The sequence below is a fragment of the Helianthus annuus genome, chromosome 15 (genome assembly GCF_002127325.2).
Source record: "Helianthus annuus cultivar XRQ/B chromosome 15, HanXRQr2.0-SUNRISE, whole genome shotgun sequence".
Classification (NCBI taxonomy): Eukaryota; Viridiplantae; Streptophyta; class Magnoliopsida; order Asterales; family Asteraceae; genus Helianthus; species Helianthus annuus.
In genome coordinates this window covers 75,377,019-75,521,197 of record NC_035447.2, presented here as the reverse complement: position 1 = coordinate 75,521,197, position 144,179 = coordinate 75,377,019, and the positions used below count along the sequence as shown (strand labels likewise).

General features: G+C 38.0%; 7 protein-coding genes across 10 annotated transcripts; 3 read left to right on the top strand and 4 right to left on the bottom strand.

Moving 5' to 3' along the window:
* Positions 1-45,136: 45,136 nt before the first annotated feature.
* LOC110911895 (T-complex protein 1 subunit zeta 1) lies at positions 45,137-51,509 on the top strand. The gene is made up of 14 exons (XM_022156547.2): positions 45,137-45,372; positions 45,464-45,527; positions 46,922-47,057; positions 47,633-47,784; positions 47,900-48,040; positions 48,152-48,258; positions 48,343-48,457; positions 48,540-48,626; positions 48,702-48,906; positions 49,039-49,133; positions 50,687-50,755; positions 50,837-50,944; positions 51,036-51,154; positions 51,227-51,509. Exons 1-14 carry the CDS (start codon positions 45,239-45,241, stop codon positions 51,300-51,302), a joined length of 1,608 nt encoding a protein of 535 aa, XP_022012239.1. The 5' UTR covers positions 45,137-45,238; the 3' UTR covers positions 51,303-51,509.
* An 875-nt stretch (positions 51,510-52,384) lies between these two features.
* Positions 52,385-54,802, bottom strand: LOC110911893 (allene oxide cyclase, chloroplastic). Its single transcript, XM_022156546.2, has 3 exons — positions 54,652-54,802; positions 53,398-53,519; positions 52,385-52,898 (listed from the first exon to the last, which is right to left on the bottom strand). Exons 1-3 carry the CDS (start codon positions 54,710-54,712, stop codon positions 52,494-52,496), a joined length of 588 nt encoding a protein of 195 aa, XP_022012238.1. The 5' UTR covers positions 54,713-54,802; the 3' UTR covers positions 52,385-52,493.
* Positions 54,803-56,895: 2,093 nt separating this feature from the next.
* LOC110911892 (PHD finger protein MALE MEIOCYTE DEATH 1) lies at positions 56,896-59,779 on the bottom strand. The gene is made up of 2 exons (XM_022156545.2): positions 59,064-59,779; positions 56,896-58,655 (listed from the first exon to the last, which is right to left on the bottom strand). Exons 1-2 carry the CDS (start codon positions 59,362-59,364, stop codon positions 57,013-57,015), a joined length of 1,944 nt encoding a protein of 647 aa, XP_022012237.1. The 5' UTR covers positions 59,365-59,779; the 3' UTR covers positions 56,896-57,012.
* Positions 59,780-62,640: 2,861 nt separating this feature from the next.
* LOC110911891 (zinc finger protein 830) lies at positions 62,641-68,413 on the bottom strand. 2 transcript variants are annotated; one of them, XM_022156543.2, is made up of 9 exons: positions 68,287-68,413; positions 67,991-68,083; positions 65,991-66,090; positions 65,373-65,577; positions 63,986-64,235; positions 63,765-63,840; positions 63,502-63,548; positions 63,192-63,413; positions 62,641-62,951 (listed from the first exon to the last, which is right to left on the bottom strand). In XM_022156543.2, exons 2-8 carry the CDS (start codon positions 68,077-68,079, stop codon positions 63,239-63,241), a joined length of 942 nt encoding a protein of 313 aa, XP_022012235.1. In that variant the 5' UTR covers positions 68,080-68,083; positions 68,287-68,413; the 3' UTR covers positions 62,641-62,951; positions 63,192-63,238. The 2 variants fall into 2 exon arrangements, with proteins under 2 accessions (XP_022012235.1, XP_022012236.1); XM_022156544.2 differs by having other exon boundaries at positions 63,222-63,413.
* Positions 68,414-85,186: 16,773 nt separating this feature from the next.
* Positions 85,187-90,154, bottom strand: LOC110911890 (protein RDM16). 3 transcript variants are annotated; one of them, XM_035983950.1, is made up of 7 exons: positions 89,585-90,114; positions 88,281-88,361; positions 88,080-88,198; positions 87,372-87,758; positions 86,646-86,840; positions 86,394-86,554; positions 85,187-86,222 (listed from the first exon to the last, which is right to left on the bottom strand). In XM_035983950.1, the coding sequence occupies exons 3-7, from the start codon at positions 88,095-88,097 to the stop codon at positions 85,352-85,354; spliced, it is 1,632 nt and encodes a 543-aa protein (XP_035839843.1). In that variant the 5' UTR covers positions 88,098-88,198; positions 88,281-88,361; positions 89,585-90,114; the 3' UTR covers positions 85,187-85,351. The 3 variants fall into 3 exon arrangements, with proteins under 3 accessions (XP_035839843.1, XP_022012233.1, XP_022012232.1); XM_022156541.2 differs by having other exon boundaries at positions 88,080-88,203; positions 89,585-89,877; XM_022156540.2 differs by having other exon boundaries at positions 88,080-88,361; positions 89,585-90,154.
* A 1,622-nt stretch (positions 90,155-91,776) lies between these two features.
* On the top strand, positions 91,777-92,331 carry LOC110913869 (pentatricopeptide repeat-containing protein At4g01400, mitochondrial-like). The gene has a single exon (XM_035984354.1). It carries the CDS (start codon positions 91,777-91,779, stop codon positions 92,329-92,331), a length of 555 nt encoding a protein of 184 aa, XP_035840247.1.
* A 12,999-nt stretch (positions 92,332-105,330) lies between these two features.
* Positions 105,331-106,371, top strand: LOC110913868. The gene has a single exon (XM_022158688.1). It carries the CDS (start codon positions 105,331-105,333, stop codon positions 106,369-106,371), a length of 1,041 nt encoding a protein of 346 aa, XP_022014380.1.
* Positions 106,372-144,179: the final 37,808 nt, after the last annotated feature.

Genomic DNA, 144,179 nt, shown 5'->3' with positions numbered 1-144,179 from the left:
TAGTCGTAATCTTCTTTAGTTAACATTGGATTCCCGATACGACCTGCAACAAAACAACTATAAGATTCTAAAACCATTCCCAATAAAGACATGTGGTTTTTAGCAACTTCCTCAGAATAATCTTGATCATTTTCAAGATTTAAAACAATATTGCACTGAATTTTTCTCCCATTTTTTGTTGCTGAAATGTTCGGATCAAAAGACGGAAATGATGTGAAACTTGTTTTGCTGTTTGATCCTGATGATGAACTTCCAGAAGAATTCTTGGCGTTGTAACCCAATATCCTGTTCACCATCGAAATCTTTCATTCGAACAATCTTTCTTTGTTCCATTTCCTGAGCTTCCAACTTCTCAATGAATTTGCTCAAAGTTAACGTGCTAAAACCCTTTTTGTTCCTGAGCATCATCAGATATGTTCCCCAAGTTTCATGTGGTAACGCATCTGCAAGCTTTTCAATCAACTCTTCATTGTCTTTGTTGATGCTTAACCTCTTCATGTTCACTAACAAGTTGCAATATCTTTCAATGATCTGTCTTGTACTCTCATTCTTTAATCCTCTAAACAAATCAAACTCCTTTTTTAAAAGTGATTTCTTATTTTTTACCATTTCCTGACTTCCAACAAACTTTGAACGTAATGCTTTCCAGATGGAATAAGAACTTCCGTTGTGTTGTAACAACACCATAATATCTTCCTTCACCGCTTGTTGTAACAAACTTAGCATCATTTTCTCATTCTTATATTTCTTCTTGTCATCGGCACTCATGTCTTTGATCGCAACTTCCTCTTCATCATCATTTAACGACCTTCCCAACCTTTATATTCTTCAATGTTCAATAGTTTGGGTGGTTTTTGCATTGTTCCCGTTTCGTTTTCGAGTATTGTATTCTGTGCAATAGTGATCGGGGTAACCGGAGTAGCGAATGCGTTGTAAAATTCCTCGTCCATTTTTAAATTTCAAAAATTTCTCACAACGGTCCTTAAAAGCGAAATTAAGACTTTGGATGTCCTAAAAAGCGAAATCAGATGTTCACAAAAGCGAAACCCCTGGTATTGTTCACTGGAGCGAAACCAGTATGTACAAATGAGCGATGTCTCTGATAGATGTGACACAAGAGTGAAACCTTCTGTTCAAATGAGCGAAACCAGATGAACTTTTTGGAGCGAAATAGCAATGTTCAAATGAGCGAAACCCCTGATTTGTGCATCTATGAGCGAATTCAGGATGTCCAAACAAACGAAATCACACAGTGTACGTATAAGCGAAACCTAATCGGAACCAATTTTAGTCCATTTTTAATTCGTATTTCAAAGCCAAACTCTCAGGGATTTATCTATGTCCAATTATGCACAATCTGAGAAATTTTGAGTTTATTTTGACCGGTAAAACTATCTGAACTGAAGAAAGAAGGTGTAGAAGTAAGAAATTGTAATGAAATCCAGCAAATCTCTTCAGAACTCCTCCTCCTGAAGTGAAGCTCTGATACCACTTGTAGGATCGTGTCTCGACCCGAACGAGTCGTTCAGAGGAGTTTTGATCAGATACAGGTGCGGAAAACAAGTATCTGACTTAGAAACAGCTAGCAAATTACTTTAAACACCTCTTTGTACTGATATCTGACAGATTACATCCAAATCTCACACTGGCAGCACCTCGGTATGATATACAAGGCAACGTTTCATGGTTTCGCTCATAGGCACCTATATATAGTGCTTGAGGTTTCGCTCCAATGTACAGGACATATGAGCGAAACCCTAATGACCACATAAGCGAACCTATCAATAGCCATATGAGCGAAACCCCTATGTCTCTATAAGCGAAACCCTCATCTAATAACATACATTTTCAGTTTTCTTGTAAAACGTGCCCCGATCTAACAATCTAAGACTAAGACTCGATACAAGACGAAGTCGACAGATGTAGTGCACCAACATATTGTCTTCTAGTTTTGGAGATGGGGAGATTGAAGATAACCAAGACCAATGAGGAATTGAAAGACAAATTGGCAAACGCATTGCCATATGATGAGTGGAGTACTTACTTGATGATGTTGAAGAACAATTCAAACTATGAATTTCTCAACCTGAGTGGATTCATCGAAAAGATTGAAGTTCAAGTACTTGAGTTTCAAAAGATTAGAAAATTGAAGACTAATTCACGAGAGAAGAATCATGAAGCAGCAACTGATGAAGTAAAAGTCAAATCTGAGGAAATTGTTCAAGAGGTAGAGGAGCAGGTTAAAGAAATTTCAGCTATCAAGACTGAGAAGAAAGCTGAAGCTGGAATGATGTCTGGGAAGTGCTCAAATTGTGAAAATCTGAAATATGAAAATGACAAACTCTTGAGGGTTTTAGAGAGTTTGTCATTAGAAAATGAAAATCTTAAAAAATCAGAAAATGTTTTGAAAAATCAAAAACAAAATTTAGAAAATGAAAAAGTAAAAATTGAGAAAGATTTTCAAAATCAAATAAAGATTTTAGAAGATGAGAAAGATATTTTTGGTAAAAATAATCTTGAAAAACAAATTGCAATAAATTCTCATCTTGCTAAAATCATTCAGCTTGAAAAAGAAGCTGAAAGTGATCGGAATAAAATTGCTGAGTTAGAAAATAAATTGAAAGGTTTTGTGACTTCTGCACCATATGTGTGTCCAGAACCGATCAATGCTGTTCCAATAAGTGACAATGTCACAAATTTTGACAAAGTCAAAATTGAGGATTGTGATGATAAAACTAATGATGAAAATGAGAAAAATGAGAAAAGAAAAATATTTTTAGAATTAAAAGAAAAATTCAAAAATATTGTTTTGCAATCTACTGAAATAGGTGAATGCTCAAAGCAAAAACCTGTTAAGAAGATTGTAGAACATAAACAAAAAATAAAAAATTCAAAAAATTTTCAAAATGAAAATAAAAGCTCATCAGTTCAGTCATCCAATCATTATGCAAAATCACAAAAATCTAAAAATCAAAACTCAAAAATTGTTGGCAATAAGTGGTGCAGGTCGGACCACAGTGCTCAAAAATCAAATCCAGCAATCAAGAGGAGGAAGGAATGTCACCAAGCCAAACAGTGCTTTGATTTGAGCATTTGGACTGAAAATGGTGATTGGTACGATAACAGAGTGTGTTACCGATGCGGTTATCAACGACACATTGTTGTTAACTGCCAAAGTTGGAATTATGAGACGAGAAGATGCTTTAACTGCAACATCATAGGTCACATTGCTAGAGATTGCTCAATGAGATCAATGAGAAGATCGAGAGCTGAATCTCAGAGGCAGATGAAAAAGACAGTCAATGTCAAGCCCAAGGAACAGAAGGTTCAAGAACCTAAAGTTCAAGAAAAGAAAGTGAAACTTTCTCAGGGGCAGAAGGACAGACTGCGAAAGAAGAGGAAGAAAGCGAGAGAGTATCTCGAGAAAATTTTGTCCTCGGATACAAAAGAAAAATCAGATAAAATTTCTGATAAACCAATTTGCTCTTCAAAGACGAACAAATCAAGCAAACTGAGTTCATCAGATACAAATCTGAGGACAGACAGGTTAAAAAAGAAAGAGAAAATGATCGGCGATGAATCTGACGTGTCGAAGTTAGACAAGCCACCTTCAGGCGATGAATCTGACAGGTCAAATTCAGACAAGCCATATGCAGGCAATGATTCTGGTTCATTAAAGCCAGAGGAGCCAGTTGATGAGGTAAAAGTAGAGAATTCTGGTTTAACAATGGATGATGCAAATTTTCCACCATTGTTGTACGAGAATTCAAAAGCACCCAAGGATCGTCAGGCTTGGGTGAAACTGTTTAAATGAAAAACCTGACTTGCTGGAACTCCCAGGTTGGTAATTGGGGAGTAGGAATCGGCATCTTTCTTGAGAAATTCACAGGTTGGTAACTGTGATATTTCGACTTACAAGTGGTTAATCAAGGACATTAAGTTGTACTTGATTTAACTATCTTACAAGTGATATGATTATTGGAAAGTGTTTTTTGTGATAAACCTACAAATGGTTGAAAACAATGTGATGATAAAACCCCATGTTTGTGAAACGACACACAAAACTAATTTTCCGAAAAAACCATTTTGATTAAAACAAACTTAAGTGTTTTGAAATCATAATGGGAAAATAGGTTGTTGTCAGGGGGAGTTCTGATTGTTTACGCCAAGTGGATGGAGAATTGAAGCAATTCTCGTCAAGTTGTCACTTTACTTTGTACAGTTTATTGTTTTCAAATTTTCTCAGAAAATCAAAATTGAAATATATTTTGATTTTAGGGGGAGAAAAATTTTAAAAAAATTTGAAAATTTGAAAATGTCAAAAACATCAAAAAAATTAAAAATGAGTTTTGTTGAAGACAAGAGGAAATGATAGTAAATCAGTGGACTATCACAGCATGCTAAAGAAATGAAATGTCAAATGTGATAAACGGTCTCACTAAAGATGTGACGATAGGCTCAGCTAGACTAGTAGATTTGCGATAATGATACAAACTTAAATGATAAAGCCTAGTTCTAGTGGGAAACATGATTGAAAGCATAGTACTTAGTTTTTTCCTTCTGGATTGTGTACCTACTCAGTAATCGCTGAATGCAAAGAGCATAAAAACTGGTTAAATTTGTGAACTTTCACAATTTTGCTGAAAAATCACTGTGATTGTGCATTTCATTTTGCAAAGATTTAAACTTGTTTTATTTCTTTATTTTGTTTAAGCATTGGACATCCTCTGCGTATACGTGAGTATCGACCTGGATGTTATTGCCTAAACGTTCTGCTTTATTTTCTTTGGTGTTTCGTTTAAGCTTTGGACCTCCTCTGCGTATACGGGAGTATCGACCTGGTGGTTAAAGCCTAAACAACTTCAACTTGTTTTTATTTTCTTATTTTGTTTAAACATTGGACTTTCTCTGTGTATACGGAAGTATCGACCTGATTGTTAATGTTTAAACATTCTGCTTTGTTTTCGCACATATCACAGTTGATGAAAGTTCAAAGGCATTACTTGAGTTTGTGTATTGCATGATGAGGGGATATGCTGAGATCGTGGGGTCCATAAGAACTTAGTGCATAATTAATATACCTTAACGTATCGGTAAGCATTTCGAAAGTTTTTAGATTGAGTTTAAGAGGACAATTATATCGTCAATCAACGTGAATTATTTAGAACTTAAAACGATTAAAAGCTTAACGGTGCTTGTGATTGTGTCTAAAAAAACTGATATGATCCTCTTTCGCAAACTCACAAAAATATGTTGTATATATTTCATTTTTGCATTTAATTTCTATTATTGTGTTTGTGTTTCATAGTTTAAAAAAAATTCAAAAAGATTTTCGACAACTGATGTTGAAAAGCTGACATTCAAAATCTCAAAGGCTAAACATGATGAACAGATGGATTGGTTAATTGGTTTGAAATGTTTAAAATGATTCATTAAGTTGAATCAGAATTTGGAATGTTTAAAATTTTGAAAAGTTTTAAATGTGAAAAGTCTCAAATGTTTAGTTGATTCATTAAGTTGAATCACAACATTGTTGATTGGTAATAGAGTGTTTGAGATGTGTATGTTTCTGATCCTGTTGCTATGGAAGGCCAGGAGATGCAGCATGACCTGAGAAGAGCTTAAACCGAAAAAAACCGGGATTTGATTTCAAAGGTGATAACAAATTCCAGACAACAGTCCCAGCTTGATGCAAGGGAGAGTCTGACGAGAGTTAGAGCCAGAGAAAGATCCGGGTACATGATTCCAGGAAAAGTTCCTGAAGAAGACCGATCAAGATTGAAGAGTAGAATCGTTATGTTGAAGACTCTCACTGAAGATTCCGTCAGCGTTCAAGGGGGAGTCTGTTGGTGCAGTTGTCTGTCGACTACTTCTTCGTTCGAATCTTAGTTTAGGGCTGATTGTACATTGTATGGGAATATATAGTAGTAGTGGTGATTTGCCGAGAAAGTTGATTTCACATACATGGACATGTTCATATGTGGGAAATCACTAATGTCCATATGTGGGAAATCACTGATGTCCATATGTGGGAAATCACTGATGTTCATATGTGGGAAATCACTGATGTCCATATGTGGGAAATCACTAATGTTCATATGTGGGAAATCACTGATGTCCATATGTGGGAAATCACGATGTTCATATGTGGGAAATCACTGATGTCCATATGTGGGAAATCACTGATGTTCATATGTGGGAAATCAGAAAGATGTCCGTATGTGGGAAACCTAGAAGGTGATTTCGCTTTTATGGTCATATTGGGGTTTCGCTTTTATGGACATCATGTTCATATGAGCGAAATCTCAGACCCTATATATACCCCATGTACGAAATCATTTGTAAGGTTGTACAATTCCATACCGAGGTGCTGCCGGTGTGAAGAACTACTTGTATTCGTGTTATAATCAATACAAACAGTAGTTAAAGTGAAGAATCAGCTGTATCTACCTTTGTTTCTTGTTATTCCGCACCTGAAACAGAGAAGAACACCTCTGAACGACTCATTCGGGTCAGATCACGATCTTACATATCCCTACTGACTCAAACCACTGGGTTGAGGGTAACGTCACCTTCAAAAGAGGGGCCTACTACTATAACTAAGATAATCTCTTAAAAAGTGTAAAAGTGCGGAAATCATCAAAGGTTACATTAAAGGCGAGTCAGATCCAAGTGATTCATCTTGTCTATCTGTTTTTATTTTTATTTTTCAGCATTTTTAATTTTTATTTTCATGTTTAAAACCTTTTCTAAAAATTTTGATTTGATTAGACGTTGAGGATAAACCGGTATTAAAAGCTCTTGTGTCCTTGGACGACCTCAGTATCTTACCAACACTATACTACGCTCACGATGGGTGCACTTGCCCATATGTGTATTTACTGTTAGCAGAATATCGTGTTTTATAAATTTAAAACTTGACTAATGTGTTAAAAAGGGCTTAAAATATCAACAAAAACATATAACGCTACACACGCATCAGAGTCCTTAGAAATGGTGGAATACCAAGAAGAGCCATGGTACGCCGACTACGCTAACTACTTAGCTAGTGGAATAGTCGCAAAAGGATGGTCACATCATCAAAGGAAAAAATTCTTTGCCGATGTAAAGCATCATTTTTGGGAAGATCCTTATCTTTTCAAAATGTGTGCCGACCAACTTATCCGACGATGCGTACATGGTGGTGAAGCAAGAAGAATTCTCCGTCATTGTCATTAAGGTCCATATGGAGGACATCATGGTGCCGCTAGTACCGCACGAAAGGTATTTGATTCAGGATTTTATTGGCCAACCATTTACAAAGACGCCCAAAGTCTTATCAAGACATGTGATGCATGCCAACGATCAGGTAATATTTCTTCCAAAAACGAAATGCCACAAAATGGCATTCTTGTTTGTGAAATTTTTGTTGTGTGGGGACTCGATTTTATGGGACCTTTCCCACCATCAAAAGGAAACAAATATATACTTGTGGTAGTGGATTACTTGTCAAAATGGGCCGAAGCTGAAGCTCTTCCAACAAATGATGGATGAGTTGTGGTAAGATTCCTGAAACGATTAGTTTCTCGTTTTGGAACTCCAAAAGCGTTAATAAGTGATAGGGGTACCCATTTTTGTAACCATCAACTTAAAAAAATTTAACAAGATATGGGGTCTATCACCGGATCTCAACAGCATATCACCCACAAACAAATGGACAAGCCGAAGTGACTAATCGAGGTTTGAAAAGAATACTTGAAAAAGCCGTAGGGTTAAATAAAAAGGAATGGGCTGATAAATTAGACGACGCTTTATGGGCTTTTCGAACTATATACAAAACAACCATAGGTACCACCCCATATAAGTTTGTCTATGGAAAAAGTTATCATTTGCCAGTAGAAATAGCACACAAAGCCTACTGGGCAATAAAAAGCGTAAACTTAGACATAGAAACGGTCGGTAAAAATCGATTTTGTCAATTAAATGAATTAGACGAATTAAGGAATCACGCATACTCTAACTCCGAAATTTACAAGGAAAGAATGAAAATTTTGCATGATAATGTTCTATTGTTTAATTCATGACTTCGATTATTTCCCGGTAAATTAAAGTCTAGGTGGTCGGGACCATTTTCTATCACCCATATCTTTCCACACGGTGCAATTGAAATCAAATCTCGGAATGGAATTCCATTCAAAGTCAATGGCCAACGGCTAAAGCTTTATCAAGGATTCATTGAGAATGAAGAAGAGGAAATATCGCTACAAGCGGCCGAGGAGTAGACAAAGGTTTGTGCATCAACATCATATCTTGTAGGTAATGGACATCGGGAAAGCTTCTAAAATCGGTAAGATTTCTAAAACCATGATTTGGGAAGCAGGTCACTCGCACGTGCACTAAAATATATGTATATATATATATATATATATATATATAGTTTTTACCTGCCCACGGGGCCGTGTCCGCTGGACACGGGGCCGTGGCCGGCTACTGTCGGAGATAAAACCCCTTTTGTCTTCTCATTTTCATTTCCACACAACCCGTTTCCCTGAAAACTCTCTGGTTCCTCCGTGAATTTCTGCAGATTTTCACGTTCTTCCACCGTTCAACATCGTCAAGGTATGATTCTATCATCGTAGTTAGTTAGTTTAATGATTTGCATGTAGTTTAACATAAAAAATTTGGGGAAAATCTAGGGTTCTTGAACTTGAACCGAATCAAACCTCATATTTTTGCTTAGATCTGTTAGTATTAGTGTAGTTGTATGTTTTAGGAAGTAAATCAACTAAAGTTGTTTGTGGATTTGCCCAATTTTGAACAAAAACCTCAAACCCTTGTTTTTGAACCGAAAATGATGAAATTGAAGGGGTAAACGGTTTGATTTCGATAAAACGGCACTTGGGGTTTCATTTTCGGGGGAAACCGCCCCTACTTAACCAAAAATTTTCAAGTTTTCGAAACCGGGGCGAAAAATGGGATTTTTGGGAAACAGACGCCTGAGCACGGGGTCGTGCTCAGTGAGCACGGAGGCGTGGCCAGCAAAATACAACCAAACACGGGCGTGGCCAGTGGCCACGGGGCCATGTTCATGTAACACCTCGGAAATTCCTGTCCATTGAAATAAAGACACGTGTCACGAGAGACAGACGTGTCAGAAAAGCCGGATTAAATAAAAGATGTTTGGTAGGATTTTTAGGGCGTCATGTTATTTAAAATACCTCTGAACGACCCGAGGGCGGCATGTTATTAAAACACCTCTGAGCGACCCAAATTTTTATAAATCCCAAGATCCTTAAATCTTTTGAAAATCATCTTACATGATAACCGGCTGCTCTCAAATAAATAAAGTTGCATCTTTATTAAGGACTTTGGAATTATAGGTTGTTACTACTGAAAATGTTAAATAAAATCCTTGTAAAAAGGAATCAATATAATTATTTTTCCTTGGCCAACTATTATGAGAATCCAAGACTCATTCTTGGTAATCTCCGTCACTTTGCAAGACCCTCGAGAGTTGAAATTGAATGGGAAACATGTAAGAGCATGCTAGGCATGCAATGACTGATCAAGATGGTCCCACATCTGAAAAAGAGGGACTGATTTCGGGGTTGGTTTGATTGCTTGGTTAAGACTTAAAAGCTCACAAAATTTTGTCCTCTGGCCATCGGTTACGGACCGCAAAGCCTTAGGCTTACGGTCCGTAAGGAGGGTACCTGGGAGTTTACAGCAAGGTCAGTTACGGACCGTAAAGATTAAAGCTTACGGTCCGTAAGAAACGCATACGGACCGCAAGGCCATGTGCTTATGGTCCGTAAGGAGGTCGCTGGTAGCAGATTTTGGACAGCTGCCTGTTCAACCTGTTAACCGACTTAAAACGTAAATTTTCGAAACCAGGGGCTTGCTAGGCAGTATTTAGTCTTATAGGGGCACCTGGGATCATCTCCTAACTATCCTAGAGTTACTTGGCAAGATCCTAAGGCACTTGGTTTGCTATAAAAGGAGCTTGTGTGTAACCATTTTTCACTTGCTCACTTGGCACTCTTATTCAAGATCTCTGGAGCTTTCCTGGACTACAACAAATTTTCTTAGGCATCTTAAGCATTCTTAGGACTCTTGTAAGTGTCCTTAAACCCCTCTAATTACTTTTAGCTTAGTTAATTAGCTAAAAGTCAAACCATCGTAATTAAGGTTTGACTTCGGGATTAGTTCATAATTACTCACTAATATCCCGAATTAAAAACACCTATAAGTAGGTAATTAAGTGGGTATCAAACCCTTAAAAGGGTATTTCCAGATTCCCACTTTAAGCATGTCAATTGTCGAGTCAAAGCTAACTATAAAAAGTCAACAGAACGCTTAACTTCAAATTAACTTATAATTAGCAATGTAGGTTACATGCAATCTGTTTGATCATTAAAATAACTTGGTAATTAATGTAAGAACATGTTCCAACATTTTCAACTCGACAATTTTCAGTTTAGGCTCGGTTTGGAACCGAAAGTCGCAATGTTTGACTTCTGCTTTGACTTTCAGTTCTGACCCGTTTAAGCCAAGATTAGGATTGCCTTAGAGCTTCTTTTGAACCTATTTGCATATTAGTATAACTCTCTGAGTTTATACAACCCGGTTCATTAGATATCATATTCACATGCATGTTTCCGTTAATTGCTTATATGTTGACCATTATGCCCATTTGACCTTAAAACATGATTTTTGAAAATGTAAAAGAGTAGGCACCTTAGTTGCTAATTTATAAACTTGCACCCAAAATTTGAAGTCAGTTTGAGGTCTAGATTAAGAGTTATGCTCAATAGCGTAATTAAGAGCTTCTTTACTAATTAAATGGCGTAAATTACGTATAGCCTATTAAAACCCAAATTTTTATATCAAACTTTTTACCCACTGTTATAAAATAATATTTTGGGATTTTTGGTGATTTTTATTTATTTATAGGCTGAGCATAACTTAGTGTTCTAAGATTAATTCGGTTTATGCCGGTTTTACCCTTTTTAGCCATAAAATGAGTTTTACAAAACCTTTTGACCTCAAACCAAATTCTACAGATTTGTTATTATAAATAAATTATTTTGAGCCTTCTGGAATATTAAGAATATCAGCTTTTTACAGAAAACCCGGAAATGGCTCCAAATCGCCTTTTTAGGCATTTTTAACACATAAGTGTGAATTGGACCTTATTTAGCATAAGGGTTTGAACCTACTGATGTAATTAGTATACTTTTATATTTTTAAACAGTAGGCAAATGTTTTGAACTTAGAATTCCAGAATTGACCTTTTAGGCACTTGTGAAATTACCAAAATGCCCCTACGGTGCATAGTAAGGTTAAAGCCAATAAATTTCACAAATTTTGATACCCTACTGTTATAACTTAGTAAATTAAATATATTTACTAATGTAATCAGACCTGTAACTCAGGTTATTAATTTAACTCTTTTACACCTTATAAAATGACCAAAACGCCCTTATGAGGCATAGTTTTGGTTTAAAAATCATTTGTGGCATAATGGAAGGTATTATTCTGATATCACAACATATTTTAAGTATATTAACTTCAGAAACTTGTATTTGACTCCTATGGTTACTCGTTACGCATTATACGCGTTCGGATCGGCTTATGTGGCTAGTTTGGCCATTTTAGCCGAAACGGGTCAAACCATATCTTTTTGGTCTCAAAATCCAGAATGTGATTATGATACCCATATAAAACAAGTGTGCAAACTTGTTGGGGCAAAAACCACATTCTAAAACAGTCTTCGCCTTATTGTGCGTTTAAAACCGTAATCTTTATATAAAACTAACCGGTCTAAGCTTAAGACCCGTTAGGATTCTAATAGGTTATTAAAACCTTAATTTCCAGATCTAGGAGCCCAGTAAAAGCTACTTGCACTCGTTATATTTGGTTACACATTGCTCAGGTAAATACGTTTAACTTATTTTCCCTATACGGGCTTGGGGTACGGTATATAAAATACCGCTTGGTCGGGAGATTGACCATAACCGGTCTTGGTTATGTGCAGTCAAATGAACCCGTTTGAAAATGCTGTTTTATTTGTTTAACGCCTTTGGGGGCTTAATGACCATGTCCCGGATATCCTTGGCATCATTCAAAGAATGGCCACGACCTTAGCACTCGGGTGTAGGCGTACACCCGTAGCGTTGTATAACATGTATAATCATCGGTACGAGAGAAGTCTCGCGGCGGAATTATATTAAGTGGTGTGTCTATTAATCCTTAACCCGGAACGAACCCGGGCTACTGAACGCAGAATGAACATGTAATTCTTTTACAAGATTATTAAGCAAATAATTATCCCAAGTTATAGAAAGTTTTATGCCACGTGCATTTAAATCAATTTTTAAACATTTTCAAAATGAGTCAGTTAAATTGTATTTACCAGTGTAAACTGACGTATTTTCCAAAAAGACTAAGTGCAGGTACTACGCGTAATAGGCTGGTCACTCCTTAAGCATCCATAGAAGTCTCGCAAGCTTAGGATGCATGAAGTCTGTTGAAATGAAGTTCCTTTTTCGTTTGATTCTGCCTGTGGATGTTATTTCGACATTTTGTGATACTTGGATATTACAATAATTTTAAGTTGAAATAAATCTATCTTTGCTTCCGCTGTGCATTATAATTTGTGTTGTTTGACTATGATGATATCAACTACGTCACGTTAATCCCCCACCGGGCCCACCGGTGACACGTGGAAATTAGGGGTGTGACAGTTCAGCTTGCTGTTTCTAGTTTTCTTCAAAAATTTATTTTTTCGTGCTAATTGTTTTGTGTTTTCTTTCAGATGGCCAGGAAATTCACACGCTTCAATCAAAATGAATGGAACTATCAAGCCCGATTTGAAGTTCTCCAGACAAGGCCTGAGGAAAATCCAAGACAAGTATACCTCGAGACCCTAGAAGCTGTGGGGCAGATAGATCGTTTCAACACCCTAGTCACGGGTCCACTAAGGGCGGCCCTCTGCACTAGACTCCATTCGGTCCATGAATATAACATGGAGTTCTATAGCACATTCGCGTTCAAAGCTAAAGCAGAGCCGTTTGAAGGGGAGGGGGTTGAATTCCGCTATGCTGGGGAAATACTTTCAATCTCTATTGCACAGTTTGGGGCAATAATTGGGTTGTTTTCCGAAGAGGATGCCGGAGACGAAGAAAACACGGGTGGTCTCTGTGAAATCTCGCCAAACATGCGTCAGACGGCATGGTCTCAAATAGGGTAAGGTCCATACGATCCAAGCCAAACCAAAAGCTCCCAGTTATGGGACCCTCTCTACCGCTACATTCATAGGGTCCTTAGCAACTCCCTCAATCAACGACGTGATAGTACCGGCGTTGTTAGCCTACGTGATCTGACGGTCTTACACTGCATCCACAACCGTGTCCCTCTTGATGTTCCACACTTGCTCCTCCGAAACATGCACCTGAACCAACTAGCCACCGCCACGACACCTATATTCTTTGGAGGATGGATCTACCGCCTTTACAAGAATTTTGTTCAAAGAATGCCGAAATCTTCCCGTAAGGGTCCATGGTTGGGCAAGGTGGATCTTGTTATATGCCGCGCAATGGGGATCATCAATGAGGCGGGTGACGGGACGGTCCGCTTCCAAACCGTTCAAGGGCATGTTTGGAACCCATAGGAGGCTCTCGTTCTTCACGCCGCCCCGATCCGTCCTCCTCCTCAATTTCAGGGCCACACGGGCTCATCCTCTTCTCAAGGGGGTGGTTTTCCTAACTTTCATAGCTTACATGATCTTTTGCAGGAAAACCTCTTATGCACCCGCAACACCTACAACATGGCCAGCAACACCTACACCCGGGTCGGAGCAATGGAGAGGAACATCTCCGACATGCAAAATGACATCAGCCACATCCGGGAGCACATGGTGTATCGAGGAGGAGACGATGAAGACGAGGACATCGGAGGTGTTGAAGGTGGTGTGACACGGATGCAACTTCTACCGGGTTAACCCTTTATCCCACGAACAATTAACTGGCCTGTGTGCCAAAGTTTGAACAATTTACTTTCTTTAACACTTTTACTTTTCTGCATTTTATTTTTAGTTTGTGTGATGTGGATGATTAATGTTGGTAGGTTTAGGATGTTTGTTATTTGTTGTGTGGTGTGGAATTTATGCAAAACAGGTACCCCAGGAAGCTTGGAAGCGCTAAGTATTAGTGCTACATAAGCCCGAAAACCCAAACCGAAAGCCAAAAACCTGTTTTCATTGATTGCAGACTGTCACCACGAGGCCATGCTCAGCCAGCACGCCCCCGTGTCCACTATCTTGTATGTCGGAAAACTGCTCGCCACGGGGTCGTGTTCACCAGGCATGCGCCCGTGGCTACCTTTTGTAAGTTTCTATTACTGGCACTCTGACCACGGTGTCGTGCTCACCCAGCACGTGGCCGTGGCCAGGTGCCCAGTAACTCCAAACCTTGTTTTTAAACACCTTTCTACACATTCAATCAACCTAAAAACCTATTTTTGGGACACATTGAGGACAATGTGTAATTTAAGTGTGGGGGGGGGGATGCTAAAACCATGAATTTTGCAAGTCCTAATAACAAGCCTTACACAAAACTCTATTGGAACCGCAAATCACCCCAAATTTTTTCAAAAAATTTTCATTTTTTACTTGTGTTGGTTTAATTTGGGAAAAACAAGTTCTAAAAAGGTTATATTTTTACAAATTTACAACCGATAGCGTCGTGATAAAAAGAACCAACATAAGAAAATTATGAAACGACATGACAAATCTGGTTAAAATCTATTATATATAATAAATGTGTTAATTTTTGCTGATGTGTCAAGCTAGAAGGCCTTTAAATTGTGCATTTTGGCGGGAAAATTCGGGTCAAACTTTTTTTTATACGGGTCAACGCGGGATCCGTATCACCGAACTAATTTTTTACGCATCTACATTTCTTTTGTAAAAAACCTTAGATCTGAACCTCTCTTCTCTTCATCAAACCCCAGTCATTCCCCTCTCTTCATCAAATCCTCTCTTCATCAAACCCATCACAATCAAGCATTCTGCTTTTGAATCGATTTTATATTCTCTTCTGGTAATTTTTTCTAACCCATATTTGTTTTCAATAACATGTCCAACTTTCAAACCCTAAGAAAATCACGCCGCACATCGTCTCTTTCATAGGCTCAGGCTATCCATCTTAGTTGAATCCTTAGGGTTTACAGTTCCTCCTCTACAAGGTGAGTTCTAATCCATCTTCATCGCTACCACGTCATCCAAAATCAAAGATTAGTAAGTTTATGTTTCCATCACCGATTCAAGTTTCTAGGTCTCTGACTCACCAATTGGTTTGGGGATTTGTTTTGTAGATAAAACCTAATACAAATGAGGAATTGGGGATTTTAGATATTTGCGAATATGAAACTTCAAACTCTAATTCGAAGAAGGTAAGTAATCGATTTTACTACTTTTGATTAGATTTGGTGTTTTATATACTTTTCTTCTGTTTATTTATTTTTTGATTGCTATGTTTTAGATCATGGATAAACCCAACCATTTGATCAATGAGTAAGTGAGAAATTAAATTGCTTTCAGTAATCTCTCTTTGGTAAAAAAAAATGTCCACACAATGTTGCACAAGCGTGGTAACAAAAGTAAAGAGACGTATGTACAAGAGGATGCATCTTTATCCACCATAGAAGCACTTGGTGGAAGTAAGATAAACCACATACTTCCAAAATTTGAGTCTTTTAACTTTGAAACAAGTGATGTGATGGAAGAAGATCTTATGGGTATGGAGCCTGGTCTTGTGTTTTTTGAGGTAATGTTAGTTGTAATTCTATGAACTGTTTTGCAAAGTAAGACAAACCACATACTGCTCAATCTGACCTACGCACACAGACTGTGATTTGGTGCTGTTTTTTGTGATTAGGGTTAATTTAGGAATTAATATATCTAATTCTGTTAATATCATATTATTTTAAAGCAAAGATGGAAGGAAGTCTGTAAATTTTGATGGTGGTCAAGGAATTTTTAGATGTGTCAGGGTATGATTGGTTTACACCGTTTTTTAGGACCGGTCCGATTGAGCCCATTTGAACCGACTCTATTTGAACTGGTCGGTTATCGGTCGGACTGGTTGAACGGTATAAGACCGGGTGGGGATACTAGATTTCAAAATTTTAACTTTTTTCTTTCCAAAATCTTATTTACGGATTCAATTACTACTTTGGAGTTCGGTCTACGTATTTCATTTATTCCAACAAAGCCAATCTACACAAAAAAAGACATTTAGTTCCATATCTTGTCTTGAATTGGTTATGTATGTATATTTTTAACTTCTAAATTATTTATGACATTATCCGGTTTTGAAACCGGTTTGACCAGTGGATGTGTAAGGTGGCCGATTCGATGACTGGTTCGATTATGAAAACGTTCCTTGTTTCAAGTAATGTTGTTTAGAGTTGCATTCATTGGACTCTCCATATATCTTCTTACAGTTAAAGTGCTTAATGTAATAAGTGATAACCTAATGCTTTCGGCCCAGAACTTAAAATGGAGACAGTTTTTTTCGTTGCGTAGTGCTGCTAATGTAGATGATCAGATCATATATTCTTTTGTTTACCCTTTAGATTACAGTATTCTGGTCACTCAGACGTTTATGATTATATAGCGCTCGCTATCATCGCTATTAACAACTATGGTTTGAAGTGTGAATCTTTTAACTGCATCTATATAAAAAATAAATCATTATGGTTATTAAAATATCCGACTTCACTTACTTAGCTATAAAAAAAACCGTCTTCCCTGAGAAAGAGTTAACCTGGCCCCAATATTAACGGCCCTACCATTACCAAGCCCTCTTCTCATTCCATTGATCGCATCATCTATCGCTACAGGTACGCTTTTCATTATTCAAATCAACGTTTTATTTCGTTTATGATTTCATCTACAAATGTTCATTTTAATTTAGAGATATTTACCTCATCTCAGATTTTCAAATCGTAAGATTCAGCTTTGGTATCGATTGAATCGATAATTATAAAACTATGGATGTTTGTTTTTAACAATTTACAGAATTAATTACAGTGTGCAGCACATATGGAAGATTACAGAAGACAAGGTGGAATTCATCAATTGCTAGCTACGGAACAAGAAGCTAGACAAATCGTCAATGCTGCAAGAACTGGTATAGATATCATATTTCCGCGAAAACATATAATCTCATATAAATAATGATTTTTTTGTTTCCTATCGTTAGCAAAATCGAACAGGCTTAAACAAGCCAAGGATGAAGCTGAAGATGAAGTAGGCAAATATCGAACCCACCATATGGAGAAAGAATACCAGAAAACAGTCTCGGAGGTACACGAAAAACACACTTACATTGTTCTGATCTATCCATGATGTTGAGATGTTAAGTATTTTTGTATTGTTCAGTGATTAATAAACAGTCAACCGGTTTTTTCTGAAGTGAATGTAAAGCGACTCGATGAAGAAATGGTTAAAAAGATCGATCACTTGAAGAAACAAGCTGCAAAGGTTTCGCCAGAGGTCGTCAAGTTGCTTATGACCCAGGTCACTAATGTCTAGATCTAATTTATTTACTACATGAGTCTCATGTGATGATACTGGAAAATCTGTCATGTCGCCCAAGATGATGGCCCGGGTCAAGCTTCAAGGTATACACAAAGAAACGAGGGAGTTATTGAGTTTCATGAATAAATTGTAATGTAGGAACTTATAATGTTTCACCGAATGCTTTCACTAATACTGATCTTGTGTATCTGTTGTGTATCTGTTTGTGTGGGGGTGATGTTATTGAGTTTTGTTAAAGGTGACTGATTTTATGTAATTTTTTTAGGGGTGTTCAACAATGGGATGACAAAAATGTCAAATCAAATTATTGATGGTGAAGAACCAATTTGATTTGAAGAACTTGGACTTGGACAAATCTTAAAGAGTTGTTCAAAAGGATATGGTAAAATAAGAGTCTTTTAAGTTTTTCAATCCGATTCTCTTTGTTTAACATATTTAGCCAGATTATGTTATCAATGCTCTTAGGTGAGGTCATGAAGACCGAAGGCTGAACTAGACTTTTCAAAGGGTAATTTGGTCAAAGTCATAGGCGTTGCACCTAGCAAAGCAATCGAGGTATTCAAAAATATTTTTTTGTTGATAAGTAGTAGACATTTATGAAAACTGAATGTAATTACGTTTTTAAGGAGAGGTGATGTTGTTATGGCTGCCCTTCAGACTAAATACGTTATCAAGACGATGCGATGATCACAAGATCAAGAGTTAAAATATAGTTCAAGATTTGGGGCTCATTCACGGTATACTTATGCTTCATTCCCCTGTGTATTAAGCACTATGATTTTTTATATTAATTGAGTGGGAGTATATTGCATCTTATGTGATTCTGTTTTTCAGATTAGAGACTAATCGAGTAAAAGACAAGCAACATATAAATATTGGCTAGGATGATTCGTGGCGCTACACAGGCAAATTTGGTGGAGTCAGGTATGTGACTATTTTTTTTGAACTATATAAACATTATAAAGGATTCATGTTTATGCTTTTACAAGGCAATCATGTATGGGAAAATATATTAACACCTGTTTTTTTTTTTTTTTTTTGCTCTCACAAAACCTCCTCATATTAAGCGTCGGCAATCATGCTAAAAAATCTTTGTCCAAAAAATATGTGTTTTAGTCTATTTTTTAATTCCAAATAGCACGATACCTGGTATGAAGATCATATGAAGAGCGCCAAAGAAACCAAATATAGGAGGTAAAGGGAATGGGTCAAACCGATAAAATTCTATCTTTAATGGGTACAACCTCCTAAATTATTTTATTCATAGATTTAGATTATCGTTATGATGATATTGTTTATGTAATCATAATTAAAGCATAAACATGTCATTATGGCGACTTTAGTTTACAGTTTTGGTTCCTTTTACAGGTGCGAGATGCAAAAAATTTGTTTGACTAGGGCAATGTTCACTCTTCTAGGGGTGGATATTGATGAATACCAGGTTAGAAAATTTATGGCTAGAGAGCATATAAAATTTTAATGTATTTTAATAATGTGTTTTGATGGATTGAAGATCAATATACATCAAGTAAGTATGATTCTTATTAATCTGTTCACACTTGGTATTTTTATTAGGTTATATTGTCGAGGGTTTCACTCGAATTTAGTCAGGTTATTGCAAGTTTTGATAATCTGATAAGTTAAGCTTGAGTTATAAATTTTGGTTAAATATGTTTTTGATTTCAAGTGGTTTTTTCAATTTTGTATATATTTGTTAAATTTATGTTTAATTTCAAGTTTTGATTTTCCAACTTTACTTCGAATCTCTAGAAAGTTGTAAATATAGCACATCCTTTATATGTTCGTATACAATTCGGCCACCACCTGTAGTTGGATCCATTGGTCCTCAAAGGTTTGGAACAAACTATTCAATGTAGGTATGTTTCTTCTTTCTTGGTTTGGTGATTTTTATTTATATATCATTTTATAAGTACAACTGGATAGTTATTTTTCTTATATGTTGTTGCAGTTTTGGGCTGCAGTTACACGACAAGATGAACAACCATTCAAGCAACCGGCTTCAAGCAATCGACAATATCGTCTGGTGGGTCTTGCTTCGTTGCCACAATTATGTATCAAAAGATCCACAATTTCGGTATTTAACCATTATGTAACCAATAAATTTTTTATTTATTCTCAAACTTTCCTTATGATTGCGATAACACTTTCACTGTTATTGGTGGATTTTCAAGTTACAATCACGACCTTCCTGATTCGTACTCCAATTCGCATTCAGCAACTCATGGCTTCCTGTCGTTCTACTCAGGTGCGTTCAGCCTCTCTAGCCGTAGATAAGTTAGGATGAAGCTTCCTCTGGTGGTGTCGGTTATGGTGTACAAGCGATGGTAGTGGGATGTTGTGTTGAAATCAGTTCAAAACAAAATGAAACGCGACAAGGGTTCCGATCAGAAATTTGGTGACCCCTACGAGTTGTGTTTTCATTTCAAAGTTAACTGGTGAAAGAAAGGTACATGTCTATGTGTTAACTTGAGTATATGTACATTTTATCTTATATAATATTCAGTTTCATGATTTTCTTATTCGGTTTATTTGAATATTTTAGTGTTATTAGTATATATTCTATATATGAATTTGTAAATTAAGATCAAAGGGATTTATGTTAAATTATTATACACTTATAATTAATGTAATTTAAATTTTCTAACCCAGGTTTCTACCCAATGTTGTTGGTTGAAAGTTGAAAAGAAGGAATATGCAAGATATAGAAGTTTAAAAAGTTGGAATTACAATATATATAGGCTATGGGCACTAGCAGCTCATTGAGCCCGTTTTAAAACCAATTTTTGATACAATTGGATAAATGATTTAAAAGTTTCTAATTATGAACTAATATATACTCTATAGCTACTGTTAATATGCTGACCCAACATCAATCTTTCTTTCTACTTGTGGTATTACACGGGATGAACCGGTGGTGTTCGAGAAAGATATGGTAATTTGAATATTGTTTTTTCATGAGCACAACGCATATTATATTGTTCATTACATTGACGTCTCATACTATATTGAGTGAGCAGGGCCGGCTCAACCATTTTAGTGGCCTAAGGCGAAGTAAAATCTTGTGGCCTTTTCCCCAAAAAAATGTATGTGATTGAAAGTTAAACTTGAAGGGCCCAAGTGTAATTATTTGAAAGATTGTGTTAAAATTTGAAAACAAGAAAAAATAAATGGTAAACCAGGGATTCGAACCCGGGTCAAACCAACATCCATACATACACAAAACCACTACTCTACCAACCATCAATCTGTTGATAACCCACACCCTAAATCTTTTATAAATGGACTGTGGTTTCATCAAATTGTGGAGGCCCTATAGTTTTGGTGGCCCAAGGCCCAAGCCTCATTTGGCTTACCCTTGGGCCGGCCCTGTGAGTGAGTGAGTTTAACTGATAATTTTCAAGTTCAGATTGAATAAATGAAATTTGAACTTCTTAATGACTGGGTTTTTTACTTTCTTTTTATTATACTTACAAATCTTATGGTATGGAATTTGATAATATATTCGAATATATACATATTATACTAAGTTAGAACCCCGTGTATTACACGGGTTGAATAAATGTAGTTTTATATATTAAATAATAAAAAGTTATATCTTTGAGAACCCCGTGTATTATACGGGTTGAGTAAATTTAATTTTATATATTAAATAATGAAAAAAGTTACATTTTAAAAACCTCATGTGTTATACTTATACGGGTTGACCACATGTAATTTTATACACCAAACAATAAGAAGTTATATCTTTATAAACCCTATGTATTATATGGATTGAATAAATCTAATTTATATACTACATCATAAGAAAGTTATATTTTTTAAAAACCTCGTGTATTAAACGAGCTGCATAAATGTAATTTTGTGTAGTAATCTATTTAAAAAAATTTAACGGATATACTCAATATATGATTGATGAGGTGATTGCGGTGATAGTTCTTGTAATTGGTTATGTGATGTGTTAACCATATGAAAACGCACGTTTTGACGTATCCGATTGAACTCAATATATCCTATAGTTGCATTGTGATTGGATCAAAACGTAACATAAATCGAATTTATATCGTACAATCATGACGTATTATACGCGGACCGACTAACTCGAATTTATATCGTCAAGGCAAAAACTCTTGAGGGGGTCAAAGTGGCATTTACGAAGTTTATAAAAAGTTAAGTGGTTAAAAATTGCATTTCCTGAACTTAAGGGCTAAGAAAGGGTAAAGATAAAATTTGATAAAGTTTAGTGGTAAGAAGGAAACTATAACAAAGGGCTGAGAACTTCATTTGTTTATATTTGGTTGGTTTTGCATCAATTGGTGCTCCTCTGCCTCTTGTAGGTAAAATTTTACTCAAAATGGGTCGATTCGTATAATGTGTTATCTAGAAAGTGTGTAGTAAAACATAAAGTAGGTAATTGAATGGGTATGGTTGGTTGCGTAATGGATTAAATGGGTAACTTTTAGTAAGGATACAAATGGGTCGAGTTGGGTGACCTGTCGAGAATATGTGTTAGTTTTTATTGTTTTATAAATAAATGATGAATAGATAAGATGGTAAAAGTATATTGATTGCTAAAATTTTTATTTGCTAGCTCTTAGTGTTCCAGATATCACATTACATGGGTAAGATATTCTTTTGGTACTTTCATATTTCATTCTTATTCATAATGGATTGTTGTATTTTATTCTTATTCATTAGCTTAGCGAAAACAGAGTTTTAAGTTGCCTCACTTCAATCTACTATGTAATCATGGGCGGACCTACCCTTTGGTCAGGGTGGGCAGCCATACCCCTTGAAAAAAAAATTAGTGTATATTTTAGGCAAAAAAACCCGACCGCACCCTTTGAAAATATGGTTGAACACCTCATCCGCACCCCCGCAAATAATTTTTGGGTCCGCCACTGTATGTAATTTGAATTATTATAGTTTGGTTATCAGGATCTCAACTTACGTATTTAAAATATTAAAATCAGGTTTATAAATTCTAGAAGTCTTATTTACATGAGATTCTATTATGTATAGGACGAGGATTTTCAAGGCTATAAGGTACTAAAGAATTAATTGTTGATTAATTTGTATAATATGTTTTAACTTCGGAAGTTTGAATGTCATTCTAAAAACTAAAATTTTAATTCAACTTATTTTTTTAAGTTTGCAAATTTGAAGGTTGTTTCTATAACTTTTAAAAGATTCAAGACTTTTACGGTCAATATAATTAATGAGTTTCAATCATTCAATCAATAAACACATACATATTCAACTGTTTTGTAAAATGTTTCAATCTACTTAAATAAGAAAACAATAATGATAGTAATTTTGATTAGTTTTCAATTTTCCCTTTTTAAAAATACACTTTCTTGAGCTATAATTTTCATATTAAGTGTAGAAATTTCAGTACTTTTTGTAATTATATAGTTATTTTTTATAAACCATTACCAAAAAAAATAAATTAAGAAATATAATTTACTTTTCATAACATGGTAACAATATTAGTTAATGATTTTGAGACCCTTTCTCACTCCATGAGGACCTCTAGAGTAGCGTTTGCCTGCCAAAACTACCATTCTTACTTTTGATAAGGTACCGTATTTATGATATTGTGCATTTGGAAATTGAAATTGCATTTTGGTTAGTGTTTTATTGAATATTGCTGCATGTCTAACAATTTTTGAAGGTTTGTTGCAGAAAATTTTTTTCATGACTTGCATGAAGAAGTAATGACGACTGATGGCTGCTCATAGCCATGGTCTATTAATAGGCGTTCAACAACTTAAGTCAGAAATCCCTTTAATTGAAATTTGAAAGGGCATTTCTATCCAAAACATCCCATTCAGCCTTAAATGAGTTGATCAATGTCATTTCTTAGTTAGTGGAGCTTTTCTTAAGATAAACTATATCATTAATTTAATATATTTTTATGTACGATTAACATTGAATTATTGAATATATATCCTCACAAATTTTATAAAACAAAAAACCGTTTTAATAAAATTAATAAAATATTAATATCCTTAAAAATAGAGCGACCCGTGGGTACCACGAGTTATAGCCTAGTTTGATTATATATACTTGATCACATTATAAACTCATTCCCACAATAAGTGAGTTTTGAGCCTTTATTGAGCATACAAGCATACATCTTTAAACTAAATGCTCATTTTTCGTTTCTTTGTGAAGAGCCGCTTGGTTCTTACAACTCAAGAACTTGCCACGACAATACATTCCCGGTCCTTACCAACTTAAACCTAAGTAAGTAAATGATGGAGGCATTAGGACTAACTCATTTTTCTTTCAACACCATTATTTTTCATTTTCTTTATCACCTACCCAAAATCCCCCTAGTTAACCCATTTGAGCCTAAACCTTTTTCATTTCTAAACCCACAAAACAAACACATTTACCCACAAAAACCTTTTTTCTTTTCAACCCTATATTTTAGTAAAAAGCTCGGTTTTCTTGTGACGTTTCTTTATCAAAAAAAAAAAAAGAAAAAGAAAGTCTAGAAATAAACAAACAAGTTCCTTAAAGAAACTTTGTTTGAAAATGCTTAGTTTGAATAAAAGTCACAAAAACAAAAAGTTTTACGACGACCGACGCTTTTTACGCTTTTAGCCCTTTTTACTAACCACTAACCCAAAACCACCTACCTTTAGCCCAAGCCTAACCCTTCCCCAAGTCCTCTTGATATTTACAAAGGTTTTTAGTTAAAAAGGAGGATGATTGATTGGTTAGCAAGCATATGGTAGAAGTAAGTTCCATGCCGGTCTCGAGTGTTTCACAAAAATACATCTTCGGCCGAGTGTTGAGTGATCTCCCGTGAGGTATGTAAACTTGTATATAAATGGAATTCTAAAGAGGCATGTTATGCCCAAATAAGTAATTTCTCTTATGAAACGTTGCAAATAAATCATAACGAATAGGATTGTAAATAGTATAAAAATAAAACCTAATAAAGATCTTGGATTCCAGACACTCAAGACAAGCCCAAAACTTCTCTTCTACCCATTCCATTTGGGTGTGTAAGCCACATAATAAAGTGTTTTGCTTGAGGACAAGCAAAGATTCAAGTGTGGGGGTATTTGATGTGTGTAAAATGCAACATATAAATTACATCAAATGAGGCATAAAATTAACCCTTTTTTAGTACTAATGTTGAAAAAATTGTACTTTTGTCTTCCTTTTGTATTTTCAGGACCAAGTGAGCTTAATCGAACAAAAGGAACAAATATGCAGCAAAAACTAACATAAATACAAAGAAAAGGAATAAATGTGGCATGCCCGACCCCTCGACAGCATCTCCACAAGCAAAAACAAGAAACCGAAGGCTGACCACGGCCCGTGCTCACTTGACACGGGGGTGTGGTCAGGTGTTTGATAATGGACAAAGTTATGGAAGCTTCTATGCCCACCACGGGGGCATGCCCAGCTCAGCACGGGGCGTGGTCAACGCTAATATTTGCAGAATCTTGCAAATCTTGATAGTACAGATACGCTTCTGCACACGGGGCCGTGCCCAGCGAACACGGGGCCGTGTGGAGCCCAATGCTGACAAATGCAACTAATGAAGGAAGAGAAAGGAGATGGCCATGGGGGCGTGTCCAGCGAACACGGGGCCGTGGCCAGGCTTCTGTTCAGGCTATAAATAGGGGTGCTTAGCTCACTTCAAAGGCATCCCTTGGCAAACCACCTCTCTCCCACTTTGCCACCACTCCACCACCACTACAACACCCACATCCACCACCATTATCCATCATCCACCATCCACCTTAGAGTGTGTGTAGTAGTCTCGGGATCCAAGATTGATCGTAAGAGTTCTTGTCAATCAAAGGCCATGTTTGGCTAAGTCTCTTACATCACTTGGTGAAGACAACCATTTAATGTATTACTTTTTATTTTTAATATTTTCACACTTTTTATTTGGTTTTGTATTAATGACTTTAATAACTAGTTTCTTATGTTGAAGGTGAAACTTCTTTATCATTTGTCCGTGGTGTCTTGGCATTACTTTACTGTCTATATAAAGTAAAAGATTTTCACCATTCATATCTCTACGGTCTATATACAGATATGTTGGCTACCTGGTCGGGGGTTAAGGGAATGGTTTAGTAAGGTTCTTGCCTTGTTCAGTGTATAGATCCTGTAAGGACCTGGGTCAAGCTTACTAGGACCTCCTTCAATACCCATAGGTATTGGATGGCGGGGGTGCGAATGGCTTGATCCCCTCATATGTAAACTATTATTAATACATTAAACTGGCTACTTGGGGTTGTTTCCCTACTGACTCAAACCACTTAGCCGAGGGTAATGTCACCTTCAAAAGAGGGGCCTACCACTTTTCGCATTAATAACTTAATTAATTATCTTTCAATATTCCGACCCTTTGGGATTGTATCCTTGCTGACTCAAACCACTGGGTTGAGGGTAACGTCACCTTCAAAAGAGGGGCCTACTACTATAACTAAAATAATCTCTTAAAAAGTGCAAAAGTGTGAAAATCATCAAAGGATACATTAAAGGCGAGTCGGATCCAAGTGATTCATCTTGTATATCTGTTTTATTTTTATTTTTTATTTCAGCATTTTTAGTTTTTATTTTTCATGTTTAAAACCTTTTCTAATAATTTTAGTTTGATTAGATGTTGAGGATAAACCAGTACTAAAAGCTCTTGTGTCCTTGGACGACCTCGGTATCTTCCCAATGTTATACTACGCTCACGATGGGTGCACTTGCCCATGTGTGTGTTTAGTGTTAGTGTAACACCCATTTTCTGATAATGGGATTACTTAATATATTACATGAGTTTATACTAAATTCCCAATTTACAAAATGTTTTCGATTAGAAATAACAACATGATCATGCTAAGTATGAAAAAAAGTTTTAAAGTAACTTCTACTAATCGCTACCGACTAGTTTAAAACATTAAGATATAGTTATCAATTCATTTACATCAAAATCATTGTCTAAAACAAGTTAAGTCAACGCGGAAGCTTCAAAATACGTGTTCGGTTCTTGATAACGTCTTGGTCACCATCCGGAAGGGAACTCATCCATACCTAGGGTCAAACACTAAAAACATTAGTTTTGACATTAGTATAATACATATAAACGAATTCCGATAAGGAATGATGTTAAATAAAATACAAAATTTCCTGGGTTCCACCGTAACTTACAGTGTCTACTGTAAGTTACGGTAGACCCTGAGTGACTCTGGTTCTGCCGTAACACAGGGGTAACACACCGTAAAATTTTGGTTTCCACCGTAACTTACGGTGGAACCGTAAGTTACGGTGGACTCTACAACTTTGTCCCTTAACTATTTTTCAACTCAAAAGATCATAACTTTTTACTCGTTGGTCCGTTTTAACCGATTCTTTCTCCTACGAGTCCGTAATAAAATTACGGATTCAACCATGTAAATTTCACAACGCGGAAACCGGAATACCGACAATTGGTTCACAATTTCCTTCTTTCAATTATCCAACCCATTAGTGTAAGTGCATAACACCTCTTTTCCATTCTTAAGACCTTCTTGACATATTTACCCATTTTCCTCGGGCTCACATACTTGGTGCATTCGCGCCAATTCCATGGCTTTGCGTTTCCTTTAGGGCTAATACTTGTTTCTTCGGAATTCAAGCACTCCGTTTCAAACAACCCCTTTTTCATTTAGCATTTATTGTTTGACCCATATACCGGGTTCTTATACTTAGATTAATATCACCAAATTATTGGTATAGTATCATTCATCATTTTAATGAGGTATAAGACTTTCAAGTCCCTACTCTCGTGATTCTTTTGAAAACATCATTTTGACCCGTTTGGCTATTTAGTGAAAACCATCACTTCATTGACTAGCCAAATTAAATCCCAAGTCTTTACTTTGACCCGTTTGATGGTCGAGTGTACTTCGCCACTTTAACAACGCATCAAACGCATCCATTTCACTACATCATCATTCACATAACAAAACTAATTATTTACACATAATTTAACGGGGCTTAAGCACGTACCTTTAAAGCACACCTTTTCCGCGGGTATCACTTCCGGCGTGTCCACTTGACGTTCCGGATTCCTTGCCTAAAGAGTTCAATTCATAACAAGATTAGAACTCTTTCATAAGCTTTAACGCATTAATTCATAACATATACAAATCTGCATTTTTAGCAATCTTTAACATTTTAACCCTCATTTAGGCGTTTTATCAAACACCTTGCGCGTCAGATTTCTACATGATCTAAACCAAGTTCATAACTTGAAATTATCACTCAAATTAACTTCAATTAGACAATATACACATATTTTAACATCAACAATTTCAGAGATTATCTCACAATTTCAGTTTTCACCAGAACAAGAGTCTTAATCCTAGTGTTTATCAAGTTCTACTAACTTACTAATCACCCACAATAGTGATTTTGATCCTTACAACTAACATGCAAGATTTTGACAAGAATTCATTGAGGGTTTGTCCCCAAACCTGGTGTTGCTCCAATTTTCATGTTTACTATCACTAATTCAAGCTAAACATTCAATTTCAATCATAAGCAAAGATTTGGATTGAATCAAAATGACCTAATTTGACATACCTTATGATCCCTTTGACGAGGTGATCACGATTTTATGCTTGGATTTCGATTTCTAACTGATTTAAGGCTTCAATTCGTGGTTTTTCTTGTAAACTAGGGTTTGGGTGAAGAACCCCTTTGTCGCCCCTGCTTGTTGATCGACCAGACACCTCTAGAATGGGGTGTTTGGTTTGTTTTTACTATTTTAGTAATTCAAGTTCTAGTTTTACAAGATTGGCCCCCTCCATTTGTTTAACATAACATTTTTGTTGTTTTAACCCCATTGCAAGTTATTTTTTTGACTTGTTAGTTAACTAGGTTATAAATTCCTAGTTGATAAATTCTCATTTATTTAAACTTTATAATTCTAATATAAAGTTTTATATTTTCGGGGTGTTACAAGTCCACCCCCCTTAAAAAGGGTTTCGTCCCCGAAATCGGATTACGTACCAAATAATGAAGGGTAAAGCCGTTGCATTTCTTCTTCGGATTCCCATGTAGTATCCGCACCCTTCCTGTGTTCCCACTTAACCTTCACTTGGTTAATCTTTTTGTTTCTTAAACTCTTCACTTTACGATCTAGAATTGCAATTGGCTTCACCGCATAGTTAAGACTGTTATCCACCTCAATATCATCATAGTGGATACGAGTAGTTTCGTCTGCTAAACATTTTCGAAGATGTGACACGTGGAATGTACTATGTATTCCACTCAACTCCTCAGGCAGCTCGAGACGGTATGCTACCTTACCAACCCGTTCCACGATTTCGAATGGCCCAATAAATCTTGGGCTCAATTTTCCTCTTTTTCTAAACCGAATTATCCCCTTCCACGGCGATACTTTCAACATTACCTTATCGCCCACTTGAAATTCTATTGGCCTCCTTCGTTTATCCGCGTACGATTTTTGTCGATCCTGAGCTGCTTTTAAGTGAGTGCAGATCAAGTCGATTTTATGATTCGTAGCTTGGATTATATCAGTCTGAGCTAGCCCTCGCGAACCAACTTCTCCCCAACAAACTGGGGTTCGGCGCTTTCTACCATATAACATCTCGTATGGGGCCATTTTAATACTCGCGTGATAGCTGTTGTTACATGAGAATTCGACCAAGGGTAGATGGACATCCCAACTGCCCCCAAAGTCGATAATGCAAGCACGCAACATATCTTCCAACGTTTGTATTGTTCTCTCACTTTGCCCATCCGTTTGGGGATGATAAGCAGTGCTAATGAACAGTTTGGTTCCCATTTGCTCTTGGAAACCACGCCAAAAATCCGAAGTAAACCGAGTATCTCTGTCGGATGCAATGGATATCGGTACCCCGTGACGCGCCACAATCTCATTGGTATACACTTTTGACATCTTCTCTGACGTATAAGTCTCACGAATTGGAATGAAATGTGCACTCTTTGTCAATCGATCCACAACTACCCATATTGCGTCAAAACCACGGCTGGTTTTGGGCAGTTTGGTCAGCAGGTCCATCGTAATTTGTTTCCACTTCCAAACTGGTATGTCTAATGGTTGCAACTTACCGTATGGTTTCTGATGCTCTGCTTTGACTTGTAAACAAGTCAAACACTTCTCCACATACTTCACGATATTTCTTTTCATTCCGGGCCACCAATAATTTTGTTTTAGATCATTATACATCTTGGTCGCCCCAGGATGTATCGAATAACGAGATTTATGGGCCTCGTCAAGTAGAAGTGCCTTGACTCCACATGTATTCGGGACCCAAATTCTCCCAAATCGAGTTTTCAATCCTTGGTTACCATCCTCCAAGTCTTTTAGTTGCCCTACTATTCTTTCCTTCTTCACATTCTCCTCCTTTATTGCTTCGATTTGAGATTTTTGGATTTGGTCAAGCAATCCCGATGTCACAATTAATTGCATCGATCGGACTCGAATAGGCACATAATTTGTCTTTCGGCTCAACGCGTCCGCCACCACATTAGCCTTCCCGGGGTGGTAATGTATATCACAATCGAAGTCCTTGACAGTCTCTAACCACCGCCTCTGTCTCATATTTAATTCCTTCTAATCGAAGAAATACTTTAAGCTCTTGTGGTCGGTAAAGATAGTGCACTTTACCCCATACAAGTAATGCCTCCATATTTTCAAGGCAAACACCACGGCTGCTAACTCCAGGTCATGCGTATGATATCTCTTTTCATGAATCTTCAGCTACCTCGAGGCATAGGCTATAACCTTGCCTCGTTGCATCAAAACGCAACCAAGCCCCGAGTATGAGGCATCCGAGTAAACTACCATATCATCTGTTCCATCCGGTAATGACAATACCGGTGCTTGAGTCAGTTTTTCCTTAAGTGTTTGAAACGCCCTTTCCTGATCCTCGCCCCAAATAAACTTTTCTTCCTTGCGGGTTAATTTAGTTAATGGCATAGCAATTTTGGAGAAATCTTGTATGAATCTCCGGTAATAACCCGCAAGCCCCAAAAAGCTCCTGATTTCCGAAGGATTCTTCGGTGGTTTCCATTTCGCCACGGCTTCTATTTTCGACCGGTCTACTAACACCCCGTTGGCATTAATGACATACCCGAGAAATTGTACCTCTCGTAACCAAAAGGCACATTTCGAGAACTTTGCATACAATTTTTCTTTTCTGAGTATGTCCAATACTTCACGCAAATGTCTTGCATGTTCCGCTTCATCCTTTGAGTATATTAGAATGTCGTCAATAAATACTATCACCGACTTATCTAGCATAGACTTGTAAACCCGGTTCATGAGATCCATGAAGGCTGCGGGCACATTTATTAACCCAAAGGACATCACAAGGAATTCGTAGTGTCCGTACCGCGTACGGAAAGCCGTCTTCGGTATATCTTCCTCCCTGACTCTCAACTGATGATACCCCGATCTAAGGTCGATCTTGGAGAACCAACTTGCGCCTTGCAATTGGTCAAATAAGTCGTCAATCCTTGGGAGTGGATATCGATTTTTCACCGTGAGTTTGTTTAACTCCCGGTAATCGATACACATACGCATACTTCCATCCTTTTTCTTCACAAACAGCACCGGTGCGCCCCACGGAGACACACTTGGGCGAATAAACCCTTTGTCGAGGAGATCTTGAATTTGAGACATTAATTCTTGCAACTCTGAGGGTGCAAGCCGGTACAGCGCCTTGGCCACGGGTTTCACGCCCGGAATCAATTCGATTCCGAACTCTACCTCCCGTTCTGGCGGTATTCCCTGTAGGTCTTCCGGAAACACGTCGGCATATTCATGTACCACCGGTACATCTTCAATCCTTAGTGATCCCTTGTCTGGTTCGTTTGCGTATATCATTAATGCCCTACAACCATGCCTCATGAGCTTATAAGCTTTTATCATCGAGCACATAACAGGTTTACCCTCTTTCTCACCACGTATGATAACCGATTTCCCACTTGGAGATGTTAATTTTATCTCCTTGCGGAAACACATGACTTTCGCATGATGTCGGGATAGCCAATCCATTCCGACCACTACATGGAATTCTCCCATGGACATAGGAATTAAATCTATTGGATATTCCTCATCATCTATACTTATCTTGCAATCTCGACATATATCACACACAAGGAAATTTTTGTTATCACCTATTTCTACCTCTAATGGCATAGGTAATTTTGTTAGTACAAAGGAAGGATGTCGAATAAGTCCATGTGAAATAAAGGACTTATTCGCACCCATATCAAATAACACATGTGCAGGAATTGAGTTTATGGCAAATATACCTGAGACCACATCGGGCTCCGTTTTCGCCTCCACTACTGTTAACTGGAAGGATCTTGCTTTTGCTTTTGGTGCCTCTGTGTGCGTACTTTTGTCTTCCTTCTTTCCAACCAACTCCGGGCACTCAGATTTCTTATGACCCGGCTGATAACATTTGTAGCACACCGACACTTTCCCCGGGCACAACGCAGCCGTGTGCCCTGCCTTCCCACAAATAGGACACGGCTTATCCTTAAATCGACACTCACCCTTGTGTCCCTTCCCGCACAATTTACAACTTGGCGTACTGCTCTTTCCTTCTTGTTTCTTTGATGAATCGGTCACGCGTGCCCTTTTCGTAGGGCTTGGGTTAACCTCTTGTGCCCTTCTTTCACCCCTTTCAATTTGCTTCTTTAACTCTATTTCTCTTTCTCGAGCGGCGTTGATGATTTCGGTGAGGGTTTCGTATTTTGAGGGAGTCATGAACTCCCGATACTCCGCACTTAGCATATTATAATAGTAATACACCTTTTGCTCTTCGGTTGTCACCAATTAATCACAAAACCTTAGTTTGTCGAGAAAGGTTCCCGTGATCTTGTCAATAGATTCGCCCTTCTGTCTAAGCTGGATAAATTCTTCTTTGATCCGATTGATAACTACTTTGGGACTGTGATGTTTAAGGAATGGTACCTTAAACTCGTCCCATGTCATCACCTTCGCCTCTTTGCTACCAATTTCCTTTTTCTTATTATCCCACCAGTCTTTTGCTTGACCTCTCAGCTAACCCGTGCCATAAGCTACGAAGTCACTTGCATCACAGTGGGTTCTCTCGAACACCCCTTCAATATCACTCAACCATCTTTGGCACACTATCGGATCCACTTCTCCGTGGTAGAGTGGCGGTTTACATGCCATAAATTCCTTGTACGAGCAACCCTTACGCTCTCCCAACTTCTCCTTAGCTAAATTGGTATTATCCTCCAATTTCTTAATTCTTTCATCCACCACTGATAACACCGTGTTTTGGATTTTATCGATGAAACCAGACAAACTGCTCTCGATTGTTTTTCCTACCTCTTCAGCAATCACTTCTCTCATTTGCTCGGTGACTCTTGGCACCGCTTCGTCATTTCCCTTATCCGTCATCTTTGAAACTGAAATGTTTACATTTAAACGTTAAACATTTCATTTATAACATTGCTTCTTTTGTTTTAGTTTAGTCAAGTTCTCAACTTGCTTTAACCGTTCAAATTTGGTGCACTTCCCGGGTTTGAGTGTGTTAACACACTCTTCCCATGCACTTCAATTTCTTTCTCATTCATATATATATAAGACATAATTGTTAACATAATAAGTTAATTCTTACAGGACGATCGATCAAGCTTGAACCGAACAATTTTGTTGACAAGCTTAAGCTCTGATTACCAACTTGTAACACCCATTTTCTGATAATGGGATTACTTAATATATTACATGAGTTTATACTAAATTCCCAATTTACAAAATGTTTTCGATTAGAAATAGCAACATGATCATGCTAAGTATGAAAAAAAGTTTTAAAGTAACTTCTACTAATCGCTACCGACTAGTTTAAAACATTAAGACATGGTTATCAATTCATTTACATCAAAATCATTGTCTAAAACAAGTTAAGTCAACGCGGAAGCTTCAAAATACGTGTTCGGTTCTTGATAACGTCTTGATCACCATCCGGAAGGGAACTCATCCATACCTAGGGTCAAACACTAAAAACATTAGTTTTGACATTAGTATAATACATATAAACGAATTCCGATAAGGAATGATGTTAAATAAAATACAAAATTTCCTGGGTTCCACCGTAACTTACGGTGTCTACCGTAAGTTACGGTAGACCCTGAGTGACTCTGGTTCTGCCGTAACACAGGGGTAACACACCGTAACATTTTGGTTTCCACCGTAACTTACGGTGGAACCGTAAGTTACGGTGGACTCTGCAACTTTGTCCCTTAACTATTTTTCAACTCAAAAGCTCATAACTTTTTATTCGTTGGTCCGTTTTAACCCATTCTTTCTCCTACGAGTCCGTAATAAAATTACGGATTCAACCATGTAAATTTCACAACGCGGAAACCGGAATACCGACAATTGGTTCACAATTTCCTTATTTCAATTATCCAACCCATTAGTGTAAGTGCATAACACCTCTTTTCCATTCTTAAGACCTTCTTGACATATTTACCCATTTTCCCCGGGCTCACATACTTGGTGCATTCGCGCCAATTCCATGGCTTTGCATTTCTTTTAGGGCTAATACTTGTTTCTTCGGAATTCAAGCACTCCGTTTCAAACAACCCCTTTTTCATTTAGCATTTATTGTTTGACCCATATACCGGGTTCTTATACTTAGATTAATATCACCAAATTATTGGTATAGTATCATTCATCATTTTAATGAGGTATAAGACTTTCAAGTCCCTACTCTCGTGATTCTTTTGAAAACATCATTTTGACCCGTTTGGCTATTTAGTGAAAACCATCACTTCATTGACTAGCCAAACTAAATCCCAAGTCTTTACTTTGACCCGTTTGATGGTCGAGTGTACTTCGCCACTTTAACAACGCATCAAACGCGTCCATTTCACTACATCATCATTCACATAACAAAACTAATTATTTACACATAATTTAACGGGGCTCAAGCACGTACCTTTAAAGCACACCTTTTCCGCGGGTATCACTTCCAGCGTGTCCACTTGACGTTCCGGATTCCTTGCCTAAAGAGTTCAATTCATAACAAGATTAGAACTCTTTCATAAGCTTTAACGCATTAATTCATAACATATACAAATCTGCGTTTTTAGCAATCTTTAACATTTTAACCCTCATTTAGGCGTTTTATCAAACACCTTGCGGGTCAGATTTCTACATGATCTAAACCAAGTTCATAACTTGAAATTATCACTCAAATTAACTTCAATTAGACAATATACACATATTTTAACATCAACAATTTCAGAGATTATCTCACAATTTCAGTTTTCACCAGAACAAGAGTCTTAATCCTAGTGTTTATCAAGTTCTACTAACTTACTAATCACTCACTATAGTGATTTTGATCCTTACAACTAACATGCAAGATTTTGACAAGAATTCATTGAGGGTTTGTCCCCAAACCTGGTATTGCTCCAATTTTCATGTTTACTATCACTAATTCAAGCTAAACATTCAATTTCAATCATAAGCAAAGATTTGGATTAAATCAAAATGACCTAATTTGACATACCTTATGATCCCTTTGACGAGGTGATCATGATTTTATGCTTGGATTTCAATTTCTAACTGATTTAAGGCTTCAATTCGTGGTTTTTCTTGTAAACTAGGGTTTGGGTGAAGAACCCCTTTGTCGCCCCTGCTTGTTGATCGACCAGACACCTCTAGAATGCGGTGTTTGGTTTGTTTTTACTATTTTAGTAATTCAAGTTCTAGTTTTTACAAGATTGGCCCCCTCTATTTATTTAACATAACATTTTTGTTGTTTTAACCCCATTGCAAGTTATTTTTTTGACTTGTTAGTTAACTAGGTTATAAATTCCTAGTTGATAAATTCTCATTTATTTAAACTTTATAATTCTAATATAAAGTTTTATATTTTCGGGGTGTTACAGTTAGTATAATATCGTGTTTTATAAATTTAAAACTTGATTAATGTGTAAAATAGGCTTAAAATATAAATAAAAACATATCACACCCGACACACACCAAAGAGCGTATGTAACACCCAAAAGTGTGTTAAACGAAAATGGGTTTGAGTATACTCACAGTGTGTGTTTAGCAATTAAACACGGTCTGGTTGGATTGAAGGGAGCGCTGGGTCAGCCTGTGCACGGAAACGGAAGCATAAATCTTCCTCGGGGCTGAACGATCGTAAACGGGGTGTCGAGCGGGTTAGGTATTTGACAGTTCATCCAAGAGGATGGGTGCCATCCAGATGGATGGATGCCATTCGGTCTGGTGGGCTGTCTTGCTTAGAACAATAAAGTCAGACATATAACTTGGTACTTTAAATCGTAAGGAAAAGTTTGGAGTGGTGCAAGGTCTATCCGGACGGATGGACATGGTCTATCCGGACGGATGGACATGGTCTATCCGGACGGATGGACATGGTCCATTCGGACGGATGGACTATGCTCAAAGTTTGTAAAATTTTCGTAAACAAAAAGGTTTTCGATTTAACGGAGATGGTCGTGACGACGATTCAAACAACGGAAAACACTAGGTCCAGTTCATTCGGACGGATGGGCCTCGCTCATTCGGACGAATGCTCTGTTCTTGATGAAAATTTTAATGTTTGACCCGTTAATCAGTCCATCTCTTTGGTGGAAATCAGTTTTCGAGCCGGCTTTCGACTATGGAAAGAGTCGAGAGTCTGACAGAGTCCTGATTCCTCCAATATTGTGTAAAAACTGAAAAAGAGTTCAGAAATAAGTTGTAAAATGTCGAAATCTTTCATAACTTGATCCCATCTCAAGTGATTGATGCTCCACAATAGTTTATCTAAGCAAACTGAGTGAAAACCATCTTCGGAGTGTCCGGAATCAAGGGTTTTTGAGAAAAAGTTAAAGTGTGCGTGTGTGTGTGAGTGTGATTTTGATGAAGAAGAAGGAGTAGAAGTGAAATAGAGATGGAGATTAACGAAGATTTGAGAGAAAATGCTTACAAAAGGCCTTGAATCGTGATTGAGAGCTTGGGAGCGGATGAGAGAGCTTAAAAGGGTGAAAGGGAGACACAAGTCCCCTATTTATAGGTGAGGGAGAGGTTTATGGCGGTGCACGAGTGGCTGTGTCCGGATGGCTCCATCCGGACGGATGGGCTCCATCTGGGCGGATGGCCCATTCGCCCGGCCGAGCTCACGTGGGTTAGTTTTCCAACTTTGGTTTGTTTGCTAAGTGTTGTGTTGCATTTTATCGAGTTGTGAGGGAGCGTTTGAGCGTATAAGCGTTGCGTTGATAACCATATAACATTCTAAACAAGTAATCACACAAATATCACACATAACATAAATAAATTTTCGTTTCGAGTTGGCATTGAGTTTACGTTGCGATAAGCGTTTAAGTAACAAGCGTTATAAATAGCATTTAAATGCGACAATCGTGATTAAGTAAGCGTTATATCATGCGTTTAAAATATAGTTTAACCCATAGGGTTAATCAAATCCCGAGAGTACAAGTGTTTATGAACGAAATACGATAAAAGTAGGAACAACCGAAATACGGGTTGTTACACCAAAGACAAAGATCTGCTGAGGATTTGCACATATACCTTAAAAGGTATATTCTCAAAAAGGTTTCACTCAAACCATCTTGTCTTTGCCACTTTCATCACTTACCTTCTTCTCCAAAACTCTCTAACCTCTATTAGAGCTTGAAACTTCATAACTTCAAGCTTTATTTAAGTAAGTGCAAGGTTTTCAACCAAGGAGTCTTATTAAACATAAGTTTTACAACACTGATTTGAGTTATTTATGTTCAGAAATGTTTTAAAACACAGAAAAACAATGATATTCCTTGGTTCAAAATCTTGCAGAGGTGTGACCACGGGGCCATGCCCAGCAGGCACGGGGCCGTGGCCGAGAGTTCATCTTCATCTTTTTGATTTCTGCTCTTGTTTTCTTAGTGTGTCAAGCCAAAACAGTGGAACGTCGTCGACAGGCTCAAGAAACAACCAGAGGGGGAGAAGACCATCGATGGAAGCCTCCTTAGTCAACTATGTGTATGCTTTAAGGGAAGCCATCGATGAAATGACATCAGTGGAGGAGGCCCTCATTGACCGTGTCAATCATTTGACGGTGGGATTAGAGAATTGCCTCCAAGAAGTCAACCTTTTGCACCAAAGGTTGAACCTTCTTGCAATACCTCCCATGGAGCCGATCTTTCCACAAGGAGGTTGGAATCTCGCGCAAGAAATCATTATCCCAACCGAATGGGGTGACCTTCCTCCGGAACCTCCTCTAGCCATACTGAACGGGGTTCCGGTGGTCGTCGCACCTCCTCCACAAGATGTTGTGGATAATGAGCCTGCCTTCTTTCTCCCCCAGGAGATTGAGGAGTGGCTCAACGACATTTGAGGAGCACCCTCCGGAATGAAGTTCTAAAGAGCCCTTATTCACTGGAAAATCATTTGCGGATTTTTGTTGTTTTAAGATACTGACATCTAGGGTAGAACTTCATTATGGTTTAATTTTCTTGCATATTAGGACCTATCTATCTAATATTAGGACTTTTGTAGCTTTTCATTTTTAGGACTTTGTAATTTCTAATTTTTAGGACCTATGTATCTAGCACTCTAATGAATGATGGTTTAAGTTATTGTGTGGTGTTTGGATCTTATATAATGGCTTAACAAACGAGAAAAGGTGAAAACGCCAAAGGGACGTTAAAACCACACCCCATGCACGTAAACAGAGCCTTCCGCCAACTTTTCCATCTGTCCAGCATGTGCAGCACGGGGTCGTGCTCAGCCCAACACGCCCCATGCCCAGGCTCTGCAGAAAAAATCTCTAGATCAGGTAACTGACCATGGGCCGTGTCCAGTGAGCACGCCCCGTGGCTAGCCTTCTGTTAAATTTTGATACTGGCAATCTGACCACGGGGCCGTGCCTGGAACACACGGGGCCGTGACCAAATGCCCAGTAACACAAAACTTGTTTTTAAAACACACTTTTACACATTCAAATCAACCTAAAAACTTATTTTTGGGACACACTGAGGACAATGTGTAATTTCAGTGTGGGGGGATGCTAAAACCTTGAATCTTGCAAGTCCTAATAACAAGCCTTACACAAAACTCTATTGGAACCGCTAATCACCCCAAATCTTTTCAAATTTTTTCATTTTTTACTTATCTTGGTTTAATTTTGGAATAACAAGTTCTAAAAAGGTTATGTTTTTACAAATTTACAACCGATAGCATCATGAAAAAAAGAACCAAAATAAGAAAATTATGAAAAGGCATGACAAATCTTTTTAAAATTTGATTATATATACTTGATCACATTATAAGCCCATTCCCACAATAAGTGAGTTTTGAGCCTTTATTGAGCATACATACATACATCTTTAAACTAAATGCTCATTTTTCTTTCTTGTGTGAATAGCTGCTTGGTTCTTACGACTCTAGAACTTGCCAAGACGATACATTCCCAATCCTTACCAACTTGAACCAAGTAAGTAAATGATAGAGGCATTAGGACTAACCCATTTTTCTTTCAAAACCATTATTTTTCATCCTTTTTACACCACTACCCAAAATCCCCCTACTTAACCCCTTTGAGCCTAAACATTTTCGTTTCAAAAACCCGAAAAACAAACACCCATTACCCACCAAAATCTTTTTCCTTTCAAACCATTTGTTTTAGTAAAAAGCTCGTTATCTAGTGACATATAAAAAAAAAGAATGTTGCAATAACCAAACAAGTTCCTCAAAGAAATCTTGTTTGAATATGCTTAGTTTGAATAAATGTCACAAAAACAAAAAGTTTTACTACAACCGACGCTATTTATGCTTTTCGCCATTTTACTAACCACTAACCAAAAACCACATACCCTTAGCCCAAGCCTAACCCTTTCCCAAGTCCTCTTGATATTTACGAAGGTTTATAGTTAAAAAGGAGGAGGTTTGATCGTTTGGCAAGCATATGGTAGAAGTAAGTCCCATGCCGGAATCGAGTGTTTTCACAAAAATACATAATCGGCCGAGTGTTGAGTGATCTCCCGTGAGGTATATAAATGGAATTTTAAGGAGGCATGTTATGCCTAAATAAATAAATTTTCTTAACAAGCGTTCTAAATAAATCATGACGAATAGGATTGTAAATAAAATAAAAATAAAACTTAATAAAGATATTGGATTCCCGACACTCAAGATAAGCCACAAACTTCTTCTCTACCTCTTCCATTTGGGTGTGTAAGCCATATATTAAAGAGTTTTGCTTGAGAATAAGCAAAGATTCAAGTGTGGGGGTATTTGATGTGTGCAAAATGCAACATATAAATTACATCAAATGAGGCATAAAACTAACCCTTTTTTAGTTCTAATGTTGGAAAAAGCGTGTTTCTTTCTTCCTTTTGAATTTACAGAACCAAACGAGCTTAAAAGAACAAAAGGAACAAATAAGTAGCCAAAAACATAAATACAAAAAGAAGGAATAAACATGACATGCCCGACCCCTCTGCAACATCCCCAAAGCAGAAACAAGAAAAACAGAACCTGACCACGTGGTCGTGCCCAGCTAGGCATGGGGCGTGGTCAGGCCCTGCACAACAAGACAAACCTGCAAAAGCTTCTACGCCCACCACGGGGCCGTGCCCAGCTCTCCACGGGGCGTGGTCAACTCTTAGATTTGCAGAATCTTGATAGTACAACAAAGAGTTGACCATGGGGTCGTGCCCAGAAGGCAAGGGGTCATGTGGGGCCCTCTGCTGATAATTGCATTAAATGAAGGAAGAGAAGAAGGATGGCCACGGGCCGTGCCCAGCGGACATGGGGCTGTGGCCAGGGCTCTGTTCTGGCTATAAATAGTTCACTTCAAAGGCATCACTTGGCAAACCACTTCTCTCCCACTTTGCCACCAATCCACCACCACTACAACACCAACACCCACCACCATCATCTATCATCCATCTTTAGAGTGTGTAGTAGTCTCGGGATCCAAGATTGATCGTAAGAGTTCTTGTCAATCAAAGGCCATGTTTGGCTAAACTCTTACATCACTTGGTGAAGGCAAGTCTTTAATGTATTACTTTTGATTTTTAATCTTTCGGCACTTTATAATTGGGTTTGTATTAATGACTTTAATAACTAGTTTCTTATGTTGAAAGTGAATTTTCTTTACCATTTCTTCATGATGTCATTGATTTGCTCATTCGTATCTTTACGGTCTATATAAAGCGTGTTAACTACCTGGAAGGGGGTTAGGAGGGTGGTTTGGTAAAGTTCTTGCCTTGTTCAGTGTATATATCCTGCGAGGACTTGGTTCAAACTCACTAGGACCTACTTCAATGCCCAACGGTATTGGATGGCGGGAGTGCGAATAGCTTGAACCCCTCATGTAAACTACTATTAATACTTTAAACCGGCTTCTTGGGATTGTATCCTTCCTGACTGAAACTACTTAGCCGAGGGTAACGTCACATTCAAGAGAGGGGCCTACCACTTTTCGCATTAATAACTTACTTAATTATCTTTCAATATTCCGAACCTTTGGGATTGTATCCTTGCTGACTCAAACCACTGGGTTGAGGGTAACGTCACCTTCAAAAGAGGGGCCTACTACTATAACTAAGATAATCTCTTAAAAAGTCCGAAAGTGCGAAAATCATCAAAGGATACATTAAAGATGGGTTGGATCCAAGTGATTCTATCTTGTCTATTTGTTTTTCATTTTATTTATCTTTTCACTTTTAGTTTTATTTTCCTGTTACAAAACTTTTATCAAAAAACTGGATCGATTAGACGTTGAGAATGAACCGGTACTAAAAGCTCATGTGTCCTTGGACGACCTCGGTATCTTACCAACACTATAATACGCTCGCGATGGGTGCACTTGCCCAAGTGTGTGTTTAGTGTTAGTACAATATCGTGTTTTATAAATTTAAAACTTGACTAATGCATAAAATAGGCTCAAAATATTAATAAAATCATATCGCGCTATACGCACACCAATATATATTATAAATCACTCGGAAACTAAGTCATTTCAAAGACTTAGTATTTATCCCGATTATAAATGGAATCAAACAACCATAGAATGGTTACTTTAAATCAAGATATTAACACTTTCATAGAATCGTATGGTCAACGATTCGGTAGAGCTCGGTGACACATAGTTTAGCTATGTAATATTTAGAAACTTATAAGTTATTCTTTGATAGGAATGCTATAATTGCATGCTAGCGAGTTTACGTTCTTGGAACGACATCGTGGTATCATATTAAGCTAGCTTTGCACAAGGATATCAAGGTGAGTTCATAACCCCCACTTTCACAGTTTTATATCTTTATAAACGTTTTCGGGGGTGGAAAGACATGCAAGTTTTGCAAAGGTACACAATATTTTGATGAATGAAAATTCATATTTCTAAACCATGTTGCAAATGAATTCTAACAAACTCAAATGGTTTACGAAAGGTTTCTACTAAACATACCAGTTTTACAGAACACGGGTATTTTCGAAACGTGCATGAGTTTCATGACCAGTATGGGAATGTCCTAGTTACTAAGGGACTGGTTTGTCCTGCATACAAGTAAGGGGTCTGGTTGGTCCTGCTTACAGACTCTAGGACTGGGTTGTCCTACATACAAATAAGGGGACTGGTTGGTCCTGCTTACAGACACAAATGGGCTAGGCCCATTCTCACTTGTGCAAAGCACAACGACTCTAGTGGGCTAAGCTCACACTTACTCGTGTGAGGCACGAAGACTCAAGGACTGGATTGTCCACTACTCAACTGGAAGAACCGTAGGGTTCTTAAACTATACAGTGAAGCCCTCGCTACATAACGAAGCTATAACCGCCTGCTAGTCTACCGTCTTGAGTAAACGGTTTGGCGAGGCACTCTCTAGCACGGGGTGGGTTATAGGCTCATGCGGGCATATTGCCTTTGTCGTACGCGGACATCGACGGTTAAACAAGTTTTATAAATACAAAGTTTTCATATGGCATGCCAAGGAAAATGATTTTATTACGTTTCTCAGTACTATTTAAACCGGTTATCAAAAAGGTTTATTTCAAATCTTTTTCAAACAAACTATGAACTCGCCAACTTTATGTTGATTTTTCGCATGTTCTTTCTCAGGTTGCATTTTCAAACTATGGAACGGTTGGAATAGGATAACCTATGGGGATTCGAGTGTTTAGCATGCGTTCATTTTCTAGAAGTCTTAGAACATCATACTTCCGTTGTGCAATGAAGATACTAGTTAGATCACACCGACTCTAATTTTAGCGGGTGTGACAACAACGACGCCGACAACGCAGGTATTCCGCATCGCCAACGCGATGACAAGAGTCAACAAGCGCAGGTTAGGTCAATAGCAACAAAATTTAGAATTTTTGATTGATTTTGGACTTAATACAGGGGTTGGGGGTTACACATGATGCATTCATTATTCCATAACAACATTACAACATTCCTATCACCCTTAATCATCATCATCGATTTTCATCATTCTTAATAACAAGAATCATCAAGAACATCAATATTTCAAGAATCACATGACTAGTTCTTCGCAATCAAGATCCGGTTTCCAAGCTTCGCCTACCATGAGTGGCTAATGTCCTAGGGTTTCACTGGCGTATATTTTGTAAGATTTCTAGGGTTTGAACATTGTTTTTTTTAGTTTTTTAATCCCTACTGATTATGTCTGAATGGTTGAATATTATATCAATTGTATTGTATTTGTTATGAATTCACGAATTGCCGAAATATTCTCGCACCTTTGACTTCGTGAAGTGAATTTATACAATTGTGCTTTGATATTAAGCAGGGTTTATATGTTCTTGTGTAACGAAGCATATTTTGTTCGCCTTGTGACGTTAATAGCTATCGGCGCTTAAGCCTCGAAACATTAAACTCGGTATCAACCAGTTTGTGATTAGGATTAATCCTAAAATGTGTAGGAACCCTAGGCAAGTGTCAGTCTTGTTTCAATATCATTGTTTACAACCAATTGTTCAAGTTTTTACAAACATAGTTAAAGATAATTTTTGTAACAAGTGACAAATCGTCGATTCATTCCAATATCTTTTCGATCAACATACAAACAAGCGATCAAAAAACATGCTTCATAGGTAAAATCAAGGAATATTGGATTTTAATAATCCCAACTATTCGTCGTTGGCCGCCAACAGTCCCAACTTCAAAAATAACCACTGGCAGTCCCAACTATTATAACATATTGGCCTCCAATGGACCCTGACTAACAAACTTTTAACGCCGTTAGTCACCGGTCGTCGGAAAAACGTTTTTGGCCAGGAAAAGGTTCCTAAAGGTCAGATCTAAGATTACAAAGAGGTTTGGTACGAAAATGTTGAGTTTTCCGGCCAAAAAGTGAAGTTTTTCGGGCAAAAAGAAGTTTTCCGGCGACTTCAATAATTGGGGCTTTTACTAGAAAAAGGTTCTAAAGGTCTGTAGTAAAGTTACAACGAGGTATGGGACGAAAAGGTTGAGTTTTCCAGCTAAAAAGGAGTTTTCCGGCCAAAAATGTTTTTTTCGCGACCGGAGACTAACGACGTTAGGGTTCTGTTAGTCAGGGTCCATTGGAGGCCAATATGTTAATAGTTGGGACTGCCAGTGGTAATTTTTGAAGTTGAGACTGTTGGCGGCCAAACGAAGAACAATTGGAATTATTAAAATCCAATATTCCAAAAATCAATAATCAATCAAGTCTTTATAGGGACCATAAACTCTTCGTGGTTCAACACCCTAACTGCCACTGACTAGTTGTTTGAGGTAATTAGGACACTATAAAATTATGTTTAACCGGACCGCGATGTTCCGATTACATATCTAACATATTTCCAAACTATAAATAAGCAACATTTTGATGTTTCATGGAGTTGTACTTCAAGCACGGGGAGTTTCTTTTAAAAAAAGTTGATTTTTCATTTCTAACCTAAAGACTTTCATCCTTTGCATTTTAACCCTTTATATATTTACTTTTAACTCAAAGTTTTTCATATTTTGCAATTTAACCACAACACTTTTTTATTTTCAACTTTGATCACAAATACTTTCCATCTTTTGCAAATTTTTCGTTTTACGTTTCGTACTAAATTTTGTGAGTTAACATACCACAATGTGCGTGTGAGGTTCAACGTTTTTTCGTCTATTTTTTCTAGTTTGACAGACTCGTCGCAACGCGTCTATTTTTCTTGTTTGACAGGTCCGTCGCAACACGCAAGTCCTTTTTTTCTCAGTTTTACGTTTCAGTCTAATTTCTTCGTATTAACATGCCACAACGGACGTGCTTGGTTCAACGATTTTACGTCTGCTTTTCGTTCGATGTCATTTTTACCTTTTTATTTATTTTGTTTTTACAAGTTTTACCGATGTTAATGGTCGCTGACAGTAGTATAGCATTGATGCCTACTTGACACGGTTTACACCCTGTTCCGCAACGCGGGATGGCTTAATAATAGTTAAAATTAAGTTGCCGATCAACTCATAGATGAGGGACCCTTCCTATCAACTCTTATAAAAAAAATAGATATTATGAACAATCCAGAACCCCCTAAACCCTCCTCCCAGTCCCCATTTCATCGGCAGCGTGCATAATCGATCCAGTTAATTCATATCAGAAACAAACATGTCTCTTCGAGTATTGAACCCTAATGCCGAAGTGTTGAACAAATCGGCTGCACTTCATATGAATATTAATGCTGCCAAGGGCTTACAAGATGTTTTGAAGAGCAATCTCGGCCCTAAAGGCACTATTAAGATGTTAGTTTGTGTTACAACTATTTTCTTTTATAAATCTTTTATGATTTGTTCTTTTTTTTTTCTTCTTTTACGATTTATTGTATATTTGCAGGCTTGTTGGTGGAGCTGGAGATATTAAGTTGACTAAGGATGGTAACACTTTGTTGAAAGAGATGGTTAGTTGTTGGTGTTTTTGTTTCTAAAGTGTGTTAATTATGTGTGTAAAAAGTTATAAATGAACAATACAAGTTATATACAACTTTTCTTTCAATGGAATAAATATAGTTAGGTTTACATATTGTCATTAACATTAATTTTTGGCAATTTGGATTTAAATAATCCTAACTTTCTCATTTGGCCGATAATAATCCCAACTCATATATTTGCCGATGATAATCCGAACTGGTCCACTTTTGGCCGATAATAGTCTGCGTTAGAAATAGCTTAACGGAGTTAAGTTTTTTTCCGAATTACAAACCGATGTTTTAGGGCTTTTGATTAGAACGAGAATACGAGTTGATTGATGTAAAATTTACCCAAACGACGAAAACAATGCTTCAATTCGGGTGTTTAAACTTCCAATTAACAAAAATCAAGCCGTTTGGAGCACCGTTTCGATGTAAGTTTTACATAAATCGACTCGTATCCTCATACTGATCCAAATCCCTAAAGCATCGGTTTGTAATTCGGAAAAAACTTAACTCCGTTAAGCTATTTTTAATGGCGGACTATTATCGGCCAAAAGTGGACCAGTTCGAATTATTATCGGCAAATAACTGAGTTGAGATTATTATCGGCCAAATTGAGAAAGTTAGGATTATTTAAATCCAATTTGCCTTAATTTTTAGGTTAAAAGATCATATCTAAGCATTCCTTTAGTTTGAAAAAGATGTGAAGGTAGAAAGTGGGAAAAATAAAAGATTTAACATTTGGTACAAATCATTTTTTTTTTTTTTTTAAATTTGTAACGAAATTCATATTAGTGCTGCATTTGAATTGCAATGGGTGTAATTTCAAAGTTAAAGGGTGGTCCTTTTTTTGCAATGGATCTGGTATAAAGAAAGACATGCATATGAAAACTTAACTTAATGTTAAATCCCAAGTCCTAGAGGATGTGAACCGAGTCGAGTCAAGTCAAGTAAGCACTCTTGTATGCTGCCTTCATTGTCAATCTGAATTTAAGATACAACATTCTAAATGGCCAGTTTTTCATTTCTAGTTATACCCCTTGTTATTTTATTAAACGGACCAATACCATGTATCTATCTTTTTATTCTTTCATTTTGGGCACAAGATGCATATTCGAATGGATGCAATCATGATGGTTAACTTATTTAAGATTTGTTTATCTTTAAATAATGAAATGAAATGGTGAATATTTTGTTTTTGACAAATTTCCTATGCCATTTTTTGGTACTTTGAACTTGTCATGAACATATATTACACTATTCTGATTTGCTTGTATCGACCAGGAAGCATTAATAACAATCATCATTACACTATAGGCTGTTAACATCTTCTTAAGACTAGACTATTGCCATGTTTACAACAATCATCTGTTCTATTTCAGCAAATTCAAAATCCGACTGCAATTATGATTGCAAGGACAGCTGTTGCACAAGATGATATAAGTGGAGATGGGACAACATCTACAGTCATCTTCATTGGTGAGCTTATGAAACAGTCGGAACGCTATATTGATGAAGGTATGTAACCCTTCTGCTATTGGTTCTCTACTTGTTATTCAGTAAAGGACCTTAACTTGTGAATATTATGATCATGTTTATTATAAGCTAAGACCTTGCGCCTTGATCACAAGTTCACCCTTTGCAGCTTTGAGGCTTTGACTACTATGCGAATCAGTGAACTGTCTATTTTTTTGGTTTACTTATAAAGCGTATGTTTGGTATGGAGCTTCTAGCTTTAAGCTTTTAAGAAAAAGCTCCTACTCAATAAAAAACCTTGTTTGGTTAGTAGCGTTTAGAAGGAGCTACAAGCTTTTAGGGAAAAAATGACTATTTTAACCTCTAAAGATAATGAACTTTTTAAATTTTTAGTTATGTCCATTTTGGTCATTTTATACATTTTATTAAAAGCTTCAGCTACTCTGCCAAACACCAAATATATCTAAAAAGCTACAGCTACTAACTACCAGCTACTTTTGCCAAACATACCCAAAATATTGTTCATATCTTTCAAGCTCGTTAGCATCTACAGTAGTTTAAAACCTGATCATCTAGGTAACTAATGTATCTATGGGTTTGACTTATGTTAATGAAAGGGATGCATCCACGCGTTCTGGTCGACGGTTTCGAAATTGCCAAAAGAGCAACGTTGCAATTTCTTGAAAAATTCAAAACTCCAGTTGTGATGGGTGAAGAGCCAGACAAAGAGATACTTAAGATGGTTGCAAGGACAACGTTAAGAACAAAAGTACATATACCATACCTGTTCATTTTTCTCTTGATCAAGTTCTTCATTGTTATAGCACCGTGTGGATTTTCTTTATAATGGATACACTAACGATCACATATGCATGATTGTGTAGTTGTATGAAGCGTTGGCAGATCAATTAACTGACATAGTTGTAAATGCGGTACTTTGTGTCCGCAAGCCAGAAGAACCCATTGATCTTTTTATGGTTGAGATTATGCACATGCGTCATAAGTTCGATGTAGATACACGTCTGGTATGTTAGAATCTTTAGATGCAGTCATTAACAAGCATTGAAACTTTTGATTGGTAGGTTGCTTGTTTCCACTTTAATTCTCGAGTCTTGATGATATCATATGTTTCACAGGTTGAAGGTCTTGTTCTTGACCATGGGTCCCGGCATCCGGATATGAAGAGACACGCAGAAAATTGCTACATTTTAACATGTAATGTTTCATTGGAGTATGAAAAAAGGTAAGATATGCCGTATGCATTTGTTTGTCTCTTTCGGCTACAAATTAAGAAAAACGACAATACTAAGTTAGTATGTTCTTTCAGTGAAATAAATGCTGGATTTTTCTATTCAAATGCGGAGCAAAGAGAAGCGATGGTGGCTGCAGAGAGGCGTTCAGTTGACGAAAGAGTGAAAAAGATAATCGAACTAAAAAATAAGGTATTAAAGAATGTTTGAAATTTCCATCTTTCATAATATTGCTTATTAAGTTATATTGTTTCTGGCGGTCTACTGTCTACAGGTTTGCAATGGAACTGATAATAACTTTGTGGTTATAAATCAGAAAGGAATCGATCCTCCATCGTTGGATCTTCTTGCTAGGGCAGGGGTAAGTTGCTCTTAGATCATGCTAAGATTGGATAATTCATTACAAAAGTTTTTTTTTAACGTATTGCGTTTTCAGATAGTGGCTCTGCGAAGAGCCAAACGGAGAAATATGGAGCGACTGGTGTTGGCGTGTGGCGGGGAGGCGGTCAACTCTGTGGATGACTTGACTCCCGATTGCCTTGGATGGGCAGGACTTGTTTACGAGCATGTTCTTGGTGAAGAAAAGTATACTTTTGTTGAAAAAGTAAAGCATCCTCACTCTTGTACGATTCTAATTAAAGGTATATCACATTTTTTATGGTTTTGTTGTTTTAAAAAGTTTATGCCTTATGGTTTGCTTTTGGGCTCGTTCTGTTCATGTTTTTTGTTCGATTTATGATGGTGGTTAAGCATTACTGCTTATGATACTGTAGGACCAAATGACCACACGATTGCGCAAATTAAGGATGCCGTTAGAGACGGCCTGCGATCTGTTAAAAACACTATCGAGGATGAAGCAGTTGTGTTGGTAAGTTTTCTTTTATCGTATCATGACTGTAACACTTTCGTGTTCATATTTTTTAATAATTAATGTGTTAAAAGTAATGTTACAGAAAACAGGTTATTGCAATATTTATATTACTTTAAAATCAAAGGTCGGTGACAATACCCTTTAACATTCTAAATGTCACCTTGACTCCCCTCAAGTTTCTAAAGTTTTTAGTTTACCCTAAAACTAATTTCTTACGTTTTTTGTTTTTATGTACGTGTCGGTATAAATTCAAGTTCATCTAGGCTTTAACGTAATTTTTGTTTGGAAACGAGCCGGGTCAATAATAAAATATTTTATTTTTATGTACGTTTGGACGTAATTTTTGTTTGGAAACAAATCGGGTTAAATATGATACGTTTCAACATAAATTTAGTTCGGAAACGAGTCGGGTTAATTGTAAACTATACTTTATCACGCCGCGCACGACGCCACCGCACGTGTTTATTTTATGTACGTTGAGTTGGTCTACGTTTCGACATAAAATTTGTTTGAAAACAAGTAGGGTCAAATATTATACATTTTCATTCAACGGTGTGAATTCGTATTACTCTACATTTCAATGTAAATTTAGTTCGGAAGCGAGTCGGGTTAATTGTAGTCTATAATTATCACGTCGCGTACGGCTCCGCCGCAACGCACGGCGGGTAGGGATGGCAATGGGTCGGATTCGGGTCGGGTATTGGCAATCCCGTACCTATACCCGGTTGTAAAATCGTGTCCCATACCCGACCCAATACCCGTCGGGTATATGTCGGGTAATTACCCGTCGGGTACCGGGTATATCCGCGGGTATCGGGTATACCCATTAGTTTGTTAAAAAAATATACATTGGGATTTCCAAATACATTTTTTACTATTATAATTATTATATAATTTTATTTATGCAACAACTATTATAAATTAAAATATACATTACATAGATATAAGTTTTAGCATAAATTAATAATAAATTTATAATATTTATACACTTATATGTATATACTTCACAACATACAAAATATAAATACTATCATCAAATACATATGCTAAAAGAAAATTTATTTTTTCACATTATGAACATATTAAAATAAATCACTAATATATAAGGGTTAATGGAAAATAAAAAATATAAATTAGAAACTTCGGGTATTTGATCGGGTATATAGTTCGGGTAAACGGGTATGTGGTTTCGGGTAATCGGGTCGGGTATCACCTAATCCCATACCCGACCCATACCCGCGAAAATTTTTAAAACTAAACCCATACCCGGCCCAATACCCGTCGGGTATCGGGTATACCCGTCCCATTTGTGTCGGGTTTCGGGTATACCCGTCGGGCTCGGGTATTTTTGCCATCCCTAACGGCGGGTAAAATAACTAGTTAGTAATGTTTTGAGAAATTATCATTTAACGCATTTGACCCGTTGGTGATAAAACGTACGTAACCAAAGCAAACTGTCAAAATTGCCACGCGGCCTAGAAGATAAAACTCAGTTATCCTATTTAAATTGATTTCTGGTATCAAGGGCATGATTTAAATATGTATATCAGGGTGCTGGGGCGTTTGAGGTAGCTGCTCGCCAGCACTTGGTCAATGAAGTCAAGAAATCGGTTAAAGGGGTTAGTCGTCATTTCCTCACAATAGTCATGGTCCAATACTTTAAGTGTGTTTCGTAATTTGTATCTTTTTGGTATGAACAGCGTGCTCAGCTCGGTATTCAAGCCTTTGCTGATGCTCTTCTTATCGTGCCCAAGACACTTGCTGAAAACTCTGGACTCGACACTCAAGACGTCATAATTTCATTAACCGTAATATGATATTTACCATTTTACCCTCGAGTCACTCACTTCTGTTTTACATACACCTTTGTCCTTTGCGTTAACTAGAATAACTTTTCAGGGAGAGCATGACAATGGTAACGTTGTGGGGCTAAATCAGCACACAGGGGAGCCAATTGACCCGCAAATGGAGGGTATTTTTGACAATTATGCAGTCAAGCGCCAAATTATAAACTCCGGGTACGCAGCTAAAGGCTACAGATTGTGTATGGAATGTCTATAGTGTGAATTAAATTTGTGATCTTGTTACAGGCCGGTGATTGCGTCCCAGCTGCTACTTGTGGATGAAGTAATTCGTGCTGGTCGGAACATGAGAAAGCCAACATAAGCTACTTGTTTGTGTCGTTCAGCCTACACTTTGATTGAATTGTTTTTTTTTTTTTTTTTTTTTTTTTATTTCAGATGTTGACACGTTGAAGTGTTAGCATTTGAACTTTTGTTACACTGAAACCTTAAAATACTTGAATGAGATAATTGTCTTGGTACATTTTATCTTTCGAGAAGTAAAACCCTAAGGGCCTGTTTGGTTTGTAGATTCTAATGGAATTGGAATTTAAATTTCAGTCCTTTATCATGCTTGGTTAGCCAAGTAAAGGAATTAGAATTGAAATTTATTCCAATGAAATCCCTAATTTAGTGGAATCCCCAATTTATTCTGAAGAAATCCCCAAAGTAGAATTGAGAATCCTTTCATATATCAAAGGATCTCATAGGAATGTGTTCAAGAACACAAATAACCTCAACCTCTACGACCCGTCACTACTGACTGCCGCTGTCGCCAGCCGAACCGCTCGCCGACCCACGACCTTCATTACCCGCCACGACCGCTGCCTCTGCCTCTGCCTCCGCCGCGAGTTGAGGTTCAGTGGGAAGCAAGTCAAGGTCAAATATATATTTAGCGAAGTGAGATCTTTGGGGTTTTTGTGGTTTAAAAATAGATCTAAGTTTAAGTTGACGCAATGGTTGGTTTGTGTAAATTTGTAAATATGTAGTCTCTTGGTTTGTAATCAAGTTTGTATAATCAATATTGTAGAATATCATGATCCATAACCTTCATTTCTACCGTCTAAATAAATCATTTTTCTACTAGCGCGAAAAATTGTTGAGTATATGTATGCTCATTTGTTTATAAAACTACTAATCCCATATTGAGCAAATATTACATCACATTATAGTTATTTTATACGTTATGTAAGGGTGGTGCTAAATGTACCCTCCCACCACATTAAAAAGGTAAATCCTTGTTACATGTGAGGGTTAAATTTAATACTTAATTAGTGTTATGTTTAGCCACACCCTTATACACTATTTAATTATTTTCAGGTCAACATACTTTATAAATAATTTGAATTTTGTAAAATGAAAAGAAAGAAAAGCTAATACATAAAAGTTTCTTACTGAAAAGAAATATTAATATTAGAACCAAACATATACATACTTATTCATGATGTAAATAACAAACAGTTGCTACATTTTTCATTATATAAACTTTCACTAAAATTGCATATCTTTTTTTTTTTTAATCTGTATAATTAGGACCGGTGGCTCCAGATTCAGCAGCTTTGGCAGCCGGTGAAGGCTCCACAGCGGGTGAGGGAGGAACCGCGGTTACAAGCAACTCAGCAGGCAGATCAGCAGCTAAACCTTGCAAGTAAAAGGTGTAAAACAACTTGAAGGGAAAAACTAGCTGCTGCAACTTCACTTGACCGTATGCTCCGGTGAATATGCCCGTCCCGCCTGTAATAGACAGGTAGGTATCCTCGGTTGTGATGTAGGCGCCTTGCACGGATATCTGGCCGTAGTCGCCCAAGTGGAAACTGTAAATGGCTTCGTACCTATCGCCTTTCTTCTCCGGCATGTTCTTGATCAGAATGCATATTCCGGCAGTGATGCCTAATCTCTTCTCAAGGTCTGCACTGTACACCTGCATGCATGCGTGCATGTTTGGTCAATTGTTTTTGGTCAATCGTTATAGGCAATTTCATTACCCAATGGCGAGCGCCATAGGAGTGTGCATGTAGAACCCATTCATTCCCACCAATCGGATTTCCACTATTTTGATTTCCTTTTTCTTTTTTTTTTTTATATTGTTTAAAAGGGGCGTTATCTCACACTGTTCAAGTTAACGATAAGTCGATAAAGCCCCTCGCTTATTCGCGCATACGTGACGCTGATGTGGCGTGATAAAGCCCATATGATTTTAAACCACACCCACCGGCCTTATAAACATAATAACAATAAAGCTAACCAACAAATAATAACAATTAAACCTAAATAACTATTCTAATATTCATTCGAATTAGAGATAAATAATGACTTAATAACAATAAATTAATAATAACTATAAACATATATAGTAACTCGGCTAATAGAAATCATATTTAAAAGAGAAAAAATGATAAAGAAGAAATGAAAGAAGTTACTTTGTTGGTGAAAGGAACAAGATCTCCAAGGGAATTGACTGGTTTTTGCCCCAACCGGAGATACGCCGGACTTCCACGGTCTCTTTCGTTAATTTCGTATACACAAAACTCATGCACTTTTGCTGCAAAATATATCAACAATTTTATCTCGTCTTTGACTTTTAATATGTAATTATTATACATACAATCCAAGAAATTGTTAGCTACAGTGAATTTATAGAATCAATCCCGAGCACTCTTAGGGCACTCACTGGATCAAACGGAGTACTCCAAGAGTAACCCGAATCTACCACGTAGGTGACTCACTAACATAATCTTATCCAACCATGTTAATTGTGATGTCATCTCATTAGTTAAAACATGTTTTATATGAAAAATCTAAATTAATATTCTTATAATTTTCATGACTTCTATATTTATATAATCAATTATATTTTTTAAGGTAACATCCTTATTTTATAATTAAAAGTAAATTAAAATAAATAAAATATAAAAATTAATTTTTATGAAGTCATGTGAGTTTAGTATTTGTGTCGTGTGTATATTTACTACGATTAACAAATACAAAATTGTGGTGAGATATATGTTCAACCGTATTAATACACCATGAGATCTGACTACAATTAATTTCTTAAACAATAGGGTATAAGATGTGAATTCGACGCTTCACATATCGAATTAGTTTAAGTTTTAGGTAGGCTAAAAATGCGTAAATTCAAGTTTGAGCTTGTATAATCTTGAGCTCGACTTATTTCACTTTAAAATCAGAACTTCAGATATCGTGACTAAGATTTGGCTTGGCCTCGAATGCTGTTATTTATTAGTTACTTAGGGGGGACGGGGTGGAGTCGTTATCTACCGTGATACATTCCTATCACTCGTGGAACACCGCCGCCTCCCCTAATATAACGAGTGATGAAGTGTAACGAGTGATGGGTATAACGCGTTGAATATGTAAGGGGATGAATGTGTATCTTGTACATTGTGCATTAATACTTGTACATTGGAATCCCATCACTAGTGATACCACCCCTCCTACATTTCTATCACTAGTGATAGAATATTGGGTGCTTACATGGCATGATTTGATTGGGTGCTCCCATCACTAGAATCTATCACTAGCGAACCACCCCGGGTCCCCTTATATGCGTATGTAAAATATAATATATAACAATGAAATTTGAGAAAGGTCCCGAATTTTTATTTCGCTTTAGGACGCCGCTAAAAAGTAAAAAGGTTGAGGAGTTTACGAACCGGATCTCAGTGTGCCAGAAGCAGCGGGACTAGTTGTAAGAGAAGCTAAAGCAGCTGCCATTGAAGAATTATGCCGATGCAACTAAGTGTGTGTGTGTGTTTGAGGGTGTTGTTGGGTATAGATGATTTAAGGAATGTGTATGTATGTATATATAGGTGGAGGAGATATATAAGAGCACGAGGAGAGTGTGCCAATAAACGTGGCCGGAATGAGTGGACGGTGATGGTCAAAGGAATGTTTGGTGCAAGTCAAAATTTGACTTTTAGTGTACCGTGTACACATGGACTGCACACGTGCGTTTTGGCTCCCGGCCAACTATTAGAAAATATATAATTGATTAAAAGAAAACTGTTTATATTTCAAGTTTACATGTTTATATGTTAATACACGTTAACTTGATAATAATGATTGAATTCTCAAGTATTATGAATGTTTTGTTTAACCTTTTAATACACGTTAACTTGATAAGGGGGTAGGGGTGGTCATCACTCGCCACCCATTTATCACTCACAACATTCAATCAAGTTCCGTCATGTCATCAACCATTATTCCATCACTTACAACCTTTTTAGTGGAAATGTCTATCACTCACCACCACACCCAACAATTCCCCCCCCCCCCCTCCCCCCAACCAACAATTACCCTCACCACACTCAAATAATCACGCGTGAAAAAATGCATGCGTTATACAAATGGTACCGTGAAACTAGGAGGTGGCGGTGGGGTTTTGTGGTTTTCCACGCGTGGAAAATGTTTTTCACGTATAGAAAATTATCCACCCCGGGTGGCCTAATAATGATTGAATTCTCAAGTATTATGAATGTTTTGTTTAACCTTTAAACTTTTCTAATGTTTTTATCTTTAACTGTTTATACTAACTAGAATTGAGACCCGCCGCAATGCGGCGGGGATTCTTTAGTTATGACTAAGTCGATTTAGGACTCGCACGTTATGTTAAACCTGTCAAACGGGAAAAATAGACGATGTAAAAACATTCACCCACACACGCATGTTGCGTCATGTTAACTCGCAAAATTTAGAACGAAACGTAAAAAAGTTAAACAAAAGACACACGTTGCGATGTGTTAAGGCACACAATTTAGAACCAAGCATAAAGCGAAAAATTTGTGGAAAATGAAAACTGTAAAGGACCAAAGTTGAAAGTAAAAAAATTTGTGAGGATAGATTGCAAAAGATAAAAAGTTTTGGGTTAAAAGTAAAAAAACAAATACTTTCATGTTAAAAATAATTTATGAAATACTTTTGGGTGAAAAGTAAAAAAAATCAATTTTTTTTTGGGAACCCCCAAAGCCAAGGTTACGACAACCAGATGCATAACGATTTTTTCTTTGGAAAACCCCCAAAGCACGCAACGCGGCGTAAAACGGTGTCAAATAGTACTAATGTCACACAACCGTTATCGACCACCAACATTGACTTGACCTAGGGTTTGCGTGTTGCGACGAACCTGTCAAACATGGAAAAATAGAGGTAAAAACGTTGAACCACACATGTACGTTGCGTCGTATTAACTTGCAAAATTTGAAACAAAACATAAAAAAGTTGAACCACACTTGTACGTTGCGTCGTATTAACTCGAAAATTAAGAACTATACGTAAAACGAAAATTTGCCAAAGATGAAAAGTATAAGTGACAAAAGTTGTGAAGTTAAATTGCAAATAATGAAAAGTTTTGGGTTAAAGTTAAAAAAACAAATTATGTAGGGTTAAAATTGCAAAAGGTAAAAACTTTTAGGTTAAAAATAATGAAAAGTTTGAGTTAAAGTTAAAAAAATAAATTATGTAGGGTTAAAATTGTAAAAGTTAAAAACCTTTGGATTAAAATTAAAAAAAAGGAAGTTTTTTTTTTGAAAAACTCACAAAACACATGTTACAAGTTGTTATGCACAAAAAGTTTGCTTATTTATATATGGAATAATTTCCAATATCAAGACTCTTAGACCCTCCACTGTAAGAAACATCAAAAGCACCCGTGTCAATCCACGCCAAATCATAAAAACATCCATTCTTAAAAATCACTTAAAAACTCACCCAATAAGAAAACCTAAAAACATATATACTAATGCCACATCATCACCATTTTTTAAATAAAAAGAATTTGTTTTTTCTATTCGCTTTCTTTCTTTTGAAAAAAACTAATACGATCATTCATTCATTTTTATCATTCTATATCTTGTCATTTTACTCTACTATCGGCACTTGTTAGTCCAAGAGTAATCTGATGTTTACAAATGAATTGGAGTATCTCTTCAAAGAATCAAAGTTTACAACAATAACATTGTAAACAAATAGAATCAAAGTTTACAACAAAAATATTGTAAACAAATGAATTGAATCTTTTAGCTAGCAAAAAGATCAATGTGATCCGTGACCATCATCCACTCTATACCATCCACCTGCTCATCAGGACTGTTCGAGTCGTCTATCGACTCACAACATCGGTAACACATGAACAGCGGTGGAACCACCTCCCTATCTCCTATCCCACTGCACCGAGTATGCTGCCAAACCTCACAAAGATCACACGCCACCATCCTCTCACCATCGTCATCCCTAGCCCCACATTGACACTTCACAACCCAATTATCCGCGCCACCTTCATACTTCAGGTCACTAGCACTCTCCAAGTCGACCTCGAACCCACTCACCCTGATCTCCGACCCTGACTCGAGTGCCCCGAATATCACCTCCTCCTCATCCAATCCTTCTACTTCCACAATCTCTGTCACCTTTAGTTTCTCCATGACACAGTAAGTGTCCCGCATAGCCTTCTCGCAGGCTTCTTTTAACTCCCGAATAGTGGCGTGAAGCGGCACCACCACCAGCTCCCCGCTTGAGCTTTTCCTCGACTCGGCGGTCGTTAACGGAATAACTCGACAAACAAACCGCAAAAACTCATCATCGTCGTTAAAAGGCCACTCTTTCGTAAAGTTTTTGCTGTCCAAAACCGTCCTCACAGCAAACTCGACCGTTTCAGAATCCGAATCTAGCAAAACATGCTGATACAAGTACACGACATCTTTGTATACATCACTCTCCGAAACCACAGAGTCAACTCGGTCAGTCAATTCCTCATCTTGTTTGCACTCTTTAAGTGAATACTCAAGCACGCCTGTCGTAGAATTGACCGCCCGACGAACCACATATCCTCCTACAATCACATTATTCATCGATTTCAGCACGAAATCGATCAAACCCGTGTCACCAATGTGTAACCGCGCTGTGTCCCGGACCTCTTGCCTGATCATAGTTTTCTTTTCTTTTAGAGCATTCACCACCACATTAGCAACATCCTCAAGCCTTCTCACATGCCATCTGCTGTCCAATTTAGCAGCCATATTCGGAAACTTTCTGCACCTCACAACATGTTTCTCCTTCTTATTCGATCTTGTTTTCGAATGGGAAACAACGTCGTTCTTCGTTTGCAGGGACTGAAACTTGAGATTAAGCATGAATCTAAACAGATCTCGGATTGTAACCAAGTGGGTATCACTCAATTCTCTATATCTACCAATCAGTTTCTTGATGGAACGATTATTCATATTACGAATGATCATGTCGAGTTCTAGCGAGCTTAGAGTCTTAAGTGCTTGCTCGTATTGTTTCTTCGTGACACCGAAGCTCCCATGGCAAAACTTGTAATCCCATCTTCCAAACCACGTGTGCCCGTATGATACCCCGTATAAAAGCCGAAGATCCATCTGTCTCTTCTTTGATGTATCCACAATGCTTATTTCCCTGCTGTGAAGAGTTGTGCAGATTCGGTCCCAAAGATCCATAACTTCTCTGCCATAAACGAAACTTGATCCGCCCTCGATTCCGTTGATACAGAGAAGGTGACCGAACCCGTTGGAGTGGATCAGACCGTGTAAAATGTGCGTTTGAAGATCAAGAACGCCAGTGTCGATCGGCTTGTTCCATTCGTTGTCTATAGGGATGATGAAATGGTACTTCCTTTTTGATACAAAATGGTGACTCCATCCTGTAACACATTCAATATCAAGATTATTAAAACCCTAATTAACTAACTATATAAAAAACCCTGATCGAATCGCCGAAAACCCAGTTAACAAATCGCAATTCGATACCATAACCCCCAATTCTCACTAAAATTTAACACAAGAACAATCAAAATACCATAACCCCCAAATTAGGGTTTCATAAACCCCATCCCAAAACAATAATTCAATCCGTACATAATCACATATAATCAACTACAATAGTAACTAAAACCAAAAACCCATCACAAACCCCAATTTCAAACCAATAATTCAATCCAAAAAAACCCTAAAATCACCTACAACAGTTGACGAAAACAGAGTCACCCCAAATCGGAAATTAAACCCACTAATTAAACCAATTAACCCAACCATTAACAACAACTAATTACCAGAACATCTGCAATGATCACAAAGCGGCTGAACCGAGTTCTGAACACACTCTTCAATCGTATACAACGGAAGCACAAATCCCCTGTTTTCATGAAACAGAAACGTGCACCAAATCGCCATTCCTTCCACATTATAATCCTCCATCTGACAACACTCTTCAAGAAACACTCGAACACTGTCCCGAAACGGACCCGATGGAGCGATCGGGCAACCCGGCTGCAGAAAACTCTGTAACCCGTAATACTTCGCTGACGTCACCACCACCTTCCGTTTCTTGCTGTTACTTCTACCTCCAATCATATTCGATGGTTGAGATCGAGGGCTGTGATGGAAATCAGATTTGAATGGTGGGTTTGTGGTTATAATTCGAAATTGTTAGAAACAGAGGAGGGTTTTTTATGGGTTTTTGGGGGAAATTGAGAGGAATTTGTTGCGAATTTTAGTTCTGATCATGTTGGTTATGTGGGATTGAGGGTTGTGATTGAATTTGGGTTTGAATTTTGTGGATTTGAAGGTGAATTGAAGGAAACAGAGGAGGGTTTTCTTGGGGTTTTTATGAAGATGATGAAAACAGAGGGTTTGTTATTGCAAGTAGGAGGATATTTGAATGTTTGTTGTACGGGTAATTTGCCGCTTGTGATCGGACGGTTGAGGGGGAGTGTGTGTTGATGGGGTTCATGATAGCCGTTGGATGTTGAACGGTTATTAGTTGATGCGGCGATTTGACGACGCGAGGACAAGTGAGTTCTGTTTTGATCTTGTTGTGTGTCAAATGGGGAGTTGAAGATTTTTTACTTTTTTCTTCCGTACAATTTTGAATTTATAAAGAATTGATTAAACAAATTTATATCGTATTAAATAAATTGTGTTGAAAAGTAAGAATCAACTAACTCGTGTTTTATGAAAGGACCGTTAAACTGAATCAAAAGTAAAAGTAAGAATGTTGAATTACGAACGTGTGTTGCAGTGTGTTAACTTGAAAAATATAGACTGAAATGTAAAACATATAAAAGAATAACTAAGTCGACTTAGAACCCGCAAATTTTGACTGAGTTGTTAAACCAAATTACCATAGTTAACTTAGACTTTTATACCGTGAGGTCAATTGTCACATTAGGGTACTTTAATAACATAATTGGAAAGCCGTGAGGAATTCCAAATTAGTCGATATTATAATAGCTTGCTAGGTATCCATAGGCGTCTTCTCGAGAAGGGTCGAGGAGGGTCCTGTTCAGTTGTCCGGTAAGTTTAGCATTCAAAGATCCCGGTTCCATACCATAGCCATACCAATAGGAAGCCAATCCATGTCATGTAGGATTCCAGCCTAGGTAGTTAGTTCATCATCATCCGAGTTCAATCCAAGGCCCAATTCGCATCTTAGTTAGTTTGGTTTAGTTGGTATTTATTTAATTGCAATTCTAGGAATTTAGAAACCCCTCCTCTTAAAATATAAAAACAGTTAGTCGTCTCAGTTAATAGGTCTAGTGAGTCTAGTGTACGTAATCAAAAGAGTCTCGTGGGTTCGATTTCCGGACTTACTTAGCTTTACTAGAGTCGTTCGGTTCACTTGTCGGTTAGTAATTTAGCCGAGTTTTAGAGAGTCTAGAGTATAACTTAGTGTCAAGATTAGATTAATTTTAGTTAATAATTAATAAACTACTTTTAGCATACCATGCCTCCTAACGGGTCGTTTTGGGTAAAATGCTATACCGGAAGAAATTTAATGAAAAGTTAAGGGTTGTCTAATGTAACCAACCACAATCGAATTTTGGTTGATAGAAATAACTTGAACGTTGGTAAGAAAGTAGGAGGCATGATTTAGAATGCGAAATGTCTCCTAACGGGTCGGTTGGGTAAATAACTAAACCGAACGAATGATTTAAAAAGCTAAAGGATCCGGGTTTGGGTCATGGGTTTGAACCTATAATTATGGGGAAAAATAAGCCCTTGATGAGAGAATGCGGATGCATTGAGTTAAAGGGCATAAATCCCTTTTTATACCCAAAATACGAGTTTTCATCTGCAGTCGTCGTAGGCTTACGGCGCTGAAGTAGCCCTACAGCCATCCTGATCCTGCCCTACGGCCAAAAACACTCTTACGATGCATGGACACTGTATTACGACAGTGGCTTACGGCAGCAAGATTGAATTTCTTTATTGTTCTAAACATGTTGATCGTTATACTTATACGTTAATTGTTTTTAGTGTTTATGATAGGCTTTCGCAAGGACGGAACCGGACGGACGACCAAGCACGTGAATAACCGAACACTCCTAAACCATAATCTATTGGGAGACGATTCACGAGATAGTTGAAGCATGATCATGTATGGCAAAGCTTTCGGGTTTAAAATCTTCAATATTGTAAAATGTAGATCAAGTGTAATAAATCATTTTGACGGTTCGTCTGGATTTTCGGTTAACCCAGGCGAGTAAGTTATTTGTTTTAAAAAAAAACATAAAATATTCTTTAAAACGGGTTAAGTGTTACATTAAAATTTTCAATCGACGCGGTATTATTCGAGGCATTATCGAATGATATTAAAATTTATATGTTATTATTGTATTATCTATAATTTTCAATAAGTTACTTGCGGTATATGGAGACTGAAAACTATCAAACGCAATCGTGCATTTCATCATTTGCCACAAATGAGGATCTACCGAATGGGAGGTGACACAAATGTACGATTCTGGTAAACCATGTGGGGCCGACCAAACGTCACTAGTTAGGTTCACACCAATGTCCAAATTTTCAAAAAAAAAAAAATACAAGTAAATCCTTTTATTGTTTTATCCCACAATTTTAAACATTGGCGTCTAAGTTTGTTATGACTTACATGAGTGTAGCGAGGTTGAAGCGTATCTCGAATCATGGATGTCAACTGAGAGTTGTCGAAAGTGGTTGAAAGACAAAGCTTCTTGAATCACCAACTTTGCCATTCTACACGAACCGCATCCAAGTTGTAACGAAATATTTTGCCATCGGTACTCAATTCGGCTTGTCCGCCTTCCGATATTTCTTTCAACGCCTTGCAAAATTATTATTAATATGTTTTTTTAAAGTAGAGTTTGAGTCACTATTTTTAAAAAGTGCTACAAAACTTGCAACGCATTTTAGTTGAATGGTCACTCATCTCCACCAAATTCCAATTGCACCAAGTTTCCTTGCTTCGATGATGTGGAAGAACCCCAACAACGAATGAGGCGGCTGAAGAACCGATCCCAACGGATGATTGTGATTTGCTTGCCATTTCTAGTGTATTTGGTAAGAAGAAAGTGTAGAATCATGAAAGTGTGAAACGAGAGTACGCCGAGAGTATTTTGTCTTTTGAACGTGTTTAAACGTTTTTGAGTTGGGTAATCAACCTATACAACTCACCACTATTTATAGCCATTTGGAACAGCTAGAATTTGTTTCTGCCTTTTGCGACGGAAGGAATCGGGTAGAAACCGACTTCTGAAAAAATATGTAGAACCAGGTAGGAACTTTGGGTATAAATGGGTCAAGAGTCAAGACTGATTTTTAGTATACTGGGAAGGAACCAGAACCGAATCTAGTAAGCCAGGTAGGGTATGGAACCAAGTATTTTGCACATCTCTAATTTCACTCATTGTCTAAACAAACATATTATCCTTTTAACTTTATGTTTCATTTTTCGATCCCAAACAAATTCTCCAAACCACCAAACACGTAAGATTAATATGGTACCAAACATGTTCACGCTTGTGCTTCGTTATATTTGAAGTTCGGTTTACAATATTATCGTCTACTTCGCCAAGTCTGTCCACAATGCCACGCTTCATCTCTTCAATCAGTGCTTTAACTTTCAAACAACGTTAATATTTCACTTGTGGAGCTCAAGAGTTTGGTCAAAAAACTTTAATCTGCAAGTAGATTGATAAAAAAGGCTCGTTGAGAATATAGGCAAAAGAATACATACACACTACTGTAGAGGCGGCAGTTTCAACCCGTTTACTAATGAATGGGTTGATATTGGTTATGTATTAGTTCTAACATACCAAACACGTATAATTTATAGATATATATATATCCCTTAAAAGGAAACAAGTGAAACGGGTCAACGGGTCGATGCATTTTTTTATGCATACATCATCCTGAATCACCTTAGATTGGAAAGAGAAGGCTATCGTTACCGCCAAGTGAATTACGTCTACAAATGTTTAGCTCTCCAGTCAACAGCATCATCACTATCATCATCGCTCGATGACTCGTCAACGCTACTTTCCTTCTCCACCACTTTGGGATCTTTAACGCGCTTGGCTGACCTGGCAGCCTTTAGCTCCATTTTTTTCCTCTTGAACATTTCCACTCTCTCCCTGCAAGACCTGCAATAAGTTGCATGTATTTTCAGTCACTCTTGATCTACCACAAATTTCCTGTTTATGATGTTACCCCTAACTGTAAACTACTTACTTTTGCTCCACAGTTTCTGCTTCTTCAATCATCTCAGCTGCATCATACTACATGATTATCGTTACAAAAGTAAAACATTAGAATTGATCCGTATATATATAAACGGGTCAAAACCGCCACCTATAGTGACAACACTTGGATCAGGACCATGTTTATAAGTTTATGTGCGTAAACGGGTCCCTTCTACCCTGTGTTTAGTAGAACAAATCGAAAAGTGAAATAAGAGATTTTTTTATAAACATTATGAAAATATTAATCCAAACCTCTTCTTCTTCGAGCCTGTTGTCCACCTCCTTCAAGTCTTCTTGTATCAGCTTCTCAAACTCTTTGTATTCATCTCTGATCAAATTTTTCAAAAGTTAAATTATGTTTTCTAGAGCAGTAGTCATAAATGGACCCTTGTTTTGATAAGCCAATTACTTGTGTCGGAAATGAACTATCTGAAATATAAATAATCATAAGACCAATACATTTGAGAACTTACTTGATATCTAGCTTAACAGGAGTAATTCCACGTGCACGTAGATCAGCATCTTTATCATCAAAGAAGCCTGCAGGAAGAGCCCCTGTTTGAGAAGCCTGAGCCTCATCACCGACTGTCTCTGCCTCTGCAACCGTGCCACTAGAGACTTCAACTCTTTTGTTATCCCCATCGAACGGATACACAACTTGAGGTTTGACAGAACCCACCTTTTTCTTGTTATCGTTTTCCACTAGCTTTGCATTACTAGTCTCTAGCCAAGGAATGAAACTCAGTCTCAGTATAGAGTATACATGTAACATGTCAGGTGTATCTTCTACATGGTAATAAGAAACAGCATTTGATTGAAATGCTATATGCCACTAGCTTAGAAATTACATAAAGAGCCCACAAATGCAGTCAATAATAGAGAATATTTTGGGATCACATTTAGCCGATAGATGCTTACTTTATATCCTATTGTATGGCAACCGCCTAAAAGGGAATAAAGATGACTCTAAGCCATTATATATTCAACTAGTATTTTGACCCGTCGTGCGTTGCAGAAACGTCGAAACTTAAAGTAACTCGAACTTATACCATCAAATACTTGACCCGACTTGTTTTTGAACAAAATTTACGCCAAAACGCAGACAAACTAAAAACAGCACGAAAACGTGTTATATTTGACCCGACTCATTACCAAGATAATTTACGTCAAAACGTAAACCAGCTTGGATTTATAACAAAACGTACCTAAAAAATAAGCACGTAAGAAATTAGTGTTCTTTTACGTTAAAGAACAACACCACGCGTTGCGGCGGAGTCGAAACGTTAAATAACTCGAATTTGTACTGCCTAGTAAACACGTATTATATTTGACCCGACTCGTTTATGAACAAAGCGTAGACCAACCAAAAATGTACCTAAATAATAAGCATGAAAACGCATTATATTTGACCCATGTACATGAAAAATAAGCACGTAAAACTCGAGGGGGGTCAAAATGACATTTTACAAAGTTTTTAGAAAGCTGAGGGGGTGTAAGTGGCAATGGTAAAAGTTGAAGGGTTAAATACACAAAAGAAAAAAAAACATGGGTTGGATGGCGTTGTTGTAAATTTGGCAAAGAAAAGCAATAAATAGAGGGTGTGTCTACTATTCCTAAGACACACTCTTTTGGTATATTAATAATAATAATGACTACTTGCAAAAAGTAAGAATTTATTTTGCTCAAAATAATGATATTGACTCTAAGCCTTGGTATGTTGAAGAGAGGACATAACAAAAATCCTTGAAGTTGGTACCAAGTTCAACCACACCTTACTAGTCTACTTAAACATTCAGTATGATAGTTAGGTAGAAAAGGCTTGTAAAATTATGATAATCAAGTAATGTGATGTGCTCTAACCGTTTAGTTTTGTCTTTGTCGCAGGATTGTCAAAGAAGTCAGAAGGAAGTGCAGATTTGGACTGAGCTTGAGGTGGTCTACTTTGGCTTTTATATGACTCAGCAGGACGCTCGGGTTTCGCTTTATTAAGTTCCGTAGAATCCACGGCCTTCACATTGTTAGGTCGACTAGCTGCAGCAGCATTTGCTTTTACGTTTTTAATTGCCTGTTAGAATGAAAACAGCACCAAAAAGTAAATGTGTGCTTTAAACACAACAATACATATTAACATCGCATATGTGTTACTCTTCTCATCATGAAGCAGCAAGCTGAAGGTACAGGAACATCAAAATATGTATCGCACATGTTAAACAAAGGAGACAAATAATACATCCAACACGATCAACTACTACACTGATATACTTCATCTTTATGTTCAGTGTAAATAATAATGGAATGAAATAAAGCAAGCATCTATAGGATACACAAACACACACAGATATATACATATATACACACAGATATACATACATTTATAGCATACATATATAATTGTGTGGGCATCACCACCACCATTTGTTTATTTAGTGCATACACACACAGACATTCCACTGCCACGTGCACATTAAAGCATATTACCTCACGATGCTTTGCAGATATTTGGTGTGCACTCCAAGCAGACTCGGATTTTAGAACAATATCGCAAACTTTACAGACGGGCTGGTCAGATTCATTGTACCTGGAAGCAGAATAGAGAATACAGCAAAAAGTTATTGGATGTATAACAGCATTTTTCAGATTTAATTAGTGCATAGTTAACCAGAACTGTAAATGATCTAACAATGCAAGCAGAGCTAAAAGTCATACAAAACTCGCACTGTCTTGAACATAAGAGATACAGTCATCTGATTATTAACTAAGAACCTTGTATCGAAGTGCAGATATATGTGAAAATTAATATTATGTAATGAGAAGTGAGAAGTCTAAGCCAAAATGAATCCACAAGCCTGTGAAAGCTGAATCGAACACTATACAGGGAGAAGACTACTTTCCTCTACTGCTTTAATTTTACAATGAGTAGGTTTGCCTAACTAACAGTCTTAACAATACATCTGAAAATATAGCAGAAGCAGCTTTTTTATTAACAAATTCACTGGTAAATTCACAAATAAAAAAAAAATCGACTTCAGAGCTCCTTGTGTCCACATAGGTATGCCAATTAGGTCAAAACACTTCCAAGATGGCCATGACAAAGTTACAAACCTGAAACTCTAATAAACTGAAAGTGATACCCTGACTCATCAATATCATGATCCTCCACAACATGCATAACAACAAACTAACATTGTAAGAGTGCTCAAAAAAGGTTAAGGAGGTGTAACAAATGTCGCATCTAAACCGAAGCAAGATGTTAACAGACATCAAACTTTTTTCTTGTTAAGCATGTTAATGATGGCCATACATAGTTATCAAATGCGCTAGGCGCACTCTAGGCGCATAGGCCTCGCCTGTCGCCTAGGCGAGAAGCGCAAAAAAAGCGCGGGCCTGAGAAAAATAAAGCGCAAGCAAATAAAAACATAAAAAAATAATTTATGTATTGAAAAAAACACTTTCTTAAAATTCCTAAAGTATTCAAATACCATAATCCTTATACTAAAACCAAAATCATTATGAATCACAAAAATATCCCAAAACCAAATTGTTCAAACTTGAAAACAAATAAAGTTCAAAAAGTAAATTAAATCATAAGTCATAAATAATTTATATGAAGAAATGAGAATGATTGAATATACTGCATAATCCTCATAAGGTCAAAATATACCTGTAGTATTTGTATGTTTTTCCAGCAAAAAAAAGGAAGAAGATTATGAAAGTTGTTTTATCAGATAAGGTTCTTATTTGAATAAAAAGATATGATATCTCTAACTTTTTTAAATTTCAAATATATTTTTTTAAAGATGTATAAGATTTGATTTGATTGAGATATGATTTCCAAAAAATAGATAAATACGTATAAATAATTATATATCATCTGGTATATGTATAAGAGATAGGATTTCAAAAAAAAATTCACGTGGCTTTTTTTACCTAGGAGGGAAAAGCGCATCCAGGTCGACTCGCCCAGAAATATCGCCTAGGCGGGAAAAGCGATCGCTTTTGATAACTATGTGGCCATAGTAGTCAAAGGCACACAAAACGCTCGCCTAGGCGCCCAGGCGCATCCCAGTGCATCCATACCACCTTGCGTCCATCAAGGCGCTCCGGCCAGATTCTATAAATTCCAGCCAAATTCCCGTCTCAACAGGCCTAACCAGCTAAAACTTGTCTCAAAACATCCAAAAAGGCCTTGGAACCAGCCTAAAACATGTCTAAACCCCCTAAAAATGGTATGTTTATACTATGCGCCTTGCTTAAAAAAGCACTCGCTTTTCAAGCGCCTTGAGTGCGCCTAGCACCTTCAACTACCTAGATAACTGCTAATAGTTAACCTATCAAATTCATGAAAAACAATGATTAACCTGCTTATACCATGCCCTATTTATAGTTTTCTTAAAAAATAATGAAAATATTAAAAAAAAAAAAAAAAAAAAAAAAAACTGTTTCCGGTTCCAGATCATTTAATTTAAAAATATGTATACCTTACAAGAGGAGAATCAATACGTTTATCCTGCTTTTGTGCTTTCAATTTAGCACGATACAGCGCCTTCTTCTTTGCTTGAGCATCCATTAATCTGCAACAACAATTCAAACATCAGTCGGATGTATAATCTCACAAATCCAGTCTAGTTTAAATAACAAAAACACAAATTATACGAATTAGTTATAGATTAGGGTTAGGTTAGAGATTACAGTAAGTAGAATTCGCTTCGTATGTTGCAATTGAGCACAATTTGATGAAACTAAGATTGAAAGATAGAGAGTGAGAAATGTTTACCCTTACGCCGGCGACGGTTGTAGAGCTACTGTGTTCCGTCGTCGCCGCTGCTGCTGCTCCGATTTGGTTATGTCCTTCAAAAGTTTAGGGGGGGTGTTTGGCCAAGCTTTTATTTTATCTTATTTTTTTTTGGCTTATGCTTATACTAGCTTACAACCCCTAGTATTACACGGGTTAAATGACGAAAAAACGTAAATTATAAACTTGTATATAATTCTTATTAATGCAATGACTTATTTAGATAAAATAGTAAAACAAAATAATAGTTATATTTTCGTTATTCAAAATAATTTTCTAACTTTTCACTTCTCTTTTAGATACTACAATCCATTTTATTATATGTCTTAAAAAGAAGTAACACTAAAAAAATAAAAATAAATAATGATCATAAAGTTATAAGTATTTTTAAAAATAATTATAAGTTATGAGGTTATAGTGAATGAATTGTAATTAAATTCTACTATGTATATTAATGATATAATAAATACTTTGATATAAATACTATTTTTAGATATATGGATCATTAGACAAGATACGAATATTAACATTGTATAGAAACTATTACATATTAAAAAAATCATAGACCATTTTTTAAGATAAAAACATATTGATATTATCATAAATTTAAAATTGGAAGAAAATATTGAACACGTGTATTACACGGCTTAAGTAAATATAATGTTATATACTTAATAGCAAAAATAAAATATGTCTTTTGAAAACCATTTAGTGTTCGCTTTAAAGATAATTTGGTACTTTATTTAGATAATCCGCTTGTAGTTTTAGTCTTCTAAGTTATATACTATAAGTACTTGTACATGTGATTTGATACTTTATTAGTAATTATTGTTTATTGATGTATTGCAAAATACATTCTTTATTCGTGTATAGTTTGTATAATTTTTCAGTATTTATAGTTTAGTTTTATTTAGAATTACGTGCTATTGATCAATATTCGGTTTTCCAGGTCTTGATACATAAAGTGGCTGAAAAAGGAGCAAAAACGAGCTACATTGCTGAACATCAAGTCCCGGAACCTATTGGAACAAGTGTTAGAATTATTTCAGAAAAGTTGGAAGTTGGAGCTGGAATTTTAAGGCAACATTATGTGAAAAATAGCTCGTCGCGTAGCGCTACGATAGAGGTGTAGTTGGTCGCGCTACGCCACCAACCTTAAACGAAAATCTGATCTTTCAAGTGGTCGCGCAGCGCGACGAAGTAGGTGTTGACCCGTCGCGCTACGCTACGGGTAGGGAGCGTGATTCTGGATGGGTTGTTACTAGGGTTTAATATATAAGCATAAGATAATCATTATTAAAGGAGAGTTACGAACCAAGAATCCCTAGGACGAATTTCGGAGCAGATTTTGAGCTTTTCGGAGTGTTTTGGCTAACGGGAATCATCCGGTTGAAGCTTGGATCGTGAGAGTGAAGATTGTTCGGGTTTTATCTCCCGATTTCCCTTATTTTCGCGTTTTCAATACTTTACGATGAATTCTTGTGTTAAACTTGTTTTGTTTGTTTTGAACATCATGTTTCTTGGCTAAACCTTAGATACTACCTAGATTTGATGATGGTTTAATTTATGTTTGGATCTTTTAACGGTTTTTATTGAATTGATTATGGATTGATTTCTGAAAGTAAAGTGTTCTAGATTTTCTGATTTGGTGCGTGTGCGTATTTACTTTTGATTGTGGATCGTTTACTGTTTCACATAGATTTTTGGTGGATGTCTTTCACATAATAGGTCTGTGTTGATTATTTGCATCCTTGCGGGTTCGGGTGATCTTTGGGTAAATCGGCCGATAGCCTTAGAAACAGTAATTCAAATACAATTAGAAGTAAATATTCTGCTTAACTTGTCGCTGAGAGGCTCGAGTTAGTTATTAGGTCTCGGTGCAGTATATAGCTAAATTAGATTTTGAGAGAAGTCGACGTTAGTTCCCTAATTGCATTTGTGTCTAGTAAACCAAGTCAGAACCTAGAATTGCCTTAGATTGTCGCGCTGAGAGGTAGATAGTCGTATTAGGGCACTTTTAGAATCGTTAGAGGACTGAGAGGAAATCTAACAGTCGGTATTCATAACAGCCTTGTAGGGTTTCCTAGGTTTCTTCCTGAGAAGGGTCGGGAAGTCTTAGCATTGAAATACCTTAAGGTTTAGTATTTTACGATCCCGGCTCCATACAACAATAAAACCGTTAGAAGTCCATTCATAGTTAAACTGGATTCAAGTCTAGGTAGTCCTTAATCTCATCTGAATTAAAACCCTAATCTTTGTTCGTGTCTTAGTTTAATCTCAATTTAATCACAATTTTAGGATTTTAGTAACCCCCCCCCCTCAAACACAACATTTGTTTAGTCGTGTCAGTGTCTAGTCTAAGTTTAGTCGTTAACGTAATTCATTAGAGTCCTTGTGGGTTCGACATCCGGACTTACTTTTCTGTGCTAGAGTCGACCGGTACACTTGCCGGTGAGTAGTTTAGTCAAGTTAAAGAGTCTAGATTTTTATTACTTGAGTCTTCGTTTAGGGTAATTTTAGTTTAATTAGTTGAATTACTTTTTCCACATCAAGTTTTTGGCGCCGCTGCCGGGGATTCTTGGCAATTGCGTTAACTGCTTTGTTTGGATTTCAACTGATATCGTTACGTGCTTTTTGTGTGTTTGTGAGTCGTAGGAGTCCAAGTAGTTTTAGTGTCTTTTTCGTATTTCTTTGAGTCTTTTGTTGGAGTTGACTTACTTGTTTTATTCTTGGTTTTGCAGTTCATGCCCCACACGCGTTCGCAGGGACCAGTGAAGCCACCAATTGACAAGTCTTCCTTCTCCACACCAATCCCTCAGGTTCGAAAACCCCCAACTTCATCTTCAGCCCTTTCTAACTCTACACTTCCATCTAAACCACCGAACTACGACTTCACCCCGAAGTCATCACCCCACAATTCCCCACCACCCTCCCGTCACCCTAGTCCACCACCAGTTCACCAAATGGCCGAAAACCAAACTATCCACCAGCGTTCCACCGCGGGTTTTACCGCAAACTCACCCATCACCCTTCCTGAAATCACCAATGATAAGTCTTGGCAAATTCCTTCATACATCATGACTGCCATTAACAACTCTTGTCAGTTTCACGGTCGTGATGATGAGGACGCGCCAGCACATATCAACCGTCTCACCCGTCTGTGTAGCACCTTCGGCATCGAAGGTGTGAATCTTGATGCCCGCTATCTTCAAGTCTTCCCCTTTTCGCTTGCTGGCCGCGCAGCCACCTGGCTTGATTCGCAGCCAGCAGGTACTTACACCACTTGGGCTGGACTTAGAGATGCCTTCCTTGCTAAGTATTTCCCACATGCGAAGGCCTCTCGCCTTCGAGATCAGATCCATTCCTTCAGAATGGAGCCTGACGAACCTTATCACTTAGCATGGGAGAGGTTTCAAACATTGCTCTCACGTTGCTCCCAACATGGACTGTCGGATTGGGCCTTAGTAGAAAATTTTTATAATGGTCTTACCCCTGAGTGCAAGGCCCGATTCGACACATCCGCAGGAGGCCACCTTATGGGAAAGAAAACTGTGGCTGACTGCAATGACCTCTTTGAGAGCTTCGCTCATGCTGATATAGATCATAGTGCTACCGGCAGGAATTCCAATCCTGTGATTACTCCCGCATCTTCTCGAGGAGTGAACCAAGTCGTTTCGGACTCAAAGGTAGTATCTCAGCTTGAATATATCACCAAAGAGTTGCTAGAAATTAAGAAGAAGGTAGATAGATGCGAGGTTTGTAGAGGTGGACATGATACCATAGATTGCCCAACCCTTACCCTAGAGCAGGTCGAGTAATAGTAGGTCAAAATAGGGGTCCAACTAACCCGTTCAACAATAGTAACTCTAATTGGCGTGCTAACAATTATCGTTCCTCAGGTAACCCCCCTGGTTTTCCATCAGGTCAATATCAAAGTAGGGGACCAGGTTTTTATTCTAGTGGGGGGTCGGGTCAAACAGGTCCATTTGCTAGTTCAGGTTCAGGTGGGCAGTTCAGAGGTGAGGGGTCAAACCAAGAGGTTCAACCTAAGAGTGAGGGGTCAGGTGGTAGTTTGTCTAGGATAGAGGACCTTCTTTCCCAATTATTGGCTAAGGATCAGGCTACCCAACGTACCTTAGAGGACCACGCTACGCTTTTAAAGAATAATCATTCAAGCTTCTTAGACCTTCAAAGGCAAGTTGGGGATATTGCACGCCAGTTGCAAGAACGACCTTCCGGTCAATTTTCGGGCAACACAAGGCCCAACCCATCTGGCTCTTTGAAGGCAATTTCGACCCGTAGTGGTAGGACCTTAGGAGAGATAGTGAGACCCGAGAGTGTTGAGATAGAAGAGGAGGAACCCGTAGATGAAGAGATTGAAATGGAGGCGCCCGGTAAAGTGCAACCTAGGTTAATCCCAGCAAGTACCGCACACACTGGGGCGCCTTCGAGTGAGAAAAGTGTAGGAAAGAAACCCATTCAAGTTGTTCCATCACACAATGTTGATATATCCCGTGCCCCTTTTCCTTCCCGCCTTAAAAATCAAACCTATTCCAAAGAGTACGGGAAATTTTTAGAGATCTTTAAGCAACTTAGGATCAACCTTCCATTCATAGAAGCTCTCCAATCCATGCCCAAATATGCAAAATTCCTAAAGGACCTTCTAAAACGTAAGGATAGGTTAGGAGAGGTTTCTAACATCCCCCTTAGTGGAGGATGTTCCGGCGTAGTGTTGAACAAAGTTCCGGAAAAATTGACGGATCCGGGCCTTTTTACCATCCCGTGCTTGTTTGGGAGTGATACCGAGTGTAGGGCCCTAGCCGATCTAGGAGCGAGTATAAATTTAATGCCGTATTCTATGTATGAGAGGTTAGGTCTAGGAGAGTTGTCACCTACACGCATGTCTTTGTCGCTAGCCGATAGATCCGTTAAGTATCCACGTGGCATTATTGAAAACCTTCTAGTCAAAGTGGATAAGTTCGTCTTCCCCGTAGACTTTGTCGTTCTTGATATGGAAGCCGACGAAAATGTTCCCATCATTCTAGGACGCCCATTCTTGTGTACCGCCAAGGCCATCATCGATGTCTTTGACGGGAAAATCACACTTCAAGTCGGTGAGGAGAGGGTCACTTTCGAGATAGCACGCTCCATGGAACACCCTAGCGGTTCCGATGATCTTAGTAGTCCTTGTCATTCGGTCTATTTCATAGAGTCTTTCTTATCTTGTGTTGACCATTGCTTTGACTATATTAGTGGAGCCGACCTAGTTGAGAGTAGGATAGATGAGATAGTTGAGAAGGTAGAGGAGGTTGTTAGTGAGAGTGAAGAGGTAGAAGAGGACGAGTGGGTCCCCGAAGTGCTAGAATTGAGTGAAATTAAGAGTGAGAGTGAGAGTACACCTATAGAGAAGCCCGCCCCTTTAGAACTCAAAGTCCTCCCGTCCCACTTAGAGTACGCTTTCTTAGGTGAGGGTTCCGAGTTTCCCGTCATTATTTCGTCTAAGTTAGAGGAGGGAGAGAAGGGTAGGTTATTAGAGGTGTTGAGAGTGAATAGGGAAGCCAGTGCATGGCGTCTTTCGGATATCAAGGGCATAAGCCCCGCCTATTGTACCCACCGGATCCTCATGGAAGATGATTATAAGCCGGTGGTGCAACCTCAAAGGCGCCTAAATCCGAACATGCAAGAGGTCGTTAAGAAAGAAGTGCTTAAGTTGTTAGATGCCGGGGTGATTTACCCCATTTCCGATTCACCATGGGTTAGCCCAACCCAAGTCATCCCAAAGAAGGGTGGGATGACGGTGATCATGAATGAAAAGAATGAGTTAATCCCTTCCCGTACCGTTACCGGATGGCGTGTGTGCATAGACTACCGAAAGTTAAACGACGCCACCCAGAAAGACCACTTCCCCTTACCATTCATTAACCAAATGTTGGAGCGTCTAGCGGGTCAACAATTTTATTGTTTTCTCGATGGATTTTCGGGTTATTTTCAGATCCCTATCGCCCCGGAGGATCAAGATAAAACGACGTTCACATGCCCTTACGGCACTTATGCGTATCGCCGCATGCCTTTCGGGTTATGCAACGCTCCGGCTACTTTCCAAAGATGCATGGTTGCTATATTCCAAGACATGCTTGAGATTTCCATGAAGGTTTTCATGGATGACTTCTCGGTTTATGGCACCACTTTCGACCAATGTCTTTTAAATCTAGATAGGATGCTTAAGAGGTGCATAGAGACAAATCTTATGTTGAATTGGGAGAAGTGTCACTTTATGGTGACGGAGGGGATAGTGTTAGGACACAAGGTGTCGAGAGAGGGCATAGAGGTGGATAGTGCCAAGATAGATACCATAAGTAGATTGCCTCCACCTACTAGTGTCAAGTCCGTTAGGAGCTTTCTAGGTCATGCGGGCTTTTATAGGCGTTTTATAAAAGATTTTTCCAAAATCACACGCCCGATGACTAGGCTTTTAGAGAAGGATGTACCTTTCGTCTTCGACGAGGAGTGCATCAAGGCGTTCGACTTCTTGAAAGAAAAACTTGTTAGTGCCCCGATACTTGTTTCGCCCAATTGGAGCTTACCTTTCGAACTCATGTGTGACACAAACGATTATGCCGTAGGTGCGGTCCTAGGTCAAAGAGTCGATAAACACTTTCATCCAATCTACTACGCGAGCAAAACTCTAAACGATGCTCAAGAGAACTATACCACAACGGAAAAGGAACTCTTAGCCGTAGTGTTTGCATTTGATAAGTTTCGCTCATATCTCGTGCTTTCCAAAACCACCGTGTTCACCGATCACTCCGCTTTGCGATTTCTTTTCCAAAAGAAAGACGCAAAGCCGCGTCTCATTAGATGGATTCTTTTACTCTCCGAGTTTGATATAGAAATTAAGGATAAAAAGAGAGCGGAAAACGTGGCCGCCGACCACTTGTCACGTTTAGAGGATCCAAAGAGAGAAGAGGTTCGTGAGGATTCCATAGGAGATACCTTTCCCCACGAAACCATAGATTTTGTTAGTGCCGAGGTAGAAGGTTTGCCATGGTTCTCGGATTTGGCAAACTATTTAGCGACCGGAGATCTTGTGAAGGGTATGTCCTACCAACAAAAGAAAAAGCTTCTTAGGGAGGCTAGGAAGTACATTTGGGACGACCCATACCTCTTTAGGATAGGTGGAGATAGAGTGCTTAGGAGATGCGTTTCAAAGGAGGATGGTTTAGACATCCTTAGACATGTGCACGAGGGTTTAACGGGAGGCCGTCATGGAGCGAATGTGACGGCACAAAAGGTATTTGATAGTGGGTTTTATTGGCCAACAGTAGTTAAGGATGCCGTAGAGTTTGTTAGGACATGTGACCGTTGCCAACGTACCGGTAACATCTCATCCAAGGATGAAATGCCTCAAAATCCCATCCAAGTCTTGGAAATCTTTGACGTATGGGGCATTGACTTCATGGGACCTTTCCCATCCTCAAGTGGGAATAGGTACATCCTCGTGGCCATTGATTACGTTTCGAAGTGGGTCGAAGCTCAAGCTTTGCCCACCAATGATGCCCGAGTGGTGGTGAGATTCCTTAAAAAGCTATTCACGCATTTCGGAGTCCCTAAAGCTATCATAAGTGACCGTGGCACGCATTTTTGCAATTCCGCCATGGAAAAGGCACTTGCACGCTACGGTGTCACTCACCGTCTTTCTACCGCATACCACCCGCAAACTAGTGGCCAAGTAGAGAACGCTAACCGAGGGGTAAAGAGAATTTTAGAGAAAACGGTAGGAAAAAGTAGAAAGGATTGGTCGGAAAAGCTCGACGACGCTTTGTGGGCATTCCGTACCGCCTATAAGACACCGTTAGGAACGACACCCTTTATGATCATGTATGGCAAAGCTTGCCATCTTCCGGTAGAGTTAGAGCATAGGGCGTTGTGGGCATTAAAAACCGTAAACCTTGACCTTACCGAAGCCGCAAGAAGGAGATTCTTCCAAATTCATGAGTTGGAAGCTTTAAGGGATGCTGCCTATGAACGATCTTGGAGTATCAAGGAGAAAACCAAGGCATTGCATGATAGGCGGTTGCGAGGTTTGAAGGATTTTAAGGTAGGTGACAAAGTACTTTTGTTCAATTCACGGTTGAAATTAATAGCAGGGAAATTGAAATCGAGATGGAGTGGACCGTATGTGGTAAAAGAAGTGTTTCCATACGGCACGGTTGAATTATACGATGAGGTTGACAAGGGAGTGTGGAAGGTAAACGGTCATCGTTTAAAACATTACTTGGGTGGTCCCATTGATACTACCGAGGAGGAAGAAATTCCTCTCGAGGAACCACCCACCTTCATCGAGCAGTGAGAACAAAAAGCTTCATGTGTAGAGTATGTACAGTTTGTAATTTCGTTATTTTTCGTGTTTTTCGTGTTTGTGTTTTGTGTTTGTGAGTAAATTTGCAGGATACGTACCTTGGAGGAGCTGAAAACGCGAAGAAAAAGTCATTCCAGGTAAGTCCTATACTTAGAAAAATTTTGGGATGGTTTGGGGAAGGTTGGGTAAGACTTAGAAAAATTTTCTAAGGCAAAAACTTGAAAATCTACGCAACATTCTGTTAAAAATTGCCCGTCGCGTAGCGCTACCAACAACCACTCCTTGCTCGCGCTACATCACCACATGGTTCAGCTAAAAGATGTTATTTTGACCCTTTTGAACCCTATAACACCCCTCTGAACCCTCTCATTTGTTTTGAACCCTTTTAACCGCTGGTGAACCCCCCCCCCCCAAAAAAAAACGTAATACCATATTTCCTCCTTCACCAGTTGTCTTCAACCCAAACACCCAAAACCTTCCTTGTCCCCTTTGCCCTAATCCCCACCGTTTCAACACCTCCGTCATCCACACCACCTCCGCCGCCGACTTCACTCCGCCGCCGACTTCACAACGCTTCTCCATCTCCTTTTCAACCCTCACCGCCGAACCCTCTTCTCCCCACCATACTTTCCCTCACCGCCGTATCCTCCATCTCCGTTCACCCCCCCCCCCCCCCCCCCGTCACCAATCGATCCACACCCTCCACCTACACCACCAGTCGTCTCCGATATCCCAAATACCCACAGGCCGGCCGTCGTTCAAGTCCGATTCGGGACCCAAAACACCTCAAAAATCTCATCTTTTCGTGCACAATTCAACAGTTAAGGTACGATTCCTCGCTTTATCTCTTTAATTTCTTGATTAAGGTTAGTGTGTAAGTTTGTTTTTGTGTCGAATCCGTGCTCGTTCAGTATGTTAGTCGAGTCATTGTTTTTGATAGTTTAGGTCAGTTTGTTGGGGTCAGGCGCGAGTCGTTATAATGTAGGTCTCGTTTAGTCAGTTAGCTTGTGTCGATTCATAGTTTCAGTTGTTTTCTTGGTGTGTCGAGTTGGTCAGTCGAGTAAATTTCATGGTTTGGTTTGAGTTGCTTGATTTGATTTAATTTCGGACAAGATTAATGATACGAGGGGGGGGTGATTGTTTTGTTTTGTTCGGACACGTATTTTAGTCGGGACAGGTTTTAACATGGGCGACGGGGTGGCTTGATTTGTTTGCTTTGAATAATGCGGGCATGGTTGATTTAGGCGTAGTAAAGCTCAAGTGTGGGGATACGGGTCGAAACTTTTTGAGTTAAAAATGTATTTTCTTACCAAACACTCGACCCGTTTCCGCTGCTTCCACGCTTATGCTTAGTTTGATGAGTAATCGGCACTTGGGATTGCTTGAGGGCGAGCAAAGTGCCGATGGGGGGTAGTGTACATTGAGTCTAGATATGCGTTTTCGTGTCGTTTTAGTATAGTTTTAGCTAAGTTTAGTAGTTTTAAGTCTTGTTTGGGTTTACTTGCATGTACAAGTGGTTTAAGCTCGCCCGTACTCAATCTCCATTCGGGCGAGTTTAAACACCACTTAGCAATTGTAAAAAGTAGCCCGCTCGTGTTAGATCTAGCCGCGAATGTAATGCTATACGGCTAGTATTTGATTTCTGAAAAAAAAGCGGAAAAAAAATTTGGAAAAAGAAAAAATTTGATTAGAAACTCTCTTGCTTTTGATATAAGACGGTTGGGAATTGGTCAAATGATCGTTCTTTTAGTCCTATAAGCTTGAGGCGGGAGTAGGTAGACTGTAGATTCTAGCGTGAGACCCTAGGTAAACTGACCGCACTTAAATTAAATTTACATGATAAGGGTTTAGGATTAGATTCGGGTTTAAAGTGGACAAATATATTCGCAATCGCAGCTAACGCAAGCTTTGGTTTAAATTAAGTATATCTATGTTTTTCGGTCCGAGTCATTATTTGTCTATGATTCCGTTGCATAATTCTTTTTCGAGGACGAAAAAAGAGTAAGTGTGGGGATATTTGATGTATTGCAAAATACATCCTTTATTCGTGTATAGTTTGTATAATTTTTCAGTATTTATAGTTTAGTTTTATTTAGAATTACGTGCTATTGATCAATATTCGGTTTTCCAGGTCTTGATACATAAAGTGGCTGAAAAAGGAGCAAAAACGAGCTACATTGCTGAACATCAAGTCCCGAAACCTGTTGGAACAAGTGTTAGAATTATTTCAGAAAAGTTGGAAGTTGGAGCTGGAATTTTAAGGCAACATTCTGTGAAAAATAGCTCGTCGCGTAGCGCTACGATAGAGGTGTAGTTGGTCGCGCTACGCCACCAACCTTAAACGAAAATCTGATCTTTCAAGTGGTCGCGCAGCGTGACGAAGTAGGTGTTGACCCGTCGCGCTACGCGACGGGTAGGGAGCGTGATTCTGGATGGGTTGTTACTAGGGTTTAATATATATAAGCATAAGATAATCATTATTAAAGGAGAGTTACGAACCAAGAAACCCTAGGACGAATTTCGGAGCAGATTTTGAGCTTTTCGGAGTGTTTTGGCTAACGGGAATCATCCGGTTGAAGCTTGGATCGTGAGAGTGAAGATTGTTCGGGTTTTATCTCCCGATTTCCCTTATTTTCGCGTTTTCAATACTTTACGATGAATTCTTGTGTTAAACTTGTTTTGTTTGTTTTGAACATCATGTTTCTTGGCTAAACCTTAGATACTACCTAGATTTGATGATGGTTTAATTTATGTTTGGATCTTTTAACGGTTTTTATTGAATTGATTATGGATTGATTTCTGAAAGTAAAGTGTTCTAGATTTTCTGATTTGGTGCGTGTGCGTATTTACTTTTGATTGTGGATCGTTTACTGTTTCACATAGATTTTTGGTGGATGTCTTTCACATAATAGGTCTGTGTTGATTATTTGCATCCTTGCGGGTTCGGGTGATCTTTGGGTAAATCGGCCGATAGCCTTAGAAACAGTAATTCAAATACAATTAGAAGTAAATATTCTGCTTAACTTGTCGCTGAGAGGCTCGAGTTAGTTATTAGGTCTCGGTGCAGTATATAGCTAAATTAGATTTTGAGAGAAGTCGACGTTAGTTCCCTAATTGCATTTGTGTCTAGTAAACCAAGTCAGAACCTAGAATTGCCTTAGATTTTCGCGCTGAGAGGTAGATAGTCGTATTAGGGCAGTTTTAGAATCGTTAGAGGACTGAGAGGAAATCTAACAGTCGATATTCATAACAGCCTTGTAGGGTTTCCTAGGTTTCTTCCTGAGAAGGGTCGGGAAGTCTTAGCCGCGAAATACCTTAAGGTTTAGTATTTTACGATCCCGGCTCCATACAACAATAAAACCGTTAGAAGTCCATTCATAGTTAAACTGGATTCAAGTCTAGGTAGTCCTTAATCTCATCTGAATTAAAACCCTAATCTTCGTTCGTGTCTTAGTTTAATCTCAATTTAATCACAATTTTAGGATTTTAGTAACCCCCCCCCCCTCAAACACAACATTTGTTTAGTCGTGTCAGTGTCTAGTCTAAGTTTAGTCGTTAACGTAATTCATTAGAGTCCTTGTGGGTTCGACATCCGGACTTACTTTTCTGTGCTAGAGTCGACCGGTACGCTTGCCGGTGAGTAGTTTAGTCAAGTTAAAGAGTCTAGATTTTTATTACTTGAGTCTTCATTTAGGGTAATTTTAGTTTAATTAGTTGAATTACTTTTTCCACATCATTTATATTCAAATAATATATTTTATCTTAACAAATATATATGGTTAGGGTAAAATGAAAATCAAGTTGTGAGAACTTAGAAAACTCGGCCTTACAAAAGGTTTTTTGAATTTTTTACAGGGGGTGTGAATGAGCGGTTAGAGACTCAGGGCGTTAAACTTTTTGATTTTGGATTCAAGTGGTTAAAACCACTAAAACATGGGGACTCAAAAAGTAATTTGCTATTAATTAAATTTAAAAATACGTTTGATCTCTAACTATATTAAATAATATTATATTTATTATATTATTTGATACATTTATATTTGTTATAGATAATTATTGATTAAATTTGAATTTATACGTTTATCTCTAACTATATTAATTAATATTATATTATATTTTGTGTATAAAAATTAATATGTAATACTATTATTAAAAGGGAGGAGCCACCAGAGAGTGACATGTGTACAAAAAGGTTTTTGTTTATTAGTATAGGAAGATTTTAAAATCTTATGGTTATTTTCTTTATTTGATAAGCTATTTTTAAGTGTTTGGATTAGGTTATATTCTACAAGTTGATAAGCTCTTTTTAAGTGTTTGTATTAGTTTTTTTTATTTAGTTTATGTTAGTAAAATGACCAAAAGGGACATTGTTACATGTTATCACATAACTTATATTTTATATGTATCTACTTTGTTTTTATGAGTTATACCATCATTTTTGGATAAATTTATGTCGAGGATGACGTAAAACTTCTACAAAAATACATTAATATTCAATAAACATTCATCTTTGTTTGGTTAGATCTCCTGCAATCATATCTCTAACTGCACTCATGTATAAATCATCTATTCTACGTTGTGTAATTATGTATTCATTTACTTCATTAATGTCATTAGATCCTCGACCATTATTTGGAGTGTAAGATTCTTGTTGTGCCCTGGTAAATCCTTCATCACATGTATCTTTTTTCTAATATAATTATGAATTGCCATAGATGCTAGCACGATCTTCACTTGTGTCTCGTAGGTGTAATTGACATGCATATGTTGTAATATCTCCAATCTAGCCTTCAATACTCCAAAAGTTCGTTCAATGACATTTCTCAATGATGAATGATGGTAGTTAAATACCTCTTTAGGTCCTCTAGGAGCACGACTAGCAACCGTTTTTTCACGACGAAAATCTGGTAGATGATAACGAATGTTGGTTCCTTTATATGGAGCAAGATTACCTCTAGTATTTGGATATCCAGCATCAACAACGTAATATTTATCTATAATGAATAAAATAAATAGCATTACTTATATAAAACGATCATACAACTTCCATTCTTTCTTCATAGTTTCCCAATGATTTATTTCTTGTGGTCGAAAGTTTTCCCAGTACGCTCTTTCATATACTTTTCCAAATTCTCATACCTAAATTTATTAAAGTAACCAGTTGGCTTGTTCCCAACTCTAACCTCATTCACGCATAACTCAAGAAATATCATATGAGTATCATCCGTCCATAATGATCTTATTTTCTTTTTCTTAGTTTTCATGACAACAAAGACATTATCATGGTTCAAGTCCATGACTTGAAAATTAAAACAAAGAGAAGACAATTCAATAAGTAAAAAACGAAGAGAACAAAAATACCTCAGTATATGAAAACAGGTTGGTATTACTCCACTTCAAGCAAATTTTTTGAATGGTTGATAAATGGTAGATGGGTGTTTGATAAATAGGATTTTTTTTAAGGTAAGAGTTAATGGTTTGAGAAATGGTAGATGGATTATAAGAGTTGATCTTTTCTCCATATGGCTTGAGAATAACTCTCCAGTAATACCTTTGCAATTTTGACAAGAAAATGAATACATATTTGCTTAGCTTTCTGCAGATTCACAAGAATGAAGTTGACTTCTTTTAATAAAATTTCAATGTAGCTTGTTACAATGTATAAAATGCAAATATGAATGTGAGGTAGTTGGCTGCAGTTTTTAGTGGAATGATGTTATACTATACTTGTTTAATACAAAGCCATGTGAGGTAGCTGCAATATTAAATGCAAAGCAGTGGTGATAAACTAATCAGTGGGTTAAATGCAATATTAAATTCACTTATATTCCTTTTATTTGAAAAAAAAATCACTCAAGTTGACAAACTAATCGGTGGGTTACAAAATAATTAATAATTAAATCTTTAGTTGTTTGTTAATTTATTTTGTATTACGGGAGTGTATCATATTCAAATGAGTTAATCCATCATTTGAGGGCAAATGAGTAAAAAACCATCTTGTTCAAATAAGCTAAAAAACCATCTTCCCATAAACTTCTTAAAATTAGCTTATATAAGCTAATAAGCATAAGCTTAAAAAACTAAACCAAACACCCATTAGTGCTTATTTTGTAAAAATAAGCTAAAAAAGCTATAAGCTTAGATAAAAAAAGCTAGGCCAAACACCCCCTTAGTAACTTATTATATCGAGTAAATTGTCATTTTAGTCCCTGGGTTTGGTCTAAATTGTCATTTTAGTCTAAATAGTTTTTTTTCTCCTCTGGGTCTCTGACTTTTCTATTTTCTTGTCATTTTGATCACATTGCCTAACTCAATCTAAAAATCTAGTTATAACCAGGGGTATTTTGGGCATAACTGTTGTGTAGCGATAACAAGGTGTAGTTTACAACATAATTTATAAACCTCATGATAATTTAATGCAAAAAATACTCCTGATTATAACCTGGTTTTTAGACTAAGTTAGGCAATGTGATCAAAATGACAAGAAAAAAAGGAAAAGTCAGGGACCCAGAGGAGAAAAAAAACTATTTGGACTAAAATGGCAATTTGGACAAAAACTCAGGTACTAAAATGACAATTTACTCTAATATATTCTTATGAGATATTAAATTAAAATAAAACTGAATTAAATAATTAAATAATTAGTTTAATATATAATGTTTCTCAATACGAAAAATCCCAAGGAACATGAACACATCATTTTTAATATTACGACTTTATTTTGTGAGTTTTTTTTTCTTTCGGTTGCTATTGTAATTGGTGGTATCTTACCAGTCTTGTAACAAATCAAGCTAATATCGACTAAATTCTCATCGTGACCCCTGCCGCAGCGCGGGTTGAATAACTAGTTACTTACTCTTTGTCAAAACTAATTACTTATTATTTGTAGAATTTGTTATGTTAATATCTCCATTTATAAGCGCGGATGGTTAAAAGTTACTCATGATCCTTAATGTGTTATCATCCAAAATCTCAAACTAAAATAAAAAACCGCCTTAAAAAAATAAAAAAACAAAAAAAAACTAATGATTAGCTATTGATTAAAGAATGACTAAAAGAGATTTATGCTAGGGAAAAATTAATGATTTATATAAGGTAGTGTGTGACAGAGTATGCATATAGCAATTATTGGTGGTTAACCATGTATTTAGCGGGTCGGTTATGGTTATTCGATTTTGATGGTTATAGCGGGTCGGTTATGGGTGGTTAACCATGTATTTAGCTTAGCTAAAAATAGCTTAATTTTTTTAACATGGAATAAATTGTTATTGCATATTTGTATTTATTAGTATATTACATAATATTAAAAAATACATATAATCTATAATATTAATACCAATTATTATCGAATATTCAAATAAAGTGATACGAGACATTTCAAAATTCAAATAAACATTCAACCAAAACTACAAAATGATATGAAAAACCCATAAGTACTAAAAATCTTCAGTAAAAAACATCAAATATTAAAGTTACGGTGAAAAGTCATAAATCCTATAAAGATTTATTACATGTCGGTTCGGTTTGGTTATGGTGGGTATGGAAAAAATGATAACCATAACCGACCCGCTATATTCGGTTTTCAAAAAAACCATTAACCGACCCACCGGTTTTTTATTTGGTTCGGTTTTTTCGGTTTGGTTTTGTCGGTTAATGCGATCGTGGTTCGGTTAATTCGGTTTTTTGCACACCCCTATAGCAATACGCTTAATGAAATTATAGAGGAAATGTTTGTAAATTGGCTTCTAGAGTGGTCAATTTTGTTTTTAGCATTTTTTCTACAGGCATTTTTATCAATATACTTCATTCAAATACCCATGTCTTAAATATTTCTTAGTACAAATGGATAAGCATGTTTGATGTCGACTTGAGCACTGAAATCTCTTTGAAAACGTGCAGACATCTTGCGGTCGATTCATGGTCGAATGGTATTTTTTTTTTGAACGGCAAATTTGGATCACTGACGGACCGCTGGAGTATCATCGTGCCACCAGCAGAACCACCCGATCACATCCATCTCCACTAGGCAATAATGCCTATACACCAATTCAGGAGGAAACCCAATAAATCTGGGAAAAACCCCCTTTGTGGGAATCGAAGCCATGACCTAATGGTCATAAGCCTTATCCCACCACCAAGATACCACTAGGCTATAATGTCGATTCATGGTCGAATGGTATTTTTAAACGTATGTTTGTGATGCATAATGTTTCTACAGACATTTTTATCAATATACTTCATTGTTCATTCAACCAACCTATGATCCAGCCATTAATCGATCACAATTTCTAAGAAGTCATGTAACTTTTACTTGGATGCGGTTATTCTATAGTCGAGATCTCAAGCCAATTATCAAACGTCGATCTTTAGCACGATCCATGGGCGCCAATGATCGAGCATAGATCTTTAGTACGATCCATGGGCGTGTATTGACAGTGGTGCATATATTTTGTTTTCGTCTTTATTTTGGATATAGTGATTGTGCTTTTTCAGCTTGAACACCATTAGCATTTCACTCGCATGTTAATTATTTTTGTAATCATCAAATGAAATTCATTTCACTGTGTAAGCATGCATACACTTAACACATTTGATTCAAGGAGTCGCTATAATCTCAACATGAACGCGGATGCATTATTCAACAAGACATCAAGTTTTGGACCTTAAACAAGAAGCTCGGGAGCGAAATCACGCCTCGTCTGTGAAGTTAACGGATAAATCCCAATAATGACCTACTCCAGCATCAGAGAACACCTTGCGAGCAGCATTTTCAGTTATGCACTCATGCACCAGAAACCTATGAAAACTTGGTTTTGCAACACTCCCTTGCCACACCAACACGCATTTGTTCTTCGGTTTCTCATCATTATCATCTTCATCCTCTTCTTTCACAGCATCAGCCCAGTTTATACGTTTCAGCATCAGTTTCTGATAGCGTTTTATGGATTTACTACCGCCTTCCACCACCACAACACAAATACCCTCTGAGATAACCGCACAGCCAGACAGCCGGTTCTCTTGGGCGTTAACATCAACTTTAAACCGTGTCTGAGGGTGAGAAAGGTCGTTAACTTTGTACACAGAAACGATCGTCTCAAGGGTATTATTGTCATCGAAAAGTTTCCTCTCTTTCTTTTCACGCCTCTCGGCTGGAGTCAGCTTCCGTGCAATGTTTCTGTCAACATGCGCTTGCTCACGTTCGGCTGCAGCACTTCTTATCTCCATTTCCAGCCGGGTCGGGTCTTGGGTTGCTTCTGCGCCAAGAACTCTCATTAAATTGCTCATTTTGACTTTCGGTTTAGGGGGTTCTAGAAGGCCTTGTCTGATCATTTCTTGACGGTTTTTCTCAGTAGCAAGACGCCTCTGAGTGCGCAGCTTTTTGCGTTCTTTTTGAGTGAGTTTTAACGGTTGAGGTGGGGGTGGAGCGGGTTCGGCTGGTGGTTCGATAGGACGAGGGTGTTCCACATATAAGGTGATCTTTTCTTTCTTTAGTATGTCTTCTGGTAACCCACCTTCTGTAATGTTCCCATAAGTACCAGAATTCAAAAGTGGTACGTCCCTGCAAGTTCAAACAAGCTTAAATCAGATCCAACAAAATACCCGTTTCGATATTTACAGACAAGTAGAGATAAAAAAACGGTCAAGTGGTCAATATGTGATTTATTCAAAAATAAAAAAGATTAAAAAAAAGCATAAAATTTGGAACACTTGTGAAAGTTAAATAACTTACCACCACTCAACATCGGGAATCGGGTCCTTTGGCTTTTCTTTAGTGCTAACTCTCTGCGCAACCTCTATAAGATTGGGATTAATATCCGGTTCAGCCTTGGCCTTAGCAAGCTGTGCTTGCTTTGCTTTGAACTCTCTTGCTTGTGCTTCTCCAAATTGACTCTAAAAACATGAATGCCAACAAACAGCAGATTAGAAACAAACCTTACCAAACCGGAATGAGAAGCAACAAAACACGAAGTCAGAAAGATACCTTTAACTTAATGATCTCTGCTTCCTTAGCCCATTTACCTTCCTCCACAAACTGAAATGTCATCTTTTTAGGCCTTAACAGCTTAGTTTTGTCTATGCCCATTCGAGGATCGAAGTGAGGGTTTTTTTCTGGGTCAACTTCTAATTCGGGTTTTAGAATCTGGAATGCATCTTTTTTCTGCTTGTTGATGTTAACCTGAATTGTTAAAAAAAGAAGAAGCAGGCGTTAGAACAAAACTTCACATCTAAATATAAAATAATAATAACAATAAGAGTAAAACGCCATTTTCGTCCATCAGGTTTGGCCAGTTTTGCGACTTTCGTCCAAATGTTTGCTTTTCCGCATCTGGATCCAAAAGGTTTGAAAACGTGTCATTTTCATCCGGCTCGTTAACTCCATCCATTTTCTCCGTTAAGTCAGAGGTATTTTCGTCTTTTTGTTAACTTAAAGAGTAGTTTGGTCTTTTTTAGGGGTATTTGGTCTTTTTAAATAAAGTGAAAAAGACCGCACCGTCCTTAGCAAAAAAGACGGAAATACCTCTGACTTAACGGAGAAAAAAGAATGGAGTTAACGTGCCAGATGAAAATGGCAAGATTTCAAACCTTTTGAATCCAGATGAAGAAAAACAAACCTTTGGACAAAAGTCGCAAAACTGGCCAAACCTCAAGAACGAAAATGGCATTTTACTCTAATAATAACAACAATAAAAGACTAAAAAGAACAGACCTTAAGAGTGCTCAAGTTGTTTGCTTTTGGTATATTCACCACATTCCCGTGCTCATCTACTTCCCTTCCCAATGCATCCAAACGAAGAACGGGAGCCTTAGCGGGCTTCGGTTGAAGTACCACCTCGGGCGGCATCTGTCCAGGAAACATGTTTAGAAGTGGAGCAAACTCCGGATCCTGTCTAAATCCCATCTTGGCAGCAAGCTCTTGTGCGCGTTTTACAGCTTCAAACTTGGGTGCACTAAGCCCTGCAAGTTGAGGCACCCCACTAACAAGTGGCTGCGTAGAAGCAGTGGAACCAGAAAGCAAAGTATGTGCACTTGTGCTTAAAGGTTGGGAAGTTGCAGGAACTTTCATACTGTCTTTTGAGTCAACGCTTTTGTTCAACTGCACCAAAACAAACAAAAAATATAAACCACCACCACACATTATAACGTCAAAACCAATTTCAATGGTAAATATACATTAGATTTAACTGCCATTTTCCTCATGGTTTGTCCAATTATACCAGTCCAGACCAAATTTCAAATTTGTACCATTTCCGTCCCTGACATTCTTTAAACATGCCAGTTCCATCCAAAAAAAAAATAAAGTCTGTTAAAACTTACTGTTTAATGAAGGGTAAAATCGTCATATAAAATAACAAGGCATGCTTCTTATATAAAAAAAATAAGAGAAGGCTCAAATCAGAACTTTTGTTCAACTTACCAACGGGATTTTCTTCATCTTTTCGGCAAGTTCCTTTCGCTTGAGTAAAGTTGCTTTAGCCTTAGATAAGGCATCGAGAGAAATGCCACCACTCTTGCCAGCATCTAAAGAATTTCCATCTGTACTGGATTTCCCAGGAACCTCATGAGATCTGTTACTATTAACTCCTTCATTTTCAGTTTTGGTAGAAATCAAAGATACCTTAGGTATATGGTGTTCAGGCACCGAAGGGGTCTCATGTGGGGTTCCAAGTGCCTTATTGCGCAATCTCGGTGCACCACCCTGTAGCAAAAAGTATGGAACGCAAGTCAGCATATGTAAACAAGATGATATGAAACAAATATGATTCCACATAGCAAAGATTGTAAGAAGAATATAACCCAAATCATGGATATGAAAACAGCTCTTACAAAATAACAAACTGCCAATACAGATTGCAGAAATAAGATATAACCCTGAAACTGAGTTTCCATGAATGTCCCGTAAAAGTCTCAACCAAGCACAAGTGCATACACAACACAAGTCATCTAATGTGAATTTTAAAAAGCAAGCCTGAGACCAAAGCTCACTTCTGGCTCGGTGAGGGGCAGTGTGTACAAAAGGTGAACAAGCAGCAAAACACACAAAAATCCCGGCATAAAATGTTGTAATATAGCTTTTTAGGTTGTACATATAAGTTTATCTACATATTGAATCTTACCTCTGTCTAAAATTTTGGGTAACAGATGCTAAAAAGCTTTGAAAAATATAATAGAATCACATAAACACATTGTGCTTCACGTAAAAATAACGGTGCACGCTTTGCGCCTCGGCTCGAAACCCTATAGCCTAGGTGCGCCTCGCACTTTCTGAAACCTAGCATCTAATGCAGTAGCTACAATAAATTATTCTTAAATATATATACACATATATATATATATATATAGAGAGAGAGAGAGAGAGAGCTTATGTCAAAAAATCAAAGCTAGCACCATGTTAAAACTTTTAAGATGTCAACCACTCAACTAGCTTACTTACCATCTTATAGTTACACATATATTTGCTAACAGAAAGAAGCTACCTAACACATAATTTTTGCCCAACATTTTACAACATAATTCTTACAAATCAAACTGCAAAAACCAATCCACATACCATGTTCAAGTAAATTCTAAACTGCACAGTGTTCAAATTATGATCAAAAAATATGCTCAGAACTGCAAGAACCGCATAATGCACCCGTACACATTGCCTTAAACGCCACACACCTAACAGTTAAAGAAACTGCCCATAATTCCCTCTCCACTACCTCTATATACATTTTATGCACAATGTAGGAATGCATTATCTGTTTCTCGCAGTTCTCAACATTTTACCACTTCCAAAACAATGCATCCAACTCTAAACTGAAACTAAATCCAAAAACTTCAATTACCAAATTAAACCACTCCTACAGGCCATAAAAACACCTAACTCACCTACACAAACATATCAACCAAAATCACAAAAACAATAAAGAAACTTACATTAGCACCGGAAACACCAACCGACTCATCTTCATCCTCCACCTTGACACTCCGCTTCCTCAAGTCACCAACCTCCACCTCCTCCTTCTTCACACTATCCTCAAACCTCCTCCTCTCCTTCCTCTCCTCCCTATCTCTCTCATCCTCAGCAGCAGCAACTTTCACCTCAAACCTCCGCCTCTCCTTCCGCTCATCCGAAACCCTAACTCGCTTATCTCGAACATCATAATACCGATCTTCATCCTCACTATCTCCACGGTCTTTCCGCTTGTGATGCCGCCTGTTATCCACTGATTTCTCTCGCGATTCTCTCTCCTTGCTGGTTTCTCGATCGTATGATTTCTCGCGCTTCACGCGGTTTTCGATTTCTTCAGATCGTTCGCGTTCGGATCGGCGACGACGGTCGTCGCCGTCGGTTTCGCGGTGTTTGGAGCGGTGGTGATCGTCGGCGTGTTTGCTGGTTCGATCGGAATCCCTGTGTTTCCGGCTGGATCGTTCCATCTGGTTAGGGTTTTGTGAAATCGGAACACGAGATTGACGTGAATCAGAAATGGGTTATCTTATACAATAAAACCTAACAAGGCTTCTTGTATTCTCAAATTTGTTTCTTTTTTTTTGGGCCAAAGGCCCAATTGAAAATTATATGATTGGAATGTAATGTAATTGAAAGCTTACATTATCAATATTTTACATTTTTACTAGTTCATTACGGGTTAGAGCATTCTCATCCAATCCATCAAATTATACATACATTCTACTAAAAAACAACTCCTATATTAATATATTTTCACTAAAAACAAATACTTTTTCTCTCTCCTTTTCAATTAAATAATATTATCATTACATTTTTCTCTCTCATTCACTCACAACCACTTTCAATATATATTAAAAAAATTATACTGGGTGAACAGTGTCTCCCCAAATATACAGATGAACAGTAACATTTTCTCTCTCCTCCACTCACAACCATTTTTTATACCCTTTATAATATAAAAACTACCCTCACATATTTTGATGGTTTGGATGAGAATGCTCTAAGGGAGTGAATTTCGTATTTATTTTATGACTTTGGGTTTATTATAATGGGATTGGATTAAATTGTAAGTTTATTTTGGTTAGAAAGGATATGAAGAAATAAGATTATGACATGTGTTAAAATTTAAAATAAAGAGAAAATGTATTTTAGTCAATTCTATCCAATTTTCTCACTTGTTCTCTCTGAACTTCAAAACTCACCATTTTCAAAACCGACCATCTTCAACCATTTTTCACTTTCTGTCTCAATAATCACTACATTATAGTGCGATTTACGTCACCAATCAATGATTCAAATACCCAATCAACGTGTTTTTCAACTTTTTTGAAGAAACCCAGTTTAATTTCTTACAATATCTCGTTTTTTTCCCGTGATTTTGAAGCGAATCACTCGATTCGTTCGATTCTATCGCTGATAAGTGTTTCTAACATTCAAATTTCATCAACCGTTAAAGAAATCTGAAGAAATCGGCTTCGATCTATGTAAGAAATTTTTGAATTGCATTTTTACAATCTGGGTTTTTGAATTGAATTATTGCGTTTTACAAAGTAATGAAAAAACAATGTTTGCTTTGAAATTTTGTTTTGAGTTTACCCTTGGGGATGAGGCTCTCCATACCCTCCAGTCTTACCGGCTAGTATGAACCGGTATTTAAAATGTTGGAAACATGTTTATATCCAGTTTGTTTTCCTTTGACAGGTTTCGACGTAGAAGTTTTCAGTTCAACCTTACATTTCAGTTCGGGTCCAAACCAGTTCAATTGAAACGGTTTTGGTTTGGGTTAAAACTGGTTGCAATTTGCAAATCCCAACCCAAACCCCTCTCCCTCTCCAACTAACTTTCGAATACAATCTCTAGGGTTCTAACATTCTACTTCCACAATCCAACATTCAAATTTCCAAAAAACCAATACCAAATGATCCCTTCTCATTTCACCAAAACCCTCCTCAAAACCCTAAATCCAAAACCCATACGCTTCTTCCATTCATCTCCATCTCCATCAAGAATCCACAAACTCATATCTTCTCAATCAGACCCGCTTGTAGCCTATGAAATCTTCCACTTATCTTCCAAAACCCACCCCAATTTTCACCATTCCTACTCCACCATTCAAACCCTCATCCTCAAACTCCCCCATTCCCGCCATTTTTCCCTCATGAATTCCCTTCTCTCTTCATTAAAACATGATCGCCGCTACACCCTCACCCCTTCCCTCTTCACCCACATTATTCGCATCTACGGCGAAACCAATTCCCCCGAAAAAGCCCTCAAAACGTTCTACACGATGCTCGAGTTTGACGTCAAGCCACGGCCGAAGCAATTGAATGTGATTCTTGAGATTTTGGTGTCAGAAAGGCGGTATCTTCGGCCTGCATTTGAGTTGTTTAAGTCGGTGAATCGGTATGGTGTGTGTCCGAATGTCGAATCGTATAATATTTTGATGCGGGCGTTTTGTTTGAATGGTGATCTTAGTGTTGCGTACCAGCTATTTGGTGAAATGTCTAAGAGAGATGTAATGCCGAATGTGGAGTCGTATCGGATTCTGATGCAGGGTTTGTGTAGGAAGAGTCAGGTGAATAGGGCTGTGGAATTGTTGGAGGATATGTTGAACAAAGGGTTTGTACCGGATGGGTTGATTTACACGACGGTGTTGAATAGTTTGTGTAGGAAGAAGAAAGTCGTATCGGATTCTGATGCAGGGTTTGTGTAGGAAGAGTCAGGTGAATAGGGTTGTGGAGTTGTTGGAGGATATGTTGAACAAAGTGTTTGTACCGGATGGGTTGATTTACACGACGGTGTTGAATAGTTTGTGTAGGAAGAAGAAGCTTCGGGAGGTGTATAAGGTGTTATGTCGGATGAAAGTCAAAGGGTGTGACCTGGATATTGTGCATTACAATACGGTTATCTTAGGTTTCTGTAGGGAAAATCGCGGATCGTGCACATGATGCTTGTAAGGTTCTTGAAGACATGGATGCGAATGGTTGTTTGCCGAATTTGGTGTCGTATCAGACTTTAGTTGGTGGTTTATGCAGTCAAGGTTTGTATGATGAGGCTAAAAGTTATATAGATTTAATGGTGTCGAAAGGGTTTTCTCCTCATGTGTCGGTTTGGCATGTGTTGGTCAATGGGTTATGCGGTGTTGGGAAGGTTGATGCAGCGTGTTCGGTTTTGGAGGGTGATGACGGGGGTAGCCCAAAACCAAATGACTTCAATACATGAATGCCCAAAAGGCAAAATGGTTCAAAGGTTAAAAACATGGGGAACTGAAATAAAGTAACACGGAACAGTAAGTAGTCATGTCTCTGGATTACTTCACCAACTCACCAGCCGCAAAAGTAACGCAGGTCCATAGAGCACATTCTTTTATCCGCGGGGCAAAAGGCTTCAACCCCCGAAAGGGTAAGTCCCTCACTGCAAGCATGGTCACTAGTCAAATGCATTCCTCTTTGAGAGATGCTTTCTCCTATAAATTAAACACTTCATTTACTAAGCAGACATTCCTGGCCAGCTTTGATTCCTAAGATCTCTGGTCATTCACTTCGAGTACTTGCTTCATGCAAGTTACTTTCTTTCACAATCAACACACACATTCCTTTTGCTAATTCATCCGAATCTGGACACACTTCAGAGGAGGATCTTTAGCAAACAACAAGAATAAACTAGTGGACCTCTCTCCACGTCTTGCAAACGTGGGGGGACCCCACGACCTGCGTTAGGAAAAGTTAAACCCTTCAACCCTTTTGCCTAAGCAGCCCAGCTACTACCCTTGGTCTATTATTTGTTGCATCAACAAGTTGGCGCCCACCATGGGGCTACGCCACTATTTTTCTTCAAAAAGACCTAGTAGTGTAGCTCCATCCTCTTGAAATTACCATGTCAGAAAGTGGATCCCTTGGAGAAGTGAATCAAGTCCTTAACACTTCTGCCCCGGGTACTAGTCAAGCTCAGGCGGCTACACCTGCTTCCTTCTCGACGCCGGGAGGCACTCCTGAGTTTCTGACTTTCAGCACACCTACCCCATCCAGATCAGGGGTCCCATCCCCTAATGTTGGTGTCACTAGCGCTCCATCACATGTCGAGCTTACCCCTGAGGGGGTCACCAACAATTTCCTTGAGTTGAGGTCTCTCCTCAACCAATATGTGAGTAGAGAAAGGGACAAGGGAGTGAGGATTCGTTTAGATTATGATGAACCTGAACCGACATTATCTCCTGGACCTCCTATCCCTCCATTTGCATCTAGGGATGAGGCTGGTCCCAGTAATCCTCCAAACCCTAACCCATATCTGTCCGTAAGGCCAAATCCTACAGAATACCCACTCTTCTCATCCCAACCAGCTACAAGCGGTGCTCCACTGGGCCATGAGCTGACCCTTGACCAGCTCCTACAGTCTCCGGTGACGAGTATTCCACCCTCAATGACAACTTCATGGGAACATGCCTTGTCGATACTCCCCTTGGCACGAAGTGCCGTTATGAGCACTCCCTTGGGAGTTAACTGCTCTGTTGCACCCGGAAGCCTTCAAGGCTTCAACTTTATGCCCCAGATGATGGCCAGTTTCCCTTGGCAGCACTTCATCAATCAAGTGCTGGCCACCCAAGGAAATGGTAACAATGTGGGCACAAGGGTTGAAGAAGATTTGGCCAAGCCTTATAAGCCAAGCAACCTCTCGTGCTTTTCACAACAAATAGCCGATTATGATTTTCAAACGAAGATTAAAATGCCGTCCCACATCAAAACCTATGATGGGACTGAAGATCCTGAAGACCATCTTCAGATCTTTACTGGTGCCGCAAGAATCGAGAAATGGTCAAACGCTGAATGTTGTTTAATGTTCATGCAAACCCTTGTCGGATCAGCAAGAATCTGGTTCAATGACTTACCTGCTCGAAGCGTTCGGAGCTTCGATGACCTCAGCAAAGGGTTCTTAGCCAATTTCTCCCAACAAGGCGGTAGGTTAAAGATGCTACAGTGATCTTTCAGATCAAGCAAAGAGATGATGAAAGTCTTCGAGAGTTCATAGAGAGATACAAGAAAGAAGGTCTAACCTATGTGGGGGCAGACGAAAAGATGAGGGTGGCCGGCTTTATGAATGCCATTACATCCAAGTACCTAACAAGGGATTTCAACAAATCCCTCCCCAAGACCTTGGAAGAAGCTCTTGAAAGGGCTGAGGCTCACATCCGAGGGGAGGAGGCAGTAGATATCAAAGAACAAAGAAAAAAAGGATCCAGCTGGCGAGGTAACAGCCCAGCTAGAAAGAGGGGAAACTTTAACTCCTATGACAGACGCCAAAAGGGTTCAGACCATCGAAGGTCTGATGGTCGTAACCCTTCCAGCAGGGAGAAAGGCATAAGTTTCACACCCCTCATAAAGACTCCTCAAGAAATTCTGGCAACGGAAGAAGTCAAGCAAAACTTTCGACCTCCTAGGCCTCTCCCCAAAAGCAGAAAAAATGAAAACCCCACACAATACTGTGAGTTTCATGAAGAAAAGGGTCACCACACCAATGATTGCTTCCAGCTCAAGAAAAGAATTGAAGAAGCTGTTAAGTCCGGAGAACTTGCCCATTTGGTAAAAGGAGTAAGGGACAAAATGGCTGAAGGAAAGGGCAAGGAAGTCAATATGGTGGATTTTGATGGAAGGGTTCCACACAAGAGGCAGCGGTTGGAAGCTTGGGAGCTTCAGTGTGTTTGCTTTCCTCCAACAGAGAAAGACCCCCTTTCAAGCCCTCTTGTGGTTAAAGCAACTGTAGGAACGTTACAAACAAGCAGAGCATACATAGACACTGGGGCAGCCACTGAAATCATGTTCGAAAAATTCTTCAACCGCTTGAGCAATGAAGAACGTTCAAGGCTTCAACCCTCTGGAACCTCCATAAAAGGTATTGCCGATATACCCCTTAAGCCTTTAGGGCAACTGACACTTAATGTTCGTTTCAGCGAAGGTCAGAAAGAAAGAATCCAACCACTCACCTTTGTGGTTATCAACATACCTTCAAACTATGATGTGATCATTGGAAGGTCGGGGCAGTGTGCATTCTATATGGTCGTGTCTGTTGGCCATGGCACAGTCAAATTTCCCACCGAGAGGGGGATAGCAACCCTTCAACCTTCTCAGGAGGCCTACCTGGTTGAAGGTGAAAGCTCCAAAAGTGAAGAAGATAAGCAAAGGCTAATCATAAATCCTAAGTACCCTGAACAGAGAATAAGGGTCAACCCAAGCCTTTCACAGGAAACCCTCTCGTATCTTGAAAAGTTGCTAACACATTACAGCGATGTCTTCGCTTGGTGTCCAGAAGATATGACAGGGATCCCTCGGAACATTGCTGAACATGAGTTAAGAATACCACCGGATGTCAAGCCTGTGGTCCAAAAGAAAAGAAGTCTAGCACCTGAGAGAAGCCTGGCTGCTTGCCAAGAAGTTGCAAACCCGGTTATGGTCAAAAAGCCGGACAACTCTTGGAGGATGTTCATAGAGTTCAAGGATCTTAACAAGGCTTGTCCCAAGGATTGCTATCCACTACCAGAAATTGATCTCAAGGTTGACTCCCTCACCGGTTACCCTTTCAAGTGTTTTCTTGACGCGTACAAAGGGTACCATCAAATACTCATGAAAAAAGAAGATGAAGAAAACACAGCGTTCCACACTGATAAAGGAATCTTTTGTTACCAAAAGATGCCTTTTGGCCTCAAAAACGCTGGAGCAACCTATCAACGACTAGTGGACAAAGCCTTTGCAAACCAAATTGGTAAAAACATGGAGGCATATGTCGACGACTTGGTGATCAAAAGCAAGACGGAATATCAAATCCTCGATGACATTCAAGAAACTTTCAAGAACCTCAGAAAGGTTAACATGAAACTTAACCCTGAAAAATGTTCATTTGGGTTTGAGGAAGGTAAGTTCTTGGGTCATATTGTTGGGAAGCAAAGCATCAAGGCTAATCCAAACAAGGTGAAAGCTGTTCTTGAAACCAAACCACCAAAAACTAAGAAGGAGGTGGAAAGCTTAAACGGGAAGCTTGCAGCCTTGAAGCGTTTTACCTCAAAGTTGGCAGAAAGATCTCTCCCCTTTTTCAAAACGCTCAAGTTGCACCGATAAAAAAGACTTCAAATGGACTGAAGAGGCTGAAGAAGCCTTTAACCAAATGAAGCAACACCTAGCTTCCCTACCTGACATGGCAGCCCCAGAAACGGGAGAATTGATCTCAGTATACCTCTCAGTTGCTGAAGAAGCAATAAGCGCGGTCCTCACCATTGACCGAGATAAAACCCAGGTACCCGTTTATTTCTTCAGCAAAACTCTAAAATTGGCTGAAACCAAATATCCTCCTTTGGAAAAAATGGCCCTAGCCCTAGTTCAAATAGCTAGAAGGCTTCGAAGGTATTTCCAAGCACACCCTATACAAGTGGTCACCGACCAACCTATCAGGAGTGTATTTGAAAAACCAGAAAACTCTGGACGATTAGCCAAATGGGCAGTGGAACTAGGTGAACATAACATCACCTATGTCCCAAGAAAAGCCATCAAAGCCCAAGTCTTGGCTGATTTCATTGTAGAAGTCCCTAAGCAAACCATCACTGAAGTAAACACAGCCGCCACTGAACCATCAAGCCTTGAAGCCTGGAAGCTTTTTACCAATGGGGCTTCAAGCGTTGAAGGGTCAGGGGCTGGGCTTATTCTGATCAACCCAGAAGGGTTAGAATTCACATACGCTCTCCGTTTTGACTTTCAGACCACCAACAACGAGGCTAAATACGAGGCACTGATCGCCGGCTTAAGACTGGCTAAAGAAATGAAGGTCCAAAAACTTGAAGTCAAGTAAATGCTAGCTAAATTGCAAAAGAGCCCAACATGAAAAGATACAAGGAAAAATCCAAAGAGCTGATGAATACCTTCCAATCATGTAGTATCAAGCAAATTCCCAGGTCCCAAAACAAGAAGGCAGATGCCTTAAGCAAGCTCACATCTCTTACTTTTGCTCACCTTACAAAGAAGGTGTTGGTAGAAGTGTTAAAGGCTCCATCAATTAATGAGTTGGAAGTTCAAGATGTAATCACCAAAGAAGATCCAAATTGGATGACTCCAATAAAGAAGTTCCTCAAAAACTGTGAATTGCCTAATGATCAAACAGAGGCTGAAAGGGTTAAGATCAAGGCAAGGCAGTATGTACTACAAGGTGAAACCCTCTATAAAAAGGGTTACCTTGCACCTTTGCTAAGATGTGTTGGCCCCGAGCAAAGCCAGTATTTGGTCAAAGAGGTTCATGAAGGAATATGCGGAGCTCATTTTGGAGCTAGATCGGTGGTTGCCAAACTCATGAACCTTGGGTATTTTTGGCCCTCAATGCACCGAGATGCCACTGAGCAGCTAAGGAAGTGTGATGCCTGCCAGATTCATGCACCTGTCCCAAAAAGTCCCAAACATGATCTTGTCCCAATAACCTCAGCATGGCCCTTCTACAAATGGGGCATGGACATTGTCGGTCCATTCCCCCCAAGCAAAGGTGGAGTAAATTTTTTGTTGGTGGCCATAGATTATTTTACCAAGTGGCCTGAGGTTAAACCACTTGCAAAAATCACGGGCAAGCAAATCATTGACTTCGTTTGGGAAACATCGTTTGCCGTTATGGATTGCCGGGAGTGCTTGTCACCAACAATGGAAAACAATTTGCTGAGAAGCCTTTCAGCGTTTGGTGTAAAGAGTTTAGAATCAACCAGATTTTTAGCTCAGTAGCCTACCCGCAATCAAACGGTCAAGTTAAAAGGACGAATCGAAGCATAGTGGAAGGGATCAAAACAAGATTGGGAAGGGTATGAAAGCAACTGGCTCGAAGAATTGTCAAGTGTTTTATGGGCAATCCGGACAACCGAAAAAAACAAGACATAAAAGAACACCCTACAGCCTAGTATTCGGGTCCGAGGCTGTAATTCCTGCTGAAATAGGAGTTGTAACACAACGAATCGTCAACATGGATCCCGAGACAAACCAAAAAGAGACTATGTTGAACTTACAACTCCAAGAGGAAGCACGAGACCAAGCCGCAATTCCAGAAGCCAAATACAAGCAACGAATGGAAGCCTACTACAACAAGAGAGTCAAGAATAAACGTTTCAAGCCAGGAGACCTGGTCTTTAGAAACAATGAAGCTAGCAAAAAAGAGAATCAAGGGAAACTTGGCCCAAAATGGCAAGGCCCGTACACCATCCTTGAAGCACATAAGGGAGGATCTTACAAGCTAGCAGACCCAGAGGGTAAAAGGCTTCCAATGCACTGGAATGGGAAAACCTTGAAAAGGTTCCATGTCTAAATGGGAAAGATTGGTTTGTATTTCACAATGTTGCATTTCAAGAATTGAACTATGAAAACCTTTTGTAAAAATATCTCTTGAATGAATGAAGCTGTTTTATCAAATTTGTCTTTCTATCCTAAAATCAGGTTGAGAACCTAGCAAGAAACTCCATGGCCCACATCGCTCAATAGGTTCAATGGTTGAATGGACCTATATAAGGGGTGAGTTCCTAAATCAATACAACTCCATAAGACTTATTATAAAAAACAAAGTGGTCTCATAGACAGGTTCGAACAGCCTACACCAAATGTTCCTTAAGCCTTAGAAAAATAGCAAATAAACAGGCTTACGAAATCAAATAAAATGATGAATAGGATAGGTGCTATGTCTTCTTGTTAAAAATACCAAGGCTAAGTGACTGCAGCACTGAACCCTTTAAGGTATAAAAAACATAAAGACAACACAAACTCGACAAAGACAAAGCTACAAGAAAAAAGAAATAACTTAAAGAACAATGCAACAACTTGAGCAAAAAGTCACAAAAACCCAAAGACACAAACCAAGCAAAGTCACAAATCTGATAAATCTTGAAGGCTTCAAGCTACGTAATTGACAACTCAAAACCTTAAAGGTTTCAACCCACATACGGGATTGGCAAAAAGCTTAAAGGCTTAAAGCCAACCAAGCCGCCTTAGCAAAATAGGCACAAGAATAAAAATACAACACAGAGAAAATAGTTAAACATAGTATCATAGCAAAGAAAGCCTTGAAAGACTTTCAATCATCCAAACACAAGTTAAAATAAGTCCCAGTGACTTGCAAGTTCAGAAATTGTCCAAACGGCCATACAGGCCTAAAACACAACCACATAACAGGAACCTTAAGGGTTCCTGCAAACCTAATATTGTTTGGAGTTAAGATTACAAAACCACAAATTGTTTTAAAGCGCTAAGAAAGCTACAAATATCATGCATCAGTAGAAGGCTTAGAAGCACCAGAACTGTTACCTTTGGCCTTCTTAGTCTTCTTGACCTTCTTAGCCTTCGAGCCTTCACCACCAACAGCTGAACCCTCCAAGCTGGCATCCTTAGGTGCATCAAGTTCTCCAGAAAAGGTATCTTCACTATCTCCTGAATAGGAACGTTTCCTTGAAAGAGAGTTAAGTACTTCGACACACACCTTCTCATTGAGACCAGTAGGCTTTAGTTCCTTCAAGACAGAAAGGGGCTTACCATAGCAAGAGGCAACCTGGCTTATATATGGGTATGTTAGCCTTTCCATCTGCTCTACGGAACCCTTGAAGATATCGAAAGCCTCGGGACGGTACAAAGGAGATTTTTCCAAACGATGGCCAGACTCATGAAGCTTATAACCTGCAATAAGACCTTGATGTTTACCCAGATTAAGCAGTTTAGTGTAAACTTCACCTAGAGCAGAGTTGAACTATTTAGAGTGAAGAAGATAGGTCACAACTTGATGAAAACCCTGCTCAATAAGCCACTGGTTATCCCCAGTGGCTTGGGAAACCAAAGCCTTTAAACCATCTTTTTCCTCATCAAAAGCCTTTTGTTGAACAACTAAGGCCTCCCTGTCAGATTTTAGCTTCAATCGATCGGCTTCAAAACTCTTTTTGAGATCACTCGTCTCAATTTCATGTCTTCTTGTCAACTCACCCTCCTTCTTGACACAAGCCAGCTCTCTTTCAGAAAAACTTTCAATCTCCTTCTTCATGGAAGCAATCGAAGCTTTCATCTTTTCCTTCTTCTTGGCGGCTTCCTCATATTCCTGCATACCTTTGGCAAAACGGGTAACACCTTCAGCCAACATGGCCGAAAGGTTGCAGGAACTCAGCATCATCCTAGAAATAAGATGACCAGCCTCCATCTCAGATATAGCGCTTCGAACACCGGGAGGAGCAAAATGAGCTAAGGCTTCAGCACAAACAGCCGTGTCTTTGAAACTATCACCAACTTTAACCCCACAGCTAGGCACATAAACATCCTGACCCTCTGAACCTTCGAAGCCCTTAACGCTTTTGACTGAAGAACCTTGAATAACAGGAGTGTTACCTTTCTTGATTAACTTCTTCTTCTTGCTTGAAACAATTAACTCCTTTCCTTACCCTTGCTAACATCCATAGCTTGATCTGCTGATGCTTCAATATCATCACTAACATCAATAGGCTCCGAACCAGAAGGCTGATCAACACCTTTCAGATGGCGTTGTGAACGACGAGTGGAACCCTTAGAAGCAGTAGCCTTGGTAAAACCTCTGACATTGGGGACGTTTACATACCCGGAACCCTCGAACCTATAATCAGAACCCCTAACAACCGCATTCTCACCAGGGGTAGCAGCAACATCATCAAAGCCAACGTCGGAGGTGTCATCGCTTTTGATAAAGTTAAGAGCAGACATAACTGCAACACAAATATAAAAACACATAAGCAAACAAAGAAATAGGAACAAAAGAACAAGAGAAGAATAAATGCATACCCTTCCCATCTCTAATAAGCACCGGATCCCGATTGGACTTTTCCCACACTTTACTAAGACCCAATAACACCAACAAATGCTCAGGGAAGGGACGAAGCCTCGAAGGACACTCCCTAAGAGTTTCTAAAAAACGAGTGTTTATGTCAGAAGCAGAAGGCTCTGGTTCGTTCAGAACGGCATCTGGGTGTCTCCAAACAAGTTTAAAGGGAACAATCTCTTCCGACACCCGAAAAACCGATCCTTCCAGACCCCAAGTGTAGAAACCATGGACGAAACCAAACAGGTATCAACTTGAGTGGTCTCGAAGGTAAACCAATCACCATTCTTAGCAAGCCGGAAGAAATGGCAAAATGCTAACAAGGATGGATCATACCCGGAGGCCCAACATAAAATTTCAAAATGTAAAACCCTAGCCATGCCAAGGGGATGAACTTGACCAAAAGATATGCGATAATATTCCAAAATATTTAAGACAAAGTTTGAAAACGGACGACGAAGATTTGAGAACTCAAAATGTTGACAATATAAAGCGATCGAACCAAGAGAACACTGATCGATAGACTTATCACAAGCTGGTGCAACCGGTTTAAACTTTGTCCCTATTCCCCACTCCATACAAAACAAATCGACTTCCTCTTGAGTCATTCGGGAAAACGACTTGGCCAAATCCTTACGGGCACCCATGATATGAACAATTAAAAAGAAAATAAGCAAAGCGAAACTGACTTGATTTGAAAAAGGGGGAAACTTGAGAGAAAAAAAGGAGCAAATAATGTTCTTCTGGTTAAAATATATCAGTTAATGAGATAAGAAAGAAATATAATTAGGCAAGGGAAATTAAAACCGCCGCCTGACAAACTGCCACAGGTCTTGTCAACTGTCTTGTCAAAATTCAAAATTCAAAAACCCTAAACCGTTTCCAACCCTTCAAGCCTTGAACCCTTGAAGCTTCTAGGCAGTAAAATACATGTATAAAAGTCAGAAGTTTTTTAGCTCATTTCCCAAAAACCTCTGACTTGGGGGCTGATGACAGGGGTAGCCCAAAACCAAATGACTTCAATACATGAATGCTCAAAAGGCAAAATGGTTCAAAGGTTAAAAACCTGGGGAACTGAAATAAAGTAACACGGAACAGTAAGTAGTCATGTCTCTGGATTACTTCACCAACTCACCAGCCGCAAAAGTAATGCAGGTCCACAGAGCACACTCTTTTATCCGTGGGGCAAAAGGATTCAACCCCCGAAAGGGTAAGTCCCTCACTGCAAGCATGGTCACTAGTCAAATGCATTCCTTTTTGAGAGATGCCTTCTCCTATAAATTAAACACTTCATTTATTAAGCAGATATTCCTGCCAGCTCTGATTCCTAAGATCTCTGGTCATTCACTTCGAGTACTTGCTTCATGCAAGTTACTTTCTTTCACAATCAACACACACATTCCTTTTGCTAATTCATCCGAATCTGGACACACTTCCGAGGAGGATCTTTAGCAAACAACAAGAATAAACTAGTGAACTTCTCTCCACGTCTTGCAAACGTGGGGGGACCCCACGACCTGCGTTAGGCAAAGTTGAACCCTTCAACCCTTTTGCCTAAGCAACCCAGCTACTACCCGTGGTCTATTATTTATTGCATCAACAGAGGGTATGTTGAAAAGTGGAGAAGCTCCGCATGTTAATACTTGGATGGATGTAATTAGTAGGATTTGTGAGGTGGAAATTGGGAGACTAGAGGAAGTATTGAAGGTTGAAATAGCGCCTTATACGAGAATACTGTTACTGAAACCCACCAAATGTGTTGCAAAAAATGTATTTTGGTGAAAAAATCAGAAGTTTTAGCCATAAATGCACGTAAATTGTTTTATTGAAACAAGATTATTATTGAAATAATATACATTATGTAATCATATTTGAAACAATAACTAACTACGGAAAATAAAAGTTATTGACTAAGATGTGTTTCAAGTCAACCAAAGCGGCCCTATTAGTACTAAAAGTCTAAAATAACGGTATAATACCATTTTTGTAATCATATTTGACACATCAATTACAAGACATTTATTTAATTTTATTTTGAAAAAATGTGTTTCAAGTAAGGAATAGCAGGAAAGGAAGGGGTTATAATGGAGTTAGCAATATCAAAGGGCCGATAACTAAGTTTTATGTTACAAATCTTCCACCTGGTTGTAATCCATGGGAGGTTACAGAGTTTGTTAGGGTTTTTGGGGAGGTGACGGGGGTGTACGTTGCCAGGAAAAAAGACAAGGAGGGGAGGAAGTTCGGATTATAAGTTTTAGAAACGTTGTCGATGTCAAGGAGATGGAGCGGGTTTTAAACGGTACAAAGATGGGGGGTTACAAGCTTATGGCCAACTTGGCCAAGTTTGCCAAGGAGAACGAGGGGTTGCATGGAGTTTCGGCAGTGGAAGACAAAGGTAAGTCTAACGTAGTTCACCCGCAGAAGCAGGTCCATTATGTTTCTAGCAATGCGTTTGTCAACAACGGAGGGGGCAAGTTATTCAGAGATCTTTTTAATGGTTCCAATGGAGGGGAAGGTGAGACGAGTAATCGCAACGTGGCCGATGAAAAGTCAGGGAGAGTTATTTCTATCCCTGAAGACACCCTGGCGTTCAAGGATTGCTTGGGCATAGCATTGGTGGGGAGATGTAGGGATATCTCGACGCTGAGAAAACTCAACATCATTCTCGTTGGAAGTGGACTTCATGGAGTTTCTTTAAGCTTTCTTGGCGGTCTTTCGATGCTCGTAAAGTTCAGGAATGCAAGCGACTGTTCAGAATTTTTGCTTAACCATGCGTTATGGGAACAGTGGTTTTCGACTCTAGATGTATGGAACGGACAGTCCCTTCCTTTCGAAAGGTTGGCCTGGGTTAGGGTGTATGGAGTACCAATCCATTTGGCAGAAATAAGGTCTTCGATATGATAGCAGGGCAGTTTGGTAAAATTGTTCTTGGGTCTCAACTATCGGCGGAAGATTATAACCTCTCGTTTAGTCTGATAGGAGTACTGGTCGGAGAGGGTAATCGGATTCAAGAGCACAGGTCAATAAGTTGGAAGGGTAAGCAGTTTCGGGTCTGGATAGAGGAAGAGTTAAATGAGTGGGTTCCGGATAGCGTCGGGGAAGTGGTGTGTCTGGATAAGGAGGATAGTGATGGCACTGGTAGCATGTCGAAGGAAGAAGTTTCCGGCGAGAACGTTCATCAGCCGGAGAATCTTGGTCCGACGGGTCCCAATAAAGAGGCGGGATTTTCAGGGGGACGTGATTGGTTTAGGAAATGTTAATGTTTTAGGAAATTACAATCAATTTTGCAATTTGGAAGGTGGCGTTTCCAATTCCAAGGAGGGGGTGAGAAGGGATCTTTTAGTGGGGTCCAAGACAATGTAGTAAGGTCAACTGGTAGAAGTTTAGATATTTATTTTTTTAATTCTGTGGATAATATTGGTAGGCCTAAAAGGAAAGCTTGCAGAGTCAGGCCCAAAGGAAAAGCAGCCACTCAAGTTGACACCTCAAGTCCATTATCGTAAAATAGGCCCAAAAAACATAGCAGAGAAGAGGGGAATCAATGCTTTTCATTTGACCTTAATTCTAACGCAACTGATGAGCAGGGGGTTAAGTCCCAAGGTTTCTCTCATACTAATAAGGAAATTTTGATGGATAAGGTGGAGAGTCAGGAAGAATCGAATGAGCAGATAGTTTCCCTTCAGGGTATTGAAGGTAACACGAGGAACAGTGGGGATGTGGATGACGGATCGAATGTCGTAGTGCTAGATACATATGAAGAGTCAACTGAAGAGGAGATAAGGGCCACAATCAATATCGGTAATATTGTCGGAGCGGACCTTGTCAACCACCACAGTCTAGTCGGTAAGTCTATTAGAGGAGAAGGGATAAATGGGGTGGATCAATGAACTTCATGTCTCTTAACATCCGAGGTATTTCGGGGGATGCGAAAGTCGTTTGGGTGAAAGATCTGAAGAATTCCAACAATATTAGTGTTATTGCCCTTCAGGAAACGAAAGTTGTAAATGTGTCCAGATCGGCTCTTGCTAAATTGTGGGGGAATAGGAATTTTGAATTTGCTTCTGTCGATTCTGTGGGACTGTCTGGTGGATTAGTGTGGTTATGGGACCCCGAGGTGTTGAAGATTGAATCGTTAATTCAGCGTAGATTCTGTTTAGTCATTAAGGGTTCGGTGGTGGGTAGCGAAGATCCGATCAATTTAATCAATGTATATGCTCCTCAAAACACTGAGGAAAAATTGAGTCTTTGGAACGAGATATCCAGTTTTATCGATCCAACTGGAGGTAAGTGGGTCATTGTCGGAGATTTTAATGCTGTGCGTTCTCAGGAGGAGAGGAAGCGATCAAAGTTTAAGCCGGTATGTTCCGATAATTTTAACAATTTCATTTTTGCCAATGGTTTGTTGGAATACCCGATGCAGGGAAGGAAGTTCACTTGTATTAGGGATAATGGGAGGAAACTTAGTAAGTTGGATCGGTTTTTGGTGTGTTCGGAGTTTTTCAATAGGTGGCCCTCGGCTTGTGTTAGAGTTTTGCCTTCACGCCTTTCGGATCACTGTCCTATTATCCTTGAGTTGGTTGACTTAAAGTTCGGGCCACGTCCATTTCGAGTCTTTACTTCTTGGATTGGAAAACCAGGTTTCGAGGAGGCGTTCATGGCGGCATTGGAGGGGTTTGAAGTTTTCGACCCCCCCGATAAATGTCTGACTGCCAAATTTGCTAGAATTAAATTGTTTCTCAGGAAATGGCGGGATGATTTTTTAGCTAAGGAAATGGAAGTCGAAAAGATAGCTTTAGCGGAGTTGGAACAAATGGAGATTGATATGGAATCGAGGGACCTCGTGGAAGAGGAAGAGTGGGTGATGACGGAGAATAGGAAAATTATTAAAGAGATAGAAGAAAGGAAGAATTTGGATTCTAAATAAAGAGCGCGGATCAAATGGGCGATAGACGGGGATGAAAACTCTAAGTTTTTTCATGCTTTGGTGAACAATAGGAAAGCTTCGAACAACATTCACGGTCTTTCTATTAATGGAGAGTGGTGTAGCAAGTCGGCCAAGATAAAGAAACAGGTTCTGCATTTTTTCGAGATAAATTCAAGGAGACATTGCCGACGAGACCGGATCTCTTTTGTTATAACATTAAAAAAATATCGGAGGCGGAAAGTAGTATGATTGAAGAACCTTTTACGGAATTGGAAATCAAGAACGCTATTTTTGAATGCGGAGATGACAAGTCTCCGGGTCCCGATGGTCTCAACTTCAAGTTTATTAAGCATTTCTGGGAGTTGTTTAAAGAGGATTTCACAAGAATTTTTGCTCGGTTTTTTGACACAGGAGAGATTAGCAACGGTAGTGGTGGATCTTATATTGCGCTTATTCCTAAAGTTGTCGACCCGATTTCTCTGAATAACTATAGGCCGATAAAATTGGTGGGTGTCATTAGCAAAGCGATTTCTAAGGTGTTGGCTAATCGGATGAGGAAGGTTTTAGATGGAGTCATATCTGATTCGCAGTCGGCATTTTTAAAAGGAAGATTCATTTTGGACGGTCCGCTCATAATTAACGAACTCATCTCGTGGATAAAGAAAAGGAATTCGAAAGCTTTTTTTCTTAAGATTGATTTCGAGAAGGCATACGACAACGTTAATTGGAGGTTCGTGATTAATATCCTTAGGCAAATGGGATTTCCTGATAGTTGGTGCAAATGGGTTTCGGGTATTCTCTCGTCGGCTACTTCGGCCGTTTTGGTCAACGGAGCGCCTACTTTTTATTTTAAATGCGAAAAAGGAATGAGACAAGGGGACCCGCTTTCCCCTTTCTTGTTCCTTGTGGTTATGGAAGCCTTGTCGTGTATGTTTAATCGTGCCAGAGAGGAGGGTGTGATTAAAGGGATAGCGACCCCTAACAATGGGCCGATTATTACGCACCTTTTATATGCCGATGATGCAATTGTTTTGGGGGAATGGGATAAAGTGGAGGTGGTTAACATTGTTAGAATTCTTCGGGTCTTTTTCATGTGCTCGGGGCTTAAAATCAATATTCAAAAATCTAATCTTTACGGGTTAGGTGTGGATATGGAAGAAATTGGGGTCATGGCTAGTGAGGTTGGGTGCAAACCAGACGCTCCTCCTTTTAGGTACTTGGGTCTGAAAGTGGGAGCAAATATGAATAGAATCAACAATTGGCAACCGGTTTATGAAGTCTTTAGGGCTCGGTTAGCAAAATGGAAGTCTCACCTATTGTCGATTGGGGGTAGAGTGGTTATAATTAAAGCGGTGATGGAAAGTTTGTCTTGTTATTATTTTTCTCTCTACAAAGCTCCTAAGAAGGTAATATCGGATTTGGAAGCCATGATTAAGAATTTTCTATGGGGAGGTAATATAGAGGAAAGGAAGATGCATTGGGTTGGTTAGGATAGGGTCGCGAGGCATAAGAAAGATGGGGGATTAGGGTTGAATAAGCTCAAAGATATAAACACGTCTCTTTTAGTTAAATGGGGTTGGAGGTATAAAACGGAAAAGAATATTTTGTGGAAAAGAATTATTGAGGCTCTTCATTACACTAGGGTCGGATGGGAGTGTATTCCATTCAAAAAGACCCTATCCGGTGTATGGAATAATATTGCCAAAGTGTTCATTAATTCCAAGGTTGAAGGTTCGCCGCTTAGAAACTACATGAAGGGAGTGGTTGGTAACGGTTGTGATATTGCATTTTGGCTGGATACGTGGGCTACTTATGAGCCGCTCAAGCAGATGTATCCGGATCTTTTTAGACAGGAAGCAAATAAAAAATGTATGGTGGCGGACAGGATCTCGATGTTAGGTGCGGAGAAGGTTTTCGAGTGGAATTGGAAACATCAGCTGATTGAAGAGGGTTTAGTGGCTAATCTTCAGTCGTTGCGGTCTTTGTTGGAGAATGTGCAGTTTTCGGGATCCAACGATAGGTGGAAGTGGGGGGCCGATTCGAAAGGTGAGTTCTCGGTCAAGTCGGTCAAGAGGTTTTTTTATTCGGACAGTGGGGTTTTTACCGGTTTCGTTATGGAGTGGATAAAATGGGTTCCGGCTAAAGTTAACATTCATTCGTGGAGGATGGAGCTTGACAGGATTCCGACAAGGGAGGTTTTGAAGAAGAGAAATATCCTGGCTGGCGATTCGGTATGTCCATTATGTGGATCGGATGAAGAGTCTACCGATCACTTATTTATTGCTTGCTTTGTTGCGGCAAATGTTTGGAACGGTATTAGCATTTGGTGTAACATTCCGCATATCTTCACTTTTTCTATCAAAGATCTTCTTGAGGTGCACAAATCCATCGGGGCTTCGGAGAAAAAGAAGGAAGCGATTCAAGGTATAGTAAGGATTGTGTGTTGGAGCATTTGGAAAGCCAGGAATAATTTTATTTTTTCTAATATTCCTTTCAGGATAGAAAAACTTATTAGCGAAGTTAAGGCGTTGGGTTTTATTTGGTTCACGAATAGATCAAAGTATAGAGATATAGGTTGGGTAGAGTGGAACTCTTTTGTTAATATGTAAGTCGTAGAGTCTGGTTGTTTTGGTTGGCCCGGTTTGGGTCGGCCTGTTTTTGAATGAAGTTAATTTTCAAAAAAAAAGTAAGGAATTAAGACAACAAAAATATTCAATACCAGCTAGACATTACAGTTAAAGTAGTTACCTGCACAATAATATTGAGCCCACATATCTGAGCCAAACGAAACTCCTCAGCATCAACACAAGCGAAGCAAACTTCTTTCCATGTTTTGGCACTATTTGCTTTACGAGCAGCATCAACAGCACCTTGAAACTGTTGGAGCCTCACAAGTGTTACAGCAAGCTTAGCCCAGTTGGAGATGAAGGCATATAAAATCTTCGCAGCTTCGTACAAAGCTTCATCAAACAAACGATCACCGACATTATGGAGATTGGCAACATTTGGCATGAGGATAAACTCCTCAATGTCACTCAACCGTCAATCTTCGCATACGCATAGATGAGCTCGCTATCCACCTTTGGCTCCTTGATCTTGTTCCTCACCATTAACAAATACTTCACCAAATCATGGTAACATTCGGTGTCTTCAGCAGCACGAATTGTAGGAACTAGGTTCACTTTTTAATAAAATATATTACAAAATATATAATAACGAGACTCTCGTTATTTGTGGGAAATTCTACTAGTACAATACCGGTTACATAAACTAAATAAATAAATGTAATATACAATTCAATTGTACCAATATTGATTCAAGTCGATGTCTTTGGAAACTTCAACCGCACCTACGAGATCAAAACTCCGCTGCAAGACAAGCAAAATTGTTGACGGATTTGGTTGAGGCACGTGTTCAACACGCTTCCCTTAAAACAGATTCCGCGCCTCCTCTCAGACGGTTCTGTCTCCCACGGTACAACAACCGGAACAGTATGTGTACTGCCGGAGATAGCTCTCGCGCCCGAGATAACACCGGGTATATGGTGTTCATAAAATAGGAAATATTTAAGTTGTGTAAAACAATTTAGAGAAAGCTCTTCTCTAAATTTCCATCAAACAAAGACAAAATTTATGTGTGTATTTTTTCTATGTTTTCACAATGGACCATTGTGATTATATATACACTAATGTTTTACAATTAAAACGCATTTAATCTTGTAATCAACAAGATATTAAACAGGAATTAATGTTTTTAATTACAAGGTAATCAATCTTGTAATAAATATGTTTTAATTGTATTAAAACGAAATTAAAGTGGTCAAATGTAACTCCCATGTCAATTCATGACATTCTAGTAACCCGTGAAGACCGAGTTGACTTGCTGAACCGAGTCGCGCGTACAAGTGCGCACCATAGTCAAACCCGCTCCTACATGGAGTCGCGCGCCACACGGATACCACTACGCATACCAGGACGCCACCTGGTCATGCGTCATCCATACTCATGCGCCACCTACACTCTCTGCTCTAGCCAATGACGTGCGCCATGCGCCTAAGTAGCTCGCGCCACATCGACATGCGACATGCCATGGCATCCGCCTACGCCACCCAAGGGTGCGCCCTAAGCGGACCCGCCATGTATCTGACCACACGCTCATGGACAAAAATACAAAGACGGTGTGCACGAGTAAGGGTGCTCCGCACCCTTTAGGGTCCCCACTAGTGTTTGCCTTTAAGGAAACAATATACAAGGAGTGCTCCTCCTTATAAACCACTTTAAGTTTTGTCATCCCACCTATGTGGGACAAGTTGACAAAACTAATCCATTTCATTCATCTTTGTTTGTTCCAAACATACAACTTCAAGCTTCGATATCTCATTCATCTTAGCTCTATTTGGACATAGTTTGAACACAAACCATAAATAATTATTTATACAACACATATATAAATATTATTGATGTCCAAAATATTTAGTGAAAAACTCATTTTCACTAAAATTTCAAACAATCCCCCACATGAATGGAGATTGATTAAACAAACAAAATTCCCCGATGAAACCTCGACAGTCGAGTATTGCAGGATAGGTAGGTTTTGCCTTTGAACCTTCCTTTGTGAAGCATACTTAGTCTACTAGGGTTTTGTAGACGTGTCCTTGAACAACCCCCCATTTATGTAAACGACAATATACATTCACACAATACTTTCCCTAGTGTAACACCCTTGCTATTATTTTATGGTTTTCGTAGAATTTACGAAAATAAACAGGTAATTATGATTACATATATATTAAAAATACGGTTGAATTAAAACTTTTACAATTTACAAAAATAATCCTACATGATGTAATTGAGTTCGTCGTTTCAAAATAACGACGAGGCAACGTGCGGAAGCTTCTTTTCCATGTGTTCGGTTCTTGCACTTCGCTTGACCTTCATCCGGTACTCCCGACATTCACCTATGATCAAAACCAACTCGTAAGTTAGTTTTGATAGCTTAGAAACAAGTATTAACAAGTTCCATATTCAAATAAACAAAATAAAAAAAATAAAAATTCAGATCTAAGTCTCTCGCGCCACGCGAGAGATTTCTTTAATACGTTCGCGGGCCGCGACAGGCCCTGCGTGTCGCGCCAGCATTCACTCATCCCCTCGCGTGCCGCGGGGGAGTCTGTTTTCCAGCGGGTCCATTCTCTGGACCTGCATATTTGCCCAACTCCATTTTTACAAAAATAACAAACTTCAAATTGCCATAACTTTTTATCTACAAGTCCGTTTTTAAACTACGGATCCGTTTATCACCTTGGTTTGCATAAAAATCTGAATTATAAGCTATTGGCTTATAAATCCTTTATATGATTATTCGACCCGTTTGACTATAACATCACACACTTATTTCTAGTTAATCATAGTTCATACACCAAAGTATTTAACTCAAAATCTTTATTTCAGATTTGTAACTTTTGTGAATTACGCAATCAATACCCAAGTTATGCGCGTAATTCGTTTTGACCCGTTTAGAGAATTTAAACTTTTAAGTTTAAACTTCGCTCATTATTTTCACCCATCATTTTCCCAAATTTGAATTATCTACTTATATTTCACCACAACTATACTCGTGGTGGATTTACTATATTTGACCATTTTTTTTCGAATTCTACACTTCGGTTGTTTGTTTTACGGAAAAGACCCGTTTATAGGCATTTGACCCAAAAGGCTTATGTCTAAGATGTATAAAACTTACCAAACATTATTTATGTTGCTAAACAACTTCTGGCCAAATATCATGTCAAAACTCGATAGTTAAGACATCGAAATAATTTCTGCAAGTAACGGAACTGTTGCTGTCAACAACTAATTTATTGACAAAACATCCGCGAAAACCTCGTCAAACAACTTTACAAAAATCTATAAAAATTACTAAACATCCTTTATGTTGTAAACCAACTTCTGATCAAATATCGTGTCAAAATTCGATGTTTCAGACTTCGAAATAATGTCTGCAAGTAGCGGAATTGTTGCTGTCAACAACTAATTTATTGACAAAAAATACGCGAAAACCTCGTCATACAACTTTATAAAAATCTATAAAAATTACTAAACATCCTTAATGTTGTAAACCAACTTCTGGTCAAATATCGTGTCAAAATTCGATGGTTAAGACCTCGAAATAATGTCTGCAAGTAGCGGAACTGTTGCTGTCAACAACTAATTTATTGACAAAACATCCGCGAAAACCTCGACAAACAACTTTACAAAAATCTATAAAAATTACTAAACATCCTTAATGTTGTAAACCAACTTCTGGTCAAATATCGTGTCAAAATTCGATGGTTAAGACCTCGAAATAATGTCTGCAAGTAGCGGAACTGTTGCTGTCAACAACTAATTTATTGACAAAACATCCGCGAAAACCTCGTCAAACAACTTTACAAAAATCTATAAAAATTACTAAACATCCTTTATGTTGTAAACCAACTTCTGATCAAATATCGTGTCAAAATTCGATGTTTAAGACCTCGAAATAATGTCTGCAAGTAGCGGAACTGTTGCTGTCAACAACTAATTTATTGACAAAACATCCGCGAAAACCTCGTCATACAACTTTATAAAAATCTATAAAAATTACTAAACATCCTTAATGTTGTAAACCAACTTCTGGTCAAATATCGTGTCAAAATTCGATGGTTATGACCTCGAAATAATGTCTACAAGTAGCGGAGCTGTTACTGTCAACAAATAATTTATTGACAAAATATCCGCGAAAACCTTGTCGAATGACTTTAGAAAAATCTATTAAAATTACCAAACATACTTTATGTTGTAATTCTATTTTAAGATTTACTTACAGTTGCCAACACGTGACTAATTTGCTATTTTGCCCCTTCTTTTTTTTTAACCATCATGGTTTTCATCACCTTCACTTGTTCCGACCCGTATCAAATTTCGTCAGAACATCACATTTAATCATTAACTTATCATATTCATAACCCTTGTAATTAATTAGGCATTCTACAAAAAAGGGTGTAAGTTTTACTTATCTTGCATCCATGCCATGCTTTTCTTTCCGTACTTGCTCCGTTTGACCCGCTTCATCCACAAGCTTCCATCTAGCTCGTTAGGCGTCAAACTATCATCATATTTTGTATGGTTGTTAGTTTAGTCATTGTCAATCATGACTATTCCATTTTACGTATTTTCTATCAAAATTATCATTCGATCTTATTAATGGTCAGTTTGACTTTTAAAATGTCAATTGCCTATTAGTATATAAAATGCACATTCAAGTTTATCAACTAGTTTTGGCATTTCTCAAATCAATCGGTAGGCGTTCTTTTAAGCCACCGTTTAACAAATCTTTTAACCCGGTTCCATATATTTCCAATACTTCAACTAGTTCAAGTGATTTTTAAATCTAACTTATTTATTTATTTTCACAAGAACTAAGGGTTCTCCTCTATAAGTGAGACCCGTTTCATCATACCGCTAGCATTCATTCGAACACCTTATCTAATCAAGTTCTTCATATAAACTAGTGTATAACACAATTACATACATCTATTTACATGGATGAAATTACCGATTTCATTATAACATATAAAAACCCATTTCAATTCTTGTATGAACATACACTCAACTTGTAATTTGTTCAAGTTCCTTTCTTCTACTACCCAATATTATGATTCTAACATGATTATATCATAAATTTCATAATATTAGTAAAACCCACTTATCTAAATGTGGTAATTCATCTAGGCACTCAAATCATGGTAACATATTTATAATTCACACTTAGGGTTTTGTTCCTAAGCAAGTACACATCACAATTTAGCCATAACCTCTATGATTCACACCTAATTCGCAGATTATGATGTTTCTTCATATTTCACAACTTCACAAATCATCAAAATTCTACATACCTTATGATCCCCAAGCTTAGGAGATCACGAATTTGTGTTCATGCATTTGATTTGGGCTAGATTTGACCTTCAATTTGTTGATTTTGGGTGAACTAGGGTTTGAGTTGTTCTTGCTCCTGATGTACGATCCACACACACACACTATGTGTGTGTTATGTGTAAAATTTTTGTTTATAAAACACAAGTTTCTTTTGTTACAACTTTGGTCCCTTTTGTTCCAACCTTTTATAAAAGGTTCACTAGTTCTTATTTTTCTTTCTAGTTTTTACTTAATTACTCGTTACTAACTAGGTTAATTATTCCTAGTTAGTTTATTGGGTTTCGGGAGTTATAACCCGTTTTATTTTTAAGTCCCGTTAGCTCGGGCTCTTACGAACTTTATTTCCTCAAAAACATTTGTTCTCTTTTATTTAATATTAAGTTTATTTATTTAAATCCTAATATTTACCGGGTTACTTTTTACCACCAACGGTATTTTACCCGTTCATTAATATTAACGTGGGTTGACTATCAAACCCGTTTTCGGGGTGTTACACCTAGCCGGGCCATCCCCTCACTATCGTGTCCTATTATGGTCCTGGAACACTAGCCTGGTTCTGCGAGAGCTCTAGGATTGTGCACCCCACAATGCCATTCGAAGCGAGCCTACTTCTCTCTCACATAGGTGATTCCTTTAAATCATTAAAAGCATTATGGCTTACTATGATTTCCACAAATCAATTAGCCATATATTATGCTTAGCCTCACAACAATGTCACTGAATATTATAGGAATGGACTAGGACGTATTTAAACACCCTTTTATAGTTTTAGGGGGATATATGAAACATATAAACTAGCTTATATATAAACATATATATTAGCTACGCCCCCATAGTGACTACCCTTCGGTTCATGATCAAGTTGGCCTATTGAACCTAGATCTTGGGATCTCCAGTCAACTAGGTTAGGTTTCCCTCATGTCCCTTTTTCCATGGCTTTAGTCTCATTCCACAACTTGATCTCTTATCAACCCACTGGTTGTTGGATCCAAAATTACTTGTTGACTTCGCTAAGTCAACAACAATAATTTTCAGTTTAGGTCAGTTGTTCTAACGTGTTCTTGACTCGCTAGTCACTTTTGCCTTTTAGTCGATTCATAAGACTTATAACTCGTGATCTCAACCTGGATCCAATTATGTACCTTGTCTTTAGAATGACATGAAACTCAATTCATGGCTAGACACATTCTCACCATGCCTTTGGTGTGTCATGGCTGACATCTTACTAGATTTTGAATCTAACCAATTGGCATTCGAGTCCAATCTACTCGATTGACTCCATATAACCATTGTGTACTCCACTTGGTCATGCGTCTGCAATATATGCAAGTCAACCCCACATTTAAGTGTAATTGGATAGCATCCAAATGGGGCGATGAAAGGTTCTCCCTTTCATTTCGAGTTTGAGAAAACTTCTCAACTCCCATTTCCACATTCAAATGCAAGTCACCCCCATATTTAAGTGTAATTGGATAACATCCAAATGGGGTGATGAAAGGTTCTCCCTTTCATTACGAGTTTGAGAAAACTTCTCAACTACCATTTCTTCATACCCTAAAGGGTTTGTTTCTTAAATGGTTCCTCGGTTTGTTTCTTAAATGGTTCCTCCCCCCACATTGCTTGCATTTTAATTAACTATCCTTTAAGACTAAAATGAAGTTATCTTTATAGTTTTGTTTTAGCACAAAATCCGTTCTTGTGTCATCCCATATTTTGAATGTCTAAAGTTAATTTAATCTCCGTCGAGCATATAAATTAACAAGTATTAGTCTAGCATGCTTTAGACCACAATACTCTAGCATGTGAACAGAAGATGCATCATTCTGATTCTTCACAGCCTTAAGAGATAATGCACTATCTCTTCCGAACATTCATTTCTTAGTGTAGACACAATAATGAAATTTTATTTCACCATTCCAAAACCATCAGTTTTAGGAAGGCCTCAAAACCATAGTTAACTTCATCCATTAGGAACATAACTCGTTTGCCTTTTTATCTCCAAGGCTTCACCATTGACTTCCTAAAGACTTAAACATAAGTCTTAATCCAAGTCACTTTGATGAAAAATCTATGTATAAAATCACTTGAGTCTTGAGATATAGCCAATTAGATTGACTCTCAACAACAAAGCATTCACGTATGCCTATAGTGATATATACATTTACGTTGTTGTTTCATTAATACCATGTATTGGGATACTCTCCCAAATTGAGAACCAAGCCTCCACATAGTTTAAACAACATTGATGGTGGTAGAAGCATCTACAAGTCCATCACTGTTGTAAATTTCCGCTAATAAATTTGCTAAATTTATTAAAATCATTTACAATAATAACATATATTTCTTTCATATGTTATATTCTTTGAAAACTTACATGTGCATTTCCATGTTGATGCTCTCAACATTAGATGACATATCTTGTTTTCGTGCATTTCATCTCAAACCATACACCACGTTTCTTGCGACGCCGTTATGCATTTGATGTTTGAGTTGTGACTTGTTACATAAGTCATGATCACAACCCGCTCGTTGTGTTTGTGCAAATTACTTTTTACACTTAGTACCAAAATGTGTATCCTTTTGACAAATTATTAGAAGTCCAAAATAAATATTTATTTTATTATATTTAAACCATTTGTTTATGTGAAATAAACTCAAACGATAGTCTACCATTTATAATAAAATAAAAGTGGACATAATAAAACGGATACACTAAAGATATCTAAACATCAAATGCCAAAGTGTTATTATCTTCAACACTTTTTACGAAAATAAACGCAATTATTTCGTTCGGTGTCATGTTTTGAGGTACTCCCTCATCTTGGAACTCTAAACTTGAATAATCACAAGTTGTCCAAAGTATAAAGCTGTTTACAATTAACTACTCGCAAGTAGTTAAGCATCTTATTATGTTTATAACAACATCGAGTTGTTTTTCACAAAATAGTCTTTCCAAGACTATTATATGGTTCAAGACGTTATACTTCTCGTGGGAGTATCGAATCACCTATAATTCGCAAAGACATATTTTATTCGTTCAAAACATTTCTCGTTTTTGCAAGTGTTTTTAAACTATATATTTATGTTTTGATCACAAATCAAGACAATAAACCTTATAATAGTTTAATAAATAAAACAATTTCAAAGTCGCTCGTTTGAAAATAAAACGAACACTCATCGTTTTAATAAATGGTTTATCATATTCAACCATTTCTAATTGTTGTTAGATAATAACGATTTATCAATCGTTAAAAAGAGTGGTTTGTATGATAACCAATTCTAATATGCTAATTAGAATTTAAATGTTGAACAAACATTCAAAATATTCGTTTTTTATAAATTAAACCGCTTCTAACGCGCTCGTTAGAAATAAAACGAATACAATTATTCACTTTTGGTTTGAATGAACGTTTTCTAACACGCTCGTTAGAAATGAACACAAATCTTTTCTAACACGCTCGTTAGAAAATATATAAAACGATTACAAATCATCTTAAATAGTTTATCATAGTTAACCCGGTTCTAACCCGCTCGTTAGAAATTAACGATTGCAAATCGTTAAAATAGTTGGTTATAAGATAAACTAATTCTAATACGCCCATTAGAAAATTAAACGATTATTATTGCCATAAGCCGTTTTTGGTTTATATAAAATAAACGTTTTCTAACCCGCTTGTTAGAAATAAACAATTGACAAAGTCGTTAAATCGTTTCTAACACGCTCGTCAGAAAATAAACAACTATCAAGCTCTTTAAATCGTTTCTAACACGCTCTTTAGAAATAATCGATTACAAAATTTGTTTCGAAGTTTATAAAAAATATAAAATATTTCTAATACGCTCATTAGATATAAACAAATAAAAATCATTTAAACGTATGTGGAAAAAATCCGTTTCTAACTCGCTCGTTAGAAATTTAATAGTTTAGACGAAACCGTTACAAGATTTATTATCCAAAATAATTGTCTCCAACACGCTCGTCGGTAATTATTTGAAATAATAATCTTTTTTAACACGCTCGTTAGAAAATCTAAACGTATTTAAACTATTGTTTCTAACACGCTCGTTAGAACATATAAAAAGTTTTAATCTTGTTGTTCTTTCAACAACGTTTCTAACACGCTCGTTAGAAAATATTAAAACTAGTTATTTTATAAAATAATTATTTTCTAATATGCTAATTAGAAAATAAATATATTTCAATACTTCTAAAATCAACATTAATAAATCAATATGGTTACTAAAAGCTTATAATAAATAAATTAAACGTTACAAACATTTAATTTGTGTGGGGTTACAAAATAAATATTTCTAATTCGCTCATTAGAAACTTTTAGTATTTCAAAAACCTATTGAAATACATATTATTTTGTATATGTTCGGTTTTATATAAACACGAACAAAAACCACGAACTCCAAAACTTGAATCAAAAAGATCGTTTTGCAACACGGTATTCGGATTAAAGATTGTACTCCAATCATCAAAACTAATCCGACTCATTGTACTAAAAAAAATATTTCCCAAAAATATTTTCAAGATTTTAACAAAAAATCCCATTAAATATTTTAACTTTCGTGAACCTAAATTCGCGTAGAGAAGGGATTTAAGATTGTAGCAGCAATCTAAACGAAAGTCTGTTTTAAGATTGTAGGAACTAGGTTCACTTTTTAATAAAATATATTACAAAATATATGATAACGAGACTCTCGTTATTTGTGGGAAATTCTACTAGTACAATACAGGTTACATAAACTAAATAAATAAATGTAATATACAATTCAATTGTACCAATACTGATTCAAGTCGATGTCTTTGGAAACTTCAACCGCACCTACGAGATCGAGACTCCGCTGCAAGACAAGCAAAATTGTTGACGGATTTGGTTGAGGCACGTGTTCAACACGCTTCCCTTAAAACAGATTCTGCGCCTCCTCTCAGACGGTTCTGTCTCCCACGGTACAACAACCGGAACAGTATGTGTACTGCCGGAGATAGCTCTCGCGCCCGAGATAACACCAGGTATGATGGTGTTCATAAAATAGGAAATATTTAAGTTGTGTAAAACAATTTAGAGAAACCTCATCTCTAAATTTCCATCGAACAAAGACAAAATTTTTGTGTGTATTTTTTCTATGTTTTCACAATGGACCATTGTGATTATATATACACCAATGTTTTACAATTAAAACACATTTAATCTTGTAATCAACAAGATATTAAACAGGAATTAATGTTTTTAATTACAAAGTAATCAATCTTGTAATAAACATGTTTTAATTGTATTAAACGGAATTAAAGTGGTCAAATGTAACTCTCATGTCAGTTCATGACATTCTAGTAACCGGTGAAGACCGAGTTGATTGGCTGAACCGAATCGCGCGTATGATGTGTGTAAAATGCAACATATAAAACACATCAATTAAGGCATAAAACTAACCCTTTTTAAGTACTAATGTTGGAAAAAGAGTGTTTTTGTCTTCCTTTTGTATTTTCAGGATGAAATGAGCTCAAAATCACAAAAGAAGCAAAAAGACCACTAATTCTACCATAAATACAAGAAAAGGAACAAAAGTGGACTGCCCGGACCCTCAACGGCACCTCCCAAGGCAAAAAGAAGGAAACAGAGTCTGAACACGCCCCGTGTCCAGCGAACACGGGGGCGTGCCCAGGAAGCAGCAGAAAAGACAAACCAGTAGAAGCTTCCATTGCCCACCACGGGGCCGTGTCCAGCGAGCACGGGGGCGTGGTGAAAGTACAGCAGGCGCATTAATTGTAATTCGCAATTACAATTAATGAGGAGAGAGAGTGTCAGGCGGGCACGGGGCCGTGTCCAGCGGACACGGGGCCGTGTCCAGCCTTCTGTTCAGCCTATAAATAGAGGAGCTTGGTTTCATTCTCTCTCATCCCTTGGCACACCACCTCTCTCACACCTCATCCACCACCCACCACCACCATAACACCATCATCCACCACCATCATCCATTGTCCATCGTAGAGTGTGTGAGTCGTCTCGGGATCCAAGATTGATCGTAAGAGTTCTTGACAATCAAGGCCATGTTTTCCTAAGTCTCTTACATCACTTGGTGAAGACAAGTGTTTAGTATAATACTTTTTATTTTTAATCTTTTGCACTTTTTATTTGGTTTTGTATTAATGACTTTAATAACTAGTTACTTATGTTGAAGGTGATCTTTCCTTATCGTTTGTCCGTGGTGTCTTGGCGTTATTTTACTGTCTATATAAAATAAAAGATTTTCACCATTCATATCTCCACGGTCTATATGGAGGTATGTTGGCTACCTGGTCGGGGGTTAAGGGAACGGTTTGGTAAGGGTCTTGCCCTTGTTCAGCGTTTAGAGGTCCTGCTTGGGACCTGGGTCAAATTTAGTAGGATCTCCTTCAATGCCCATAGGTATTGGATGGCGGGGATCCAAACTCTTTGACCCCCTCATAAGTTAACTACTATTAATACTATAACCCGGCTATTTAGGACTGTATCCCTGCTGACTCAGACTACTTAGCCGAGGGTAACGTCACCGCCAGAAGCGGGGCCTACCATAATTTGCATTAATAATTTAATTCATTATCTTTCAATAATCCGACCCTTTAGGATTGTATCCTTGCTGACTCAAACTACTGGGTTGAGGGTAACGTCGCCTTCAAAAGAGGGGCCTACTACAATAACTAAGATAATCTCTTAAACAAGTGCAAAAGTGCGAAAATAATCAAAGGTTATACTAATACACGTGTCGGAACCAAGTGATTCATCTTGTCTATCTGTTTTTATTTTATTTTATTTTCAGCATTTTAGTTAGTTTTTATTTTTCTTAGTTTAAAACATTTTTCTAACCTTTTTGATTTGATTAGACGTTGAGGATAAACCGGTATTAAAAGCTCTTGTGTCCTTGGACGACCTCGGTATCTTACCAACACTATACTACGTCCACGATGAGTGCACTTGCCCATATGTGTGTTTAGTGTTAGTAAATATCGTGTTTTATAAATTTAAAACTTGGCTAAAAGTGTAAAAAGGGCTTAAATATATATCTAAAAATATATATACACTAACACGCATCAAGTTTTTGGCGCCGCTGCCGGGGACACAAGGATTTTAAGAAAGTTAGGAATCAACGGCCTAATCATATTTTTATTTTTCTTTAATTTTTTAGGATTTTTTCTTAGATTTTTAGCTTCTGCAGAGCTCAACACGGGGCCGTGCTTGCTGAACACGCCCCGTGCTCAATCATTGGAACTGGCAATCCTGTTTTAAGTCAGACAGTAGGCTGAACACGGGGCCGTGTCCACTCAACACGCCCCCGTGCCCAAGATTCAGTTGCTGAAAACAGAACCGTTAGATCCCGGCGGTTGGTAATTTCTGATACAAACATGAGTGATTGTAATTCTTTTTACTTTCGGCACTCTTATGGTTTGTGGTGTCGAATATGTGGAGGCGAACATGAGGAATTAAAATGTTTCTTCCTCACTTATAGGCCCCACTATATAGACCCACCGATTCCTTGTAACCTTAAGAGGGGCGAAAGTAAAAATAAGCACTATTTCTCCCTCGAATGCGCCCAGCCAGATATTCTAGGAGAAATGCTCCATGACGAGCTATTTCAACTAGAAGAACTACTTCTCAATTGGTCAAAAGAACTTAGGAAGGATTTTTTAGATCCATCCCAAGATGATGACCATGAGGAAATGTTGGAACCGCATTCCGACAACCTCGTTGCTCCCGAAAATACCTTCTTACCTAGACAAGACGCGGACGATAGTCGTCCCTGTGCCGATTGTGCCGTGAAGGACTCCCCATCGACTTCGTTCGGTGCATACATAGACCTGAGCGATTCGGCATACACCTTCTTTAACGAGAGCCCGGGAAAGGGTTGGACTTGTCCACCTAGAATGAAAATAGGAATTACCCTCACCGACAACCTCTTGCGTTCTCGCCTTAGTATAGGACAATTAAGGTATCTTAGGCACTATGGGGTTGTTCCAACAAATCAAGAGCCACCCGACATAGATTAGCTCCTTAGTAAGAAATAAAACTCCATAAAACAGCCTACCGACACGGGGCCGTGCCCGGTCAACACGCCCCCGTGTTCACTCAGAAGATTCTCTGCTGATTCTGTCAGAATACGGACAAAATGTGTCAGGATTTTCTCTGCACACGGGGCCGTGTCCAGTGGACACGGGGCCGTGTCCAGTGTGCTGTCGTTTTCTTTAAATGCAGCCTGAATTCTGCTCATTTTTGACCACTCCACCCAGCAGAGATTCCTGGAATCTTCACATATACCATCCTAGGTAAGTGCTAAAAGAAGGTTCCTAAGGACCATCTTGTCTTTTCCACTTTTGTTCATTTCTCCTTCTTCCACAAATTTTTTCAAACCTTACCTCCATGAAAGCTTGGAAACCCATGATTCCAACCTTCTATGAAAGGTTTGTAGGAATTTTTGCCACGGATTCTTGTCTAAAGTTAGTTCTATAACTTTGTTTTAAATTATCTAAACTTAAAACATAATAAAAGTATATTAAAATAATTTAAAAACCTGGAGTCGTTAGGCAAAAATCCTGCAGATAGCTGAACACGGGGCCGTGCTCACTGAGCACGGGGCCGTGTTCGAGGTACTGTTTTGCAAAAGTTTAGTTATCTTCGGTTTATTTCGCAGAAAATGGCCAGCAGAAACAGCGGAACATCTTCAAGAAATAACCGAAATGGAAGGAGGTCGTCTACGGCAGAGGACTCCCTAGTAAACTACGTTTACGCTTTGAGGGAAGCCATAGACGAGATGACGGGAGTAGAAGAAGCTTTGGTGGATCGTATTAATCATCTGACGGTAGGTTTGGAGGGTTGCCTACGGGAAGTAAATCTCCTGCACCAGAGATTAAACCTTCTCGCTTCCCCGCCTTTGGTCCCGGTAATAACCCAAAGGGCGTGGAATGTAGTACCCGAGGTTATCATTCCAGCAGAATGGCACGCCATGCACCAAGTACCTCAACCGAGGGTGGTGCAAGGAATCCCGGTGAGCGTTCCTCCTCGAGACACCGAAGAGAATGAAGCTACCTTTTACCTCCCTAGGGAGATAGAAGAATGGCTTTGAATGACAACCAAGGAGCCATCGGCTAAAGAGAGTTACTACATCAGGAAGCTATTCCCGAAATTTTCTTAAATAAGTAGAACTCTTATGATAATCTTATGTATCCCCTAGTATTTAGCTAACTTAGTGTAGTGTCTCCCTATGGTCTGCAATGTTATGATGGTTTTTATGATTGATGGTTGTTTTGAGAATAAAACACACTCATGGTGGTAATGGATGAAAAAGGGAACGAGAAAAAATGGAACCATGCACGAAGAACAGAGCAACCCGACAAAAATCTCTGTCACAGAAGGCTCAACACGGGCCGTGCTCAACCAACACGGCCCCGTGCTGAGCCCCTGCAGAAAAATCACCCAGTTCAGGTAACTGTACACGGGCCGTGTTCAGCGGACACGGGCCGTGTTCAGCGGACACGCCCCCGTGTCCAGGCTTCTGTTTCAATTCTGAAATTTTTGTTACTGGCACTTGACCACGGGGCCGTGCCCGGTGAACACGGGGCCGTGTCCAGACTGCCAGTAACATAAATATTTGCTTTTTAACACACTTTTATACATTTTAATCAACCAAAAATATTGTTTTTGGACACATTGAGGACAATGTGTAATTTAAGTGTGGGGGGGATGCTAAAACCTTGAAATTTTGCAAAATCCTAAACACAAGCCTTACACAAAACTCTATTGGAACCGCTAAACACCCCAAATTTTTTTCAAAAAAAAAAAAAAAAATTTTTCTTTTTTTTTATTTACTTGTCTTAGTTTAAGTTGGGAAGAACAAGTTCTAAAAAGGTTATATTTTTACAAGTTTACAACCGATAGCGTCGTGATAAAAAAGGAACCAACATAAGAAAATTATGAAACGGCATAACAAGTCTAGTTTAAAATTCGATTATATATGCTTGGTCACATTAAAAACCCATTCCCACAAAAGTGAGTTTTGAGCCTTTATTGAGCATAAAAATACACATATTTAGATTAAATGCTCATTTTTCGTTTCTTGTGTGAATAACCGCTCGGTCCTTACAAATCTAGAACTTGCCACGACAATACATTCCCGGTCCTTACCAACTTAAACCCAAGTAAGTAAATGATGGAGGCATTAGGACTAACTATTTTTTTTTCAAAACAATTATTTTTCATTTTTTTTACCTACCCAAAAATCCCCCTAGAAAACCCCTTTGAGCCTAAACCTTTCATTTCATTACCCCAAAACAATTTTTTTTTACCCACCAAGAACCTTTTTCATTTTTTTTTCTTTTATTTTAGTAACAAGCTCGGTTTTTCGTCAACTTGCCCTTTCATGTGACATCAAAAAAAAAAAAAAATCTTATATGAAGTCAAAAACAAACAAAAGCTACAAAAGCTTGTTTGGAGAAATACTTCAAAAATAATAAGTCACTAAAAACAAGGTATTTTACGAAAACCGACACTTGTTACGATTTTCGCCCTTTCTTACTAACCACTAACCAACCACCCACCTTTAAACCCAAGCCTTCACCCAAAAAGTCCTCTTGATATTTACAAAGGTAAAAAGTTAAAAAGGAGGAGGATTGATTGCTTGGCAAGCCTATGGAAAGACGTAAGTTCCGTGCCGCTCTCGAGTGATTCACTAAAATATACACCTTCGGCCGAGTGTTGAGTGATCTCCCGTGAGGTATGTGAACTTGTATATAAATGGAATTTTAATAAAGCATGTTATGCCCAACTAAGTAGTTTATCTTATGAAAAGTTCAAAATAAATCATAACGAATAGGATTGTAAATAACTAAAAATAAAACCTATAAACCTTGGATTCCCGACACTCTAGGACAAGCTAAAAAAAAAAAAATTCTCTTCTACCTATTCCATTTGGGAGTGTAAGCCACATTTAAAGAGTTTTGCTTGAGGACAAGCAAAAGTTCAAGTGTGGGGGTATTTGATGTGTGTAAAATGCAACATATAAAACACATCAATTAAGGCATAAAACTAACCCTTTTTAAGTACTAATGTTGGAAAAAGAGTGTTTTTGTCTTCCTTTTGTATTTTCAGGATGAAATGAGCTCAAAATCACAAAAGAAGCAAAAAGACCACTAATTCTACCATAAATACAAGAAAAGGAACAAAAGTGGACTGCCCGGACCCTCAACGGCACCTCCCAAGGCAAAAAGAAGGAAACAGAGTCTGAACACGCCCCGTGTCCAGCGAACACGGGGGCGTGCCCAGGAAGCAGCAGAAAAGACAAACCAGTAGAAGCTTCCATTGCCCACCACGGGGCCGTGTCCAGCGAGCACGGGGGCGTGGTGAAAGTACAGCAGGCGCATTAATTGTAATTCGCAATTACAATTAATGAGGAGAGAGAGTGTCAGGCGGGCACGGGGCCGTGTCCAGCCTTCTGTTCAGCCTATAAATAGAGGAGCTTGGTTTCATTCTCTCTCATCCCTTTGCACACCACCTCTCTCACACCTCATCCACCACCCACCACCACCATAACACCATCATCCACCACCATCATCCATTGTCCATCGTAGAGTGTGTGAGTCGTCTCGGGATCCAAGATTGATCGTAAGAGTTCTTGACAATCGAGGCCATGTTTGCCTAAGTCTCTTACATCACTTGGTGAAGACAAGTGTTTAGTATAATACTTTTTATTTTTAATCTTTTGCACTTTTTATTTGGTTTTGTATTAATGACTTTAATAACTAGTTACTTATGTTGAAGGTGATCTTTCCTTATCGTTTGTCCGTGGTGTCTTGGCGTTATTTTACTGTCTATATAAAATAAAAGATTTTCACCATTCATATCTCCACGGTCTATATGGAGGTATGTTGGCTACCTGGTCGGGGGTTAAGGGAACGGTTTGGTAAGGGTCTTGCCCTTGTTCAGCGTTTAGAGGTCCTGCTTGGGACCTGGGTCAAATTTAGTAGGATCTCCTTCAATGCCCATAGGTATTGGATGGCGGGGATCCAAACTCTTTGACCCCCTCATAAGTTAACTACTATTAATACTATAACCCGGCTATTTAGGACTGTATCCCTGCTGACTCAGACTACTTAGCCGAGGGTAACGTCACCGCCAGAAGCGGGGCCTACCATAATTTGCATTAATAACTTAATTCATTATCTTTCAATAATCCGACCCTTTAGGATTGTATCCTTGCTGACTCAAACTACTGGGTTGAGGGTAACGTCGCCTTCAAAAGAGGGGCCTACTACAATAACTAAGATAATCTCTTAAACAAGTGCAAAAGTGCGAAAATAATCAAAGGTTATACTAATACACGTGTCGGAACCAAGTGATTCATCTTGTCTATCTGTTTTTATTTTATTTTATTTTCAGCATTTTAGTTAGTTTTTATTTTTCTTAGTTTAAAACATTTTTCTAACCTTTTTGATTTGATTAGACGTTGAGGATAAACCGGTATTAAAAGCTCTTGTGTCCTTGGACGACCTCGGTATCTTACCAACACTATACTACGTCCACGATGGGTGCACTTGCCCATATGTGTGTTTAGTGTTAGTAAATATCGTGTTTTATAAATTTAAAACTTGGCTAAAAGTGTAAAAAGGGCTTAAATATATATCTAAAAATATATATACACTAACACGCATCAGCGTACAAGTGCGCACCATAGTCAAACCCGCTCCTACATGGAGTCGCGCGCCACACGGATACCACTACGCATACCAGGACGCCACCTGGTCATGCGTCATCCATACTCATGCGCCACCTACACTCTCCGCCCTAGCCAATGACGTGCGCCATGCGCCTAAGTAGCTCGCGCCGCATCGACATGCAACATGCGACATGCCATGGCATCCGCCTACGCCACCCAAGGGTGCGCCATAAGCGGACCCGCCATGTATCTGACCAACGCTCATGGACAAAAATACAAAGACGGTGTGCACGAGTAAGGATGCTGTGCACCCTTTAGGGTCCCCACTAGTGTTTGCCTTTAAGGAAACAATATACAAGGAGTGCTCCTCCTTATAAACCACTTTAAGTTTTGTCATCCCACCTATGTGGGACAAGTTGACAAAACTAATCCATTTCATTCATCTTTGTTTGTTCCAAACATACAACTTCAAGCTTCGATATCTCATTCATCTTAGCTCTATTTGGACATAGTTTGAACACAAACCATAAATAATTATTTATACAACACATATATAAATATTATTGATGTCCAAAATATTTAGTGAAAAACTCATTTTCACTAAAATTTCAAACACGAATAACATCCTGTCACACCCCGAAATATCAGAGCTGGCGTGACTGGACCGGTATCTTCATTGCACAGCGGAAGCAAAAGGCTAAGACTTCTAAACAGTGAACGCCGCTAAGTACCCGAATTCCCATGGGTTCTCCTATTCCAACCGTTCCATAGTTTTGATAATGCAACCTGAGAAAGAACATGCGAAAAGTCAACATAAAGTTGAGCGAGTTCATAGTTTGTTTTGAAAAAGATTTAAAATAAATCTTTTTGATAACCGGTTTTAAAGTTGTTGAGAAAATATAGTAAAATCATTTTCTTGGCATGATATATGAAAAACTGTGAGGCTAGCCCACAATAGTCTTTGTGCATTGCACGAGAGAGAATGGGCCGAGCCCAAACGAACCTTTGTAAGCAGGATCAGCGCGTCCCCTTACTTAGGTATAGTTTGAAAAACGTTACCAAAGTTTGTAATTCATGTGTTTGTGAGTTTCCATCAAATGAATCTTATGAATATATGAAAGTTTTAATGTTGTAAATGGGTATGTAAAGCGTCTATGAACAGGTTGATCGTTAATGTTTCGCGAGGACATTAACGTATGCGGCGACATAGGAAGTACTCAACCTGTGTAGACGGTTTTTAGTGTCGAATCACCTCGACTGTGTCGAATCACCTCAACTGTGTGAATCACTCGACTGTGTCGAATCACCTCGACTGTGTCAAATAACCTCGACTGTGTGAATCACCTCGACTGTGTCGAATAACCTCGACTGTGTCGAATCCCCTCGACTGTGTCGAATCACCTCGACTGTGTCGAATCACCTCGACTGTGTCGAATCACCTCGACTGTGTCACCCGTACCCATTAGAAAATCATGCACGTTTCGTAATATGCGGATCAAATTTGTAAAACCGGTATGTTTGATCGAAATCATTCGTAAACCATTTAAGTTCCTTGAAATTCATTCGCAACACGGTTTATAAATATGAGTTTTCGTTCATCGAAAAGTTATTTACTTTTGCAAAAACTTGCATGTCTTTCCACCCCCAAAAACATTTATAAAAATGTAAAAACAGTAAAAAGTGGGGGTTATGAACTCACCTTGACATTCCTGTGCAAAGCTAGCCTAGCGTGTTTCCGTAGTGCCGTTCCAAGAACGTGAACTCGCTAGCGTGCATCTATAGTATTCCTAACAGGGAATAACTAATCAGTTTCTAATTTAAACGTAGCTAAACTACGTGTCCGAGCTCTACCAAGTCGTAAATAAAACGACTCTACGAAGGTGTTAATACTTTGTTTTGAAATAACCGTACTATAGTTATTTGATCCCATGGATAATTGAGATAAAACTAATTTTTGAAAACAACTTAGTTCCCGAGTGTTTTAGAAAATATGTACATTTATGTATATAATCATATATACATAAACATACATATACATATGTGTGTGTGCACAAAGCCGTGTTAGTCGTCGCGAATAGAAGGCGTAGATGAAACGGGATGTATTCGAAATATCGTATATGATTTGGTAATATACCGTTGTAGTTTTCGTAGGATGGAAACAAATAGATATATATACATATATATATATATATACTCGAAAGCTTGACGTTTGAAACGAATATAACAAATATATTCATTTTATAAGAATATTCGGATCCGAAACAATTGAAATAAATATAAACAACTATATTTATATTATATGATTTCCCGAATACTAAATGTTTGAGGTAAATATAAAACATTAAATTTATTTTATTTGCAAAAGTATAAGAATTAGCGACGTTTAAAATAAATATATAACTATATTTATTGTAGAAAAGTCCGAAAATGTCGGTGTTCGAAATAAATACAAGTAATTATATTTATTTTAAAAGTGTATTAGGTTTCGGTAACTTATAACGTCGTCACATAATGTATAAGTTTATATTTGTTCTATAAGAAAACCTAAACTTCGATAGGTGTCGTTCTAGAATATAAATGTGTGTCGGGTTTTGGGTTTTTAGGAAAAACGGACAGAGTTTCCTCTGTTTTTGGACGATCCCGACATCTAAGTGTCGATATATATATATATATATATATATATATATTTTTCCAAAACTCAATCAACAAATCAACAAACAATATATATAGAACTTTTTCGCAAAATTTTGCAAGAATCGTAAATAAGTCACTAATGTGTAAACGTTTTAACCGGTCGAGCTCGATTCGCGTAGTATCAAAAAAAACTAAAATCTATTCTAACATATATGTACAAGAGTTTTAACGCGTCGTTAAAACTTTACCGGGTCGCATATTGCTGATTTTAACTTTCGTTGACTGTTTGTTGACTGAGTTGACTCGGTTTGACCGAGTCAAACCGAGTTGAACCAACTCTTGACCCAAACCGAGTTTAACTGAAACTGTGAACTTGTAACGTCTTTTACCCAGACCTGAATCAAACGAAATCATAACCTGTTAAATCCGAACCCCATAACTTGTTGAATCTGAAATGTGTCTAAACCCGAACCAAGACTTGAAACCAAACCTGACCGTTCGTCTTGAAACCATAATCTGAACTAGGACTTTGAACCGTGACCCGCACCGAGACCTGGAACTGAAGGAGCCGCCGTCGATTCTCACCAGAAAACCCAGGCAAGCCGAAGAGTCGCCGCCGCCGGCCACTCCTTTCTTTCCCGATATCTTCTCTCTCCTGCTTTCTCCTCTCTCTCTCATGATCTATCCGTCTCTGTTCTCCCTCATTGTTCCGTCATCGCACCACCACCAGCCGGTGGTGGTGGTCGGCCAATTACCCAAATCGAAGGAAGGGGTGGGTGTATCGAAGGTGAAGGTGGTGTGGTTGTCGGAGATACGCAGATTGGGGGGGGTGTGCTCGTCAGACCAACACAGCTGGGACCCGTCGCCAGCTCCGCCGCGTGAGTCTATCTGTTCATCTTCTTCACAGAAGGGAAATGTGAGGTTAGAGTTGTGTGTTTGTGAGGTTTTTGTGAGTTAGGGTTTGGTTTAAGAATGTAGAGATGAAGAAGACAAAGTTCTTGCAGAGGAGAGGGATTGAGAGGGAAATGAACGTGGTGTGCGGCTGTTGTTGTGTAGATAGGGTTTTCAAAATGGCAGAATTAATGTTATCACTTCACTTATATACATAGGGTTTGGGTAGTGGGCTTTGGGCTTGGGCCCAAGGCCCATAAGCCCGCTTTCTATATTTAGAACGGCCCGTAGTCTCCTACGAAACCCGTTTTCGCAATCCGGACTCCATAAACGTCGTAACATAAAATTTTAGAGTCCAAACACCTAAATTATGCCGTATATCATTATTAAACGCGTATGTTCGTCGATGCGTTAAATTGCGTAAAACGTTATGTTTGCCGTTTCTGATTTGTTTTTCGATCCGGTTTTTAACTGAGAGCATCAGAATTCGAAAGAGAAGCTAAATATATCAAAATATTTCGGTTTTTGAGTTAATACGCGTGTCTGATGCTTCTGTTTCATTGCCGGTGTGTTCCAACAGTCGCGTTTTCGTTCGCGTTTGCGCGTTTCGTGACGTTTGAAAATACAATATATTCACAAAACCAAATTCATATATATAAAATATATGTACAAAATTCGCATTTGTCAGCGTGGTCAGTATTTTGTACAATGTCAGTTCGTTATCACTTGATGCTCAGCAGGTTTCCCGAAAACCACCATACGCACACTGTAAGGTTAGATAGGCGTTTCAAAAGCCTGATTAAGTTAATTCGTGTCTTAAACACTATTTAATATCGCCTTAAATGTTCGTTAACCGTGTAATTAGAAGCTGTTAATTACCGGTTGTCACATTCTCCCCCCTGTTGCAAAAATTTCGTCCTCGAAATTTAGTCTATGTTATCTCCTCAGAGTTGTGTCGTTCGCAGGTAAGTCCGAATAATACTAAAATGAATCACCGCGTAATAAATCAAGGTTTATTCAGATTATGTGAATGTAAGGACATTTTGCATCAAAAGAACCCAACGGTTTAACCGAGTTTGTTCCTAGAAATCGATGTCAAGTGAACGAAGCATACTCATACTATCACCAATATGATCAAGTTTACGATGTTCAACAAAAGAGGAATTTCAACAAATAGAATTCCAAATGAATGTTCACAATATGCAAATCAATTTTTTTGAATCAATAGAATTTACTACCAACGAAAACTTGCGTTGGTTGTTGTATGATTGAAACTTGAATCAACAAGCTCAAATGGATAGTATCATGAAAAGATTTGTCAATTATTGAAATGAAGAAGATAAAATCAACGTGTTGGCATTGTTGAGTTGCAAGGATACACTGAAATGAAATACAACCGAACCTGGTGTATCATCGTCTTAATACATAGTTGCATTAAGACTACTTAAATGATGTGTCAAACAAAAAGCATATACAGTTTCGCATGAGACGGCTGATCGTGATTAGCACAAGCTTCAAGTTTATACCGACGCCACAAGGTGTCGTAGTGAATGAAACAATTCAATATTAGCGGTGATCGAACAAGTATCACCTGTGTTTTGCGTGAAACGCTCGATTATGATTAGCCCAAGCTACAAGTTTATACCGACACCACAAGGTGTCGTAGTGATTGAAATAATTCAATAATAGTGGTGACTGAACAAGCATCACCTTGTTTTGAAATCAAGTGAGAGATTCAACGAAGTAAATCTGAATGTCTGTTTCAAACAATTCTCATAGGATTTTCAATTGAAAACGAAACAAATAAATAATGTTTTTCGATCGAAAATGGAAGAGCAATAAATATCACAAAATGTTCGATTGATGCTGAAAGAACCGTTAAGAGGTACACCTAAATACGAAATGAATTTGTGTACCATTATCTTAACACACAATTGTATTAAGATTGCTTTAATATGATAAATCAACAAAGCGGATTTAATATCAATAAACAACTAGATAAATAATTAAATCCGTGCATGGGGTGAGCAACGAGATTAGCGCAAGCTTCAAACTTGTGAAAAACGCCACAACAAGGTGATCGTGATCAAAGAAACGATTCAATGAAGTCGAAGACCAAACAAGCATGTTATGGTTCAAAGCAAATGAAGCGCTTGTTGGGATTATTTAGAATATGATGGCCTCAATCCATCATATGGAATCTTGAATCGAATATATATTACGAGCAAGTTCAACAATTAAACTTGGTTTAGTCACATTCCAACGATAAATGCATGTGTTAACAAGAGATTTCGACATGGTTACAATGAACAAACCATGTAATGTATTCAAAAGAAAAGAGTTTCGACTAGTACGTTGACTCGATATTAAAAAGTCAACACTTTGCAACAATGCGGGTCATCTAGATCACAATGCAAAGATCAAGTATAGCGAACGATATGAGCTTTGATAAAACGACAATTTGGAGTGAAACCACAAGCGCATCAAACAATACATGCGTATCGAATGAAATTGTCAAGAAATGAAACAATTGAGTGTTCACTATCATGAATAAAATCTTTGTGATGCAATGACCATTAGGGGGAGTAGAAATGCGAAAATTTACTCGTTATATGCAAAAGTCAGAATTTCAATAAAAGAAATTTAAGGACTTTACCTGGAATTTCGTGTGATAACGGTTGTTAAGTGACATTACCATGGAATGTCGAACATTTGCGTAATCGCCATAAAGGAAGTAGGGGGGACGCAGAGACGTGTGACTTCTTTTGCAGCGCCAATAGTTGTGAGTCTCATTAGACTAGGTATCGATCCTTATGAAATCTTGTTTCACGTACCTCAGCATGATTCGCGTCGCCTACAGGATCACGTGGCAAATTGCCGCTTTTCGATCAGTAGTTCTCCCGCTGACGGGAATTAGCATCGTTGTTGTCATGCCCATTTGTGTTTTCCCGAAAGGCCTTGCCTCCAAATGTGTGATATACTTCGACGTCCGCCGACGTATAGTTTAAGTTTCACGTATACTCGCGCACTAGCGTTTCGTTCCACATAGATTACCTGATCGGGTAATTAAAATAGCATAGACAGTATAGATAATGGCGTTTGCCCGAGTTGTTAGTCACAACTTCTAAGTGAGGACCTTTAATGAGTTTTGACATGAGCTTTCCAAAGATCCTAAATGCATGTTATCCAAAACTCTCAAAGTTTTGTTTTCTGTGTGTAATTGTTTCGTGTACCGTGTATCAACACAACACTTGTGTATAATTAAAACCAAAATGTTTACTCAATGTTTTTGGCAACAGTTGGAACCCATATTCGAGTCCTAGGCGCTCGGTATGTATTCAAAGTCTTAATAATCTAAGTCCCTAGAGGAAAGTGAGGTTAAAGCCTAGGTATCTCTACAGAAACCTAATTCGCTGAAACCTATAGCTCTGATACCAATCTGTCACACCCCGAAATATCAGAGCTGGCGTGACTGGACCGGTATCTTCATTGCACAGCGGAAGCAAAAGGCTAAGACTTCTAAACAGTGAACGCCGCTAAGTACCCGAATTCCCATGGGTTCTCCTATTCCAACCGTTCCATAGTTTTGATAATGCAACCTGAGAAAGAACATGCGAAAAGTCAACATAAAGTTGAGCGAGTTCATAGTTTGTTTTGAAAAAGATTTAAAATAAATCTTTTTGATAACCGGTTTTAAAGTTGTTGAGAAAATATAGTAAAATCATTTTCTTGGCATGATATATGAAAAACTGTGAGGCTAGCCCACAATAGTCTTTGTGCATTGCACGAGAGAGAATGGGCCGAGCCCAAACGAACCTTTGTAAGCAGGATCAGCGCGTCCCCTTACTTAGGTATAGTTTGAAAAACGTTACCAAAGTTTGTAATTCATGTGTTTGTGAGTTTCCATCAAATGAATCTTATGAATATATGAAAGTTTTAATGTTGTAAATGGGTATGTAAAGCGTCTATGAACAGGTTGATCGTTAATGTTTCGCGAGGACATTAACGTATGCGGCGACATAGGAAGTACTCAACCTGTGTAGACGGTTTTTAGTGTCGAATCACCTCGACTGTGTCGAATCACCTCAACTGTGTGAATCACTCGACTGTGTCGAATCACCTCGACTGTGTCAAATAACCTCGACTGTGTGAATCACCTCGACTGTGTCGAATAACCTCGACTGTGTCGAATCCCCTCGACTGTGTCGAATCACCTCGACTGTGTCGAATCACCTCGACTGTGTCACCCGTACCCATTAGAAAATCATGCACGTTTCGTAATATGCGGATCAAATTTGTAAAACCGGTATGTTTGATCGAAATCATTCGTAAACCATTTAAGTTCCTTGAAATTCATTCGCAACACGGTTTATAAATATGAGTTTTCGTTCATCGAAAAGTTATTTACTTTTGCAAAAACTTGCATGTCTTTCCACCCCCAAAAACATTTATAAAAATGTAAAAACAGTAAAAAGTGGGGGTTATGAACTCACCTTGACATTCCTGTGCAAAGCTAGCCTAGCGTGTTTCCGTAGTGCCGTTCCAAGAACGTGAACTCGCTAGCGTGCATCTATAGTATTCCTAACAGGGAATAACTAATCAGTTTCTAATTTAAACGTAGCTAAACTACGTGTCCGAGCTCTACCAAGTCGTAAATAAAACGACTCTACGAAGGTGTTAATACTTTGTTTTGAAATAACCGTACTATAGTTATTTGATCCCATGGATAATTGAGATAAAACTAATTTTTGAAAACAACTTAGTTCCCGAGTGTTTTAGAAAATATGTACATTTATGTATATAATCATATATACATAAACATACATATACATATGTGTGTGTGCACAAAGCCGTGTTAGTCGTCGCGAATAGAAGGCGTAGATGAAACGGGATGTATTTGAAATATCGTATATGATTTGGTAATATACCGTTGTAGTTTTCGTAGGATGGAAACAAATAGATATATATACATATATATATATATACTCGAAAGCTTGACGTTTGAAACGAATATAACAAATATATTCATTTTATAAGAATATTCGGATCCGAAATAATTGAAATAAATATAAACAACTATATTTATATTATATGATTTCCCGAATACTAAATGTTTGAGGTAAATATAAAACATTAAATTTATTTTATTTGCAAAAGTATAAGAATTAGTGACGTTTAAAATAAATATATAACTATATTTATTGTAGAAAAGTCCGAAAATGTCGGTGTTCGAAATAAATACAAGTAATTATATTTATTTTAAAAGTGTATTAGGTTTCGGTAACTTATAACGTCGTCACATAATGTATAAGTTTATATTTGTTCTATAAGAAAACCTAAACTTAGATAGGTGTCGTTCTAGAATATAAATGTGTGTCGGGTTTTGGGTTTTTAGGAAAAACGGACAGAGTTTCCTCTGTTTTTGGACGATCCCGACATCTAAGTGTCGATATATATATATATATATATTTTTTTTCCAAAACTCAATCAACAAATCAACAAACAATATATATAGAACTTTTTCGCAAAATTTTGCAAGAATCGTAAATAAGTCACTAATGTGTAAACGTTTTAACCGGTCGAGCTCGATTCGCGTAGTATCAAAAAAAACTAAAATCTATTCTAACATATATGTACAAGAGTTTTAACGCGTCGTTAAAACTTTACCGGGTCGCATATTGCTGATTTTGACTTTCGTTGACTGTTTGTTGACTGAGTTGACTCGGTTTGACCGAGTCAAACCGAGTTGAACCAACTCTTGACCCAAACCGAGTTTAACTGAAACTGTGAACTTGTAACGTCTTTTACCCAGACCTGAATCAAACGAAATCATAACCTGTTAAATCCGAACCCCATAACTTGTTGAATCTGAAATGTGTCTAAACCCGAACCAAGACTTGAAACCAAACCTGACCGTTCGTCTTGAAACCATAATCTGAACTAGGACTTTGAACCGTGACCCGCACCGAGACCTGGAACTGAAGGAGCCGCCGTCGATTCTCACCAGAAAACCCAGGCAAGCCGAAGAGTCGCCGCCGCCGTCGCCGGCCACTCCTTTCTTTCCCGATATCTTCTCTCTCCTGCTTTCTCCTCTCTCTCTCATGATCTATCCGTCTCTGTTCTCCCTCATTGTTCCGTCATCGCAGCACCACCAGCCGGTGGTGGTGGTCGGCCAATTACCCAAATCGAAGGAAGGGGTGGGTGTATCGAAGGTGAAGGTGGTGTGGTTGTCAGAGATACGCAGATTGGGGGGGGTGTGCTCGTCAGACCAACATAGCTGGGACCCGTCGCCAGCTCCGCCGCGTGAGTCTATCTGTTCATCTTCTTCACAGAAGGGAAATGTGAGGTTAGAGTTGTGTGTTTGTGAGGTTTTTGTGAGTTAGGGTTTGGTTTAAGAATGTAGAGATGAAGAAGACAAAGTTCTTGCAGAGGAGAGGGATTGAGAGGGAAATGAACGTGGTGTGCGGCTGTTGTTGTGTAGATAGGGTTTTCAAAATGGCAGAATTAATGTTATCACTTCACTTATATACATAGGGTTTGGGTAGTGGGCTTTGGGCTTGGGCCCAAGGCCCATAAGCCCGCTTTCTATATTTAGAACGGCCCGTAGTCTCCTACGAAACCCGTTTTCGCAATCCGGACTCCATAAACGTCGTAACATAAAATTTTAGAGTCCAAACACCTAAATTATGCCGTATATCATTATTAAACGCGTATGTTCGTCGATGCGTTAAATTGCGTAAAACGTTATGTTTGCCGTTTCTGATTTGTTTTTCGATCCGGTTTTTAACTGAGAGCATCAGAATTCGAAAGAGAAGCTAAATATATCAAAATATTTCGGTTTTTGAGTTAATACGCGTGTCTGATGCTTCTGTTTCATTGCCGGTGTGTTCCAACAGTCGCGTTTTCGTTCGCGTTTGCGCGTTTCGTGACGTTTGAAAATACAATATATTCACAAAACCAAATTCATATATATAAAATATATGTACAAAATTCGCATTTGTCAGCGTGGTCAGTATTTTGTACAATGTCAGTTCGTTATCACTTGATGCTCAGCAGGTTTCCCGAAAACCACCATACGCACACTGTAAGGTTAGATAGGCGTTTCAAAAGCCTGATTAAGTTAAATCGTGTCTTAAACACTATTTTATATCGCCTTAAATGTTCGTTAACCGTGTAATTAGAAGCCGTTAATTACCGGTTGTCACACATCCGTCAAAAACGGATATCCAAAATCCGATCCATTTTGATATTCGGATCTTAAACCTTTGAAACCTCAGAAATTTTTTGTGAACTTATTTATCCGTTTGAGAGATTCTATGCTTTTTAATCTAATTATCAATATGGTTAATTATCTATTTAGTTAATTTCTTATTTGTTAAAAATCAATATAGTTATGAATGTGACCCATATACATAATTGTATATTCCTAAAGTAAAAAAAAAAAATCAAAATATACATTAAACCGTTAATCAATTTACCTGTGATTTTAAGTTCCAATCAGTTAATAAACTAAACTATATACATTTCATATCAGCCAAGTTGCTTCAGTTTAGTAATGTTAGTAATGATTTTCTAGTGGTAAATATATATATATTTTTTTTTTCTAATGGCAACAAGAAAATATAAATTATTGGTTATGAAAGATTGACAAAAGGATCCTTATTTTAATATATCTTTTTCACGCTAATGTCTATTTGGATCAGAAACTTTACCGCCGAAACTATTGCCCGCGATAACAAGTTAATTCATTTCCTTTTTCTATTGATTGAAGCTAGCTGTTCGGAATTAAACACAAATTTCCGCGTTTCCTTTTCGTTTAAACCATGCACGCGTCTTCGGAAACAACCAAGACAACCACATTTCTTTTCTTAAAAACCATCGCTGATTTCGGTTCCTGATTTCTCGGTAATGAGCTGTTGATTAACACGTTTCCTTTTTACACATCAATCACGACCCGCTTCCAAACTTACGGGACTTGCGAAACACTATATAAAGGACACCCTCATAGCCAATCTCGACACTCCCTCACACCACCACAACACTCTCGCACAACCCGCACACCTGCCGGAGAGGGTTGGACGTCGTCAAAGGTCTCGCCGGAGTTTGAACATCTACCGGAGAACTCGTAGACGGAACCGGAACTCAGAGACGACATCACGACGGGACTCCACAAGTTTGCGGTATCCCTTTCTTTATTTTCGGTTTCTTATTTCGTTACCGTGTCGATTCGTTTTGATTATTGTACTTAAAACAACCTGAGAATCAACGAAAGTGTAGTAAAAGAGACGTTCTGTTCGGCTGATTATACAAAGGAAGAAGGTGCTACCACTTATTTTTATTTTATTTTTTCGTATAAAACAATCAGGTCACGCATGTTTTTCTTAATGAAGAAGATGAAATATAACTAAATCTAATAATATTGTAAATATAAGCTTTTTACATATTTGCAATGGGTTGGAAGGAACCATACAACTGTGTTTTTTTTAAAACCAAAGGGTAAGACTTGTTGAAACTTGATAAATGAATATTTTAATAGATTTATTTTTAATTTCTTTTCTCTTAAAATTTAATCAACGTAAGCTCTTCCTCTATTATAATAAACCCATTATGATAAACGGATTTTATTTTGATTCATGTTCTTTTATAACAAACCTCTAAATTTTATAAATTATCAATTATAATTCTTTTAAAACAATAAAGTTTATATATATACGAAATCATTAACTCGTACATCATAAATATTAGAAATGCTTGATCTATTTATGAATAACAACTAGGTCACTTACGTGACATTTTAAATCTCTAGGATAACCATCACGTACGTTCTCTTGGATTTTTCTCGAATCTTTACTCGTGCGATAATTCAAGGGATTCTTATACGCAATCAATGTGAGTATACTTGATCCCATTTTTATTTTCTCACTTTTGGGTGCAACATGTATTCTATACAAAAACACGCAACGCTTGAAACTTGTTATATGCACACTCTATCCATTTTTAAACATGAAACAATTTGATGCTTGTTAATCTTGTATGCTATGCAAACATTTCGTGTCTATATGCTCATTAACCTTGTTAAACTTATTAAACTTGTTAGACTTGTTAAACTGGTTAAACTTGTTAAACTTGTGAGACTCGTTAGACTTCTTATACTTATTTACGCACCACCCTTGAGTGAGTCTTGGGGTGTTTGCGTTGGAAACTTGTTAGACTTCTTATACTTATTTACGCACCACCCTTGAGTGAGTCTTGGGGTGTTTGCGTTGGAAACTTGTTAGACTTCTTATACTTATTTACGCACCGCCCTTGAGTGAGTCTTGGGGTGTTTGTGTTGGAAACTTGTGAGACTTGTTAGACTTCTTATACTTATTTACGCACCGCCCTTGAGTGAGTCTTGGGGTGTTTGCGTTGGAAACTTGGGTTTGACATATAGTGACACTGTTTCATCATATTAGTAACTTGTGTTATGTTGTTCATGTTGGATATGAGTATTTAAACTTTTTACTCTACTTTATGCTATGTATCAAACATGTATACTCGCCAACTTTTGTTGATGTTATTTTAATACATGTTGCAGGTTGTTTAGTACAAGACTCAAGAAACAAGCTAGGATGGCTTTAGATACCCATTTTAGCAATTAAACAATGTTTGAATCTATGTTTACTATTTGAAACAATGTATTATGCTTTAGTTTTAATAAAATGATTTAATTCATATTGTCACATTTAGTGTTATGTTGTTTTGAGCAATTTGTTCGTCTCATCCCGATGTTTCCGCCATCGGTTGGGGTGTGACAGATTGGTATCAGAGCCATAACTATAGGGAATTAGGTAGGATTGCCTTACTTTTCCCTAGTCTATAGTAGGAGTACTCTGATACCAGATTGGTATCAGAGCCATAACTATAGGGAATTAGGAATGCCTTGCCTAGTCTATAGTTTAGGAGCTTTTTCACTATGTGTTGCTTAAAACAACTTCATTTCTACCTCACTTGCTTCTCTCTACTCTTTTGGACTTCTAATATACATGCCTTTCCTAAGGCTAACACAATACACATTTGGAAGACACTCTTACAACACAATAGAAATGACTTACCAAGATAGGGGTGATTCCCACACTTGGTAATGATTTTCACTCAGCTATACTTTGATATTTGCACGAAATCTACCCTCAAGTTAGGAGTGATATCCAAACCTTGATGGGAGTTTTCTATTTCATACTCTAGTGGACCCTTATCTTATGATAAGTACCAACCACGTTAGGGTACGATGTTATCAAGTTAGAGGTGAAACTCGCATCTTGTTTAACTAGTCCCACTCCTCGATTTTCGCTCTCGCCAAAGTTTCGATTTCCCAATCGATTAAGGACGTGTAGTAACTGGAAGGACAAATATCGTTAGTCGCTCCTCGATGAGAGTATTTGTCCATTAGGCCAAAGCACGTTTTCCTTAATTTGAAAAGGACTTCGATTCACTTTGGAATTGTCGTATGTTACGTTCCGTGACAATCCATGTTTTACGTTAAATCCCTTTTATGCTATCTCAATTTTAATGTGTTTCACATTTGTACGCAATATATCATTTTAATCTAATACATGCATGCTAGTATACTTGATTCGTGATTACCGGGTTATTCTTATGTGATGAACTTGTCCTTTAACCCACACCTTAACATGTATAGCACTATGCGTAGTGCTATAGGAGTAGCGCCCGCCCGTATTCTAGTGGTCATGTTAAATTAACAACATTACACCCTCTTCGTTGCGACGATGTTGGGTAGTCAACATTGCGGTACACGATGGGTTGACCTGCTTATTCACATGCCAGTGATACGTTAATCTTGTTAACTAAGTATGTGATGTGGATTGTTCTAAATTTTTATGCTAATACTCATATTTCCCAAAAATGGAAGCTTATCATCAAGATAGGAGTGATTTCCTTACCTTAACGATTAGCTCCACTCACTTTTCAGCTTCACCAATGAGCTAGGGGTGATTTCCTTACCTCAGAGGTAGTTGCCAACTCTTTTTCGTTATCAATGAAACTTTATATTTTAACGTTACTTTCATTTCAAGTTTGGAGACACGAATCGCACTATCTTCGCAATCTAAAACAAATAATGATAATCTCTCGAGAATAAACTAAATTTACGATGCTTTCACTATCTATGTTACACTACGTGAAATCCATGATTATGCTATGTGAAACTAATTGAACCTTTTATATGCTATGTGAAACTATATGCTATGTGACGCATTCATGGAAACAATTTTCTTAAACAAAACATATTCATCAAGTCTCGTCTATTCTTCCTTATGAATTTTTAAAAGTCTTCCTCATAGATTTCGAGGACGAAATCTCCTAAAGTAGGGGAGACTGTAACATCCGTCAAAAACGGATATCCAAAATCCGATCCATTTTGATATTCCGATCTTAAACCTTTGAAACCTCAGAAATTTTTTGTGAACTTATTTATCCGTTTGAGAGATTCTATGCTTTTTAATCTAATTATCAATATGGTTAATTATCTATTTAGTTAATTTCTTATTTGTTAAAAATCAATATAGTTATGAATGTGACCCATATACATAATTGTATATTCCTAAAGTAAAAAAAAATCAAAATATACATTAAACCGTTAATCAATTTACCTGTGATTTCAAGTTCCAATCAGTTAATAAACTAAACTATATACATTTCATATCAGCCAAGTTGCTTCAGTTTAGTAATGTTAGTAATGATTTTCTAGTGGTAAATATATATATATTTTTTTTTCTAATGGCAACAAGAAAATATAAATTATTGGTTATGAAAGATTGACAAAAGGATCCTTATTTTAATATATCTTTTTCACGCTAATGTCTATTTGGATCAGAAACTTTACCGCCGAAACTATTGCCCGCGATAACAAGTTAATTCATTTCCTTTTTCTATTGATTGAAGCTAGCTGTTCGGAATTAAACACAAATTTCCGCGTTTCCTTTTCGTTTAAACCATGCACGCGTCTTCGGAAACAACCAAGACAACCACATTTCTTTTCTTAAAAACCATCGCTGATTTCGGTTCCTGATTTCTCGGTAATGAGCTGTTGATTAACACGTTTCCTTTTTACACATCAATCACGACCCGCTTCCAAACTTACGGGACTTGCGAAACACTATATAAAGGACACCCTCATAGCCAATCTCGACACTCCCTCACACCACCACAACACTCTCGCACAACCCGTACACCTGCCGGAGAGGGTTGGACGTCGTCAAAGGTCTCGCCGGAGTTTGAACATCTACCGGAGAACTCGTAGACGGAACCGGAACTCAGAGACGACATCACGACGGGACTCCACAAGTTTGCGGTATCCCTTTCTTTATTTTCGGTTTCTTATTTCGTTACCGTGTCGATTCGTTTTGATTATTGTACTTAAAACAACCTGAGAATCAACGAAAGTGTAGTAAAAGAGACGTTCTGTTCGGCTGATTATACAAAGGAAGAAGGTGCTACCACTTATTTTTATTTTATTTTTTCGTATAAAACAATCAGGTCACGCATGTTTTTCCTAATGAAGAAGATGAAATATAACTAAATCTAATAATATTGTAAATATAAGCTTTTTACATATTTGCAATGGGTTGGAAGGAACCATACAACTGTGTTTTTTTTAAAACCAAAGGGTAAGACTTGTTGAAACTTGATAAATGAATATTTTAATAGATTTATTTTTAATTTCTTTTCTCTTAAAATTTAATCAACATAAGCTCTTCCTCTATTATAATAAACCCATTATGATAAACGGATTTTATTTTGATTCATGTTCTTTTATAACAAACCTCTAAATTTTATAAATTATCAATTATAATTCTTTTAAAACAATAAAGTTTATATATATACGAAATCATTAACTCGTACATCATAAATATTAGAAATGCTTGATCTATTTATGAATAACAACTAGGTCACTTACGTGACATTTTAAATCTCTAGGATAACCATCACGTACGTTCTCTTGGATTTTTCTCGAATCTTTACTCGTGCGATAATTCAAGGGATTCTTATACGCAATCAATGTGAGTATACTTGATCCCATTTTTATTTTCTCACTTTTGGGTGCAACATGTATTCTATACAAAAACACGCAACGCTTGAAACTTGTTATATGCACACTCTATCCATTTTTAAACATGAAACAATTTGATGCTTGTTAATCTTGTATGCTATGCAAACATTTCGTGTCTATATGCTCATTAACCTTGTTAAACTTATTAAACTTGTTAGACTTGTTAAACTGGTTAAACTTGTTAAACTTGTGAGACTCGTTAGACTTCTTATACTTATTTACGCACCACCCTTGAGTGAGTCTTGGGGTGTTTGTGTTGGAAACTTGTTAGACTTCTTATACTTATTTACGCACCACCCTTGAGTGAGTCTTGGGGTGTTTGCGTTGGAAACTTGTTAGACTTCTTATACTTATTTACGCACCGCCCTTGAGTGAGTCTTGGGGTGTTTGTGTTGGAAACTTGTGAGACTTGTTAGACTTCTTATACTTATTTACGCACCGCCCTTGAGTGAGTCTTGGGGTGTTTGCGTTGGAAACTTGGGTTTGACATATAGTGACACTGTTTCATCATATTAGTAACTTGTGTTATG

Bases quoted from the DNA above. Each gene is read 5' to 3' on its own strand.
- LOC110911890 (XM_022156540.2), bottom strand. From the start codon at position 90,085: ATGGAACGATCCAGCCGGAAACACAGGGATTCCGATCGAACCAGCAAA. The intron at 87,759-88,079 runs GTAAGTTGAACA...GTTTTGGTGCAG, and splicing joins AGATGAAGAAAATCCCGTTG to TTGAACAAAAGCGTTGACTC. The intron at 86,555-86,645 runs GTATCTTTCTGA...TCATGTTTTTAG, and splicing joins CAGAGATCATTAAGTTAAAG to AGTCAATTTGGAGAAGCACA.
- LOC110911892 (XM_022156545.2), bottom strand. From the start codon at position 59,364: ATGATTGGAGGTAGAAGTAACAGCAAGAAACGGAAGGTGGTGGTGACG. The intron at 58,656-59,063 runs GTAATTAGTTGT...AATGTGTTACAG, and splicing joins TGATCATTGCAGATGTTCTG to GATGGAGTCACCATTTTGTA.
- LOC110913868 (XM_022158688.1), top strand. From the start codon at position 105,331: ATGAACTTCATGTCTCTTAACATCCGAGGTATTTCGGGGGATGCGAAA.
- LOC110911895 (XM_022156547.2), top strand. From the start codon at position 45,239: ATGTCTCTTCGAGTATTGAACCCTAATGCCGAAGTGTTGAACAAATCG. The intron at 47,058-47,632 runs GTATGTAACCCT...TGTTAATGAAAG, and splicing joins GGAACGCTATATTGATGAAG to GGATGCATCCACGCGTTCTG. The intron at 50,756-50,836 runs GTTAGTCGTCAT...TGGTATGAACAG, and splicing joins TCAAGAAATCGGTTAAAGGG to CGTGCTCAGCTCGGTATTCA.
- LOC110911893 (XM_022156546.2), bottom strand. From the start codon at position 54,712: ATGGCAGCTGCTTTAGCTTCTCTTACAACTAGTCCCGCTGCTTCTGGC. The intron at 53,520-54,651 runs GTTCGTAAACTC...TATATTTTGCAG, and splicing joins TTCTGGCACACTGAGATCCG to CAAAAGTGCATGAGTTTTGT. The intron at 52,899-53,397 runs GTAACTTCTTTC...GCATGCATGCAG, and splicing joins TTGTTCCTTTCACCAACAAA to GTGTACAGTGCAGACCTTGA.
- LOC110911891 (XM_022156543.2), bottom strand. From the start codon at position 68,079: ATGGATGCTCAAGCAAAGAAGAAGGCGCTGTATCGTGCTAAATTGAAA. The intron at 66,091-67,990 runs GTATACATATTT...TTCTGCTTCCAG, and splicing joins ATTGATTCTCCTCTTGTAAG to GTACAATGAATCTGACCAGC. The intron at 65,578-65,990 runs GTAATATGCTTT...TCATTCTAACAG, and splicing joins TATCTGCAAAGCATCGTGAG to GCAATTAAAAACGTAAAAGC.
- LOC110913869 (XM_035984354.1), top strand. From the start codon at position 91,777: ATGAATTCCCTTCTCTCTTCATTAAAACATGATCGCCGCTACACCCTC.